This window comes from Phodopus roborovskii, unplaced genomic scaffold (assembly GCF_943737965.1).
Source record: "Phodopus roborovskii unplaced genomic scaffold, PHOROB, whole genome shotgun sequence".
NCBI classification, from domain to species: Eukaryota; Metazoa; Chordata; class Mammalia; order Rodentia; family Cricetidae; genus Phodopus; species Phodopus roborovskii.
Window position 1 is genome coordinate 3,976,013 of NW_026126517.1, and position 121,896 is coordinate 4,097,908.

Below are 121,896 nucleotides of genomic sequence, written 5' to 3' on the forward strand. Positions count from 1 at the left end.
GTGGAGAACCACAGCACTGGAGATCCCTAATACACCTTCCAAATCCTACAGCCAGTGAAACTATCACATTGTGTGTAGAGCCACTCAAAGGCTCCCAATGGGTCATCATAGATGCCCAGGGAGCACTGAGTAATTAGCTGTGCCTGCTGTACTAGGGGCTATCAGCAGCTGAGAGCATCATCCAGAACCCGTGCTGTAAACAGGACTAGAATATCATGATAATGATTAGGCCACACTGTCCAGGCAATAGAGAGCTATAGAAGATTTGAAGCAGCAAAGAACTTTCTCTGGTCTGAATTTTGTTAATTTCAACATTCTGTTTCCTCCATAACGTCCTTCACAGTTTGTAGCTATTTGCATTGTCTCCCATGCCTTACACTAAATATTAACCTGTATGGAGAAAATAACCATTTCTGTTTTATTCACTACCCTGTGAATATTTGAAACCTAATATAGTTAATAAAAGGTTATTGGATGACAAGTTAATGAATGATGAGGAGAATGGACAAGGGTAATCACCACCTAGTTAACCACTAGTTCCACATAATGAATACCTCATCCTCTCTGTCTGTGTGTCAGATGCTTCTGAAATAAAAGAAAATAATGCCCATTGCATGGAAGGACTGAAGCACTGGCAGACAGCAGCAGCAATGAGACCTTTTGTGCACAATATTTAATAAAGCATGAAACAGGGCAGCACCAAGAAAGTAATTAGAGGAATAAGACCTTCCAATGTGCACCCGTGCCACAAGTAATTGAAAAACTGTTTGCAGTATTATACTGAGAGCATAAATGCCAAGGTTTGGCTTCAACTCTGTCTGTAAGCATGAAAAACAAAGAGAATAAGCCATTTCTATTCAGGTATGCCTCTCTTCAATTAAAATTAATAAGGTTTTTTTTTTAATGAATTGGGCAAACAACAAAGTATTAGCAGAACCTACTATGAGTACTGGAATGCTTCCAATTATCCAGATTTTTTGGTTTTAAGACCAGAAAGCCATTAAATATCAAGAATGATGTATGAAGTCCCATAGTTAGTGTAAGTACATTAACCATGTGAATACCATTTTGATCCCGGGGATCTTGAATGTCTAAAGGAAGTATACACTTTGCAACAGCATCTCTCGTTACACAGGTCCACTTTTCATGACCTAATTCTGTCCCTGCTCCCAGAGCACAGGATTCTAATATCACCATCAGTCATAGGGATAGGCAGGGTCTAAGGAGGACACAGAGGAGATGAGGAAGATTTTTAAACCCCAAAAAAGCTAAACACTCAGAGTGACTTACATATTTTATTTTTCTGGAAACAGTAATTAAGACAGAAGTGTTAATTAACATTGCTCATGCAACATCAATCAGGTCACTGCTATTGAACTGGGGCTAGTCACTTTATCTTAGACTTAAGCCACAAGACAACATATCAGTCAAACACAAGTGACAAATTTACCTGGCTCAATTCCTTGGACTTCTCAAAAGAGCATTAAGGCAATAAATTACCCTTTTTACTGAAGGTTGTAATTTATTGTCTCTACTATGTTTCAGAAAGAATTTTTTTTAAAAAAATAGCTACCCATAACTAATGCTACCTGTCTACTTAGACCAGAGGGCTTTCTCAGTATCCTTGAGTCTACCATTTCAGTGATATTTTTTACTTAGTGACACAAAAAGAACAGTTCATTATTTTTGACAGACATTTTCTCCAATAGCCTTAGGTTCAAGATTTCTACTTCCACAAGAGAGATAATAATAGAAATTGGATGTACATTCCCAAAGAAATAAGTGATAAGAGCATTCAAAATATGTGAAACAAAAATTTTCAACTCAGTAGCTATTAGTAGTCACTAGCAACAGAGGCCAGCATCCCTAAGATTGAGGTTAATGAGGTGAGCCCTTTACTTATCCTAGCTTATCACCTTCAGAGACTTTACAGGCTACAGCATGAAGGGTGATCCTAGACAGAGCCTGATAAACTCTTTGAAGCAAGGAAATACAGCAGAGAGTCTGGGAAATAAGGAGAGAAATCAAGGTCAGAAGACAGAATACCTTAAGGGTGAGAGCTGCACCGCACAGAGAGATTTGGATGCTTTGTCTCAGATATGTGACAGAGCACAATTAGATATCCATTGAGAGAAAATAAGAGGGCATCTTCTGGGCTTGCACAGAGAGCAGCATCCACAGAGCTGTGGCTGGTGCCTATCTCTACTAGCCAGATGCCAGATTGCAAATAGAGAGCACTCAGGAGTATTGCTCTAAAGCTACTTCAAAAATCAGAAAGGCAAGACCCAAAGGATCGACTGTTCCAAAGTAGTTTAACTGCATCCCAGAACAATTTTAAAGCTACTTGTGGGAATTAAAAAAAAAATAATCAGGATCCAACAATATAGAATTCACAGTGTCTGGCACCCAATCAAAGATTAGTAGATAAAGAAGCAGGGAAACATATTTCATAATTAAAAGAACAATCAGTCTAACAAACTGGGCACAGATGGCATAAAAAACAGGAGACAGGAAAGTTTTTATTACAACTAGGTGGCAATTTGTCCACAAGGTAGTAGCGACATGGAAGATACTTTTTAAAGACTCAAGTGTAGGCCTGAGGAAATGGATCAATGAGTGAGAATGCTTGTTCCACAAACACGAGAATCTGAGTAGTTCAAATCCCCAGCATCCATATAAAAAGCCAGACATGGTTTTCTGCACCTATAACCTCAGGATTGGGAGTGTCAAGACAGGTGGATCCAGTGAGATTTCTGGCTAGTCAGTCGAGCAGAACCAAGGATCTCTGAGTTCAGTGATAGACACTGTACTAAACGAACAAGGTGAAGTATGACAGAGGATACCTGATGCCCTGACCTCTACATATGCTCACGTGAGCATATGCACCACACACTTGTGTGTATATACTCCATACACATACACAGATACTCCCCCCTACACATACACACATACTCACACACACGCGCACGCACACACACACACACACACCAGTCAAATGTAGCTTTATGGAATGAAAACGGAAGTGTATGATATAAAAAAATATACTCTAAGAAACAACAAGGGGAGAAAACATGTTTGAAGAATTAATGTCTGACTGGAGAAGTTCAAAAACAGAACAACTCAAAGGCAAGAAAAATAAAGCAAACTGTACTATTACAATCAAACCATACATTACAATCAGGTTATTTAAAACCAATAACAAAGACAAATCTGGAAGCATCTAGGAAACAGTGGGGCTTTGCAAATAGAGAGGCTAAAATGGGAATTATAGATTTCCCCTTAGGAAGGGTGAAAATAGAAAGACTATTATCAAAACTATGGAAGTGCTGAGAAAAGAAAAACAAAAGCCTAGGTTCTATGCCCATAAAAACATGTCCAAAAACTGGTAAAATAAGACATTTTCATACAGACATAGCTGGTAGATTATCATTGGCAAACACACAGCAGGAAAGGGAGATGCTACAGGAGGTTCTTCTGACAGAATGGGAAATGTAAGCACAAGGAAACAAGGAACTGGAAAAATGAACAGGAAGGGAAATATTTCCCTTCTTTTCTTTTATTTCAATTTCAAATTTCCTTCCTAGTCTGTTGCCCATGACCTCCAATTCCTCAGTAAACCATTTTGTAAAAGTAGAGAGCAACCATATTGCCTGTTGCCCATCTTTCCTTCTAACTTAGCATCTCCACATTTATTCCCATATTTAGAAACCATGTTGCTTTTCCACACCTCCCATGACTGTTTTGAAGCGTGCTCAAATGTTCAGGAGGAGTGCTAGATGGCAATAAGCCCATATGATAAACTTGCTCTATTGCAAGACTTGTAGTGCTGATGGTAATTTTCATATCATTGTTCTTCAAGTTGATGTCATACACTGACATACTAAATTTTCCGAGAAGTCATTACTTCTAAGTTATTTGTTCTGGCACTTCACCAACTCTTTGGAACTTTATTTGAAAATCATTTACTTCATTTGGTATCCTTACTTTGTGAGAAAACTTAGTCCAAAGAACTAATTTACCCAAGAACAGGACCTGAAAGGTCATGTATCTGAGAAGACACCAATGTTGAAGCTTCTGGAATAGGATATCAGGTGTTCTTTACTCGCATTCCTCTCAGAAATCTTGGAATTCTGGAATTCCCCATCTCTTTGAGATCTTCAGCTTTCTGTTACCATAATAGATATTTGAGAATGTTTATATTGACCCTCAGCTTCAGAGCCTAGAGTTCTCATTGACCCTGTTGATTAGGACCTTTGGTCCTCCACAGAAGGAACAGATAACAGCAAAATAGTTTGTTTATGGAGGCAGGGAAGTTTGCTGGGGTGGCATATAAGGTCCCAATAGGATCTTGCCCCACCCACATACATACTCTCAGCTTGAGGTGAGTCTGGGGCCAGCTCAGATCCAACCCCTCCCCATCCTTTCCTTGGAACTTCAAGGGTCAGCTCTGCATTTTGACCCCCCCCCCCAAGCCCTCTGCTTGAGTGGACTCTCTCTGCCACACTGGACCATCCAGAGCCTGCCCTCACCTCAATCTTGGACCACCTACACACTCATTTGACACCTCCAAGAGATCTCCAAACATCCAGAGTTACTAACATTGAAGTCCTGACCTACCTACACCCACCAGGATAGGAGAGAAGAGAGAGAGACCCTACCTGTACCCACTGGAAGAAGAGAAGGGAAGACAGCAGTACAAAAACACATTCAACAATAGAAAGATCAATATGACACTGGCACCACCAGAATCTAGGGACTACACACTAACAAATCCTAAACACACCAAAGCAGATGAAGCAGAAGAGAATGACCTTAAAAACAACTTCATGGAAAATGTAAGAGACCCTCAAAGAGGATATAAGGAAATCCCTTAAAGAAATGGAAGAAAAAACAAACAAAAAATTGGAAGAAATAGAGAAAAAGACAAACCAAAAAAAAAAAAAGCAAGAAATCAACAAATCTCTTTTAAAAAAGCAAGGAAATGTATGGATTTTAGATATAGAGCAAAAGAACACCAGCCTATAGTTCACACTGCCAGAGAAACTAGGATACAAGGAGGAATCTAAGAGATTCATGCAAGGCCCTTCACAGAAGGGGAAAGGAACAAGATCTCCTGAGCATATTGGGAGTGGGGGGGGGGGACAGTGGGTAGGAAGGGATCTAGGAGAAAGAGAAGGGGAAGAGAGGAAAGCACATGGGACTAGGAAGATTGAGTCAGGGGAGGAATAGATGAGAAAGAGAGAGAGAGAGAGAGAGAGAGAGAGAGAGAGAGAGAGAGAGAGAGAGAGCAAAAGAGGGAACCATTATAGGTTTGAAGAGAAAACTGACTCTAGAGCAGTGTTCAGAGACCTACACGACTGACCCCAACTAACAATTTGAGCAACAGTGGAAAGGATACCATAAATGACCTTCCCTGAAAATGAGACTGATGACTTACTTATCCACCATCATAGAGTCCTCATCTAGTAGCTGATGGAAACAGAAGCAGACACCCACAACTTAACATTGAGCTGAACTAGAATCCAGATGCAGAGAGGGAGGACAAGACCAGGCTACAGAAAACCACAGAGACAGCTGACCTGAACAAGGAGGAGCTAATGAGCTCCCAGACTGATAGCTGGGAATCCAGCATTGGATCTACTCAGACTCCCTGAATGTGGGTCTCAGTTAGAAGGCCTGGGCAGTCTAAGGGACCTCTGACAGTGGAACCAGGTCTGTGGGAGCACATTCCCTATGGAGGAATACTCCCTTAACCTAGAGGCAGGAAAGAAGGACATATGACTTGACAGATTTAGATGACCCCTACTGGAAGGTTTCCTCCTACATGTGGACTGGGAGGAGGATGGAAGGGGAAGATGGTCGGGGGGGGGGGGGCATGGGAGGGTGGAAGAAAGGGAAAGAAAAATGGGGGAAGGAAGGGAGGGAAGGAGGGAGAGGGAACTGGGATCAATATGTAAAATAAAAATTAAAAAAACAAAACAAAACAAAAATACCAGAAAATGGAAAGATCTCCCATGCTCATGGATAGGTAGGATAAACATAGTAAAAATAGCAATCTTGCCAAAAGTAATCTACATATTCGATGCAATCCACATCAAACTTCCAGCACAATCTTCACAGACCTTGAAAGGACAATACTCAACTATATGGAAAAGCAAAAAACCCAGGATAGCCAAAACATACCTGTACAATGAAGGAACTTCCAGCAATATCACCATCCCTGACTTCAAGCTCTACTATAGAACTATAGTCCTGAAAACAGTTTGGTACTGGCACAAAAATAGACAGGTAGACCACTGGAATTGAATTGAAAACCCTGATATTAACCCATATACCTATGAACATCTGATTTTTGACAGTAAAGCTAAAACTAAACAATGGAAAAAAGAAAGCAACTTAAACAAATGGTGCTGGCATAACTGGATGCTGGCATGTAGATGACTGCAGATAAATCCATATCTATCACCATGCACAAAACTTACGTCCAAGTGGATCAAAAACCTCAACATAAATCCAACCACACTGAATCTCTTAGAAGACAGTGTGAGGTACCCTTGAATGAATTGTTATAGGAGACTGCTTCCTGAATATAGCACCAGTAGCACAGACAATTAATAAATAGGACCTCCTGAAACTGAGAAGCTTCTGTAAGGCAAAGGTCTCAGTCAACAAGACAAAACATCAGCCCACAGACTGGGAAAAGATCTTCATCAACCACAAATATGATAGAGAGCTGATCTCCAAAATATACAAAGAACTCAAGCAGCTAGTCACCAAAACACCAAATAATCCTATTAAAAAAAATGGTATACAGAACTGAATAAAGAATTCTCAATAGAGGAAAATCAAAAAGGCTGAAAGATACTTAAGAAAGTGTTCAACATCCTTAGTCGTCAGGGAAATGCAAATCAAAACAACTCTGAGAACCATCTTACTCCTGTCAGAATGGCTAAAATCAAAAACACCAATGACAATTTATGCTGGTGATGATGTGGAGAAATGAGAACACTCCTTCATTGTTTGTGGAAGTACAAAATTGTACAGCCACTTTGGAAATCAGTATGGCGGTTCCTCAGGAAAATAGGAATCAGTTTACCACAAGATCCAGCAATTCAACTCTTAGGCATATACTCAAAAGTTGCACAATCATGCACCAAACACATCTGTTCAACTATGTTCACAGCAGCGTTATTTGTAATAGCCAGAACCTGGAAGCAACCTAGATGCCCCTCAACTGAAGAATGGATAAAGAAAATGTGGTACGTCTACAAAATGGAGTACTACTCAGCAGAAAAAAAAAATGGGTAGAACTAGAAGAAACCATCCTAAGTGAGGTAACCTAGTCACAAAAAGACAAACATGGTATGTACTCACTCATATATGGATTTTGGACATAGGGAAAAATGATTGCCAGCTTACAATTCACATTGCCATAGAAGCTAGGAAACAAGGAGAACCCTAAGAAAGACATGCATGGTCCCTTACAAAAGTAGAAAGGGAGAATATTTCCTGAGCAAATTAGGAGCAGTGGGTGGAGAGGGAGTTAGGAGAAAGAGAAGGGGAGTAGGGGCGGGGAGAGGAAAACATGAGGGAGAAGGAAGATTGAGTCGGGGAGGGGAAGAATAGAAGAGAACAAGAGAGGGAGCCATTATAGGTCTAAAGAAAAATCTGGCACTAGAGAAATGTCCTGAGATCCACTAGGATGACCCCAACTAACAATCTAAGCAATAGTGAAGAGGCAAACTTAAATATCCTTTCCTGATAATAAGATTGATGTCTACCTTATATGCCATCCTAGATCCCTCATCTAGTAGCTGATAGAAGCAGAAACAGACATCCACAGCTAAACACTGAACAGAACTCCTGGAATCCAGTTGCAGAGAGGGAGGAGTGATAAGCAAAGAGGTCATGACCAGGGTGGAGAAACCCACAGAATCAGCTGACCAGAACAAGGGGGAGCTCATGGACACCAGACTGGTAACTGGGAAACCAGCATAAGACCTACCCAGCCCCCCTGAACTTGGGCCTCAGTTAGGAAGCCTGGGAAGTCTATCAGACCTCTGACAATGGATCCGGGATGTATCCCTAGTGCAGGAATGGAGTTTGGGAGCGCATTTCCCATGGAGGGATAATCCTGTAGCCTAGAGACATAGGGGAGTCCCTACCCCAGATGACTTGACAGACTTTGATGATCCCTCATGGAAGTCCTCACCTTCCCTGGAGTCTGAGGGGTGAGGGGGGTCTGTGGGGGAATGGGAGGATGGGAAGGAGACAGAACTGGGATAGATATGTAAAATAAGAAAAAATAGTAAATAAAAAAAGGAAAAAGAAAGGTCCCCTTCAAGGACACTTGGCCCTAGCTCTTAGTGGTTCTACCATCCTTCTGTAAGTGCCATGCTGTGATCCAAACACCTTAATGTTTGATCATTGGAGATACTCTAAATCCAAACTACAAGCACCCTCCCAATCAACCAGATAGCCTAGGACTTTGCTTTTTGATCTGATGTCATCAGGTTTGCTTGGTGGGATACTCCAGCATAATACTCCATAGCTCTGTGCATCAGTGCAATTCTGGGCATGTGCACAGGAATCAAAGCTTCTGGTGTGGGGGCTTTGCAGGGATAATAGGCTCATGCTGAAAACAGCATCCCCATAGATGAAGGTGTGGCTTCTCAGAGGTAGCAAGTCTTCTTGGAGCTAGCAGCCATCTTTCTGTCATCACTCAGTCATTTTCCATCACAGCTCAAAAGACAGCCTGGCTCAGATGGGAGTGACATACGCTGTGCTGTGTGGAGCCTCCAGCCCACTCCACCTGCCAGACCCACTTAGAGAAAAGGCTGAGTGAAAGGGGCAGGTGTGGAACTCAGACTATTTTGACAGAAGAGTCATCTACTTACTCTCTTGCTTGCTACACCCTAAATTTCCATATGTTTGAATGAATTATTTCTATTTAAATGCAAAGCAAAGGAAAATTATTCTTGGTGGGTTGGCAAAGCAAGGAAATGATAAAAAGAAAATCTCTGGGGATTTTTGACATTAAAATTATTTAAAATGAGGCCTTCCCAGCTCCAATGTATTCATTTGTGCTGGGGATTGTGATTAAGCAAAGAGAAAGTAGCAAGATATTATTTGCTTTAAATGTCTCCTATTTAAGCTTAATAGTCTGATAATTTATTTTTTAGAGCCCCAAGGCATGTATTGAACAAAACAACCTACAGGGGTGTTTAGCATGAAGCCCCCTAGGAAGAGGGAACCCCAATCAGAAGATCAGACAAACAGAAAATAAAATGTTCCACTCAATGAATGTGAATTTAGGTTTTGCCCAAAAGCAGCTCTGTGGTGAATTGTTGGCCAGAGGAGGAATGAGATAGACCTGACAGTGGTAGGACAGAGAGAATGGCTGAAGAAGGAATCCTAGGACGAGGCAACACAATGGTAGTCATATGGCACAGCCCTTCTCTTGCTGGAACTCCAACAGAAGTCTGCACCTTGCTACACCTCCAATTGGCTCACAATCAGGCTAGAAAATAGCCAAGGCCTGATGCAGTCCCTACTCTGGGCCACTCCAAACCTAGTGCTTCAGGCTTCCCTGGTTTTGATGAAGCTCCTATGTCCCCTACATAACTGTGGCCATCTTTACTGATATGGAGTGTGACATTTATTCTATGATTTCCAAATCTCTGACTTGCAGCAGATTCTTAATATGGTTATAATGAATAGGACCACAGAAATAAAATCCTATAGATTATGACATGGAGGATATTCGGCAGCTAGCTCAAAAGTAAATGACTTTGTTTGCAGTCATGCAGCCAATATATGATGCTATGTGGCCCCTAACCTCTAAGTAACACAGACCTTATTTGAGCCTAGTAGATGTAGTCAAACAATAGAAAGAAAGAACAGAAAAAAGAAAAGGGGGAGGGGCCCAGTCAGCATTTGACAATGGACATATCCAAGTGCTAAAGGAGCACACAGCAGGGTACTCGCATAACTGAGAGGAAGAATTGATTAAGTGCTACTTTTTCATAACTGACCAATGAGTGAGAGATGGCCAAGACATTCCAGCAATGGCCAAATCCAAAGCAGGGAGACATGGGAGGAAGAGAATACTTCTTTTTCCGGATAAGTTGGGTCAAGTCTTCAGTAGTTCAGAAAAGAAGCCCAGCGCTGGTCTTGGAGTTTGGGTCACATAAACTTCCCACCCTCATTCTGAGGAATTTAATCAATCCAAGAGACCCAGCCCTTATACTATGAGCAGTGAGACTTTTGGCGCTACACTGTCCAAGATGGTAGCCGCTAGCAACACCTGTATAATAGCAGCTATTTAACCTTTGTTAGAAATTAAATACACTTTGAAATGTAATTTGAAAGGTTCTATAATCATGTGTGATCAGGAGCTGCCTGATTGGACAGCTCAGAAGTAAGATGCTCCACTGGTCTGGAAAGCTACCGCACTGTGCTGATGTAGGGTCCCTTTGTCTTTCTAGGGAGATCCGAACTTTGGTCTGGAAGTACCCAGCATTTCTTCTCTAAGCAGTTTCCTACTCAGCCCTGGTTTTCAGCCCCTGCAGGTTTCCCATCTTGGAACTTCATTGTGGATCCCACTATTGTGAATGTTTCAGATCTGCTTTCTTGATCACCTCTGGATTTGTGTAGATGGTTTGGGGTGTTCATGCATTGTTCTACACCTTCCTCCTGGTCCATGTTGCTGTTCAGTCTGTTCTACTGTCAGCCAGGCTCCAGTGGTGGTTCTTCACCTGAAACGTGTCTTTTCTCCAGCATGAGATAGATTCTTCTCCAGAAAACGTAGGGCAGGCTCTGACCCTTGTGAGATGATTGCAAGGATGCTGGGTAGTCACTAAGTTCTCAAGGAATTACAAAGGCACATCCAAAGGAAGTGTCACAAGTTTCATACCCCTAAAAGTGCCCCCTCATGGTCAATGGCCAATGTTCTTTTCCTGTGAGATGATCTTGGATATTCTGCTGGCTTTTCTAGGTAGCTTTATTCCTAAAGGCATCACTGCTACCCGTGGTGTAGGCATACAGTGTATTTCTGAAGGCTTTGCCCATTCATCCTTCCATCTTCTATACTCCTCACCCGCATGGTGCTCTTAGGGCTGACATTAGCCTCATAATTGCTTTCTGTTCCTGTAACAAATACCTGAGATAATCAAGTAAAAGGAACAGATTTGGGGCTTTCCAGCCATGACTCCAGTGCTTTTGAGCCTGTGATGAGGCAGTATATTAATAAAACTGCTCATCCAAGGGGAGACAAACAACGAGAATAGGGGAAGGTTCCACTACACCCCATCGGAGGACACCCCTATTACCTAAAGACCCCCAGTTGGCCTTATTTCCTAAATGTTTCTCTCCTTCTAAGCTGGTCTAAGCCACTAAAATACATAGGCTCTTGGGCACATTCCAGATCTAAGTTATACCATCTACTGTTTGGTTCTTTGGGGAAGCCTTGGTTCACTAGGCCTGACTTTACCTGGAAGTTACCACTGAGGGAACCATGACACCAGACACCAGAATGTGGGCTGTTCTTGTTCCCAGGATGCAGCTGTCAGTCTTCATGAGCTTCATGATGCCTTTCTTATTGCTTCAGAACACATCTGCTCAGAGCCCCTGGCACTGCTCCTTGGAAGAGTATTTTGCTAGCCTTCTACAGCCAGCCTCTTTAAGGACACTTTCCACACAGATCTCAATAATAATGGGATTTTGGAATGCCTATGCCTCACTGTGTGAAGTGACCTCACATTCTTTCCTATGACAACTCTGCAGAACAGAGAGTATTGATTAGTCATGTCTTTTCTGAGAAGAAAAAAAAGACTCCCAGTCAATTGACTTCAGAGAGCAAATGCTCAAATTAGACAAGAAGCCACCTGGATCCTCCCTGACATCCTCCTTGGCCAGTCTCCACTGTTAATACTCAGAGGGGGCTAATATCTTACACCTTCAAGGGAATTGGCTTTCTTTTTCAGAACTCTAGAAATGAGACTGAATATTTTCTTTCTAATGGTAGATTTATAGACACCTTGACAGAAAAGTCATATTACTTTACAAGCAAATTCCTAATCACTCAGTGTGGACAACACAAAGCTCTAGTCTCTCAATCTGCTTTGGGCCAATAACAGGTATCTAAGTGGGAACAGAGAGGTAATATTTTATAGTATCCTCAATGGTAGTGATGTCTTACCAGTTCTTTCTTGTGTTCAGTTCTTTCATGTGTTAGTTTTTGTCAACTTTATACTTGTATAAAGTATAAAGTCGTCTGGGGGAAAGGGCATATAAATTGAGAAACAACCTGCATCAGATTTTTCTTGGGGACAATTTCTTGATTAATGATTGATGTGGAGAGGTGCAGCTCACTGTAGTTGGTGCCAACCTAGGCAGGTTATCCTTGATTGAATAAGAAAGCAAAGTGAGCAACCACAGAGAGCAGTCCAGTAAGCAGCATCCTCCCTGGCTTCTTCTTCATTTTCTGCTTCTAGGTTCCTGCACTGCTGGAGTTTCTGCCCTGACTTTACTTCAAAATGGACTATAAGATGAAATAAATTTTGTCCTCTAATTGCCTTTGGTCAATGTTTTTATCACAGCAATAGAGAAACAAACTAAGACAATTCCAAGACTAGGAAAGATAGTTGGCAATGGGGATTGGAGACATTCAACAACAGAGTTAGCCATTCATGAGAAGGGGATTGGGAAGAAAGAAAAAGAAAATGCCCACAGAATATTAATGCTAAAGTCTTCTAGCTTAGGAAACCAGAGCCACTTGATTCCTTTGGTCTTCACAGGGAAGCTTTAATGATAAGAACAGCATTGTGGATCTGGAATGAATGAAAAACAAAAACAAAAAAACAAACAAACAAAAACACCACTGTTGTTTTCACAGCTGCAAAGTAAGCATCTTCTCTTGTAACTGGAAATAAATTCAGTGTGAACTAAGGATGCAAGGGAGCATCAAGAAGATACTGAACACTGATGTGCTTTGCCATTAGCAAGCATACCCAGAGACACCCAGATCTCCTGTGCCTTGCACCGGTTGGGCTGACAATGTTGTATCATTTCAGGCTCCTTGTCTCCAGTCCCTGTGAGTTAGATGTAAAGGAAGGAACTAGCACCTATGTCATCCAAACAAGAAACTTGTACACAATAATTTAAGCTTCCTAACAGCCACTGCTGCATCATCATTCTTTGCTTTTCTTTACAGTTTCTCCAGAAGAAAATGAGCTTTGTGGACTAGAACTGACTTCTGCCAACTCGCACACCAAGGAATAGAGCATGGACTCTCAGCAGTCAATTGTCAAACCAACATTTCTTTGTAAGCTGAGGTGAATAACTTCACTCAGAGCCTAGTTTCTTCTACTAGAGAAGGTGGTGCTGGTTTCTCTATCTGAAAATATGTTCTTGCCATAATATCTGGATTAATTATACTACATGGCCACTGATGCTCTTATAAATAATACATCTGTACTTTTCATTTAGCTTTTCACTTTTCACTGAACTGAGGGGCCTCCAGGATACCAAGGGAAATATTAATTATGTTCTAAGTTTGCTGGAAAAACTACAGATTGACTCTCTGTTCCTGACACACCTATATTGTATAGTTCTTTTCATCTGGATTAGCATCAGAGAATCACCTCCCTCAATATTCAATGGATAATTATAAAATATGGGTGTGGCATAATTACATGCATTTTTGACTTACAATGGTTTAATTTGGGACTTTTCAACTTTGCAACAGTGCAAAATGATTTGCTTTGGGTAGAAACTTCATTGTAAATGTTGTTTTTTTTTTTTAATGAAATTTGAGACTGAGTAGAGCCTCATGCATGTTAGCAAGAGCACTATCAAATCAGAATTTTGAATTTTAATCTTCTCCCCAACTAGTGTTAAATAGTAGAATTTCCTCCCTCATGTTATTGGACAGCTACAGCAAGCCACAGATCCCAGTCAGTCACATATCACAACAGACACAAATGACACCTGTCACTCTACTGTGTTGCTGTGACTTTCAGTAGATTAGGTGAATTCAATGCATTTTTAAAGTTAAGATATTTTCAAAGCAATAATAGATTTATCGGTATACAACCCCATTATAAGTCAGGAAGCATCTTCCAGACAAAAGTATCCCACATACTCACTTGTGCAATTTTTAAGACTATAATCTTTAACCTTGAAGACCCATCATGTCCCTCCCCAACCCATCTTCTTGGAGATGATCTAACTATTTTCAACTGTTTTTCTTCACCATTTACTATGTAGGGGTGTGGATCAGTAGAGTTTAACGTGCTTGGGTATAATCCTCAGTACCACACATATAAATTAACTTTGGATGTTACTTGTTACTGAAATTCCTGTAAGTGAATTCATGGCATATATATTCTGCAAATTACACTTTTGCCTTTTAACTAAATTTGATAAGACTAAATTTTGTAAGGCTTCCTGAAGATGCATATACTTGTGTGTGGCCCTGCTGTGTGCTTCTACCTGGTGTCCTTGTCCACTCTAATCTTTGCTCCTCCAGAGCATGGAAGGAAATGTCTAGCTTTTTGTTTCTGGGCACCACGATGCAGAAAATGTCTTGCAGGGGTACTCTGGCCTAGAAATTTTTCTGGAAATAGATGAGAGAGGGAGGAAATAATACTGAGCCATAGAATAGAAAATTCTCAAATGTACTGTGTAGTCAATTATTTTGAAGTGGTTCTTTTTCTAGCAGAAGCTATAACTCATGTACACTATTCCACTTGCTTCCTAGCACTAAACTTTTCACCACTTTTACAAGTTAAAATTATAACAATAGAGAAAACTTATTTTTCCTTTCCCAGAAGGAATCAGTGACAAATGGCATCCTGACTAGAGGTGAAACTTTGTCTACTTCCCCTTCTTAGTGCTTGGATTTTGTTTGGTTTGAGCCTGTGAAGATATTGTGCATATTGTGAGTTCATGTGTGTAACAATCCTGTTGCAAATGGAAGACACTTTTTTCTTGGAATCATTCACCACCTCTTATAATATTTCTACACCCTCTTTCTCATAGATCCCTGAACCTTGAGAGGAAAGATTTGATAAAGACATTCCATTCAGGACCAAGAGCTCCAAATTCTCTCACTGTCTGCCCATTGTCCTGTGTGGGGCTCTGTGTTAATTACCATCTATGACAAATAAGAAGCTTATCTGATAAGGGCTGAGTGTTCTGCACTGGGGTATAGCAACATGTCATTAGGAGTCATTTTATTGCTGATTTTCCTTTTAAAGGAAAACATAAAGTTTAACAAAATAATAGCAGCAAGTTTCCCCCTATGCCCATGATCTGTCTAGTCTCAGGTTCTTGACCACTTTAACAGTGTCAAGCATGGGTTCCATAAAACGTGGTTGTTTACTCTCTTAGTTACTATTCTATAATTAAAATTAGAACACCTTAACCAAGTCCACTTATGAAATAAAATCATTTAATCAGGGGCTTGCTTACAGTTTCAGAGAGTGTGTCCATGTCCACGATGATGGGAACATGGCACCAGGCAGCCATGGCACTGGAGGAGTAGCTGCGAGCTTACATCCTGACCAGAGTGCAGCAGGCAGCAAGGAGAGAGACACTGGAGCTGATATCAGCTTTTGATATCTCAACTCCTATCCTTAGTGACAGCTCCTCCTCCAATAAGGTGACACCTACTCCAGAAAGGCCACACCTTCTAATCCTTCCCAAACAGTCCCATGCACTAGTGACTAAGCATTCAAATATATGAGCCTGTGGGGACCATTCTTACTCAAACCACAATAATTACTCCCATAATATTTGTGCCACTATTGCAAGCAGATCACTACTATAAGTCACAGTGTTTGTAGCTGGGTAAAACTGATGATTACTTTCCCCCTCCAGTGTCATCAAAGTATTTTCCAACACCAGTAGGGGGGAAGGTGTCAGTTGGGCAACAGCCAAATTTCTCCAGGTTTGGTGATGTAAGTAAATTGTGTATTTTGCAATAATACCCTACCATCAAGTTACAGAGAGCAACTGATAGCTTTGACAATAACCTGTGATGTTCTGGGTGGGGGTTGTCTACAGAACTCCATAGGCTAATGACTCAGCAAGATGTAAAATATTCCTGGCACTGGAGACCTTACTTGTCATCATAAGATGTCTAATTGGGGCACTGTTTCTCCATTATATGGTGACACTATTTAAATAGTTTCATATGTGTATATATATTATGAACCTTCTACAATGGCAGTTTCCATACAGCTTTTCAACCGGAGCCCCCAACTCAGTAGTAGCTGGTCAATGCAAAACAAACTCTATGGTGTTTTTATTTTGCTTTGTTGGTTGGTTGTTTGGTTTTTGTTTTTCTTGTTCTTCTTTTGTTTTTGGAAGAGATTGAAAAAGAACTATAAATTAGGTGGGTAGGGAGGTGGTAAGGAGGAGCTGGGATGAGATGGAAAAAGGGAGAGAATATGGTAAAATATTTGAAAAAAATTAAAATGAACAGCAAATGGCAACAATATAGTTTTATTTTGTATATTAAGCTATTGTCTATGTCTAGCAATTTAATCCACCGGGAATTTTATTTTGTGTATGAGGCATGAGGACTTAAGTCTATATATTTGCATAGCTTCCTTTGCTATGCACCATTTGTTTCCAAGCTGTTTCCTGTTGTTAACTCATTGTTTCCACTCCTGTGTAGGTATACCAGTTCCACAGCTGATACAATGAACCTTGGTGTCTGGTTAAAAAAAAAAAAAAAAAAAGAAAGAAAGAAAAGAAAAGAAAGTGTTCTTGTTTTATTTTCATTCGACTTACCTCAATCTTTTTTCACCTATAAACATTTTGCCATTTGTCAAGTCCCATGTAAGACTTTTATTTGGATTTGATCAAATATACAGACAAATTTGAAAAAAAAAAAAAGTCTGATATTGTTTTAAAGTTTAAGTTTATTCCTGGCTTCTCGTTTGCATCTTTACTCTTTTTGTTTTGTTTTGTTTGTTTTTCCCAGACATTGTTTCTCTGTGTAACTTTCGAGACTGTCCTGGAACTCACTTTGTAGACCAGGCTGACCTTACCCTCACAGAGATCCACCTGCCTCTGCCTCCCAAGTGCTGGGATTAAAGGTGTGTGCCACTATTTCCCAGAAGCATCTTTACTCTAAAGATCATAGATTCATAGTTTTCCTTCACTGCACTGATCCTATTCTGGTTTTTCTTTTTTTTTTATGTATTTATTTTACATACAATGCAGGGCCCACAAAGAATAGAAGAGGGCTTTGGATGACCTGGAACTGGAGTTACAGACAGTTGTAAGCCACCATGTGGGTGCTGGGACTCAAACCTTGGTCTTCTGAGAAACTAAGCAGTTCTCCTAACCTCTGAGTCACTTTTCCAGACCTGTACCTGCTATTAATACTGTGGTCATCTGAAAGATTAAGTTCATGGGCTGATGGGATGACTCAGTTGGTAAAGTTACTTGACAACCAAAATGGTCCAAGTTTGATCACTGGGTCCCACTTTGTAGGAGGAAGCAAACTCCGCAAAGCTGTCGTCTAACTTCCACATATACAGCATGGCATATGAACACACACTACAACACATACATGCACACTAACTAAAAAGTTTTGAAAACTACGTTTCCTTATTTCCTGGTCTCTAGAATAGGATGAAAGCATCACTTCTGTTAGGGTTTTTATAAGCAACTTTGGGGGGGGGCATTATTTCACCTTAGAGTTCTAATCACAGTCCATCACTGAGGGATGTCAGAACAGGAACTCAAACAAGCAAGAGCCTGGAGGCAACATGAAGAGGCCATTGATGACTGCTGCTTACTGGTTGGCTTCTGATGGCATGCTCAGCCTGCCTTCTGATAGCACCCAGGAACCAGAAACACTTGCCCAGGTGTGCCACTGTCTGCAGTGAGCTGGGTCCTCCCACATCAATCATCAATCAAGAACCACAGGCTATCCTGCAGGAGGATCTGTTGCAGGCATTTTCTCAATTGAGAGTCCCTAATTCCAAATAACTTTAGCTTGTGCTAAGTTGACATAAAACTAGCCAGTCATTGATCTGAAGGCTTGGCAGAAAACGTATAATAAGACTGGATTCCTTCCTTGAGGGAAGACTTTTTTTTTTTTTTTTTTTTTTTTTAAGAAAAACTCAATTCCTTTGCTGCAACTAACTTCCTTGTAATTTCTATTTCCTCTTGGGTCAGTTCTAAAAACTTGTGTTTTTCAAAGGATGCAGTCATTTCACCTGTATTCAACTTTATTGGGCAGATTGCTTCTGATTTTCTGTCATCTGCTGGCTCTCCGTAAATTCCATAATTTGCCATTCCTGGCTTTTTAAGTTCCTGCCTTTCTCAGGATCATAGTTTCAAAGAACTTTGAAACTTTGACTTTGCTGATCTCATCTATTTGTTTTTCTATTTCATCAATCTGTACTCATTTTTTTTTTCAGATTTGACTAGGAGGGACTATTTTGAAATTATTTATCTATATTCCTAACATAGACATTTGAATTCATCAGTTTTGGGCTTTGTGCATGCATTTTAGAATAAAAGAAAGATAACTATTTTTGTACCCACTTTATATCACCCAACTTTTCCTACCATCCTTTTTTTTTTTTTTTTTTTTTTGTTCTTTCAAATTTTAATCATAGATTCTTACTTACTTTACTTAAAATTGTGTTTCTTCATTTTGTATTAACTTGAAGTTAGGGACTTTCAGTCCTCAATTTTGCTATTGAGAATTGCTGTTTGGTCCTGTGTGTGACCAATTCCTTCATTCAACATTCAACAAGTATTGAGCATCTGTGTGGCACCTGTGTGGCCAAGGATGGTTCTAGGTACTTGAGTTGAACTAGATGCTTGAGTTGAACTTGGGAACTAAATAGGCCCAAAATTTGTGTTTTCCTGGGTACATGTTTCATTATTAATTCTTAGAAAGTAACATAATAGAATGCACATTCTTTATTTGTTCAGTGTTTCTTCTATGCACAGCTAGCTACTCAGTCAAGATTGCTTATTATTCACATCATATATTTATTTACTCATCTTTCCATCATCATATCATATCAACTTCTAAAGAGTTATGTTAAAAGTCACTGCTGTGGTTGTGGATTTGTCTACCTTTTCTGTTTCTAATTACCACCCACAAGGCAAAATATCTGACAAGAAACTATGCTCAAACTGAGATATGCTTTATCTCACAGTTTGTATGGGATGGATCTGTGATTCCAATTGAGTTGTTGTTATAAAACTGTGTGAACTGTTGTATAGTCACTATCTTTTTACCTAACAGTCTCAAGTAATAACACGCTAATCTCTTCTAATCCTTTGAGAAATGCCCCTTCTCTGACTCTAGCCATTACCAGGTTTCCTGCTCTTGAGTCAGAAGCACACCGTACCCTCAGCTAGCCACTGCAGTTCCTGAGGCTTACAGATCATCAAGGTTCATGGACCTAGGGCAGATATACTTACTTTGGCTACCTTGCTTTCCAGGGTGCAAAAACAGGATATACTACTGGATTATTTCTGTCTAATGATGTGTCAAAGACATTTCTATCCTGTGATACTAGCTCATCTATGGATGTTCAGTGCTCACTATTCTCCATAGCTAGGCTACACAAATTCCAATTCTTTTAATTTGAACAAAATTTTGTAGCACTTAGAATTTACCATATTTTATATATAAAGTACTCTTTATTTAAAAATACCATTAAGCTTCATGACATGCCTGGATCATTACTAAGAGGTATGTGAACTCACAATGGAATCAGACACATGTTCCTTTTGTGAGGATGCAATGTAGACTAGAGAAAGTCATGTGGGTAAGTGTACATAGCTTATGGAGAGGGATGTGTATTTGGCAAAATGACAGGCAGTCATGAAAGGCTTCACAGGAAGTGACACTTGAGCTGCATCTTGAAGTAGACACTGATAAAGGAAAGCATATTCTAAAAAGAAAATATGCAAAGAAAAGGAAGTTAACGTTTCATACATATTGAATGTCAAATTAGCTTTTTAAAGGTATTTTTTCCATTTGGATTTCTATCTGACACAGTAGTCAGGGCTTACAAATGATTGAAATTTAAACTGTCCCTCTTTGTTCAGGCCTTGTGATGTGCAAAAAAGCTGTAATTGTACATGGATTCTGTTTTCTTTTGTTATAATGGATAAAGCTGGAGAAAGGGGTGGTCCCAAGTGGGGGTCTCAAGGTAAGGGACCAAGGTAAGGTTCCATAGCAGGTGACCGAGGCGGATGGAATAACATATCATGCTTAAGTGAGAAGTTTATTTAGAATGAAGGGGAAGAGAAAAGAGATGTAGAGACACCAGGAAAAGAAGAGAAGAGGGGAGAGAAGGGGAGGGGAGGGAAGGGGAGAGGAGGGGAGGAGAGGGAAAAAAAGAGCATAGAGAGAGGTGAGAAGAGCAAGCACAAAAGAGATCTAAGTGGGTGGGGGTCTGTCTTTTAAATGAGCCCGTTAGACCTGCCTGTATAATAGTACTCATGGAACCCTGGGCTGACCAGGGTATTGCCTGATTCTGCCAGGTGACAGGGCCAGGCCAGGATAACGCCTAAATCCTTATAGATTATTTCTTTAATAAAAGAGCACAGTTGGGTTTCATGAAGAGTAGAAATACTAGAAGAATTAATAATTACTTTGTGCATTCATGCATGTGATCATATTTGTATGAATGTGTTTACAAATCCATGCAGAGGTCAGGGGTCAATGTCAGATGCCTTCCTAAATTTGTTCTTCATCTTATTTTTGGAGATAAAGTATTTAATTGGGAACTTTTGGTTTGTCTGGACTGACTAGCCAGCCCAGGTTTCTTCCTGCCTCTACCATCCCATACTGTCCAGTTTTTTGTTTTGCTTTGCTTTGCTTTGTTTTATTTTCACCTGGTTGCTGTGAATCCAATTCTGGTCCTCACATTTGTTCACCAAGTAATTTACTGACTGAGCCAAATGCCCAAATTCCATCAATTGCTATTAATGAAAGAATGTACTTGAGAGATATCTTTCCTATTTTGACTGGCCACAGAAAGGACAGAAACCCAGAAATGAGGCAGGAAATGTAGGTTATAAGACACACAAGGCATGGTGCTCTATGGTGAATATTTTTGGTTGTCGACTTGACTATATGTGGAATTAACTAAATCCCCAAAAGAGAGAGCACACTTGTGAGGGATTTCTGCTTAATTTGCAACAGAATGATCTTCTTCTAATCCAGATCTTCAAAATAAGAAAACATACTTTTAATCTAGATCCTTAATCCAGATCTAATTTGGGTTATGCCTTGTGCTGGAAGCCCATATAAGAACATCAAAGAAAGAATGTTTTATTCTTTGTCTGCTTGCTCTCACCACGCTAGCAAGCCTATTCCTTCACTGGCATGAGAGCTTCTTACTTCTTCAAGATTTCAGTGTATCCTGAAGACCAGCTGAGATACCCAGACGCATAGACTGAGCACTACTGGATTCTTGGATTTTCCATTTATATAGACCATCATTGGATTGGTTGGATCACAGTCCATAAATAATTCTATTAAATCCGATTTGCATATATGGAGAGATTAATTCCTTAATTTTGTTACTGTAAAGAATCCTGTCTAACACATAACCCATGATTATAATCCCAGTATCCTGAAGAGAAAGGTAGATGTTATGTGTTCAAGTTCAGTTTGATCTACATAGCAAGTTCCAAGGCAGCAAGGGAATAGGAAGGTTATCTCAAAAAACAAAAACAAAAAGAAACACACACACACACCAAAACAAAAGGTTAACACGAACTCATTAGGGTCATCTAGGGGGATTTAAAATAATTCTGAATCTTAGTCTGTACCTTTCTGGGATACAGTAGTATTTCAAAATTTGAGAATTTGTTATGGGAATATCTGCCAAGAGAAGTCCAAATCAGTAATATGAAGGGGTAGAGCCTAATCCAAACTGCATCTGGGAAGATGGCTTTCCTGTAGCACAGGGAGGCCATCAGTCAGCAGATACCAGGAGGGGAAGAGTGAAGACCATCAGGGGCCAGGCCACACAGCATTAAAGTCTTACTAGAGAGTGACCCCATGCATGATACCCCATCTTCCCAAAATGCTCATTTCTTCTTAAAACTAACTTGACAATTAAAGCTTTAGAAACAATCAACATAGCAACTAAATGAGGTTAACTTTGCTAAACTTTCTCCCCAAGTATTCAATTTGCACACAAAAGAAGACCATACTTAAGTACCTAAAACATTGATAAAATGTCATTATGGTGTATTTCAAACAGTATGCCTTCTCTAACAGAGTACCAGGTACCATTACCATTTATTTGAGAGTCACTTAACAACATTGTATGTAATTAGTTTGTGGTTAGAGATAATTGAGCACTAAAAAAAAAAAAATGCTTTGAAAGTCAAACCTGTATCTCTGCCTAAAGTTCTTTATAACAGACAGAGGGGAAAAGAGGAAAAAGAAAGAAAGAAGGGAGGGAGGGAGAGGAGGGACAGAGGGAGGAAGGGAGAATGTTCTCAGCTGCCATATTTGGGATTTATGGGAGGAAATATGAAAGTTAAGTTTCCAGGACTTTCTAGTACCTCTTCCACCTTGGATGGTGAAAGCACAGTGGTCCTGATGTAGCACTGTGAATACCTTACAAACACAATGAAGCTTAAAGGCAGCTCCACGTCTTTTGCCTGAGAATTTTTTTACAGATATACATGAGGATCATCTAGTTGGCCCCACCTTACAAACACAATGAAGCTTAAAGGCAGCTCCACGTCTTTTGCCTGAGAATTTTTTTACAGATATACATGAGGATCATCTAGTTGGCCCCAGGAATATGGAGATATGGAGTGCAGGAGGAGCAGGTAGCCGATGACCTGGTACCAATTCACCATGGCCTTCTACCAGAGGGAGAAGATTAAAGATTTCTGAGACAAATAAATGAATAAATAAATAAATAGTAACAAAGTGGAGAAACCAAAAACCCTGATGTACCACTGAATGTATCTATATTTTCCTAGACAAAGAAACATCACAAAACCTAGTTCCACTTCAAGAGATCTATGCTCATTTTCTGTCTCTAAAGTAAAAAGAAAGTCTCATTTATAGCTTCAAAATACTTAAATGCTTAACTCATATCAGTGCTCTGCCACAAATGTATCTTATTTGTTCTAATTAAACCAAAGACCCTAAGTGTCAGACGGACAAAAAAAGTTAGCTCTGGATATAAGGGATTGGTCTTGGTGTCAGTGAATAAGAATGGATTCCCTCTATCAGTCAGCTGTCCAGCTGGTCTATTCTCATCCATTAGTGCAGACATTCTCAAGCATAGGGCCCTGAACAAAATCAGCATAACCTAACTGGTGAAAAATGTAAATAACATGTCAAGCAAATTATGTAGAATAAGCAGTAAGAAACCTGCTACTTTGTAAGCTAATTAAAAATAACATTTAAAATGTTAGAGCAGTTGGACCTTGTCAGGGTGGATAAGGCTGCTCCCAGAAGCCATAAGGTGGATTACATTGCCTTCTAACTGTTTTTGTATTATTCTCACTGTGATTAGTGTTAACTGTCAATTTGATGCAACCTAGAAACACTGGGGAGATGAGCTTCTTCTGGGCATGCCTGTGGGGTTATCTTGATTTTATGTTAAGTGATGTGAGAAGACCAATTTTAATTGTGGGCTGAGCATTCCTTTGGCAGGGAATCATCATGGGCAAAATAAAGTGGAAATAGGAAACTAAGCATGACTTGGTTCCTTTCTGTTTCTCAACAGTAGATGCAATGTGACCAGCTAGTTCAGGCTCCCACTGCCATAATTTTCCTGCCTTGATAGACTATAACATGGATCTATGAGCCAGAATAAATGTCTCTTAAATTGCCTTTGTGATCATAGCAGCAGAAACAACCAGTGTTACTTTAAGCTTTAGTCAGAAAAGCATAGATTTGTATAGGTGATGGTTCCTCTGGAGACTCATGACTAGGCACAGTGCTGAGAATAACTGAATAGTAGAAAATGTGCTTTATACAGGACACCATGTGCATCCCCTCAAAGGCTTGGGGACCATCATAGAGGGTCCAGAAAAAATGCAAGGACTGGAGTAAGGGATGGGAATGTTATGGAATCTTTCTCTGTGTTCCTGAACTCTCATCAGCTCTGAAAAACTAACCAACAACATTGTCATGGAGAGGAGAGGGATTCTCAAGGTCCATCTTCCCAAGAGATTATGAATACAGTTAATGGTTCCTGGCAGGAAGGAGGCAATTTTCTTCAGTGATGTAGCTATGAGTTAAGTTATACATGCTCCTGAATGCAACTACAATGGAACTCAGAGTCACAAGGACAAACACACAACAAAGAAGGGACATGGGGAGGGAGCAGGGGTAGAGAGTAATGCAGGGTAAATATGATCAAAATACAAAAATTCTAGTAGCAGGGGTGAGCTACCTTTTCACAGGTTGTTGGCCAGAAAGATTTCTGGTGTACCTAAAACAATACAGTTCCATGTTGGCTGTATACAACAGCTAGATGGTAAGACCCTATTACTGAACACAGTGCATACACTGATTGAAGGACATGAAGAAATCGAGTTACAATTGAGCTAACAGCTTCCTCCTGCAGGCAAGATTTTATGGTGCTGGAAGCTGTGCAAGCACAGAACCACCAGTGCTCCTGTGTATGCCCATGGTCTGTGTGAAATACAGGGCTAACTATGATCAAGATAGGGCCAGTGGTCAAAAGGCTGTTGAGGATAACTTCTTTCCAGTAAGACTTAAGGCCTGCTTCACATGACTTGTGCTGCAAACCTAGTAAAAAGCCATGGCTGGGAAGGACGTATGGCTGGGAAGGACGTAAGGCTCTTGTGGGGAATCTCTTACTAAAAGGACACAATGTAGCTTTCAGTTTCCTTCTGAATATTATTATGCCCATAGACCAATATTGAGGTCAGTAGTCTTCTTTTGCATTGGGTTGCAGTTACTGCATAAGCTCAGAACTGAGCTCAGAGCAGAGAATAAATGATTACTGAGTGCTAAGCCATGAATGGGGCATCTATATCCCTTGTCCAAGGTTCAGGAACACATGAAACAGTAAGGGGCACAAAGAATGTAAGAGTTAGAGGGAAGGTGCAATGGGAAATACTGTCTTCAGGACCTAGCAAGGCTGCTGCACTCAACGCTTGGCAGCTGTGATCACTGATAAAACCCACCAAGACTGGGGCCATCATTTGTCATGGAGTGGGGAGGGAGGACTCCGGGGCCCATCTCTCCCTCATTACTTATAGGTGATGAACAATTGTGAGGGGAAGGGGTTCCTGAGACCCCACTCATCCCTGAAGATCTCTAGGCAGTTAACAGGCTGGCAGAGGGGGTTTCTTCAGTCTTTGGCCTCTGGTAAACTGCTCCTGCAATCAAGCCCTCACCCATGCTCCTGTGAAGCTGTCAACAACTCTGTATAAATACACTGGGTCACACACATAGAAGGGGACATGTTGGAAATAGGAAGGGGGGGTCAGTGAGAGTGGGGGAGAGGGATAAAGGAGCACAATGGAGGGGAGAAAATATCAGCTGAAAATATCATAATGAAGCCCATCATAATAAACTACTGTATGCTGATTCAAATGTAAACATTGGGGTCCCCATCTTAGATCAGCCAAGTGAGAAACTTCTGAGACAGGAAGGGCCATTTCCAGATTCCCAGACACTTCTGATGGCCACTACTAGTTGAGAATTATCCTATCAGAACATCATTCTCCACAAGATGTCAGAATCAAAGTGCAGTTGTGTTAGGAAGTCAGTTCCATATGGGTGAACATAACTTGACTGCCTTCCCGCCAAGCAGGGTAAACAATACTGCACAAGTATACGGACCATAATTTGAGGAATTTTTTATACCAAATTGTCTGTGGTGTAATGAATGTATGGGAAAAGCTGTCAGCATCTCTGTAATTATACCAACACATATGTCCCTGGCTGGAAAGGACAATGGAACATATGTGGTTTTGACCATATATATAAAATTGTGATGATTCTTGCACGTTCCATCAGCAGTGGGCCCTGTGGTGACTGTGTTCCTTCTTTCAGTGAGGACTGCAAGATGATGCAGACCAGGTCATGGTCATCTGACTACAAATGAAAATGTGCACAGTCGCAGTCAGGGTGCAAGGAAAAACAGCGGCAAAGAAAACACTGTACATTTTTCATGTATTTTTTATTTAACATATATAGTACATGTAAACAAGGGGCATAAAATTCATAAAAAATACAATACTCCTATGCAGTTTTCACTTTATTTCAGACACATCCTTTTATTTTCTCCTTAATGCTACTGGCCTACTTTAACAGTACACATTTTCTGCCAGGCATTTTAGAGGCTTATCTTTTTATGGAAGTATTACCCAGCTCTTTTTAGATGCCACAATAATAACTATTTCAATCTCCTCCTGTCTTTCCTTACTTTCCTCACACTAAAGCAAAAATATTTGTAAATGCTAAAAATATGCAAAATACGAAGCTTTAATGCTGCATTGTCAGCTACACAGACTCTGTTACTGCTCCATGTCGCCATAAAAGTGTTCATGCTGCAGAGCACCGGCTGCTACTAGATGTGCTGGAGGCTAAATACGCAGTGGACCCCGCAAGGCCTCTGTTCCAAGCTGACTTGCCTAAAATACAAGCAGAGCTTGCTGGTGGGGTTACATTAAGAAATACTGTTACAAAAGGTTTCTGCAAAAAACTAATTTAGACTACTTTTAATGTTTCCCAGCATGTGAACTGGCTCTAATAGTATTTTAATGTTTTGTTTCTCTGTACAGAATTTCCAATCATTACACATGAACTTATTCTGAAGGGAGTTGTTAGAGGGTAAGGATAGAAAAGAAATTTAAAAGTGGGATTTTAAAAAATCCTAACTCTGTATACACACACCAGCCATATAGGGCTACAGAATGGACACAGACGAGCAGGGCGAGCATGCCACGCTCACACCCATGTCCACTCTCTCTCTCCACCTCAGGAGACCTCTTTTCGTTTCCTTGCAATACTGCACCATCACACAAACACTCCTAACCCACCGATTTCCAGCTGCTTCCCTATTTTCTGAGTTGGTAAAAGCTTATGAAACAAAGCTAAGCGTCTGACTGTGTGAGGAAGCACAGTCAGTAGGCAACCCTGGGAATGGCCGTCCCTGGGCAGCTCCAGGGAGGGGGACCCTGGGAGCTGAGGCTGGCTCTGGGGCCACTGAGGCCACACTCCTCAGTCTCGCATGCTGTCTTTGCAGGCGACCAATAGGAGCAAGCTAGCGCTTCCCCCAGACAAGCTTGTCCTTGGGCTCTGGTAAGAAGGCAGAAAGAGAACAGCTCTTCTGTGGCTGCCAGGAGTGGGCACCGGAAACCATCCCTGAGGACTCAGGTCTCAAGGACAATCCACACTGAGGTTAATCAGCCTGTGGTTAATAAAGAGAAGACTGTAATTAAATGTGTAGTCAGCCATGGTCATAATTTGCTTAGAATTTAAAACCTGAAAACCATTTCTTACAACACTGAAGATCCATGGTTTTGAAGAATCTCATTTCACACAAATTAACTTCTAAGAAACAAAATTTGTGTAAGACATTCAAGTCATGTTTGGAAATTTTTCAAAAAACATAAAAAAGGAAGAAAAATGGGGAAGACTGAACATACTCATTCTTCATATAGACCTTTTTTTTTTTAGGCAAAATTATAATAAAGGCTTAAGGCTTTGTCTTATTAAAGACAGGCAACTTTGAAAGCAAAATAGAAAAACTCTATTCATTTATCATTATTCATTTACATTTTGACCGAAAAATTAGTTATGTTTTATTTTATCTTAATAGTAAAAGAAAAATTACCATATACTACAGTCTATCATAAGCTAAATATATATATATATATGTGTGTGTGTGTGTGTGTGTGTGTGTAACACACACACACACACACACCTGTTAGGGGTTGTCCAAAATAGCTTTTCTTAAAACTGTAATTAATCATGAAAAACTTTAAATGGATTAAAGATATTAAAATATAATATTTGATTAATACTAAAAATGAGAAAAATACATTTACTAATTTTTTAACCAAGAATAAGCACTGTATCGACCTAAAGACGAAATAGCATTTATGTGAAAAAAATAATCTGTGGGGACAGAAAGAATGCCATATGGCCGGGACCTAAAGGAGTTGTTCCTCCCACCATTACCTAGGAGTTGGTACCAGCAGGGAGGAAGCACTGATTCACAAGAGCAACACAGAACAAAAAGAGCACCAGAAGAGAGATGAGAAGTGACCCACAGGCCAGCTACTCCTGGACTAAGTGCTGAGATGGGCTGGTAAAACCAGGGTACAGAATCACTGACGTGTCCAAAGGTAAGACCAGGAGGTAAATAAGAAGTGAGGTTGGATAACAGGCTCTGCACTGAAAAACAGGCCCTCAACACTTCAGAAGGAACTATAATTTCATATAATCTTTGTCATGATCTATGATGTATTTCTACACAGATGGCTTTGTTCACTGTAACACAAATATTTTAACAAAGTACAAGAATATACTCATTTGCATAGCAAATTTTAACAGGTGCACTGAAACAGTAACTAATTGATGTGGTGTAAGTCATTTTTACAATGAGAATGATAAATTGACCAAATAAAATGTTTTCAAATTGAAAACAGTTACTTTAAAAGACTTTTAAAGGTTTTGCAATCTGATTTAAAATGATACACGACTTAGTTGCAAAGCAGTAAAGCCATTACTGATATGGTCTCTGTAGCCAATGCATGCCGCAATCATTCTTTGATAACTTCTAGGACTTTGTAAACGCTGTTCTGGAACACTGTAGTGAAGTGAGGCTTGGAATCCTTAACCAAGATGTTACACAAAGGTGTCTTCCCAGCATTGGCTGGATCCTCCACATCCCAGATTTCAGGCATGCTGCACCCAGGCCTGGAAGAGTAAATGCACATGTTAAAATCCATGAATGTTCTCCATCTGCACATAGCACAGCATACTGCCTACTTACCTTGTCTCAGTTCAGCTCTCCTACTTACACTAATTTTTTTTTTAATCTCATAGTTACCTTTATTTTTGTAAGCTGCTATAGTTCCTATTTATGACAAGGAAAACACAGCAACAGGCCTACTGAATACATATGCTAGGGACAAGCTTAGACTGCTTAGAAACCTGGTAAGCTCTGCTTCTGCTACTTGTCAAGAATGTTTTGTTATAGCTATTTTCCCTCAGTTGGTTCCCACTGTGTAAAGGGGAAGATGCCATGTGCTGGTTTGCAGGTGGTTCTCACTTGTGTAAAGGGGAAAGATGCCACTCAGAATGTGCAGATTGAGTGCAGTTAAATATCTACAATACCAGGCACAGTACACATTAGTTTTAAAGATTATGAAATTTGCTTAGTTCACACTCTAAAATGAGTCAATTCAAAAGAAGGTCTTATTGTGATTTATGGGAGGGGCACAGCAAGGAAACATCCAGTACACCCACTCCATGGTACAGTTAAGGCTTTGCTTGTAGGGGAAAGAGGGGGAAAATATCCAGAGTCCACAGCAGAGAGAAAAAAAAAAAAAAAAAAAAAAAAAAAAACAGATGAACCTGGTCAAGAGATAGGAAATATCCAGAGGCATCTGGAAGAGTCCAGGTCAGAGGGAAAGAGAACCAGACTGGACACGGCCAGGGCTGTCTGCAGAAGAGCAAGACAGCGGAGAAGAATGACAGGACAGTGGCAGAGCTAGGACAGAGCACATAAAGAGCAGGGGCTGAGGTGGGAGGGCCAGGGTGTGGACTTTGAAACGTATCACGGGTGAGAAGTGCACTTGTCAGAAGATAGTGAGGGAGCCTGTTGGCCCAGCTTTGATATGGAACCACATGTGCATGTCAACAAGGACACATGCCACTTCTGATAGATGTGAGGGAAATGACTCCTTTTGGCAGATGGAAACCAGTTTCATAAGTTCCCGAACCACCAGAAATCTTCCCATAGTCCAGTTTGAGCTCATTTCTGGATATATGGACTTACCTACAGTGGTAAGCTTACATCTTAGTTAATGAGTAATTAAATCTCAAATACAATTTTTTCCCCTCAAAATCAGGTCTCATTGTATGGCCTAAGATAGCCTTAAACACATAACCCTCCTGCTTCAGAGTCCCAAGATTTAGGACTACAGAGTTATTAGGATTACATGTGCATTACTATGTCCACTCAATAATTTATAAATAACAATATAAGTAGTTGGGTATAGTGATGCACACCTTTAATCCCAGTATTTTGAAGGCAGAGGCAGAAAGATCTCTGAGTTCAAGGCTAGCCTGGTTTATATACTGAGCTCTAGGACAGAAAGTGCTACGCAATCAGACCCTGTCTCAAAAACAAAAATAAAGCCAAACCTGGGATAAATAAGATTATCAAGTTATATTTGCCTACAAAAGTCATCCAAATAATTTCAACATTTTAAACCAAGATGAGATTTATGGACACAGCTGCTGTGTTCTCATGCAGCTCTTCTGTTCTTATTTGCTTTAGAAAATCTTAGGAAAAAGAAAATCTGGTGGTGGTGGCGCAGGACTATAATCCCACTATAACCTGAGGCTCAAGCAGAAACACCTCAAGTTCAAGGCTAGCCTGAGCAAGTTACTGATATCATTATCTCAAAACAAGACAATGGAAAAAGTGCTGCATGAATAGCATGCATGAGGCCCTACATTCAATCCCCAGTATAAACAAAAAGAAAATGAAGAAAAAGAGAAAAATTTAAATTACAGAAAGCTGGCCATGGCTGTTTTGTCATAGTTACTTTTCTTCTCTTTTCTTTTTTTTGAGAATCAAGTATTTCTAGCAATTCCAAGTTCCATTTATCATTTACTCTTATCCTTTGTGACTACCCAGCCCAAAAGTCACCACTTGACAGGTACATACATTATCCCTGGATATCCTTCTCAGAGTATTGTTACAAACATCAGCATCTAACTACCATGCTGGAGCACTGACCCATGTTTCCACTCACACACAATAGACAGGGCAGTCGTGGGTTGTTTCCAGAAAATCGGGGGTATTACGGGATTCACAACAACACCATTTGGCTAGTTTCTACATCTTAGTACACACAGCCATGTGCAGCTCTTCATGATTCTTCAGGTCTCACCTATGCATTACTGAATGACTCTCATGGGTGTACACATTGCCACTTCCCACTTTGCTGCCACAAACCAACACCATACTTGCCTATCTCCCTTTTGTAATTTAAATGTTTATTATGTGCAAGACATAATTTTTCACTTTACCTCCCTCAGATTAACTACCAGAGAGCCTACCAGTGACAGCTCTCACACAGAGGTCTCAGTATACCTTTAAGAACAGCCTCATTAACATCAGATGCTACAGAGCACAACACCAAGAACAGTGGTTCTCAACCCATGGATCACACCCCTATGGGGGTTACTGAATGACAGTTTTACGGAGTCACCTAAGACCATTGGAAAACACAGACATTTACATTACAATTCATAATAGTAGCAAAGTTACATTTATAAAGTAGCAACAAAAATAATTTTATGGTTGGGGGTCACTAAAACATGAGGAACTGTATAAAGGGTCACAGCAGTAGGAAGTTTGAGAAACATTGACCTAGAATAATAAGGCTGGGCTTTTGGTTTCCACCCTAACGTTCTCACACACATCAGGCTGAACTGTTATCATAATTGGGGTGGTAAAGAACATGACAACTAAGAATTCAAAACCTACTCTGGGTTTCCCAGAGCTCAACAAGCTAAAGAAAAAGGGCAAAGAGCTGCCTTATGAGCCCATCTGCGTCTGTAATACCTACTACTGACATTTTGCAAGTCTCCCTCAGTGGCCAGTCCCATCTTTTAAAAGCATCTCTGATGATGGACACAATGGTGTATGTCCATAATCCTGTATCCCCAGAAGGCTGAATTAGAAGCATAAGTTAAGGACAGTTCAGGTCCATGCTGGGCAACAGAGCAACATCCATTATCAAAGGAAAAAAGTGTTTAAAAAAAAAAAAAAAGCATCAATGAGAACCTGCATGATTTTCTTCTCAATGCAAGTAATTTTCCTTGTTGGTAGTTCATCTAGAATCACAAAAACCCAACTGGAATAAGTACTTTAACTTTATTTAAATTCTATTGCTAGAATTAAGGAAAGTTTTCTTTCAAATGTAAAAATATATAAAAACTCATCTACAATTACCTACTTAAAAATGGGTACATTTTTAGTTTCAAGCAATATATACATGCCTAGAAATAAAAGTATATTTCTATGAGTAAAAAGGTATAATTCAAATAATTACATACAAGGATTTGACTTATACTTTTTGAAATGTATATATATATATATATATATATATATGTGATATATATATGTATATCATATTTTGTACTACTAATAGAACTCTTGCTATGAACCTGAACTAACTTTTCACTCTTACGATTATAAAGTAGTAATTGTACAAAGCACTCACTTGGATCTTCTTATACACCATGACTCTTCTAGAATGTAGTAATTCACCTTTAATTTCATCAGCTCCCTCTTTACTTCTTCAGCTGCTTTTCGGCTGTACATTGAGTATACAATTTTTGTTCTGGCTCTTCAAAAAAAAAAAATAAATAAACGGGCAAAAAATGTTTCGAGATTAAAAAGGATACAATCAACATTATCTGGAAGTAAGCACACTCCAGAGGAGGAAGGAGGTGCAAACACCTTGAAGAAGTTTGCAAGGGGCCAGAGTGAGATTACAATAGGCAGACATTGTCCAGCAGTTCTGGAAGAAAGGGCTTGGCTCTAATGCAAGCCCACATTTCCAAGCTTAGTTTCTCTTTGTACACTTGCTTTTGCTTCTAATTGTCCAGCAGCATGACTGCAGACAGGGCTGCAAGCAAATGCACCAGCACTGCTGGAAAGAGGCAATGGCTCAGCCCACAGGCTCCCCACTTAACTTCTAGATTCAAGAACACCTCATCCTCTATGAAACTGCTTTGGAAAATAGATCATTCAAATTGTTTTCTAATGAAAAAAGTATTTTATTTAGAAAATGTACACCAATCATTATGCAAAACAATATACTAATAGTATTTATCTGATTATTTGGGAATGAATAGCTTTATCTCCTCTAGAGAGTGCATTGATATTAAATCTTCACCTCTTCTGAGAGAATATAAGGAATTATTTATGGCAAAAACAAGTCTTATACCATCAAAAAACAAATAAATAAATAAAAATCCAAGCTCAGTACAACAAACAATTTCATAAAAGCAGAGCAGAAATCCTACTAAATGACTCTTTCAACTGACTCGTCAGATTTCAAGAAACAAGCCTGTTAGGAGGAGGGTTTACTGAAGAGCTTAAACAGAGTGTAGGACAACTGTGGATAATGGCATGAGGAAGCCTCGATATCTTGGACAACTGGTAGGATATCTTTTCTTTCTGCTGCATAAGAAATGGCACAAAGATTAGAGCTTTACTGCACCACTGAGCCTCAATAGTTTTGTTTCCAGCCCATTTATCTTACTGGCACATCTCCTTCCTTCCCCGTGGGTGACTCTGAAATAACCCCTCTAGCCCAACCTTCTGTGAACACTTGGCTTTTGTGGGCTCCTCACTCACTGTCTGTCTGCATGGTCACCTGTCCTTTCCCCATGCTACTGTGCACTAACCTCAGACCTGCATCTTCATAATGTGGGTGGTTCACCACGGGTCGGAGAGCAGAGAGTTTCACACTTGCCATGGTGGGCATGGCGCCAGCAAACACTGCATCTGGAAAGAATGGCAGGGTCTCAGGAACATGCTGAGCAAGCATCTGCAGTGTTTTCCTTCAGGACATCCCAGTTATTTTACGGGTAACAAGGCTGACTGAGGACCAGGGAGGTTCACAGGTCAAAGATTCAATGGCAGCAGCAGAAAGAAGCCAGGAGGCTGATAGGGCAGATCTGCAGCCAGGCTTGGGGAACAAGTCACAGGCACTGAGCTGAGGGTGCTTATCACTTTCCCTTTCCTTCTCTAGTATCTTGGAGAGCAGTATCCAACTGACTACAAAAGTTTCACAGCATCAAGCAGCTCTAAAATGTTAAGAGTCAACCACTTCCTACTGGGACAGTAAGTTTCCATGGGGACATGTGGATTAAAGGGCATGTCACCAGTAAGAAGGAATGGGAAGACTAATATTAAAATTATATTAAGGAAGGAAATATAACAAAATTAACTTAAATGTAGCATCTACAACTTTGGAAAACTTTTACAATTTAAAATTTATGAAAATAGCAAAACAAATGACTAAGGTTTATGCAACATCCCCTAAGAGCATGCCATGTTGTCAGTAGTGACAGCTCCTTTAAACCCGGTAGGATTTTGTGGTAACAAAATTATGGAGAGAAAAGAATTCTAACTAGATAAAAAGTAACGGGGCATTCTCGTTGTTTTCACCTGGTTTTGTGCTGTATCTGATCCATTCTATGAGTTCTTCTTGTGGTAAGTTGCTGAATTCTCCTACAATGTTCCACTGGGTTTGTAGGTTTGCTGAACCTTGAATTGACATTGCAGCTAACACAGCAAAAACAACAGCACCAGGATGCACTTTGCCTAAGAGCCAGCCAAACAGCTGAAATCAAAGTGAAAACACAGTCACTGTTAGTGCAAAGCAGTGGGCTCCAGTAAGAAAAGCATCCTGAGGAAGGGCTCAACCTGCGGGAGGTGTCTAAGGTTAGGAGACAACTTCTGTGGAGTCAGTTCTCTCCTTTGTCCTTTTGTGACTTCCAGGGACTGAGCTCAGGTCACTGCTGGCATCAATACTTTTACCCACTGAGTCATCTTGCTGGACCAGAAAATAGTCCTTCAACAATGATCTTCAGCATCAAAACTATTCTAACCAAGAGGGACACAGTCTCAGAAGCAGTGCAGGAAGAGCCAGGTCACTGGCGGCATTTACAAGGCCCAGCTAAAAGAAAAATGAGAGATCACTGGTACTGCACTAGGCCTGTGAGCCTAGGTTTGATCTCCAGTACCATAGCAGGAGCAAGTTTAACCCAACACAGAGTCCTAAGTTTAGAGCATGGTGCAGAGTCTGCTCCCTGCCCATCAGTGGGATGGGAGTCAAGACTGCCACCAGCTTTCTTTCCTGTCCCAACCCTGTCTAAAGGGATGAAAATGAGGGAGCTGAGGCCTCTCTAACCAGGCTGCACATGCTGACAGGAGACTGGAGCCCACAGAAGCAGTTCACAATTCTTGACAGCACTGCCCCCCTGTTCTCTTCCTCGGGCATCCGCTGCCTGACTGGGAGCTGGACTTAAGCTTCTGGGGAACAGATAAGCATTTTGATTTTTCTCAAGCTAGTGCTTAGTAAACATCTAGAGAAACAGAGAGGAGCTTCAGTGGTCTGGAATTACAGAACCCTGTCAGCCAGCACTAATTTAGGACCACTGGGTACCTAAGGCTGGGCTAGAACTCACCAGCACCACCAAGTTACCTGTCTGGAGCAAATCAAGGATGCCATAACACACATGTGTGGTGTCAGGAAAAGCTTCAGTCTCATGATCAGAACCCCGAGGGCTGTGTATGCTAACAGCTGCAGAGCATGGTAAACCAACTGAAAGGAGGAAGGATATTAAGAATATTCTGTTAATATGGACACACAAAAATGAATTCTTGAATGATTCTATGCAATATTTCTATTAATTCTTTGAGAATTTCAAATTGGGCATTTTGAACACAATCATTCCCCACATCTTCCCTAGCTTCTCTCAGATTCACATCCCAAACCCCTTACACCCTTTTACCTTTGTGTCCTCTTTTAAAAGAACAAACAATAACTACCACCTCCACCCCAGAGTCCAATTTGTGCTACCCATACATACACGCACCCTCCCCTTCCCTCTCTCATCCTTTCTTCTCCTTCTCCCTCTCTCCTTCCTCCCTTTCCCACCGTCTTATGAGTTTCAGACCATCCACTGGAGCACTGTGAACCTATCAGGGGGCCACAATTTTAAAGGAAACTGATCAACTGTCAACAGCTCCTCAGCTGGGATGAAGGCTCACAAGCCTCACGCCATCAATGCTACACAATAGACTGGCTTCTGTAGGTGACCACACTGCCGTGAGCTCATGGTGCGGCAGTCCTGCTGTGTCCAGAAGTTGTTCCAGTCCTCCCTGGCCCCTGATTCTTAAACTCCCCACCACTCCCACCCCTAATTCCTACATTCCCCCATTGGCTCTTACAGTCTTACAGCACCCCACTCCCTATCTTCTGAGCTGGGCCCTGACTTGGTGGGGGGAAGGTCCATACAGATATCACATGTGTGGCTACTCTGATACTTATTCTCTGCACTCTGATGAGAACTAAGACCTGCCTCAATCCATGGGCATAGAGAAACTATTAAAATGTACTTTCAGGCTGCACCATTTTAATAGTCTCAATTTAGAGAGCCACTGAGTCAAGCATTTGTGCAATTGTACTCCCAGTCAGACCTGCAGTTAATAGAGCCTGATTTCTGCATCTACCTTGTTTCTGCCACCACACCAAGGCACAGAAAGTGGTCAGGGGAAGGAAGGCCACTGTCTCTCAACCACAGTTCTCAGCCAGTGTGGAAGCTGACTGAGCTCAGGAAGGTGGGAATAGAAGCTCACCACACCTCTGAAGCTTCAGCACCAGGTGGTAGTGGTGGTGGTGGGGGGATTAATGTGGCATTCCATGTGCAAGGACACCTCACATACCTGCCTCATGGGGCTCCAGAACCTGCTATTCCTGTAAAGACTCTCTTACAGAGACCAAAAGTGTTTATTGTCTCAGCAAAAGAGTCACCCAACCAGCTTATAACATTCCCACAAAAAATACTCACCAAAGGATTTTGAAGATAAATGCCAATAAAACTAGATACCAGGACTACAAAACAAAGTCCAAAGGTATATCAAAACACTAAATAAGGTCTTGGTAGTATTGGATATTTACCTCTCCATGATCAAGTTGGTGTTTTCTAAAATGGAAAAAAACAAAACAAACAAAAACAACTGACTCATTACTGAGGCACTAATTTGTGCCATTATCTACAAAAATAGACCTTTTAACAACTTCTACAATAACCCCCCCGACACATTTAAGTCAATCAAAATAACTAAAAGTTTCATTCCAATGCTAGTGTTCAACCATTTAAGACAGTTCATTTAGAAAATGGCAATGTGTGTCTGACTAGATACACATTCACTATACCAACAAGCATTTGGAGTACACAACAGCTCACTCGAGGCATGAACTGAAGAACTCTGAGGCCTTCATAGCCCATTACCTGTTTCGTCCTCTAGTGGACTGAGCTCTATGTACTTCTACTGTAACAGAGCTGGCAGGGCCACAGAAGCCACACTTACACTCTTCTCAGTACCAGGTGTTTAACATCAAAACAGGCATGGCATCTGCCCCTGGCTTTGCTTGAATGCTCTCCTTGTTGTTGTTTTGTTTTTCCTGGATACGTGCTTAGAGACTGCCAGGTCCTGCCCTCATCTTTCCCTGCCCACCACCAATCCCCATAGTAGCAAGAAGAGCAGTTACAGAAACGGCCATCTAGAAGCCAGCCATCTACTCTTTAGTTTCAAAGTCTAAAATGGGATACAGTCCCTCTGCCATGGTGACTCCCAGTCCATCATCTGCTGTGTAGCTGCTACAATGGCCCCACTGCTCTCCCTGCACAGCTCCCTCCTCCCTTGTTCTCTGCTGACTGCAGTGACCTGGTTGCAGGCTAACTGACCCCAAAGCCACCAGAGAAGCTTGTATCCTACACCAGTGCTCACTCCAATGTCAGTCTATGCCACTGCCCTTCTCAGAGGAGATAGGATTCACACTTGTATTTTGCATATCACCTCACTTGTCCTTCGCCATTAAAATGGGACCTGCAAGAGTCCAGAGTATGGATCTATCCATCTGTCTATTCAAGTTAATTGACAACTGAACACAAAAGGTATAGGGACAGGAGCAACAAAACATAAAAAAATCCATATTCTCTCAATTTATATATAAGTCAAGGCTAGGGGGAAAAGGCAAATATGGCCTTGTCCCACAGTGGCCAGAACTACAGAGAACAGGAAATGGTGTACTCAAGAGGGGCACATGCTCCTCAGTCATATCACCATAGAGTGGGGTCTAAGATGGGGGAGACTGAGAGACCCTGTGGGCAAAAAGCAGACAGGATGGAAAGGTCCAGTGTAGAGAGGCTCCGCTGCACCAGCCATGAAGACAGTGGGCTTGGAGAGAAGAGTAAGCAAGGACTGAGGAAGGAATGGTTGATGGGAGGTGAGGGGTCCAGAGGCAGTAATCCAGGAAGGCAATGGTGGTAGGGAGGTAAGGATGGGCAGGGACAGCCAAAGTCTGGATATAATTCTAAATAGGATGATGACAAGATATGCATACTGTTAAGATATGGACCTAAGAACCAAAGCTTACGGCTTCTGAGCTAAGCTGCCAGGGGAATGCAGGTATCTAATAGGAAAGATAGACCTGGCAGCTTTCTGACAGACAGAACCTTAAGAAACACAGAGCTGTTCCCAGGGATAGAACATAGATGAACATCTCTATCTGTGATCATCCTCCACAGAATATAATCTGACTTGGGAATCTATTATCAAAACATGTGTATGCATTCATTTTAGCAGATGCACAGGCCAAGTATGAAGGAGGCAGAATACCCCTTCTTCATTCATTTCAAGCAAAACTTATTTCCTGAGCACCCACAGTGTTAACAGGCTACAATCCTTTGTCATCCTCACAGACAAGGAAGCTAAGCCCAGCACTCAGGATGACGCCAAAGCTGATGCAGTTTCTACACAAGGCCACAGTTACTCTCCTTTATCTCTAGGGTCACAGAGAAAGCACTTAACAGTGATCACATCCAAATTAAAATGAACCTCTTTCTCTTCCCCTCTCTATTTTATATTGGTGTGACTTTCGTTCTTATACAAAAGGAAATGTCACCATGCCATTCCCTTTTCCACAAGAGAACTTCAACCCTACTGAAATGAAAAACCCATGGAGCTAAGCTTTTCTGAAACCCCTTTGTAGTAAAGCTATTCTTGATGAGGCAGTTCTATTTTTCTATGAAAAGTTCCACTTTCTTTTTCAAGAGTTACATACTATGTTTCTAACTTAGAAGCTTCTCTAAACTCTTCCAAAAAAAAAAAAATTACCTCGGATGAAAACAAATTATGAAATTATACATCAGAATCATTTCCCCTTTCCTGCCTGCCTATCTGCACAGGTATAAGCAAGGCACAGTTACAGCCAACTGTTTCTAAAGTGACATAAAAGATTTTTCCATGTGTTAACGGAGCTTCGAGGTTCAAGAAATAGTGTAAAGGTAAGATGTTCAAGTAGTAAAAGAAAATGCACATACATATATAACTTAAAAGCAATCTTATGTATATTGTTTGTTTTTTTAAACCAATAATATATTATTGAAATGTTCCCATAAAGATGGTAAAACATTTCACTTTATAACTGGACCATAATTTCATTCTATACCAATAGATATTTTGATCACATTAACAACATATTACATACAACACCACGTTAAGCACACCCTGACCATTGTGTCCATTCATGTGAACCCTTCCATAGCATGTACCTGTACTAGGGGAACTGCTGGCTTGAAGGGCAGGCCCACTGTATGGCTTCCTGCCATAGCCAACTATACTCCATTTCTGCCAGCTGTGCAAACACAGGATATTACCAATTCTTACTAATCTGGTGAGTACAAAGACTTTCATTTTATTCAGAATGTCTTCATCACCAAGAATGTAGGCCTTTCTGAGCCTCTCTTGAGTCATGTGTAAATATCCACCATTTCAACTACTACCCTTTCCTACTGCCTATGGAAAGTCAGACTGCAAGGGATTGCATGACACAAATTATGGGCAAAGGGTTCAACTCCTTCAAACCCCAGAGACAGGGGCAACTTAACACTGCTAAAGTACACAAGAAAGCCCTAGGAGCAAAGTGTGATGGAGAGGGAAAGGGGCAGGCTCACTTCTCTCTTGGTGTCCTTTTCTGTGTCTGAATGCTTTTCCTATTGATTTTTCTAGGTTCTTTGTATGTCACTCGCTGTCATCCATCCTGAGTCACTTATCACAAATATTGACTGTAACTATCATTTTCCTTTCATAATGCTTCTGGCATCTTTTATCAGACTGAAGTACTTGTGGTTGATGTTTTCAACTTTCCCAGCATGTAAGTGTTGCAGCCTGCTGAACAGGCCTTCCATTTCTTCAATTACAAGTACCCTCTCGTTGTCATTTTCTAGGTACACTTGGTTACCTGTTTTAAAATTGCTTCTTAGGGAAGTTAGGTAAAAAATGAGAAATGGATCTTGTTTCATAATTCCCTGTGTATTTCTCAAATATGGCAATCTACTGGACCCCAAACAGAATAATTAATTTTCTTGATTTTCTCGCTGAACTGGCAAAGCTGTGTCCCTCCAGGAAGGAGGATGTGAGGGGCCAAAGTGAGACTTCTCTGGATGAGAGTCGATAAATGAATACACACAGTAAAGCATTCTCTACAGGAAGGGGAATGATGACAATAGAAAGCTCCCCTTATGAAGTGTACAAGATGTAAGCATACAAATATATACCAAAGTAAATATTCAATAAATGGAAGAAAATGAAGTGCATATTTACCTTATATGTGTCTGTTGTTTAGCTATGACATGCCACATATCACTAATAATCTGAAAAGGATGTTTAAAGACTTTAGAAAAGTTTTTATAAAGAAAATAAATATTAAAACTTTCAATATAAATATGAGAAGTAGGGAGATAAGGGAGACTACTCAAAAACAGTAATTTTAACATTATTTTGTACTAGCACAGTCCTTGACTGTGTCTATTTTCAGCAATCCCATTAGGAAAATTACAATACCCCATTTAGGACATGAGCAATAGGCTCAGAAGGATGAAGGTCTTCCGGAGGGGAACAAACGTTAAGCATCTCTGCTGGTCCTGACTGTCCTGTGATCTCAACAACTTCCCCTAATCATACACATAGAACTGCAAAATGGCTAGAAACAACAACCTTTGGGAATTTTATCTCCAGTATGAAGATCCTGGCAGCATCTTGTACACACCTTAGTTTAACTCTTGGAATAACCACTGGGCTGCTGCCTGAGACTCTACTACTCCCCTGATTGGTCTTAGCATTTCTGGTCAAAGGTCCTATATCTGGGAATTGATCACTGACCATATCTAGAAGGCATCAAAAGGAATGTAGTCATATCTTCCAAATGGTAAGCTTTTAAATATTTGAAAAATTATCCAGCTTCTATTTAAATATTTTGCTCTTTAAACAGTGTAGCTTTATCCATCTGACCTACTATATTCCACCATATCTTGCCATCAAAGCTGCAATACTTTGTTTTATTGAGCAGCCTTATCTCACTGTGTAGCTCTAGCTGGCCTAGAACTCGGTATTCAGACCAGACCAGAACAGCCTAGAATCCACAGACATCCACCTGCCTCAGCCTTCCAGGCACAGAGATTAAAGGCATGTGCTATCATGCCTTGCCACTGTAGTCTTTGAATAGGTCCTTGGCGGTCAATATCTGGTCATTTTTGATGATTATTATGTATGAGTAACAATGCAAAAGTGGAAGGCAGGTGTAGAACCTGGCAAACAATGAAACTGAGTAAATCAACAGAAGCTGAAACATGCAGAGGGCAAAGTTGAGTACCAGTGGGTGTCTGGTATAGGAGGAGGGTGCTAAGACTGAGTCTAGTGTGACAATGGGCACAAAGGGAGCTACTAACAACCTCTGATCTTCAAGGCAGTATCTGTCTGCCCAGGGGTCACTGCCTGGGTAACACATCAAAGTATGCCATGGGGAAATAGTCTGGGGGAGTACGAAGCACATCACAATACAATTGAACAGTAATCACAGTACAGAATATCCCACAGATTAACGCACTGTGTTAACGCAAATCACTAGAGATCAATAAATTGTTAGGCTTTGTCATCTCTTCTTCGATTGCAGGCTAATCCCATCTCTTAAGTCTCATGTACTTACAGCCTTCTCAAGCTACTTAAGAAACAGTTTCACACCCGCTTTTCTTCATAGGAGACTGATGTTTCTTGGGCCTAGTTTACAGCAGAGCTTAGAATTTCATTACCAAGGCAACTTGGAGTTATCCAGTTCATCAATACATTGCAGTGTCCCAATTCTTTTTGATTAATAATACACCCTATTCAGGAGTAACTGAAAGCTATTCCTATATCATACAAAACCAGTTAAATATTAAATATTCTGGAAATATTACTTAACATTAAAATCCAGTCAGCAATAGACTTGGCTAAATCAACTTGTATCTCGGTCAATGATGGCCTTTAGACATGACTTGCAAAATGTAGAATTGGAACCTAAGCCATTCTTTCTTAGGTCTATTTTAGGCTAAAAGAGAACATAATATCTTTAAGATTTCTAAGCATTCATCAAAGGCCATCAGTAGAAAAATACGGACTGTTTCAACAAATCAGTATAAAGCTATCATATTATACTATAGCCAAATAACTACCATACAAAAACACAAACATGTTTAACTGAGAAAAGCATGCCGTGGCAAGCGCACCTTTCTAACAATCGCAGCAAACACGATGAGAACAACAGGAAGCAGCAGCGTCTTTGTGTATCTCAGTGGAGTCTAAAATTGAAGGGTATTTGTTAGAAGGAAATGTGTTAGCCAAACAAAACTTCTTTTTAAATGATGAAATGGGTGAATTTCTAAAAGTGCAAGTACAGAAATACAAACATTCCTCAACCAAGAGTCCAAACTATCCACTGACTCCCATCACTGAAATTAAGGCACGTTTCCATAGAAACACATTTCACCAGTGCTGAGTTGAAAACATTAAAAATACAGTTCCCAAAACTCATGTGAAACGCAACTAGAGATTCTTCTCTTCACACAATACACGATTTGTCTAACTGAAGCTCTCACTGTTCATTCCAAGCAAGCAGTGCCTATTTACAAGGAACGGGCTGCATTGTACATTTTACGTATAGTCTTACCTACTGGGTTTCTTTTTCTTACACACAAATACACACTGAATAATGACCAATGTTATGAAGGTAACAAAGCTAATTGTTACACTTCATCAACAGATAAAATTATAGAAATGTATTTTGTAACACAGTCCTGTGTGCCTCTCAGTTTTCTCCCTACTCAAGCCACTGTTGGGATGTTGAGCTTTCACTTTTGTGGGTCAATTATAGGTAAGATCTCCTTTACTTACTCTCCATTACATATTTTAAGCATCTTTCCAGGTCAGTTTGGAATTGTGTTAGGGAATAGCATTCAAGGTTTGTCTCTTTCCTTACTATACTTATGTGCAATAAAAGGCATGCATTCCCTGAAGTGAAGGACACTCAACTGCCTCAGCAACACTGTCCCTGAATTCATACATACATGGTGGCAGGAATGGCATACAAGAGCCTGGCTTTCTGTTTAAGCTGAATGAAGTCATGGCATGCCTGAATAAACAATTTATTTCACTAGACCTGGCAATGACCACTCTTGGGTTACAGAAGCGTGCATGATGTTCTCAGTAGTCTTACATCTCAGTTCTCTGCTTATATTTACCTCCTATTCTCTTTAGCACTTTCTTGAAGGAGTCTCGATTCCCTAAAAACTGTTATTTTAAGACCCTATAAAATACTTTTCCTTTGACTTTTTTCATTATAATTTTTATAGTTTTTAAAATCAGTTATTATGTATTATGTATTATGTAGCACAAACAGGACAAAAGAAGACTAACATGCATTTGGAATCATCAAGGCACACTTGCCTAAGAACAGGTAAGTCTACACTAATGGCTGCTGGCCTGGCACTCAGGACATAGAATTATCAGAGTGGGATTATAGGAACAATGAATGTGTCAATAAAGTAATGCCCAGTTTAGTATATTCCTACACATATAGTGAGAGAGGAAGTGTACCAGGTGCAAGCAGCAATAAAGGAATTCAACATGCATGGTGTTTCCAAGGCTAATATAAGCAAGCATGTTGAGACAAAATACCTCAGGTAGTATTGGAAATATTTCACTAAAGAGATCAAAGTACTTTAGTATGTGAAATCTCATTCTGTCTTCACAGTATCTGTCTGCAGTATACTACTAGGAACTAGTAGACTATATATAACACAAAGAATGAGATGTGTTTGTTCAAGACCATGAATTCACATTGCAGCATTCTGTCCCACAAATCCACTATCCACTCCCCAGTTTTCCTGTAAACATTAAACATCTGAATCAATTTTCAAAAAAGAAATGTTAGTACGAGAACTTTGTGCTCAATGACATTTAAATGCAATGAGAGCATTCAAATATCCACACAGTAAGTGGAAGCATGCAAGCCTGAGTGCCTGACTGAACTATGCGGTGCTGCCTCTGAAAAGAGGCAATTGGAAACACCTGTGTTCACTCAGGCAAGCATTGTGGATATTCTGAATGCATATTTCCAAATTACCAACACGGCAGAGGTCATGAATAAATATGCAAATGGGAGAAGCTTGCATTAAACTGCTAGACTTCTAAGCTGAGATAACAGTGCATGCAGGCCCAGGAGCAGCAGTGCATCCTATGGAAAAGGAAAGGCCGAAGGCAAGGGGCAGAATTGGGAGTCAGAGCTTACCTCCTTTTCCATAAAGTCAAACTCTGCTGCACAAGTATACAGTAAAGTATCAAAATCCTTGTAACTGAAGAATTTTGATGTTAGTAAGTTGCCAATGTGAGCCTAGAAAGAAAGTCAGGAATCATTATACTAAGCCAAACATTATAATTATGCATTTTAATCTTAACAGTATCTAAAAATAGTTTTCACCGTGGAAAACGTCCATTGTTCCAAATCTGGCTTTTACGTTAAAAAAAGTCCTGTTCTTCTGTTACTACAACCTCACAGCTGTGCCCCTGTTCTGCCAGCAAGTGACAGCTTCCAAACTTTCCTGCCAACATCTCTACCACGCACTTATCAATGCCCAAGGCTTTTGACCTTTGAAGTTTTCTGCTCATGGTGCTAAACCTGGTAGAACAGCTGCTTAGTCCTCACCTTGCTCTCTAACAAAAGGTATGAGCCAGGAACTCTTAAGATTTCTGACAACCACATAGGAAGCTGGGTCTGGAGTACAGAGGGAAACCAGAGTCCAAATCTGGGAAGGGACTTAACAGACAGTTTAAAGGTAGCAGACATGGGAGGAATTTGCATAGAAGGTACTTTCTGACTGACAGCCAACAAGGGCTGTGTGTGCCTGCTTCACAGTTGTTGTTGCTTTTGTTTTTCAAGACAGGGTTTCTCTGTGTAGCTCTGGAGCCTGTCCTGGAACTCGCTCTGTAGACCAGGCTGACCTCAAACTCACAGAGATCTGCCTGCCCCTGCCTCTAGAGTGCTGGGATTAAAGGTGTGCCCCACAAACACCTGGCTTATCTGCTTCACTTTTAAATGGAAAAGGGAAGGCTTGAAGACAGTAGACATTCACCAAAATTTCACATTAACTATTATCTAAAACAGCAAAGCCCAAGAAAAGGCAATTTTGCCCAAGGCCACCACCCCACCCCACAGGAGCTGGAGAGAGTGAAGCAGAAAGGAGGGTGGGAATACGATGAGAAATAAGCTGTCAGAGAAGAAAGGTGATAAATTTATGAACCAGAGGGGAGGTTGTGTGGCCCCTGAAACAGCAAAAGGAAACAATTCCCAAATAAAATGAAGAAAAACTTCCTAGCAAAAGGCAATTGCCATCTATACAGAAAGAGCTTAAAGTACCTACTAATTAAAGTACCTACTAATTAAAGGAGTGATGCTCAAACTGATTGAAGGGAACAAATATAATATTATGTTGTCTACAGAAGATAAACTCGACACAAAAGCATGAAAGAAAACAACCTAAGTTTGAAACAAAAACCTAGGGAAGCAATGAAGGCATCTCACAGAACTTAGTTTGTAAATTCAAGAGCCAATGAGATTCAGGTAAAGGCACTTGCCATGCAAACTGATGAACTAAGTGTGGGCCCAGACCATAGTGAAAAGAGAGAACTCTGCCCCTGGCCCCCATCCACAAAACACACACATATAAAATGCAAAATTCAAGATAAAAAACATATAGAGATTCAGGAAAACTTGTGAAAAGACAATACTATGAGCTGGTAAATGAAGGGCAAAGCAAAATGACAAATGCTTGTATGCAGACTACCACAGAGATTCAAATGTATGTCTATGAAAGCTGTAGGAGAAATAGGCAAGCTGACAGTATTCACTAGAAACGTTAAGCATTATCCCAGGAGCAAGAGAAGATAAAAATTTAACTAAATCGGCATAATATAATTAATTAGAACATAAATAAAGGTCATAAACTTTACAGGAAGAGCATACACATTTCCTTAAGCAGAGTAAAAAAAAATAATAAGTGTTTATATTATATAGCATGTCATAATAGTATGTTGAAATTTCATATAAATTTTTTTAAATCAAAAATGCAGTAAAACTAGAAAATATCTATGAATGGCTTCAGGAGTCCTATTTTGACTGGAAACAAAATAGGCCTAAATTTAATAACCTTTAGATCATGTAGATGTAAAGCAAATTTATGAAGTATGCAAAAAGCACTACTTACAGGAATAATTAAGACAAATTTACCAGAAAATAAGAGTGGTAAAAGCAAAAGTGCCACACATTTTCCTACAGGCTCCATCTTGCAAATGGACTCTACAAAAATTCATCTCAAAAGAAGGGAGGTTAAAAATGGCATGGGAGAGCACAAAGTGAGGGGAAAAGTGTGGTTAGAGTTCAAGTTAAGTAGGAGAAACTTAGCAGACCTACTGCACATCAGGTGACTGTCACTAGTGACCCTTATATACTCCAATGCAAAATGCAGAGAATAGATGCTAAGAGCTCTAGCCCTGAAACAGCAATAGCAAAACAATAACAACGAAGTTATCTGAGGAAAGGCTGCTTTTTAGAATTCCACAATGTACCAAAGTGTCCTCATATGATACTGTACATAGTATATAGTACAATATGACCTGTCAAGTCAGAGAAGTTGAGAACTTAATTGTTTAATAAGAGATCATGCCCCATATGTGTACATATGTAAAACTTGCACATGTAATTCTGAAAGCATGCTCCACTTGGTAGCACACAGAGAGCAGGCACAGCGGCCCAAGGACACCTGTCAAAGCTCCAGCCAGATGGCTAAGTTCCTAAGGAAGTTGAGTGTACACTGAAAACCTCCTCACACAGAAAATCCTGAGCACTGCAGGCTCTCTAATTGTTCTCTGCTACATTTAAAGGGAAATGCCAGCTGTATTCAAAAGCTCTCTGAAAGTAGGAGATGGGACAAATCTTCAAAAATGTTGGAAGCCACCACTATCCTGAAGACAAAATCATTACAAGTAAAAGAAAACTGTGGCTAATTATCTTTCCTGATTAAAAGCAAATATCCTTAAAATACTAGCCATCACTCAGCACTATTTAGAAAGAATAATACAATAAGCAAGTGAGATTTGCTTCAGAACAACACTGGGTCAATGTTGGAATGTCAGTGAAGGTGGAAACTCCTAGATATGGGAGAGTCAGAAATTCCCTCCCCCAAGACAACTATAAAACTGGACAAAAGTTTCACAAACAACCAGGTCACAATCTTCTATTCTAATCACCACCAATCTTCTATTCTAATCACCACCAAGCTGTCTTTGCTGATAAAACCTGGTCAAAGAAATGGGAATTTATAATACTCTTGGCCTAGGCAGTTGCATCAACCATCAACACCACCATGGATTCTGTAGCTTGTTGGGTCAATGGTGTGCAAGGTCTCTATAAGGGTGGTGGGCCCAATTTTAAAAATTATCATCAACAACAACAGGAAATAAAAGATGAAAGTCTTCCTGACTACAGCATCAATTGCAGTAACATGAACAAAAGATGGGCAGACTAGCTGTAAATGCTACAATGAGAACCTAGAGATGAGATGACCATCTAATAAATGGGATATTTTCACACCTCTGGAGGACTGGGAACTATAAACCTGTACAAGAGAGATCCAAGAGAGCCCAAGTGTTCTACAAACCCACAGCTGATGGAGCATAAAGTAGTATGGACCTTCAGGGAGCTATCAAAGAGGCATGGAACTTTATCAATGTTTATAGAAGATTATTGATTAGCTTCTTAGAAATAATAAAGGCCATAAGTTTTAAAGAAACTAGTCAATAAAAAAAAATAAAAAAAAAAAAACAAGTCTAAACACTGAAATAGAAAGAAAACCAAAAGAAACCCACTGCTTAGAGACTACCAGGTTAAGAGTAAACAAACCTTCTCAAGCACAAAATAGGATAATAAAAATGGTGGAAAATGTTGATGTTGATAACTACAAAAGGCAATATAAGCCCCTATGTTCTTTTTCTCTTCATTTAAGACACAAGAGTGCATAAAGCAATAATCAGAACTTGTGCTGTTTGCACAACACACAGATGGCCAATGTTTGACAATAATGTCACAAAGGGAGAGCACAGAGACTCCAAGGCAGAGGCACTATAGATTTAACCTGAATTAAGCCAGCAGGAGCCTAAGTAGACCGCTTAAATGAAGTTATGTATCATAATTTCTAGAACCACCATTAAAAACTAAGAAGAATTCTTCAAAACTCAGTGCATTGTAGCACTATCTAACAAACTAACAAGCTAAGGACCCGTCAATGACTCCATGGAGGAAGAAGATGGTGCTCATGTGTGTGAGCATATAATTACAGGAACAACAATAACCATGACAACACTGACCAGTGCTTAAGGAGCACCGACCCCATGCTGCTCTCACTAAATTCCTTAAACTATAAGATCTCACAGGTAAAACATGGCCATTCCAACCTGCAGAACTATACAACTCCAGTAAAAAGACATTCCTGTGAAGTACAAATGGGTTTTTCTATTGTTTGTTTTTGTCTTGTTTTAAAAGCTCCAGAATGCATCACTGGTGAAAGGAGACCTACATAAAACTTGCAAAGTGGAAATACTTGAACACCAGGCTAGCTCCTCAGACTAGAGAGAACTGGCAGGTGCAGGGACAGGCACTGACTCCTCCAAAAAGGAGGATGAGGAGTCCTTTCCAGGGCTGGGTGCCTGGCACTTGCTTCTTTAGCAATAGCACATTAAGAATGAGGGAAGCACAACTGTTGCTCACTATTAACAGCGACATTCACCATGCTTACATCTCTTGTGTGGAAATCTGCATTGACAGCATACTTTTGGTCACTTCCTTTCACTGGGACAGTAGGTTACAACAGAAATGTCACCAGTGCCTTCAGTCTGAATCACTATCTTAATTCGTTTGTTTCGCAACAGAAAGGAAACAGAGTCCACATAGCTGAGACTGGAGCTCTTGTATCCCCCCCCCCCTTCCTACTTTCTGCATCCAGCTCCATCACCATTCCCCTCTCATCTGGTCCATTTCTGATTTTCCTCCTGTGTGCTCCTGTAGCATGCTAAACTTACTACTCTTACTTGCCATAGCTTCACTATCTTTCGCATTATTGTAATTGCTGGGAGGATCCTAACTTAGAATGTGCTAATCACAACATCAAAACACAGCAAAGTGAGGCCAGGGGATGGTTTGAGGAGGTACAGGCCAAAGCCTGCCTATAATACCAGCAACATAAAGGGTGAGACTGGAGGATCACTGGGGCTTGCTGGCCCCCAGTCTAGTTACACATTCGTGGAGACATTGCCGCAAGATAGTAAGTTAGAGATGATAGAACAGAATACTTCATATCCAATTCTGCTCACTCACAGGCACCCACATAAATACCATGACAAGCACCATGAACACACACACACACACACACACACAAAGAGGAAGAGAGAGAGAGAGAAAGAGGGAGAGAGAGAGCACACATACACATAAAGCAACTATTCACAAGAAGGATCTCTAAGAAGCAGGGCAATGGTGACACACACCTTTAATCCCAGCACTTGGGAGACAGAGGCAGGCCACTCTGGTCTACAAAGCTACACAGAGAAACCTTGTCTTAAAAAATAAATCAACAAAAAGAATCCTTAAAGTAACAAATCAGAAACATGATCATTTTATTCTATGTTCTAGCCAAACAAAACAAAATCTCTTAAGTCTAACATGGCTCTGTGAACAATGGCATCCACACAAAAATCCCAAGAACACACCACAGAGATGATGGGAAGGGCAGATCTCTATTCATGACACTGAAGATACTATCTCACTGATTTTAAAAAGAGATAGTAAAGAAGTTAGAAAATGGCTATACTGTAGGCTTTTGTGTCCAGAGGTCTTGTTTTAGCATCTATTACATCTTTGTGACATAGAAATATACTAAAAGGGGGGGGACATGTTAATTTTGGAGATTAAAATTATATACATAATCATATTTTTTGTGATTTTCTTTCTTACATTAAACAGAGAAAAACGATGTTTACTTTACCTTGGGATCTATCTTAAGTGATAATACTCTAACAATTCCACTAATTTATTCCCTGTCTATTGGGTCCTTTTCAAGTCTTTAAATTTTAAGCAACAATGCACTTACATCATCTGCAATGCCAAAGATTCTGGAAGTCAAATACTTGAGTGTAACAGTTCCACATAACCAACAACACCCTTGGATAACCTACAGAAGAAAAATAAAAGTAACTTTGCTTCAATCTTCTGAAGCCTGGCAAAATGAACAGAACAAATGCTTTATTCCCATGTTAGCAAGCTGCTCTGAAACCAAAGGTTATATAACTAAAAATAAAGCTGAGAACATATGATCTTTCTAGCAAAGTATATTTATGTCTTATCAGCGATGTAAACAGGAACGGCAGCTTGACTCCTATGGTGAGGTTTGTTACACATGGCTGCTCCTCAGAAGCAATGTGGGGTAATGAATAAATCTTGAATGGACTACTTAACCCACAAGGCACTTCACTTAATAATGAAAAGGATGATTTGCACATTCAAACAGAGCCCTCATATGTTTATTACAAAGCTATTGGGCCCCTGCATTGTATGTATAATCCCTTCAAAAGTACAGCATAAAACCAATGATATAGTTTAGAGAAGCAAAAAACACACAGGTTTATTCTTACCCATAAACTCAGTTCAGATACATTCATTTTTAGGAGCTGTGGTTTCACTGCCAGCAATCCCTGAATAGGACACAAATGAATACTCAGACATTCAAGTAACTAATATTCAGAATAACTGAGACTTTGAAGAATGTAAAATTCAGCACATGACTGACTCATTAATTAAATCTGTTCTTTGACATTTTCATGCATATATACACTACATCCTAATTACTCCACCACACCATCTCTCTTAGTCGCATCCTTTCTCCCTGCAAATTTGTTTCTTACATTCATGTCCTTTGCTTCATTTTGTGGATTTTTCACAATTATCACTCCATGTGCATATATGTAGTTAGTGACTTCAAGGCATATCTTCAAAAAATTAACACTAACAAACTTATTGCCAGTGAGTTTGTAAAACTGAAAACAACTGTATAAAAAAGATCTACTTCTCTATTTTATATAGCTGGTTTACCTATGAATTAAGAGGTATGCAACAGTTTCAGAAATTTAAATAGCTTACAAAAGCATTAAGATTCCCTTTAAGCTTAAAATCCCTGATTCATGACCTATACATGAGATTTTATTGTCCTAACAAAGTATTTCTGTGTTAAATTGAGTCCAGGTACATGAATTCTAAACTATATTACCTCCAGTGAGAAAAACAGACTTCAAACTTGACAAAACCATCTTAGAGGATTTGTCAATCTTAATCCCAAGGTACAGCCATAGCAGCTCCTAGTTTAGGGTTTCAAACAGCACACAAGCCCATGGCTATGGCTAAATATACTTCAGCTGCAGAGTAATAAATAATACACCAGCTACAGGGAGTGCCTCAGGCTAGGAAAATGGGTATTTTTAAAGTAGTTATCTGTGAGGCAGGAATTTAAGACTTTCCAGATTTATTAACGGGTTCTGGAGATCAAGTGAATTAAATGATGACTACACAAGAGGCGGAAAGAGGTGGAAAGCACTCCAATGGAAGTGCAATGTGGGTGTCTCAGCTGGACTGCATGTGCTACAGGAAAAGAACTTGGGTCTGCAAAACCCTGTAATACTAAAGCCCATGAATCAAAGTAATTTCCTAGAAGTGCACACAAGTCCAAATTTAAGACAACTTTTAGATTTAGACTGAAACTGAAAAGATGAAAAGAGAATTTAGGAAGCACAAAATCCCCCTGCAATGAACCCAAGAACAAAGCAGATATAAGGAAAGCTAAGGGCACGGGGGACTGACGTCACTGATTCTTACTTTCTCTGCTTCCAAAGTGAGAACTTCACTGCTCTATCAAGTAAAGATAAAGTTGACAAACACTTTATGACCCCACAGAAGCTATTCATGCATCTCAAGCCAGTGATAAAGAAATTAAAACTATTTGTTTCAAAAACAGCCAGACAGATTAACTAAACATAGTGAATTATTAATAAAAAACCAAAACCATGATGCTCAGAGGATGTGCTGAAGGGGAGTCGGGGATATCTGTGATCATACTTCATTGTATCAACCATAAAATTCTCAAAAATAAAGTTAAAAAAAGAAAAAAATAAAGCCAAAGGAATACTTACCCAAATAATTACCAAAGACGAAGCATAGTAAGATGTTAGTAACATCGAGTTCCCAAACATCAACACAAAACAAAGTACAAGAGAAATCTGTAAAAGTCCAAAAGACGTGCAATTAATACACATAGACCCAAAGGAAAAACAGGGACTTTCACTTTCAAATTGTACACTTCCATGATAGATGAATTTAAAGCACTCAAAAAAGGGCTACCAGGCAAAACCCAGCTCACTCTACATTCCAAGCCCCACACTCTAGGACAGTCTTCATCAGCCATTTCCTGTGCACCTTCCCAGACACCAGCATTTGAAATTCTAGTTTATATTTTATTCATAAGAAACAAGTGGGTACCCACCCATAAGCTATCCTTTCTTGCTTTGACTCTTGAACATACTTCAGGAAGCTTCCCATACCAACCCAAATCTATCTAATTCACTCTAAGAACTAAAAGCATATCCCAGTCTACACAGGAGTCACAGTCTATTTAAACCATCCTGAGTACTGCCCAACACTTAAGTGCCTTCTGGTCTACCCTGTTTTTCTCTTCCCTGGTCCAAATGACAGGGCCTTCTGTATGCATCTTACACACTGGTCAATACACTTCTACATATAAACCACCTCAAGAAAAACTGAGGGGTCAAGATACAGCCATTTCAAAGACAAAGTGCTGGACAAATAGATGTACCAGTTTACTTCCCACAAACTGATAAGCATTTCTGTTGACACACACTCTGACTCATGCTGCACATTACTTCTTAAAAACTTTGCTGTATACCTGGGGAAATGCTCTATCACTGTTTCCCCTTCATTACAGTAATGGTACATGAGACGGTGCCTTCCATATGCGGTGTGAGTATGAACTGATTATTTCTACTACATAGTTTAGTGGATTTCCTTTAGACTCTTCTTAAGTGTCAAAGAACAAAGCTATTTATGAAACAAAAACACTCAAAGATTTCCACAGTTCACTTTTTATCTCTGTTCTATTTTTGTAGTAAGCTTACTGCTTAAATTTTTATGTTAGCCATATTTATCATTCATCTCCTTTAGGTCCTCAGAACTTATCTTTATAATTTAAAAAGCTTTTAAAAATGAAAAGCCCATGCTTTATTCTGCAAGTTTCACTTTTCTTTGATATATTTCCATTTGCATGTGGATTTCATTTCAAAATACATATTTATAACTAAAAAACCAATTGATATAATACACTACAACTTGAGAATGAAAGGTACAATTGTTCCAATTGATACAGAAAAGTATTTGGCAAATTCCATTTACAATATAATGAACAAACTGGGGACAGGCTGAATCTACCTTTACACAATAGAGGTTATATATGAAGCCACAGTAGACTCTGTTCTCAACAATGAGAGACTGAAATTTCTCTCTCTGGGAGCAGTAACATGGGGCAGTACCAACTTGAGTCACTTGGACAGGAAAGAACACATCAAAATCAGAGTGGAGGTGAAAGACTAAAATGTCTGTTCACAGATACTATTTCATATAAAGAAAAGCCTAAATATAGGATAACAATTCTTAAAAGTTTGGGAAAATCACCAGATATAACATAAAAACCCATCCTGTGTCCACATACTAACAAGAAACAATCTGAGAGATATAGAAAATAAACCCTTTTGCGAATAACATCAAAAAGAATAAAAATACTCTAATTTGGTGGTTAGCTTAATTGTGGAGGCATAACACTTAGAGAAAACTATAAAATGACATTGAAGGAAATAAAGACACGAATAATGGAAAGGCAGCTCATGTTCATCATTTGACTGCTTCTAACCTGCTATGAACACTCAGACAGCTACAGATTCAGTATAGTAACTAGGAAATCTCAACATCTTTTGAAGAATGAAAAATTCATGTAGAATCTAAGGGGCACAAGGTAGATAAAGCAACAGTGAAAAGAACAGGGTATAGACTCAAACTTGGGTTTCAAAACTTGATATGAAAGCAAAGTACTAAGAATGCTGTAGGGCAGGCATAAAGTCAAAGGACAGAACACTGAATGACCTTGAACTCTGAACAGACACAACCCCTTCAAAGAATGGACCAATGACTTTTGAAAAGATTTCCAACATCAGACAATGGAAATGAGACAACCTTTTCAAGCAACAGTGGTTAGGAAACTAGATATCTCCATGCATATGGACTACTATCTAGTACTATTCTCAATAATTAGCTCAAAACAGAATGAAATCTGAACATAAGAACTAAAATGGTAAAGCCCTCAGAGTTTCCATAATCTAATTACACAATATTTTCTTGTAATTTGATTCACAATATTTTCTTGGGTAGGACACTATGAGCATAGAAAATAGCAACTGAGATATCTAAAACTTAATGCTCATCAACTGATAAAGGAAAGTAGGGTCAAAAGCCAACTTATCATAATATATGCATAACTCCTAAAACTCAACACAAAAACTTTTTTCAAACATGGGTGAATAACCTGAAATGACATATCTTCAAAGATACAGAAATTACTTAGAACCAAATGACAAAATACCTACTATAACCATCAAAGGAATGCAAATTAAGAGACTCCACAAGGGGAGTTCCACATAGAGAGCTTAGATGTTGTCAATGGGACTTAGCAACAAGGAAAACAGTAACCAACCAACCCCCCCCCCCCCCCCGTATAGTGCAGAGAGGTGAGATCACACAGCACACTGCCTCATAGTAGAGGAGACAGACTGGTGTAACTCCACTCACTAGAGCACAAACTCCTAGGGAAGCAACCTGGGACAAGGAGACCCGTACTGTGATGGACTGATGACAGCTGCAGTGAGCACAGTGGGAAGGGGGAGCTTACAATTTAGTCATTTTTTTCCCTCTCTGAGCAAAAACCATAGAGGGAAATCCTTCTGTGCTTTCAGGAGGAGAAAATAGTACTGCTCTGAAGTATGCCAGAGTATCCCATTCTTAGGAAGAAATTAAACCATCTTATTACATTCTCTTCTGAAATATAAAAGCCAAGGCAATTCTTTTTAAACCTTTCTACGACACAAGTTTCAGGCTAACTCAGACAATGGCATTACAATAAAACTACTGTCAGTATCTCTCATGAACATAGATGCAAAAATCCCCAATTCAACAAAATATCAGCAAGTCAAATTGAACATTAGGTAAGAAGAACCATACACTACAGCCAAGAGGATGTACCCCAAGCAGTAGCATTCAGCATTTGAAAACTATTACTCTATTAACATCCACAGCCTGAAAAATAAAACAGGTAAAGAAAATAAAAATGACCTGACCACATTCAACATGAATTCACGATTTAAAGGAAAAATATTTCCAGCAACCTGGTATTAACAAAGTAAATCCCTAAAGTTGACAAAGAAGATTCACCAAAGTCCACATATATACATCAGTGTTAATGTAGGGTAATGAAGCTTTCCTGCTAAGACAGGGAGTACGGCTGTCCGTTTCCTCCCACTACTGCCTCTCAAAAAGCCCACAGCCTAGTGAGGAAGGATGTGAAGGCTAGAAGGAAGAAATCAGCTATCTTTGCATGGGACATGGCAATCTATAAAGGATATCTCAACCAACACCACCAGAGTTAATAAGAAACTGCAGCAAGATGAGATGTGGGTTACTATCCAAAGGCAACTGCTTTCCATTACAGCAGCAAGAATTTGGATTAATAACACTGAAAAGATGAGCTATATATAAATTCAACCAATAGGCACAGGAACTCTAGACATACGTTTACATATACAAATGCATACAAATAAACTTAAGTAAATAAATACATATATACATATACATGCATACATGCATGCATACATAAAAACACACGCATACATACACACACATACACACACACACACACACACACACACACACACACACACACACGTGTGCGTGTGTTGGAGAGATGTTTCCATGGTTAAGAGCTGTTCTTGCTAAGGATTCAGGTTCAGTTCCCAGAACCCATATGGCAGCTCACAACCTACTGTATCTCTAGTTCTAAATGATCCAATGCCCTCTTCTGACTTCTCCAGGCACACATATGATATACAGACATACACACAGTCAAAACATACAAATCTATATAGAGAAAACTATGTGTACCTGATTAAAGTACTCAAATAGGTAAACGAATAATTTTTAAAATTAAAAATTCCAGCTCCAAGAAAGGCAATGCCAAGATCACAACAAGCCAGACTAAGAGAAAAGTATCTGTAATAGGTACATCTGAGCTGGGGCTGCAGCTTGATGACAGAGCATTTGACTAGCATGTATGACGTTCATGGTTCAATTCCCAGTACCCAGCTTTAGAAGGAAGAGAAAGGCACCATCTACTAAAGAACTGTCATCCAATGTAATACAAAAAAATTAATAAAGAATTGTCAAAACTCAGTAATAAGAAAATGAACAACCAATTAGAAAGAAATGGCAGCAGGCCTTAAGAAACAGAACACCTAAATGGAAACACAGATAAATAATATGGAAGTACAGTCAAGCATACAGCAATGGCAAACTGATCAGAGTGTCTGACACAGGGGTCAGGAGGGTAGAGGGAAGCAGGGTTCCTTTCCTTTCTCCCATACCCCTTTCTTCCCCCTTCTTCTCTCTTATGCAAAATGGTGCAGCCACTGTGAAAACAGTTTGACAATATTCTAACACCAGATAAACTGTTGACCTATGATTTAATAATCACTTTCCTTGATATTGTTCCAAATGAATTTAAAATCTACATTAAAGCCTAGAGGCAAATGCTTCAGCAGCTTATTCATAGCTATACAAACTTGGAATTACCCAAAATGTCCCACAAATAACTAAATGGATAAACTATGATATAGCTCTAAAAAGTCAAAATGTTATTCAGTTATGAAAAAATGAGCTATCTTGGCACACAAAGAGTAAACTTATCTGCCTTCAGTAAGTGAAATAAGTGGCTCTGCAAACAGCTATGTGCTATCTAACTCCAAATGCATGACATTCTGCACAAGGCAAAAATATACAGAGATAGCAGTTACTAGGACTGTGAAACTGTTCCGCAGGATGTATCATCGTTCATCAGATTCTATACATTCTACAGTGCCAAGACTGAGATCACAGACTGGGTGCTTAGGACATGCCAATGCAGCTATCAGCTGTGACAACAGTACCTTGCTGCTTCAGGATAACAGCAGTTGGGGGTGTCACATAGAGGGTACTTTCTGCTCACTGTGCTGTAAACCTAACTGTGCTCCACAAAATACCACCTTTTAATTAAAACAAAGACAAGGAAAAATTTAAATGAGACATCCTATTCCCATTGGATTGGTTACAATAACTTTTTAGAGACAGAAAATAAATGTTATTGCAGAGAATATATAACAAATAGTACCATCACTGTAGAAAACAGTATTAAGCTACTCAAAAACTAAAAGCAGGTTTGCCACTTAATCAATTCTACTCTGAAAACCAGAAAACGAAGAGATGCTCATGTTCATCGAAGCATTTTGCTGTAAGTTAAGTACAGAAGAAACCTGAGTGTTCAAGACAGACAATACAATGTGCTACCTCTCCCTGCCCCACACATATAAATGATGGGATGTTGGTAATCCACAGAAAGGCAGGAAACCACAACACATGATACAACACAGAACAAACAAGACCATTATGTTAAATTAAAGAAACCGGCCAGGAAGACACCATTTCATATACTTATGACATACAGGATAGTCATTATCAGGGACAGAATGAACAAAAGGGGTTTCCATACACTGAAGAGATGGGAGACAATGCAGCTATATGCAGCATGTGCAAAGCTTCAGATCTGCACAATGAAGATGCTTCTTTAACTGGATATGATGCTTGCAAACAAGTGTGAACATTACTGCCAGTTAATCACATCTAACTGTTCAGAGGGTACATTCTGTTACATGATTCCTATCATGTGAGATGTAGAAAAAATTCTCTGGATAATTAACTCTATATACTTTTCTTAATATAACTTTAAGAATCTAGAAATAGGTAAGGGGATAACAGAGGGAGACAGAGAATAATGAGTAAATTAATAAAAGCACTGTTTTACATCCAAGAGATAATCAACAAAATCTTGATATCTCAATACTTAATGACTTTCAGCTATCAAAGCTCTCGGCCATAGTTGCCTGTGTGCTACATTCCAATGGGATGGAATGCTTGCCTTTTATTCAGAATTGTACTTCAAAGTAAAAAACTCTATTAATCAGTTTGGGAAAAAAATAAGTATATTTTAAAAAATAAAAGTAAAAAAAAACTTTAAACTTTAAAATTCATAGAGAAATAGAAATATAGCAATAGTTAGAAATGATATGTAGCTCCCCACCCCCTACATGAAGAGCGCTTGTTTTAATGTGATTTCACCATAATACAGACTGGAGATGGAATAGCACATAGGATCACCTGGCAAAGGAAGAAAAGCTTTTCATGAAACTTATTGTTTGTTACTCATTTCTTTTGGAATGTAGTCAAAGCATGATGAGAACATGCTAAAACAGAAGCTGCACAGAATAGCAGGGTGAACCTGGAGTAATTCACGAAACAAACAATATGAAAACAATTATACTGCTCAGAATCAAAGAGATCCCATCACTTTCTAATATAAGAGAAACTTGCAAAAAGATTTGAGCAGGCAAGTCTCAGAAATGAAAACAGGAGGTAACTAAACACACCAAAGGGGCACGGATTCATGGAAAATAAAAACAAAATATATAATAACCAGACATTATATTTAAATAAAATGGAGTGTCATGAGCCATTACATATTGCTATTTTAAATACTCTCACCATCTAAAAATGACTTTAGCAGTTATAAAGTTGAACATGTGCATAATTTAGCATGGAGTAAATAGAGTTCTAGGTAAAGACTCCTGAGAAATGCCTATACACATGTCCCAGGAGATATGAGTAAGACTGCTCATCGTTACTTGTTAAAGAGAAGACAGAAGTGGAAACACAACTTCAATGTCCTTTAACAAGGAAACAGAAAAATAAACTGTTTTGTTCAGACAATGGAAAATACACAGCAGTGGACATTTCTGAATTTCAGTAACATGCAAATACAAGAAACCTGAATTACTTTTCAGTCTCAGAAAAGAGCCATTTACATCAGCCAGGAAAACTGGGTTTATAGTTCATAAGGACGTTGACTATTGCAAAATATCCATATAAGCAAAGCAGAAACCATTCAATGACAGCTCAGAGGGGACAGTGACCACATCCTGGAGAGGTGAGAATACACTTTGTCAGAATGGTAGCTAGCCTCATGCTCCTTGATATTGTACCTTTATTCATAAGCTTCCTATAACCAAAAGTATCAACATCTAAGTGTCAACTGTAAAACTGTAAGAAAAGGAAAGGCAATTATGGTCCAGTGAAACAACAGTAAGGTCACCAAAGAAAGAAAACACTAGGGAGGAGTGACACAGAAAAGACAAATGCTTTCCAAGCACAAACATGCAACCAGCATCAGCCAGCCAGCCTTGAGGCGTCTCTGCCCTCCACTTTCTGTCCTGCTCCTCCTTCACAACATGCATCTCCTTCCCCTAGCTTTGTGCTAATACACCCCACTCTGTTAGGCTTTCATTCTTTGGCTTTTAATTGCTTTCTAACATGCACTGTTATAGAATATAGTTGTGTTACCTTTGTTTATGCTGTGGAACCTTTTTTTTTTTAATTCATTGTTTTGTATGTCAATCCCAGTTCCTTCTCCCTCCCTCCCTTTTACCCTCTCTACCTCCCCTCACATGCATTCTGACCACCCTCCCTTCCCATCCCCCCACCCCAATTCCACATGTAGGGCAATGCCATCCAGGTGGGATCATGTAGACCTGTCAAGTCATTTGAAGTAGGGACTAGAACTTCTCTCCTGTCTCTTGGTTAAGGAAGTTATACCTCCATGGGGGATGTGTTCGCAAGGTCCTTTTGTGCACCAGGGATACATCCTGGCTCCACTGTCTGAGGTCCCTTAGACTGCTCAGTCCTTCTGGCTGAGACTCATATTCAGGGGGGCCTGAGGCAGTCCCATGCTGGCTTCCCAGCTATCAGTCTGGGGGCCTGTTAGCTCCTCCTTGTTCAGATCAGCTGTCTCTATGTGTTTCTGCAACCTGGTCTTGTCCTCTCCGTCTGCATCTGGATTCTAGTTCGATTCAGTGTTTAGGTATGGGTGTATGCATCTGTTTCCAACAGGTACTAGATGAGGGCTCGATGGATAAGTTAGTTGTTGATCTCACTATCCAGGAAGGGCATTCATGGTAGCCTTCAGCTGTGGAACTTTTGTTTAATGATGCAAACATGTGTTGCATTCTTCTAGGTTGCATTTACTTAATCTGTGAAGCTATTAATTTGCCTGTCTAAAACACCTTATTGGTGTAATAAAGAGCAATAGCAAGGCAGGAGAAAAGATAGGCAGGGCTGGCAGGCAGAGAGAATAAATAGGAGGAGAAACCTGGGGAGATGAAGGAGGAGAGGAGAATACCAGGGGTCAACCACCCAGCTATGCAGCAAGTCACAGAGAAAGAAACAATGAAAGATATACAGAAATAGAGAAAGATAGAAGCCTAGAGGCAAAAGGTAGATGGGATAATTTAAGAAAAACTGACTAGGAACAAGCCAGTGAAGGTTGGGCATTCCTAAGTAATAATGAGCCTTCATGTATGTATTGGGGAGCTGGGTGGTGGCACCCAACAAAAGACTAAAAACAACAATGCAGCATTATATTTCCAACTTTCGCTCTCAACTAGGTCAGCAGTATGAATGCTGAGGGCTCTGCAGTTCTGGCCCTGGGTGTGTCTCGCATGGCCAGTGATGGGCATTCCACTTCACTTTAAGAGGTGGCTCCCAAGGTAGACAGTGCATCGCTTCATGCTCCCTGTGCACAGATACATAAGCTGGGCACAGGCTCAATAAGACAGTGATTCCAAATTAAAGCTTTCTTGGTAGTATGTTTAAAACAAGGTTAACTGTATCAGTGTTTGAAGGACAGTTATGTTCATTAAAGAATCAGGTTACAACTAGTTTCAGAAATGAACAAATTATGTATCACACTAAGTAGAAAACAAAGAGCATTACCATGTGTATATAAATGATCTTCCGTAATTTACATATATCAATGTATCCCACAACATGCACTGCAAATAATGATGAAATCTGAAATCAAAAAAGAAATGACATTAAAAATAAACATCATATATATACATATATAAAACAAGTAGCCACAAGAATAAAGACAAGATTACTTTATTATTTCAAATTATCTTCATACAGAGATTGTTTTAGCTTTCCTTCCAGTTGGCAATTTATTATTGAATATGGTTATTAATTGGTCTTTCATTTATAGAACTCTCCTAATATGAAACTATGTGAAGTAGCTACACTGTAGATTGTCCAAAACAGCACTCATTTTAATACCAGGCTGACTCTACTGTCAACACATATAATTAAAATGTCCTCTAGCCAATCAAACACTTGAAAATATAATTATAACATGACCACTAAGACATAATTGCAGAAATCACAGTAAACTAAAAAATTAAGTGATGTATATTTATATAAAACACATTAAGTCCTCCCGTTTGTCATCTCCATTAGCATTATGACTAATACAGATAAATGCTTACATGCCAGGTTCAAATTTGTCAAGCTTCATATTTTAAAAGAATAATACATATTCCAGTTGAAGAAAATTCTTTCATGAAGAATTCTGAAATTTTCAGATTTGTCACAAATTTTAAAATTACTAGATTTAGATGGATTCACTGACTAAATGACACTCCAGTAGAGAGGTGTCATGTCTCCACCCTCTTTAAGGGAAAGCCATTTAAATTCAACTCTTCACACATGAACAAGGGAAAAACTGCCCAACAGGTAAATACTTATGTATAACCCATGTTCCAAACTACTAAGCTTCTTTGTTGGGTTTTTTAGTTCCCACATCCTCCTCAGCAAATGTTCCCACTAATAAGAAAACCATGGTCTCTTTTCCTCAGCTATCCATGTGGACTGCTTCAGGGTGACTCATACCACTCAATATGAGGACTGTGGGCAGGTGTGTGTTGCTCTGCAGTAGCTCCAGGAGAAGCAGGATACACCTGCTCCTATCCTTATACCCCCCCCAACTTCCCACTCAATGAAGGCTATCCCACCTGGAAGCAGTTAAAAGGGCCTCTCATGCCTGGGCCAGAACCACACAGAGATCACTTACAGGGTTCCAATGACAGCTCAGCCCATAAAATGAATTTAAATAGAATCAAACTAAAGAAGAGACAGAAGTCTCAAAGATCAGACCAAAGAAGATGTACATAAACTCAACCTACTTTTTTGTTTTTTAAATAATAAAAAGAGCAATTAACAAGGCCCAGTGGAAGGAGTAACGGTGAAGCCAGCAACCAGGAGGCCGAAGCTAGAGAAATATCACTTTGAGGCCACCAAGATTCTGCCTAAAAAAATAAACGAATCAAAATAGCTAGCCTCACTGATGACCGGCTGAGTACTTATACCCACTACTATCTGATGCTAAACAACATAGGGAGTGGACACTTTCATCCCCTGTGTTTCAGAAAAGATGTATCTGGAACAACAAAGTTAAGGGTTTTGTTTTCCTTTTCTTTTTTCTGTCTTTCTGGGTATTTATTTATGTATTTATTTATTTATTTATTTATTTTTTATGTTTTGCCTAAGAAAGTAGCAAATAAATAGTTAAAACTCAAATCCAGATCTGCCTTTATTTGCGAGGCAAGGCATTTGAGTATTTAAAAGCATCCCTCAAACAGTGTTATATAAGTATGGCAAGCATAATTTCATAAATAGCAAGTACAAAAAAACCCAAGCCTACAAAACCCTCCCCTCTCAGAGGGCTCCCTTGTTTTATGAACCCAGAAGAGAGAAGCGGGAATACACAGAAAGATGATAAATTGCAGACTGCTAAGGGAGCCACACAGAGCAGGAACTTACTGCCTGCCCATTTTCTTATCCCACACATACTGATTCTGCATGGAAGGGTTTAAGGCAGCCAGCAAAAACCCCCTTATCTGAACATCTACTGTCAACTGATGACTAGTGACAGTGAGTTTTCTTCGAGGATTGGGGCCCTGAGAAGCTTTTCTTGAGCTGATGATCACACACTCATGAACATACAGACAGGACTAGATGCATTCAGTTGGTGGGATCGTTATGGGGGAGAGCAGGGGATGGAGGGCATGAGAGTTGGGACAGGTCAGTGTGCAAGCACATAACCTGTGAGGGAAAAGTGGTAGTGGGAAGAAAAGGAGAGGGATTCAGGGGAAGGAGATGAGAGGGATGGATCTGATCCGAATAAATGATATGTATGCATGAATATTAGCGCAATATTAAGTGTGTTTCATAGAGGAAACACATTTTACTCAGGAGAAGGATTTTGGGGCTGACCACCAGTTTTCTTTTTAGTGCTCTAACAATGATGTAATAACAAAGATAAGCATTTTTATGCATGAGTTCTATTAGTAAGTAATAATATTCATTAATAAACTAATCTCATGAATATCCCTACTCTGAATTTTCTTTAAAAGAATGAAGAGCTCTCTTCTCTACCAAGATATAGCAGGCAAAGGAGATGCAGGTCTGACATTCCTGGTAAGCCAAGACCAAGTGGAAATACTTGTATTAATAGAAAATGTGTTAATAATTAAGTCAGAGCTAGCCAATAAGAAACACTAGTAATCGGCCAACAGTTTCACAATTAATACAATGTCTCTGTGTGTTATTTGGGGGACTGACTTGGTTTGTGGGACCAGGCTGGTGAAAAAGTACTTGTAACAAAATGTCGCCTAAAACATGGGTAATGCTTCCACTTAAAACATGACAAAAGTTTTAAAAGGGATTTTAAAAAAACAACAGAACAAAGACAAGCAAGGCTTCTTGGTAGTAGCATTTTCTGGGATGGGCTCTGTTTTGCTGGAGACAAGCAGGGACTCAGGTGGCTCCTTTAGTTCCCTGACTCAGCATAAGCAGCAAAAAACTGCATGGCTCTTTTATGAGGCTCTGCTAACAATGCAATGGTGTGTACGAGCAGCTGGCACTGGCAGTGACCACATCTCCAAATCAGCAGCATGCTGCTTGATGGCAGCATAGACCAAGGCAGTGAGTACAGCTCACAGTGCTGGTGGTAAAGGTACCCCTGGCATATTGGAAAACAATGTTGTTGTTTAGCAGATAAAAGACTCGTGGCCAGAAAAAGAAAAAGATTTACAGTAAAGACAGATTAAGATAAAGAACAACCTCTAAAGGTTTACAGTGTGTTTAAAAATATATGTAGGCTTGGGAGAGAAAAAGAAACAGGATAAAGTGGTTTTAATAGAAAGAAAGTACCTATGTTTGGTGGCACACACCTTTAATCCCAGCATTCGGGAGGCAGAGGCAAGCAAATCTCTGTGATTTCAAAGCGAACCTGGTGTACAGATTGAATTTCAGGACAGACAAAAGTTCACCGAAAAACCCAGTCTCAAAAAATGAAAAAAATAAAAGTAAAATAAAGTAATAAAAAAAAGCCACCTAAGGATGGGAAATACAGAGAATCCGGATACGGATACTACATGCTATTATGTTGTCTTTGATTAGCTCTATTGCTAAGGAAGGAACAACTGCTAAAATACATTCAATTATAAATGCTGCTAAATTAATCCAACTTATATACTTTGGAAATGCTTTGACTACAAAATTTAAGTCCAAGGACAGGTTACTGGGAAAAACGATTTCTACTTTTGTTTCCATAGGAAATGAAAAGCTGTGGATTCCTTCCAGACTGACATGGTTTGATCAAGAAAGACCCCCTGAAACAGTGTTCCATGTGATTCAATATTCAAAACAGCTGGGACAAGACAGCCTTACAAACCATAGCCAGGATTTCTGCATCTTCTTAGGATTCCCATGGTATTACAGAGTCCCCAACCAGCAGGAAGCAATTTGAAAAGAACAATGCCCAAATTTTGTTTTCATTTAAATAGGGTTGCTTATAAATGGTTAATAATCACAACCCACCTCTTTCTAAAAGTAAAAAAGGGATTATGGTATAAAAATGAATATTCTGTTTTTGAATGGATTTTCATTTATTGACACAAATTTAAGGTCAATTTTGTGATATGTTTATTTCTCCTCTTGTTTAGGTATTGTGTTTATATAGCTCATATAAAAATGTAATATATAATTCATTACACTATACACTATAGATAGTTGCCTATAAGTCAAAACTTATGGTTATTAGAATTTCTAGATATACAGAGAAGCATTTGAGATGGATAAATATTTTTTTGACAGTAAGACATAACTGCTCCTGACAACACCACTTGCATCACAAAGGAAGATGGACATCGAAGAAATTCATTATGGAGTTTGCTTCCAATATGGCAAGACTAGCCATTTGGGCAAGACACTGCTCTTGTCTAGACTGTTTAACTATATGCTTTATAAAGTAGACATGCAGGACCCACAGAAAAATGACTGCTAAAACAAGATGAACGTTGCTACAGGGTTCCTGCTTCATGGAAGTTTCTGCCAGACAGTCTGCAGGACACAGAAAAAAGTGACTGACAAACTGCCAATACAGGTGGGCAATTTAAAGTTTCCTAATTTGCTGAGGAGCCTATAGGCTGAAGATGGAACATTAGAGAAGAACTTTGGGTGACTGACCAGGTAGCAAGGTATCTCTGTCATTTCTAGAGTTTATATTATCCTTCTGTGGTCTTTGATGGACTTGAAGACAGATAGTTATGGCTATAGTTTTCCTTAGGATTAACAATAAGTTTCATATAAGACTTTAAACTCACAAAGATAGGATAGAATATTTTCTTTAGTTCCTGATGTTAATGGACTTAATATTGTTAGCTATAGTTCTCATTTTATCATATGTAATTTTACTGTTAAATTTAAAACCCTTCTCTTTATTTTAGACAGAAAACAGGAGATTATGGGAGATACCATTCTGTACATATGTTTCTCTTACTGATTAATGAATAAAGCCCTGTTGACCAATAGGAAAGCAAGATAGGCGGGACTAGGAGACAAGGAATCTGGGAGATATAGAGAGGAGTCAAGATGTGGGATATAAGAGAAGAGGTCCAGGAGGACCCTTTCTCCGGTAAGATGAGACCAAGTGAAAACACTTAGATTGACAGAAATGGGTTGATATTTAAGACGGAGCTAGCCAATAAGAAGCTCTAGCCATTGGCCAACAGCTTTATAACTAATAGTCTTTGTGTGTTATTTTGGGTTTGACACAGCTTTGAGACCAGGCTGTGAGGAAAGTGATCGTAACAGGAACCAACACAGGAAAGGTCCCAATGAAAGAAGATGATAAAATCAGATTGTCTTGACTGAGACACTCCCAGAAGTTGGGTTTAATCAACATGCAGGAATCATATAGCTAAGAGGAAATCCAGTGTTATCATTTAAATAATCTAGTCTCTGGAAGACACATTTTGTCCATCACTTTACTACCCATAGCATCAAAGACATACTTGTTCTTATTGGATGAACATATTTTACTCATATCTGTGGAGTAGTGAAAAAGCATTTTTCAACCATTTATTGATCCACCTCTTCTGTACAATTAGCTGGCTCATCAGAATGGCAAATGAAATCTGAACATGTGTTGTTCCTAATGCATGGCAGCAAGATGTCTTTGGGCAAGATGATGCTTGGAGTGAGCCATCAATCACTGAATCACAGATAGAAGGATAACAGAAAAGAACAGAATCAAGATGCTGACAAGAGAACTATGTACTGGGTATTTTAATACTATTACTTCCTACAAAGCAGAAGAGTAAAATGTGAAAGTAGGGGCTGTATGCACCCAACTCATATCCTGTCTGTCCAATGGAAATATGATGGCCTGCAATATATGTATATATGTGACATCATACAGTAGCTACATTAGAAGTTAAAATAATGGGGTTAATTATACCAACATTTCATTTAGCCTTAAAAAAAATGAAGAAGAAAAATCTTAGAACTTAAGACTTGTGAAACAGGAAGAATCAATCCGTCTACTCCAGGGAAGAAGACAGATGGGCAGTCAGCCCTAAGAAAACATATACATCAGTATAGTCCATGAACACCTCAGGTTGTATGTATACATGTTTATATATGTCTAATATCAATTATAAAGTAAAAGAGCATGAACCTGAAAGGTAGGCATGGGAGGAGTTGAATGAGAGAGAGGGGAATGGTGTTAATACAGTACTCACATATGAAAGCCTCAAAAAATAAATAAATATATCATGGTTACAATTTCATACAGATGAGCTCACATAATCAGAAGCACCAAGCTTAAAATACTTCAGTTTCAAAAGGTGCCCACCTTACCTGCGTAAGAAGCACAAATTGGGCAAATTGCCAAGGAAGCATGAAGAATACATTGGAAATGCACAGTGCAATCAAGCTCCCTCTGTAAAGTTTTGTAGCCCTGGAAAAGATAATATCAGGAGGTTTAACTACAAAGCAGTCCAGTATAGCTCCAAACTGCTGCCAATTAGCATCTCAAACATGATCTGGAGTGCACATAAACTGCATGCAAGATAATCCAATGGGTTAGAAATTATACCTTCTGGTTCTCAATTATAATAATTTTCTATAAAAAGTAAATACCTATTATTACTGCAAAACCACAAAGCCCTGCCAAGTAAAGGGAGAGGAGGGAGAGGAGGGAAGGTAAATACAGTCATTACTGCTTTTTCACATTGTATTTTAGTGAATTTATAATAAGACTTCTTAAAATGTTAAGTCAATAGATTCGTTAGTTGGAGAAGTAAGGAAGTGTCTAGGAGAAATGACAAAAGTGGCATATTCTAGGAGACAAGATGCTGTGGGAGAGCGACAACAAAGTAGCAGAAATCCGTCTTCTGCAGATGCACCTAGGAAAACGGAAGTGGAGGCAAAGGAAGGGAGCTGTTCTGGAGCCAGCATTAGGGATGTCATGCTAGGACCAGCTAGTACTTGAGGAAGACTTTCAGGAACAGCCTTTACTCCATGGATGAGTTAATTTCAAGCCCCAAGTCTGCCGTTGCCTTCACAGAACATGCACACTAGCATACAGAGTGAGAAGTAGCCTTCCTCCACTACTTCTTTCCCCAGGAACTAACCCATGTATGCTTAAACTCCAGAGAACCTTACAAAATCATGTAACTAGATGAAAGCCAGCACTTTCAATCCAGTAGGAAAGCCAGATTGTAACTGGCAGCACCTGCAGACAAGGCTCTGTCTGTGAAGTTTCGGCTTCACCCATACATGGTATGCGTTGGACTACAGCAAACACTTCCTTCTAATACCATGGGTCACAGTCAAGGTATGGGAAGCCCCTCTGTAAAAAAAAGCATGTTTCTACTGCTTTTGAATGGGAGTCACCATTTTCATTTTATAGGTAACTAGAGAAATTATGGATTTAGGGATAGAATGTAATACTAATCTGGCAGCTAGGTAGAGAATGAACTCAAGAGAAAATAAGAACCAAAAGGAATTCCAGCTGGTAGTGATCAATACACTACTAACTCTGAACTTCAGAAATAATATCAGAAATAAAAACATAAACTTCACTAAGAAAAATAGAGAAAAAAACAGATACTGTGGTGCTGGGGTGATGTCTATAAACCTGGATGTTTAAAAACACTTAAAATTCTGAACTGTACAAACCAGTTTGCTAAAATAAAACCTACTGCTAACATCATTTCTAAAGTGTCCCTACCCCCTACCCTTAAAGTAGCAGGAAATAAAAGGTGGTGGAGAATGCAGCCACAGAGGAACCTTGATGAAAACTCAGAGAGTAACACACAGAAAAAAAACCAAAACATAGCAATAGGAGCAGCCCTGGGCAGAATGTGTCTGAACTCTTGAGCAAACTCAGACCACTGAGCAGAGTTCTTAGACCAAGACAGCTTCAAACTTTTACAGGTTTGAGTTCTGTTCTACACTGACCCTACTACACTGACCCTACTGTATGTCTGCACTCTGGATCAAGACAATGCATGTCTAAACTCGGCATGTGTCCACTGAAAGAGAAGCTGCTCTTATTCTCTCTTGGGGTACTTAAACCTGTCTGGTCTCTTAGGTGTAACTCAATTCTGGACTTCTAATGGGATTTCTTCTAGCACACCCTTGGCTTGCATAGGCTGTTTCTTCCTACCACTACCAGGTAATATCCAGACTCCAAACAAGTGTCAGGAAAAACCCCATGTGTCAGGGTTCCCAATGATGATGCTATGAATTCTTCTTGCTCCAAAGGATGGAATGCGATCAATAAGGCTCAGTATGGCCAGCCTCTCCCTTGACAGCTGACACAGTAAAAGAGAAAGACTGGGGAATGTGGGGAGGTAGAAGTCAAAGTAGATTTACTCAACTGGAGCAATCGCCATGAAGTGACCCCCCCCCAAAAAAAAAAAAAAAAAAAAAAACCAGAAGACCAGAAGGCAGGGGACCAGCGGGCAGGCTAAGGAAAGGTCTTTGGTACTAAGAAATACTTGTAAATTATCTTTATTAATTCAGTATAACAAGATCACTCTAGTTTACTGTGTCAGTTTTTTTGTTTTATTTTAGGGTTTGTTGTTTTTGTTTTTTCAAGAAATGGTTTCTCTGTGTAGGTTTACAGCCTGTCCTGGATCTTGATCTGTAGACTGGGCTGGCCTCGAACTCACAGAGGACCACACCTGCCTCTGCCTCCCTAGTGCTGGGATTAAAGGTGTAGCCAACATTGCCCAGCTTACTATGTCAATTTTTATTAAGGAAACAAGATATTCTTTTAAAATAAAACTTACAAGCCTCTATTTTAAGTTATCTAAGGGAAAATAAAACCCCAACAAAAGAATTAGTAAAAGTTGCGATACCAGGTCGATGCGTGGAGTGGACGGAGCAAGCTCCTATTCCAACTCCTCTTAGGCATATACCCAAAGGATTCACATCAATGCAACAAAGACATCTGTTCAACTATGTTCATAGCAGCACTATTTGTAATAGCAAGAACCTGGAAGCAACCTAGATGCCCTTCAATTGAAGAATGGTTAATGAAGATGTGGCACATCTACACAATGGAATACTACTCTGCAGAAAAAAATAATGGTATCTTGAAATTCGCAGGCAAGTGGATGGCACTTGAAGAAACCATCCTGAATGAGGTAACCCAGTCACAAAAAGAGGAACACAGTATGTACTCACTCATATATGGATTTTAGACCTAGATCAAATGATCACCAGCCTATAATTCACATCACCAGAGGAACTAGGATACAAGTTGTATTCTAAGAGATTCATATAAAGTCCCTCACAGAACTGGGAAGGGACAAGTCCCCCAGACCTCAGGTATAGTGGGGGAGGACAGCTAATGGAGAGAGAAGTAGGAGAAAATGAGAGGGAGGAGAGGAAGGCATGTGCGACCAGGAGGATTGAGCCTGGTTAGGAATGGAAAATAGGAAAGAGAGAGAGAGACAGAGACAGAGAGAGAGAACATAAAAGAGGGAGCCAATATTGGTTTGAAGATAAAGTTGAACACAAAGAAAGGTCGAGGGAACTACAAGACTTCTCCCAACTAACAATCTCAGCTTCCGTGGAAAGGCTATCATAAATGCCCTTCCCCGGAGAGTGAGATCAACAACTAACTTCTCCATGGAGTCCTCAACTAATGCCTGTTGAAAACAGGAGCAAACACCCATACATAAACACTGAGTCAAACTAGAACCCAGAAGCAGATGGAGAGGACAAGACCATGCGGTAGAAGTACATAGAGACAGCTTACCTGAACAAGGAGGAGCTAAGGGCCACTAGACTGATAGCTGGGAAGCCAACAGGGGTCTGACTCGGACCCCCCTGAATATGGGTCTCAGCCAGAAGGTCTGAGCAGTCTAAGAGACCTCAGACAGTGGAGCCAGGATGTATCCCTGGTGCACAAAAGGACTTTGCAAACATATCCCCCATGGAGGGATAACTGCCTTATTCTAGAGATAGGAGAGAAGCCCTAGTCCCTACTTCACAGGACCTGTCAGATCTACATGACCCCAATTGGATGGCATTCCCCTACATATTGTATTGTGGCGGGGGGTTGGGAGGGGAGGGTGTTTAGAGTGCATGGGAGAGGGTAGAGAGGGCAAAAGGGAGGGAAAGAGGGAGGGAGGGCTTAGGGGGAGGGAGGGAGGGAGGGAGAGGGAACTGGGATCGACATGTAAAATAAAAAAAAAAAAAAAAAACGCTTTGACTCCAAAATATAAGTTGAAGAACAAGTTACTGGGGAAAAGTATTTCTATTTTTGTTTCCACAGAAAATGAAAAGATGTGGATTCCTTCCAGACTAATGTGGTTTGATCACACCAGACCGCCTGAAACAGAGTACAAGCTGATCCTACATTCCAAACAGCTGGACAAAACAGCCCTACAGACTACAGCTAGGATATCTGAATCTTCTTCGAATCCCCCAAGACAGCGCCCCTTACCAGCAGGAAGTAGTTTGGAAAGAACGATGCCCAAATTCCCAAATATTGTGTATAAATGTTTGTTTTCATTTAATTGGACTTTGTTATATAAAATTAAATAAAAAATACTCTATATGCATAAAAAAAAAAAGTTACCTGAGAATATGAGTCACAAGCAACATCTGAAGTACAAGGAATGGATATGAGAAGCTCTCACGGAGAGGAGGCGTCCACATCACTCGGGTACACTAAAAAAACAAACAGGCCAGAGAATGTTCTTACTGTAGTACTGAATGAATAAAAGGTGAAGGGTGCTATGCACAAACACAAACTATGTCCCATATGATCTTTCAAACAAGCTGCTTGGTTTTCTATAAAAGAAACACTGTACCTTGGGCATTGTGGACTAGTGGTTAACACAGGACTGTGAGTAACTTTTGATAAAAGTTTTATTTCCTTTGGAGCTATACCTGAGAGTAGAATGGCTACGAGTTGGGTAAATATTGGTTACCACAATCCAAGATGTATTTCAAAACAGCTAGAGGAGTAAAACTGTTCTTAGCAGAGATATGCTCACTTCTCGAGGAGATGCAAGTGCTCGCAGTTCAAACTGTGATCTCTAAACACCATTTTCCCTAATAGGATATAAGATTCTGGGAAAACAGTTGGTTTTGTATCTTGGGACAAGGTTATCCTGAGACATTGCTTGTACCAGAAAGTGTTCAAAGACTGGAGGAACATAGCAAAAGAAGTGAAATGCCTCCCAAGTCCTTTCCAGAGGAGCTTCTCTACGTGTAGAACAGCAGTCAATGTGGACACATGGCTGTCATAAAGTGATAACTGATTGCTGGCCCTAAAAAGGACATTTGTCCCACCCCTGCTAGGGCTCAGAGAACATCTAAGAAGACAGTGTAGAGAGAGCCATAAGACAAGGACAAAGGCTATGAAAAGTTGTCTTCTGTGGATGTCATAGTAAATGCAACTATGGTTGCCTACCCGGCACGAATAAAACTAGTCAATAGCCAATCATGAATCTAGGAACGGCTCATGAAGCCCTTCTCTCTGCTGTCCTAGTGGCTACTAACAGTCTTGGAGAATGGTCAGTCATATCTTTAGCTGTGTACCCCTGGTGAGCCCACCAGGTTCAAATGGAAAGTTCCAGATGTATTGTGATACTGAAGTTCCTGACTAAATTCACTGAGTGGCTCACAGAACAAAACACAAAGGCATTGGATGAAGAAAGAAAAATGTTATAGCTATGAGATGGTCCTGCAGAACATGCTCACAAGAACTGCAACATTCTTAAAAGAACTCAGACCTGTATGGGCAATGACTTAATAGACATGTCAGCAAAGAGGAAAGCAACATGGGAAGTGCACAGGCTATTCCTGCACTCACTGAAACTAAACTGAACTAAACTGACTGAAACTAAAAAAACTAAACCCCACACTCTGACCCGTCTGGAAATCTAGCAACAGGCTCTTACCTTCTAGCTGGCGAGCAAGCAAGAGCAGTGGCAAGAGTCTGTAACCCTTTGGGCACCCGTGGGGCCTGCCTCCCTGGTCAAACTAGTGGGAAGGTGACCTGTGCCTTCCTCTGAGATGTGCATTTACTAGCACACATCTGTCTTCTGGAAGCAGCACTGTTCACACATGTGGGCACCTCTGTGTAGCAAGCTTTCTTTTGGGCCACCAATCAGTTCGCAGATGATGACGGAAGACTTATTAGTTATGAATTGTCTTATGCTTGTCCCACTAGCTCTTATAACTTAAACTGACCTGTTTCTCTTCATTTGTGTTTGCCTTGGAGCTTTTTAACCTTTCATTCTATATGTCCTACTCCATGTCTGGTGGCTACCTGGCTGGCTCCGGGTGTCTCCCTTTTTCTTCTCCTAAGGCTAGATTCCTTCTTTTCCTTATTCTCTCTGACCACCAACCCTGCCTATCCTTCTACTGCCTAGCTATTGGCCAATCAGCTTTTTATTAGATCAATCAATCAGGTGCCTTAGGCAGGCAAAGCAACACGTCTTTACATTAAACATTAAACAAATGCAGCATAAATGAATGTAACACATCTTCACAAGTTAAAGTAATATTCCACACTACCTCTGCTCAAGCTCCTTTCAAATAGTAATTATGATGTTAATAGCTTACAGAGTACTAGGTTTTCATAAGGCTTCTTCATATATCCTTAGATTCAGTCAACCCATCCCATAACCCTCCTTTCCCCTTGTTCCCCTGCCACAAATATCTGCCCATTCCTTCAAGTTATGTGTGTTCTGCCATCTTATATTTTTTCCTTGATGTACAAGAACAGATTTCCATACAGCTTTTTCATACACTCTTCATTTTGGTTGACCTTCCTCTATCCTCATTACTCCATTACATGTTTCAGTTTTTCTGCCCCTAGTATTTCCACTTTCTATTTAAAGGAAAGACAGAAATCAAGCTTGAACTGACCATGAAACTCTTTCCTGGGTAGCTAAACATCCAAGCAGTGCTGGAAGGTACTATGTAGGGTGCTGGGGAAAAAATACAACAATGGCTTTACCTAGTGCTAAACCCTGTATGCTACAATACCAATACCAACATGTCAGAAAAGATCAAGAGGGCCCTACTGTTGAAACAGTGGCATGATTATCATGGGATTAACCAACCATTAGGTACTGTAAACAAAACCAAACCTGATGGCTACAGAAGTCACAGGCCTAAAACAGGACTAGAAATAATAATGCTGTTTTTCTAAGTGCTCATACTATCAAACTGCCTTATATTTATGTTCATATCCACAGATCTGCACTAGTCTCGAGTGTGGCAGAAGAAGCTTCTTACTGTGGTGGGTAATGGTTAGGTCAGACTCAGAACTGTTCAAAGTGCTGAGGGTAAGAGACTATGAGCACTCAGTTCTTCATGGGACATCTAAATCAACCTGTCCCTTCCCCCATGGCCCATGGATCACCATGTAAGAGGAACATAAAGGATGTAAGAGCTGGAGGATGGGGAGGAGTGTTACCAGTCTTCTGGACATGACTTAACTACTGCACATGTGAAGTCATAGCAGCTATGGCTCCCTGCACAATACAGTTAAAGACTGCAGCATGGATGTCGGGAGGGAGGGGGCTCCCAAGGCCCCACAACTAGTTGAGGAACTACTGCCAGTTGATGGTTGCTGGGGGAAGGAGAGTCGCTTTTCTGGATGGTGCTAAGTTGCAAATGGTTGTCTCACACCCATGAACCTGTGGGCAGCTCTGACTGGATTCACTAGACTAGAAAAAAATAATAGTAATTAAAAAGAGAGCATGAAGTAGGTAGGAGGGAAAGGAGCTGGGGGTCCTAGGGGAGCTGGTGGTCAGGTAGACACGACCAAGATAGTGCATATACATGTATGGCAATTTCAAAGAAGAACAAACACGATTTCAAAAGCTATTTCTATAAATTCTCAAAAGTACTAAACCCATCAGTGACAAAGACGGGTTATTTTCCTTGGAAGAAGCTAGGAGTGTAGACTGGACGGGGTCAGGAAAATAACTGCTGAGGGCTAAAGACATCTGTAGCTTGCTAGAGTAGGTATTATCAACCTGTGGGTCAGGACCCCTTGGGGTCACATACCAGATATTTACATTATGATTCATAGAAGATGCAAAATTACAATTATGATGTAACAACAAAAGTAACATGAGGGTCACAGCATTAGGAAGGTTGAGGAGCACTGGTCTAGAGAGTGGCCACATAATTAGGTACATATGTAAAATCTGTTCAGCTTGACAGGTACCACATGGGACATTAATATATGTAAATTATATACCATTTAAAGTCAAGGTTACTATTGAATCTGTAATGATTTGAACATCAAGAATTATGATGATAGGTTACAGAACATTACTTATAAAAAGAATTCATATATACAGCAATAGTTAAAAAAGAAAAGATTTGTCATTATAGAACACCAATTATTAATCATAGATAAAATATAAGAATTAAGAAAATGCCATTTTCAATAGCCAATAGAGTAAATGACTCATGTAGTGATCATCAATGGATGTGAGCATTTGGTTAAAAGCTTTAAGGATACAAAACATTCTATTATCTCAAAGTATCCAGACATATACCAGTCACTGCTGTAAAAGAGGGAACATTTTTCCAACAGATAAACTGACTTCCACCACTTGAACCACAGGACTGGTGAAGAAATCCAATAACGTGGCAAACTGGTCTTATAAACCTCTCAATGCATTGCAATAAAAATGATGTATTTGCTACAGCCTTTGAAAACTGCCTAATCAAAACCCACTGATGAGGAAACAAACAAATGTGGATCATGGAGCCTTTATAAAACAGTAGGCGTGAATTCTTTAAAGAATGCCATTCAGCTGAGAGACAGAAGAATTGTACTGGGAGAAGAATACCAGATAAAATGGCAACCAAACACCATGTGTGATCCTTAAACTGCAGCCAGGAACTGCCTGGGGTAACTCTGCAAAGTTGACTGTGGATTATACTATATCATTATTGAATTTTAAGTATGAGTCGTGATAATGTAAATTTTAGGCAACATAAGTCCACCATGATAATGTAGCAACTTTTAGGCAACATATACAAGGCATTTAACAAAGATGCCATCAGCCCTGCATCTCATATCCAAAAGGAACAGAAAATACCTGTTCATAACAGTAAGAGAAAACAAATGGTAAATGAAGAGCTAGTGAGATGGCTCATCAGGTATATGCACTTGCCCCAATTCTGAGTTCAATGCCCAGAACCCACTCAGAGAAGTTCTGAGAAAGCCAGCTCCTTCCTGTAAGTTGTTTGGATTTTCATATTTGGTATATGTGGTATAAACATGAACAAACACAAACACACACACACACACACACAGATGAAAACTTTAAATTTAAAGAAAAAATTGGCTCTTGCTTATAAAAGAAATCCAAACAGTTATTCTCAGAGAAATAAAAAATAAACTGGGGCTTCCTATGGCTGGGGGGTAGGAAGGAGATAAATGTGTGGAAAAGGAAAATTCAGCTCAAAGGCACAAAGCCTCCCTTAGGAAAGTGTTGGGGGTCTGCTGGACCGCCGTAATCATGGTGAATAATGCACTAAGTATTCAAAGTGGCTCCAAGCATACTTTTAATATCCTTAATCACAAGAGTTGATAATTATTTTGACTAAATCTATAATGTATATATAGATTTTATAATTATTGTTTTCAATTAAATACACTGAAATAAATAAATCTCCTTATTTAGTAATTATGAACTACTAAATCTTTAGTAGTTCCATTTAATATGTAATGGGGTATCATAACTTCCTACTATGAAAGAATATTATGAAGATCATGAAGAATAGCAGAATTATTTCAGTATCCTGAGGGGTTTTTTGTTTGTTTTTTGTTGGTGGTGGTGGTGATTTTATTTTTTCTTTTGATTTTTCAAGACAAGGTTTCTATGTATCGTTTTAGAGCCTGTCCTGAAACTAGCACTGTAGACTAGACTGCCCTCAAACTCACAGAGATCTGCCTGCCTATGCCTCCTGAGTGCTGAGATTAAAAGCTTGTACCACCAACACCCAACAGAATTGTTTTCCACATCTTATATAAGCAAAATAACCATGCCAATAAGTAATTAGCACCATAAGGATTCATATTTTAATCACAGTTCAGTCATCAACATCTAAGAGACTCAATATCCTACTCCAGAGAACTTGCTCACCCATGCTCTTTGCTACCCTAGGAAAATAACCAGGAAATGGAAGCAACTTAAATGTAATGTCCTTCAACTGATGAATGATTGATGAATTTATGATACATACACACAATGTATGTATTCAGTTGCAAAGAAAATGAAATCATGAAGTTTGCAGGCAAATGGACAGAATTAGAAATGCTGCCCTGAGGTCACCCAGACCAGAGACTAGCTCTAAACTTTAGAAATTCAAGCATGCAAAGAAGCAAGGAACAGGGCAGAGAGCAGGAGAGATAACACTAAGGGTGTTTGAAAAAGCCACAGGGAGAGAAGTCCTAGTCCCTACTTCAAATGACCTGACAGATTTACATGACCCCACCTGGATGGCATTGCCCTACATGTGGAATTGGGGTGGGGGGATGGGAGGGGAGGGTGGTTAGGGTACTTGTGAGGGGGGAGAGAGGTTAAGAGGGAGGGAGGGAGAGAGGGGTAAGGAAATGGGATCGACATGTAAAATAGAAATATTTTAATTAGAATAAAATAAAATTTAAGAAAAGCCATAGGGAAACACTGTATGAGCTAACTTACTGTGTGTTCAATGAAATTACATCACATGGGGTGATGGTGCTGCTACCCCCAATATCTAATAAAAACCTCAGTTCCAAGCACAGGAAACATCCTCTCAGGTTGTTGGTCAGAGGAATATAAGAGCCTCCAAGACCAATATGGGTTATGCATTACCATTGATTTTGGTTGCCTTACAGAACTTGCTGAAGACATCATACATGGACATATAAAAAAGGCTAAATGGAAATATAGTTTTACAGGGTTAATTAAATATGGCCTACAAGACAATTTTCATCTACCTTCACTTGCTTTTCTAAAGTGAAATTATGAAAATTTCAAAAGGCTGCATACATGTGAATATATTCATAAATGACAGTATGTTTTATATAAAACACCAATCATGCATAGAAAGTTTTAAAAGTCTCTATGGAAAAGGCTAAACAATCTTATTTCACACAAAAACAGGGAATTTCTAACAGACAAAACCTAAAGCAGAATTGTGGAAATGGCTCAGCAGTTAGGAGCAATTGCTCCTCTTACAGGGGACAACATAGTTCCCAGGACCCATGGTAAACTTCTCACAACTGCCTCCAGATAACTCTAGCTCCAGGGGATCCAATGTCTTCTCTGCAAGCACCTATACATACCCGCACACAGACACAGATACATACATACACACGTGCATACACACACACACACACACACACACACACACACACACACACAGATATACATGCAGATACAGATACGCTCACACACAGATACACAGGATAGAGAACATATAGTACTTAATTGTTTTTGCTTGGATCTCTCTGAGGCTGGGAATTGAACCCAGGGCCTTGAAGATGCCAGGCAAACACCTGCTCATTAGCTATTCTTCCAGCCCTGTACAGGGGAATCCTATATACTTTCTCCATTCTTTTTTTTTCACCAACTCCTTTTATGTATAAAGGTTTCTACAAAATAAGTTAATTTTTTTGTTCTTTTTTCCCTTTTATTCATTTTTATTTAAACTAAAATCAATCTTATTTTACATACCAACTCCAGTTCCCTCTCCCTCCCTCCCATTGCTCCCACCAACCTCCCTTCCCTCCCCCCACCCACTCCTCAGGGAAGGTGAGGCCTTCCATGGGGGATCATCAAAGTCTGTCACATCATTTGGGGCAAGACCTAGGTTCCCCTTGTCTCTAGGCTATTCATACATTAGGGATAAATACTGGTTCCACTGCCAGAGGCCCGCAACTGACATCCACATTCAGGGGGGATCTGGTTTGGTCCTATGCTGGTTTCCCAGCTATCAGACTGGGGTCCATGAACTCCCCCTTGTTCAGGTCAGCTGTTTCTCTGTTTCTCCAGTCTGATCTTTACCCCTTTGCCCATCACTCCTTCCTCTCTACAAGTGGATTCCAGAAGTTTGGCTCAGTGTTTAGCTGTGGGTGTCTGCTTCTGCTTCCATCAGCTACTGGTTGAAGGCTCTAGGATGGCATGTAAAGTAGTCATTAATCTCATTATTGGGGAAGGGCATTTGAGGTAGCCTCTCCACTATTGCTTAGATTCTACACTGTGGAAGTTCACACTCCTATATCCTCAAGTGTTTCTTCCTTTTATTTATCGTTTTCCTTTCCTTATTGCTAATGTTTGGGTTCCTACTCCAGGATCTTTCTGTGGTATTTATACAGTTTCAACCTGTGATAACCACCCTGCCAGATGAATGCCAACATGGGCAGCTGTAACATTTCATTTTCCCACTGTACCTGTTCAGCGTGGATACCATTCTCCCTGTAAACCTGAACTACTCTGCCCCTCTTTGGACTTACACTGCATCATCTTTTGTTTTAAGGAATGTTTTTATTAACTCTTTGGGAATTTCACACAAAATGTGTTTAACATCTCCACCTCCTTCCCCATTTCCTCCCATAATAACACTTTCGATCCTCCCCACCCTGCCCATCAAGTCCAGTTTGTGCTGTACAGGCTGTTTTGGGAGTGGGACCTGCCCAACGAATGTGGTCTGCCCACCAGGGCAACACAACATCAAACACTGACTCTCTCTCTTCCAGAAGCTATGGGATATTAGCAGCTCCTTGGGGAGGAGAGGATTTCTTGCCAGTCTTCTCCCTTCTGTGCTGGGATTTTGTCTGACTCAAGCTTAACAGATCTGCACATGTGTCACAATCACTGTGAGTTCACATGTGCAACTGCCCTGTAGCAGCTGGAAACTGTTTTCATGATGCCCCCCCTCACTGGCTCTTACAGTTTTACTACCTGCTCTTCCTGGGAGATCCCTGGGCCCTGTGGGGATGCAATATACTATGTGTGTCCCCTGTAGGGCGGAGCAGTCCCAGTCATTCTTCTCAGTAGTGTACTGCAGCATCAGTACAGAACAGATTTCTGGTCTTGTGTTGGCTTTCACTGTAGCATCCCACAGTGACATGATAAGCAAGAAACAAGCTGATCTACATGCCTTATCCTGGAATGCAGACCCTCAGTACCGCCACTCTTGATGCTGAGAAAAACCCATCTTCCATTTTCACATTTCAGATTTCTAATTGATTTTTAAAACTTGTATTAATCCATGTGTTACAAATAATTTTAAGTAAGCTGGGAACAAACTCAGTACACTGAGGATACTAAGCAAGCACTCTACTCTTGAGCAATATCCCCTACCCTATGCACTTTACAGTTCTTCTGACAAGGCAAGAATTTCTTAGTGATATCATCTGTGGTGGGGAGGGGAATTTACAATATGCCAAATACTATCTTAGTATCTTAGATCCACTATGAGACAATTAATTAATGAAAATGCAACCTAAAAGTCACTAATAAGCCATAACTATGTTTCAGGATGTGAATACTTTGCTGCTGTATCTTCTAAGACAGTAACGTGCTGGGACAGCAAGATGGCTCAGCAGGCAGAGGCTCCTGCTGCCAGCCCTCCCCAGAGCACACAAGGGGAAAGAGGGCATAGACGCCGGACAGCTGTCCAGTGACCTTCATGAATGCTCACTGGATAAACAAACACAATTTTTAAAAGAAAGGTACTGCTTAATAGCCAATGGCAATTTCACCCAGCAAGGTTCTACAAAAGTGGCTAGACGCATGAATAGGTATGAGCAGAGTAGATGATTTCTGTTTTACAAAAGTTAGATGCTTTAGAAACACACATATTTATCTATTTGTTTGTTTGTTTGGCAAGATCTCACTGGATAGCCCTGGCTGCCCTAAAATTCTCTATGTAGATCAGGCTGGCCACAAACTCTAGAGATCTACCTTCTTGCCTCTTGAGTGCTGAGATGAAAGGTGTGTACATAGCTAGAGACAGTTTTAAAAGATTAGAAGAAAATAGGGACTAAAACTGTCAAAATATGAAAGCCAAAGTGACATACAAAATTATAGTAAATTTTTAATTACTTGAATTCTTCCACTGTTTTACCAAAACTGTAGTATATGCTCTTAATTTTAATGTCATATAAAAATGTTCTGCTCTAAGCTAGCTAAATAAAATGTAACAATTATTGATCACTTCCATAAAACTAAAATTTGAATTTTAATTGTTTCATATACCATTAAAATGATATCTAACTGTGCATGTTTAAAATAAACTAAACAGCTGAAAAATGATAAGAGGAAAAAAAAAAATCCATTAACCTAAAAAAAAAAAAAAAAAATCAAGTAACCTGAATTCTACTTTTAAAATTGAAAACAGTAAGAAACAATGTTCCTGCTACTTGAGCATCAAGATTGTAAGAAAAACATAAGGAGAGGAACTTAAGAACCCAGGGACAATGAGGGGCACAAGGGCCCTCTGTGCTCATAAATAGTGCCTTTCTCACTGCATCGGATCTACATATTCAATCACTCCATGCCACAGCACCCTACTCTTAACATACAGTGCTCCTTTCTTGCCTGATTAAGCAGTGACTTTCCATTTCAGGCATCATTCTCATAGAATCAGCTTCAAAACATCCCACAATCCAGGCTATTACAAGGTGCATTAGCCACACTCGGGATAAGCCATATCCTAATCTTTCCTTGGCCCACACTCACATTATTCCAAATGCACTGTTACTGCTGCCCTCACAGGTCAAATGCTCTAACCAAAAGCCATTCTACTTTGCATTTCTGTGATTCTAAAAAGTGAGCACATATCAGGTGAAATCCATTAGCAACTGGCTAATATTCATCTTTGACAGCCGTGTGTGTATTGCGGTAAATAAGGATCAGGATAAACAAATAGGCCGAATAGATGTTTATTCAGGGAGAAATAACTTACAACCTAGACAGATGAACACCAGGAAATTCAACCCGATCCTCTCCTGTCCGAGTCACGCCAGAAAGAGAGTGCGCCTTCCTGGCCCCCTCCGACCTCCTTCCTCAGGTCACCTCCGCCCATCGCTCCACCCCCCAATGGGCGTGGTCAGTGCTGCAGAAGGACTATCTCACTACAATTCCCCTTTTAGTCTAAAGAAAAGATTTAGGCTTAATACAAAACTATATACAAAACAGTGAATAACAAGTGTGTTCTAAGAAAAGGAAAATCGAGAACAAAATGACCTACATATCTAGTCCTAGGGTGAGGGCATAATGGAGTTTACAATAGAGTTGTCCTAAGCTGGAAAACGTAAGTCTAGTACCTAATATATCTAACTAGGAAGAGAGAATAATAGTTGTGATAGTTTAATCTTCAACCTCATCAAGACCTGAGAAGGAAATTAACAATACTAGAGTAGACAGGAAATGCGGATGGACAACTTCCAAAAGGTGCAGCAAGGACAGAAACAGCAAGCCACCTGAACAGTCACCCTAGGTCTCACAGCGACGTTGGTACACCCAGATTTGGCTAAGGCCAAGAGAACTTGACAGACCACAACAACAGCAGGGAAATAGAATGGCTGTTTTACCCTGACTTGGCAAGGTCAAGCAGTCTTCTATATTTGTCTCCTGCAAGCACATAGGACTGCATGTCCAAATCAGTGGTCAAGGTGGGGGCAATTCTATGCCCAACAGGCCATTAGCTGAGGCGAGATTGAACTCCAGCAGGAGCAACAACAGTGTCCAACATATTTTCGGGAAAGTGCACGGTGCTGTCAGGAGCAACAGTGTCTCATGTCAATGGAGTACTAATATTAAAACATTTAAATGCCATGTTCTGCATGTCTATGAAGTGATCGAAGATTAAGCATCTATATCTGACTAATCTCATAGGTACAGGAAATGTGAGTGAAGATAATCTGTAATACTCGGGAACTTAGCTAAAAAGACTGATTAAAACTTTCCTGACGTAAATCCCGCTTCTGACACCAGATATTGCGGTAAATAAGGATCAGGATAAACAAATAGGCCGAATAGATGTTTATTCAGGGAGAAATAACTTACAACCTAGACAGATGAACACCAGGAAATTCAACCCGATCCTCTCCTGTCCGAGTCACGCCAGAAAGAGAGCGCGCCTTCCTGGCCCCCTCCGACCTCCTTCCTCAGGTCACCTCCGCCCATCGCTCCACCCCCCAATGGGCGTGGTCAGTGCTACAGAAGGACTATCTCACTACATGTGTGTTTCATTACTCACTCAAAACCGGCATGTGTTCAAAGACTGCAGACACTTGGGGCATGAAGATAAAAGATGGAGACATCTCACACGTCTTTTTCCTCCCACATACAAACATTTCCATGATAAGTCTGGATGGATATATTACTATAAAACTCATTTACAAGTATAATTAACTTAGAGGAATGTATTGAAAATCTTAATTTAATAGAATTTTATCTGAAAACTATTATTAATAAATAAAACTCCTAATCTGAGCTACCAAGCACAAGGCATTTTATGTTTTAAACCCTGTGTTAGGCACTTTACACAAATGAGCTCGTCTGATTTATGCAATAATATATGAGATGAGTAATGCCAAAATCCCATTTACAAAGCAAAGGAATGAACACACAGATTAACTGACTTGTTCAGGTAGCACAGATGCTAAATGAAAGAGCTGGGATTTGAACCCAGGCAGTGTGGATTCAGAGACTAAATGTGCCTATCTTTGGACTGCCTTGAATACTTGTAAATGTATAGGTTTAAGCAAAGAGTCTGAATAGGACACTTACAAGAACATTACTCCTTGAACATAGCCACTAGCTTTAAAACCAGACTCACTATTTGCTTAAATCAGTGAGACTTCTCTTACTAGAGACCACCAGCATTGAAATTTTGGGACAAAATAACAGGATCAAATGCTTAAGGAACACTATTACAGACTAACCAATAGGACACTTATTTAAAGACACTTATATTTAGGAGTGATTCTGCAAGTACCTTCTGATGACCTACCTCTCCGTGATTAAAGAAGAAGCACAACACTGTGACCAGGCCTCCCAATTGGCTGCCACTGCAAAGAGAAGATGTAATGCGATGTCAGAAATGTAGCTCGGCCCTGAAATAAACCTCACAATAAGGTACCATGATAACCTCCTACCGCAGACTGCTTAGACCACAAAGGACCTCTCCCATGCTTATTTATAAGACAGTTGATTTCTTCCAAATTATCACTAGTCAAAATACTTTTTTAAACTCACTTACCAGCTGAATGAGGTAACAAACACCTGTGATTCCAGCACTTGAGGCACAAGCAGGAGGATGGAGTTCAAGGCCAGACTTAGCTACTAAATTTGAGGCCACAGTATAAGATCTGTCTCAGAAAAACAAAAACAACCTTATTTCCCACCTACAAAATCTGCACTCAGAAAAAAAAAGAAAGAAAGAAAGAAAGAAAAAAAGGAAGGAAGGAAGGAAGGAAGGAAGGAAGGAAGGAAGAAAATTCTGAAATAAATCACTTAAGAAAGTTAAATGACAGCTCTGAAGCCACCCTCTCCTGGACTCACACTCTCCTTCCAACCCAACCATCACTATAAGCGAACAATTCCCAGTGTGAGGGTATCATTCACATCTCTTCAGGCATTTGTTCTTTTTCTAATTTATTATGAAGATTATCCTTAATTGATACTTGTTACCAAAGGCATCTTTTTTTAAATTAGTGTGAAATATTTCAGTCCCAATGTACCGCAACATCTTCATCTATTTTTTAGGGGACATGCACATACTGGCTGTTCTCTTACCCTAGGACAGACTGTGGTGGGAACCATGCTGGTAAGCACTACATCACTTTCTCCCCTGTCAGTGCTCAGACTCCCAAAGTTCGCCTTTCGGACAGGTGAACCTCTCCTACACTGTTACTTTGATTTTTACTTCCCTCCCTATTTGTATGGAAGATCACTGTACTGTTTCTGTGTGAGATGCACATTTCTCTTCCATGAACTGCCTGTAAATGTCCTGTGTATTCATGCTTCTCCACTTAAAAGACTGTGGTGACCAAATGTTTGGTTGTCATATGTATCACAAATTAACATAATTTATAAAGTATTCAGGTAGAACTTTTAAAATATTATGTATAAAAGTATGCCAGTAATTCTATTTCTTCTCTGTTGAGTGCCTGGGCTGGGGAGGTTTTTTCTATTTCAAAATTTTATAGATAGCCACCTAAAATTTCTTCTAGTACCAAATATTTCCATTTAGATCTTTCATCTGGAGAGCTCTAATCTACTGTCTCTGAAATCACACATACTAAAATACTAAGCAAGTAAATCTCCCTGTCTCAGAGAAATGCTACCCAGCCTTTCTCATACAATAACTTCCTGCAATCCTAGACTCTTTTCTAGTCTGCTTAACTTATTTACTTCTGTAATTCTTTTCTGTCACATGGCACCATTTTTATCCTGTAAGATTCTAGTTATTTCAATACATCTCAGGAAAGCTCCTCATCTCCAGCTACACAGAGAGACTGTTTCAGGGAACTTACTCAGAACATAATACTTTCTAATAGTAGTACCCTTTTCAAAATAATGTTGTCATCAAAATGGCACTGAATTTACATATAACTTGTGAAATATGCATATATACAATAATCCATAATATATATCTGTTATATACATGTTTACATAATAGTCCATCAAAGGTTGTACATAAATTCAGTGCTGTAACAAGTCAGCATGTAATTTCAGTAACTCAAGTGTATGTAAATGCACTTATATATGTGAAAACATATATGTTTATGTATGTGTTTAGCTTCTGCATGCTCAATCATTAAATATGCCACCCCCCATTTATTCAATTCTAATTATATTACTTCAAAGAAAATTTTATAAGCCAACAATATAGCAGTCAGGTACTAAAGTTAATCCTTCTATAAATACAGAGAATGTGGTGAGATTGAACCATGGTAGTTGTTTTAACACTTTCAGAATGTTACAGGTCACATAAGTCAAGGAAAACATGCCAGAGATTTGAAGTAGATAGACAAAATGTTCACATCTATAAAAATATACAGCATTCCAACTATACAAAGAATGTGTTATTTCTTACATCCCTGGGGCACCGAGCTCTGGAGACAGCTCATTCCTTGATTCTAGTCAAAAAAGTTAGACAAAGAAAACATTTTTAAGAGCTTAATATAAAATTCCTTTTTTAAGACTTCCCTTGAGCAAACGAGAACCCAAACTGAACTTTTCTAACTTTAGTTTTTCTTATTGAAAGAGCAGAGTTAGATGGAACAGATAAGAGGTGCAAAGCTTGAGCAAACCTCAGGCTGGATCTGCCTTAGCTGTCCATCCTCACACAGCCACCACCAGCCTGCGAGACTCCAAGACTGAACAATCTCCAAAGGACACAACCCTCTCACCAAACTACACAGCACAGGGCCCAGTCTGGCACCACCTGTCTTCTGCGCCTAGCTATCCAGGGAGACAGGTTTTCTGACCCACTTTCATAACCTACAAAGCTGGGACGTAGATAGAGTACGGCTGGCTTGCTACAAAAGATAGTTTGAGTTGGAAACACTAATTGTGTGACTTGCAAATAATCAAAATTAATGTCCCTAACATGATGCTACCATTCTGATCCTCGAGGCTGCCACAAAGGTTTTACTTTGATAAACAAAAAAGTTGAGGTTATTAGAATATTTACAATTGTTTAAATTTTTCTTCATTATAATTGATATTTCAGTATTCCTTTGTAATAAAAATCTTTTCTGCAGTGTGGTATCACCAACTGTCAGAAAGCATGACAGCCATTACAGTGTAAACTCATAAAACATGCCAAGCTCCTTAACTTTTGCCACATACACTCAGAATTCACTCATCTTTCTGTGTATGTGGTCTATGTGCATATATGTGTCTACATATATGTGCACAGTGTGTGTTACATGTGTGCAAGTGTGGCAATGAGGGATCAACGTTGGGTGTTTTCTTCTGACTTTTCATCTTCTTTCCTTTGAGACAGGGTCTCTCAGTGACCCTGGAACTTGTCAAACTGGCTGGTGAGCAAGCTCCAAGCATCCTCTGCTCCTGCCTCCCCAGCACTGAGGGTCAAAGGTGAGTGCTTCTGTATTACACACCTGGCTTCTTACATGGTCACCAGCAAGCTGAACTTGGGTCAGCACTTTGTAAACAAGTACTTTACCGACTGATATCTACCTAGCATCTTTATTTACCCTGTGAGCCTCAATCATCTAGACAGAAAATTAAAGAGGAGCATTAAAGCTTAAAATGTAAAATGTCCATTAAAAATACTTCCTACTTTTGAAATTTATAATTCTATAATCTTTCTTACTTCATGATTATAAAAATTACAATCAATTATAAAATATTAATAGGTCTTGTTAATCAGATGATGGGACATAAAATACAACATTTGAAGAGAAGAAAAGCACATTCAGAGTTTTTAAAGCTATAGTAAGTAACACTTGGAATGAGTTTTCTTATGTAAACACTTAATAAACAGAAAAAAGAAAATGTGGGAGCTGAATGGAGAATTTTTAGTTCCATGTTTGGAGACTAAGGCTCTGACACCTTGCTGGACTTGTGAAAAAAATCATCAGATAGGCCTGGCTCAGAGTTGAGAACCTTCTCCCTAAATAAATTTTGGGACTCAATGGTGCAATAAAGAAAGAAGAAAGTCGAGAAGCCAGAGGGCTCAGTGGGTAAGGGCTCTTACCACTCCAGCCTAGTAATCCAAGTTCACAACCCTGAACGTACACAAAGGTGGAAGCAGAGAAATAACTCAATGTTTTTCCTCCATCCATACACAAAGGCGCATGCCATACATACATGTCATGCACACACATGAACATAATAATAGTGATTTCAACAGAAGAAATAAAAACAAGGGAAGGAGATGACAACTAAGTAGGGTTAAAAAGAAATGGTCTCTGCTTGGCCCTGTGCACATTTTCAGCTTACATAACAACTAGTTAATGCCTTTAATTGAACTGTCTGCCAGCTTTTAAACAAACTTCCATCTCATTGTGGTAGGAACCACATACTTAGTTCCAGACCAAGCCCTGCCCATGGCAGAGACTCACAGATGGCACCTGAGGATAAACAAACACATAAAAGGCACACAATCAAAAGGCTGCTGGCATCCACTGGCTTTGGAAACTTGCTGTGGAACATGCCATTGTTGTCCTGAGGCACTTGTCCAGTCACAGAAGGCAATTCACTGTCACAGCCTGTGGCATGTGGTCAGTGGAGTCTCTGCATCCACACAGCAATCCAGCCAGGGGACTCCCACCTGCTCTGCCTGAACAGCCTCTTCCCAGGGGCTTCCTCCTGGTACTGCTAGAACCACCATGTCTTTGTGTGTTTGCTTCCCTGAAGACTCTCCATAGCTCAGCAAGCTACACACTCCACTGATAGCATGCTCCCACACTAGGCCTCCTTCTCTCATGCCTGTATCCTTTCTCTAAACATAATGAACTGCCTCAGGCCACCACCATCCACACAGCACACTATGAAGAACTCCAAAAGGCCATCACTGTCCTCAGAACACTTCACTGTCATTCTGTTTCTCTCACTTTCAAACCCAAACATGAGCACATATTCAATTGTCCTGCAGGATGTGGTCCCTAATGCACCCCCAGACCCCTTCCAGCTACCATGGTTTTGTCAGATTCTCAAGTGAAATGACTGACCACATGGACTTCGGTGTACAGAACAGTGTGGTGAGGCACAAGGCAGGCAGAGTAGCTGGGTAACCAGTGAACTGAGGCTTTGGTATTTGGAGTAATGGTGATACACAGAGGAAAATGGAAGGACCTGGGATGCTGATGAAAGTACTAGGATTCCGAGTCCCCCTGGATTACAGAGCCAAGAGCTGAGGACAATCATAGGTACCTCCCAGGAGTCAGGCATGGTTCTCAGTGTGGAAAAATGTCATTTGCTAAGACAGTGAAAACATACAAGGGAAAGGATTTAGGAAAAAAAAAATGTTAGCATTTTCTAATAAAATTCATCATTTTATGCATACCAAAGAGAAATGCTTGTCTTTAAAAATTCATATACAACTGTTAAATCAAATTGGTTGGATTAAAGATGTGACAGCCGGCCAAGTTACTAGATTATTCAGAAAAGTATGTAACTGGCCAAGTTTCAGGTGGTCCAATATACAACCTATTTAAGACACATTTTACTAAATCTTGCCTAGATAAGAAATAAATGCATGCTTTAAGATAAGAATTAGAAATTATCGCATAAAACTGTGGAGGCAAGATGGGTATAATTATATTCTCATGAGGATTTTAATTTTTCCTTAAAATAGGTAGAAAACAGAGGAGAAATAAGAAATAGATGATAAGAAAAATATTTTACTCTACCAAAGAGCCTCCAGAGAACAGAGTTTTGATCAGCACTTGGGATTGGATCGTGGGGAGATTGTAATGAATATTTATTTCAGAGTTAAAGAAGGGCATGAGCAAAATCAAATGGGAGGACAATATATAGATGAGTCATCTGGGCTTTGGGGGCCTTCTGTAACACATACAGAAATGAAATCACATTTTAAAAGTTCTTTGCTACCAAGAGAGCTACTCTGACCTTCAGGGACCAAGGAAGATGACAGGAGGGCAGAAGATGAAAACACGGCTCTGACTGGCAGGATTCATATTTCAAAAAAAAAGGCATGTTCTGCTGACTAATTCCACCTACAACAGCAAAGAAGCAATGGAAAGTTGAGTAAGCACAAGAAAGACTGGATAATCCTTAAGAGGAAGAAAGCATCAGGAACAGATCAGAGTATCTATAGGGACCCTGGTCAGTAGACATGAAATGGACAGAAATGCATGAAAAAAAAGACTGGCAGTTCTCACTAGCTAGCTCAGCGCAAGGCATGAAGGCAAAAAACGAATAGGAGAGTTCCTGGGCGGGTGTGCATCCATTCAGCCCTCATGTGTAACTGCACCCTGTGGTGGGTCACACAATGTAGGTATCATTTCCATAGACCACGCTAAAAGAATATTCAGGAGGAAATGGTTAAAAATGCAAAGTTCTTCCTTCCCCCTTTCTCGCCATATGCAGAGGCTGCAGGGGCAAAAAAGGGAAGAGCTCCTGACAAAAGGAGCCTGGGTCACCTAGATAGAGGGCTTCTTAGCCTCCAGTGGCTGCTAGCCTCAAAGGCCTACTCCCTTAAAAAAACATCATCTCAGGTTCTAAAAACTCTCTTGTTGTAAAACATAACTGATGCACCAAGGATCTCCATACTCTGGGTCACTCTCGGTGTGAAAATAGAAAACTATACATAAGAAAAAACACATACCTACATAAGGAGAGAGAGAGAGAGAGAGAGAGAGAGAGGAAATTTCTAACCCAGATTGTTTTAAAAAGTTGAAATTTAACTATGGAAGAGAAAGCATAACAGATAAAATGAGGGAGGAAAAACAAAACAACCCAAAAAAATTAATTTAAAAAATTCTAATGTTCAAAAAATTGGACTTAGAGAAAAATGTAAAAAAACGATGGATAAGAAAGTCACCATAGAAATACCAAACTGAAAAGAGCAGTGGTCCAAGATGCAGAGCCCAGAGTTCCCACAGACAGAATGAACTGTCATCTGTTGCATTAAGAGTTTCTGGGCAATAAATATAAAAAGATGGATGCAAGGAGAACATATAGTGGGGAAACAGAAGGAAAAGACTGCAGGCATTCCTGCTATGAGACAACTTCCTGCAAGATAAAACTGCCATCTTGGAAGGATGCTTCATCCTGCAGGGAAGCTCATTAAGCCCAGAAGGTAAACAACTGAAAGACTTCAGGAAGTCCCTGAAACTGATCAGAATGACCAGGTGCCTGCCTCCCCAAAATATATAAATGTAAGGACTGCGGAGAAACAAGCTGAGCTCCCTAAAAAAAGGCAGATCAGATAAGCTGCCTGGAAGAAACACAGACTAGCTGACATGCCTGGAAAGGTCACTCTCCAACATGATGAGCTGCCTGCAGTGTGTACCAAGTTCTCAACTTTGTGAGCTATCACCTATGCCGGGCTGGGCTGTGGCAATGCAGCTGTCTGAGTCATTTCTGCCTTTCATTTCCTAAACCGAATCATGGCACTGCACTCCATCTTTTGTTGTACTAGTCAGAACATTTCTGATATACAAACTCCGAAAAGAAAACAAATCTTTGCCAGAATAGTATCATTTGTACACATCTTCCATCGGTGACTTTTAATGGATTTTATAAGTAAGTGTATTTTTCCAGACTGCAAGAGCAAAATATCCATCAGTGCATCCCTGCAGAGGAGATATTAATTCCAAAACAAACCAACTAATCGACTCCCAGTGCACAATGACCAGAGTTAACTCCAAACCACAGGACTGCAAAGCCATGCAATATTGCCAAGAACTGTTTGCCTACTTGATTCTGTTCTGGAATCAAACAACAAATACTTCTGATATTTACCAATCAAAGAATTTCATGCCTTGACGTGCACAAATTTTTCCCAAAAAGAAACTGTGGAGGAAGCCCCACCCTTAGATCTGGTCTGCTGGTACTCCCAATTTACAGCATGGAAATACGAAGATCCGTACTGAACAATATAACTTTATTATTCAGTTATATGAATGTTATATATGAATACAGCCTGAAGATTAATTAACTAGAGGGGGTATTTAGCAGAAATACTAAAATACTGAGAATTCCAGGATTACATTGTGAATAGGCCATGTTTGGAAACACATCTAATTTGTCTCCTTAAGTCAAATTTTGGGAGCCAGTCCCAATCACTGTTTTCTATTTCTCTTCTACTTCCACTTTTGATGAAAACTTCTAAAATTACATATCTGCATTGTTGTTTTATTTTGAAAACAAATATACATTTGAAAAAGTGTCATACACTTAGTCTGCCCTGCAAATTTCTAGTCTGTTAGACAAAAATCTAAGTTTTGCTTCTCTCTACTTAATACGATTTGCACTGACAAAATTCTAAGACCAAATTTTATGTCATCGTCTTTATTCTTAATTCATTTTAAAATTCTGCACCTTTATCCCAATCAAAACATTAGAAAAGTAATTAAACAAACCTTGCAATAAGAAAATATTTGTTAAGTATAAACATGAGACCGTTCAAAGTGTTTCATGGCAGTAAAACTAACACTCCAGCACTTAGAACTACAGTCAGCTGCAGACACAGCTTGATGGGTTTAATTGGTAAAGCACATGGAGTAGGAGGAACTAGTTCTGTTGTCAGACCCCACACTAAAGTGGCTTACAATTGTAATTGCTTGGGAGGCAAAGATAGGTTGATACCTAGATCAGCCAGCCTCACCTCACTGGCACGTTCTAGACTAGTGAGACGTTGTCTCAAATCCCCAAGGTCATCCTCTGGTCCTCTAAGCTAAGGCTACAAGCTTTGTGGGGATGGCAAGTGCTGAAAGACCTCTGAGTTGAGAATTGTATGACAATGAAATCTATGACACTGCCAGCTTGGTAGCTCCTAGATAACTTAGGGATGGGGACTGGACACTGGAAGTGAAGGCAGAGTTGAATGTTTAGTTTTCATTATCAGCTTCCAAAGTTCAGGAATGGGAAAGTGGTCAAAGGTCAAGTTGACAGCAGTGACTACACAACAATGCTTCAATAAAATGACAAAAAGACTAAGTTTAGAAAGCTTCCAAATGGCCAAGCAGAGGAAGAAGGTTTATGAAAAAAGCGGCCCAATCAGAGAGCTAGGAGGCCCTGTGCTTCCCACTTGCCTCACCCATACGCCTCTCCATCTGCAACCATCCTTACAGAAGACCAGCAGCACAGGCACACACTTCCTGAGTTCAACCAGAAGCCCAACAAACCGATCGAGGCAAGAATGGGGACACTGAACTTCCACCCACAGCATCTACCTGCAGCACAAGTGAACAGGGGACTTGTCAAAGAAGCCTCTGGTAGGTGGTGTTAAGTAGACATTGTGAGCAGAGAAACTAGGTTGGTTTTCCCATCTGTCTTCAGAGATACCTTTGGGCAAGCTAACAAAATTATTGGGGGCTAGTAAAAAATGATAGGGAACAGGGGTGATTCACATAGATACTTTCTATTCTATATTCTAAGGCACATGACTTCAAATTGCAGAAAGCAATTTACATACACATCGATACACACACACACACACACACACACACACACACACACACACACACACACAGCTTGTTGGTTTCAAATTGCTTCTAACCAGGTGGTAGCTTAAGGCTTAGTGGTCTTGGGGTCATGCAAACCCCACTGTATAGAAAGAGACCATAAGAGGGGAAAGTGGAGAATACGTAAAGAGAAGCAGAAATAGCATGTCCCCCCAGAGACACAGCAAGCCACCTGACCAAAAGGCAAGGCTAGCTCCGAAATGAAGGATGGCCCCTGTCACCATGCTCTAAAGTCTGCCATCAGGACATGAGATGGAATGTAGTTTCTAGGATGTTTCTCTTCTGTCTTCTCAGATTTGTGCAACTTAAAGGTTAATTCCCAGCTTGGCTTATTGCATCTGTAGTGACATGCAGCACAAGCTCTACTTTGTGGTTACACAAAGACAGCTGGAAAATGAATGTAACAGGGGCTGTGGTGGAGCATCAAGCTTGGGTAACATAGAAGACATGAAAGGCAGTAAGGCAGGCAGAGCTGAGACAAGCTGTAGGCCATACCCTGGGAAAAGAGAAGAACCATTATAGGGACAGATTCATACGCTGTGAATCTAAATTACTCCCTCACCACCACCTTAAACCCTAGACATCTATAGGACTGCAACTACAGACAGAGAAAGCATGATGGCATGGTGTTTGGGGAATCATACAGCCTTGCTGGAGGAAGTAGAGGTGGGCTTTGAGAACGTATACGCTCACCTCTTATCCAGTTTGCTGTCTCAGCTTTCTGCTGCTTCTGCCATGCCTGCCACTTGCTACCATGCCTCCATGCCAGGATGTACTCTTTCTTCCATAGCTTGCCTTCAGTCATGGTGTTTTGTACCAGCAACAGAAAAATAACTAGTACATGTGGGTTCTGATGAAAAACTCAGGTCTCTGTGCTTGAAAAGCAAGCACTTTACCAAGTGAGCTACTTTCCCAGTCCCTAAAATATTCTTTTCAGTGGAAAAACTGGAGTGGCAACCTACAACACTGATTTCAAAGCCCCTTACAGACAATGCTCTATAGTATGTGCTAGGCTGCGGGTTCACCATGTGCCTCTGGGGAAGATGGCAGTTAGGAATCCTCTAAGATCATAGCTCAGTTTGAATCAACACACTGCTTGTTAAACTCCAAATTTACTCCATCACTTGAAGTAAGTTTGAAACCAGCCTTACACTAAGACCTTCATCACCCCAACTACCCATGGCTGTAACTTTAGTTGTCCCCTAACCCCTGGAGAACATGTAACCTCAGGTAAAACTGTTACCTTGCTGACTGCTTCTATATCTTATGTGCCCCATTCCTACCTAATCAACCCTGGGATGCACTTTCCTGTTATTTCCACCTATTAAATCCTCTTATTCTTCAGGGATGGAATAAAATGTCCTTTCAATCAAAACAAACTTCTTCTACCTCGAGATTTTAGACGTCCTTTCTTCCTCCCTCTATCTTACATTAATAGGCATTATCGCATTATGCCACCATCCTCATCTCCCACCCTACCTTTTCCCATTTTATCACAGCCCAGTCTTAAGAAAGAGGCTACCTAGCATGTATCTTAGGTGTTGCCTGAACAAGTGAACAGGCAGTGCCTATATATGGAGAAAAGTATTTATCATGAAAGGCTCAGGCTAAAGATTAAGGAAGTTGTACAAGGTTAAGCACCACTAGCACCAGAACCTTATACCCCTCTTTGCAGATATTGTGCTTTTAGCCTTTGGATGCAAAAGTTACAACAAGCGTGGTAAGAAATCAGAGTGAATGATTATTTTTACAAATGGTGAGAAAGTCTTAAAAAAAAAAAAAAGCAGTTTGCATTTATCTTACTCAAGTCTAGTCTCCTAAATATGGTGTCTGTGTTTTAAATCTATATGCAAATACTGCAAATACATTTTAAACTGGTCTAGTTGCATCTTCATTTGATAAGCACTTATCAAGTAACTGCTATACACCAGAACACTGAGCTAAAAACATAGGTCTTCAAACAGTTATAACTGCAAACGCAAAGAAGACAGTAAAGGACCCCAAGTCCTTTCCGTTTGCCTAAGTGGAAAATCTTATTTGTATGCACATAGTTCTGCACTACAGACAGTCAGCAAGCAGTAGGAAGAACATCTAAGTTACTTTCAAGGCCAGATAAACTCAGGTGGCTGAGGAGATGACTCAGTCATAAAGTGCTTGCCTTGGAAACATGAGGAACTGAGTACAATTTACCAGAACCCATGAAAAAAGATGCTAAACCTAACATGTAATCTTAACTTTCTGGAGGAGGAGACAGCTGGATTACTGTAGCTTGCCTAGCCCACTTGATGAGTTCCAGGACAGTAAGAGACCTAGTCTCAAAAGTTTGGAGATGCCTAAGAAACGACATCCAACATTTTCCTCTGACCTCCACACACATGTATGTGCACCCCTACAATTTGCACATACACACACAAATGAAATACAATAGTTCAGACAGAGACACATATTGCAACATATTACCAAACTAAAAAAGGGAAATGCAAACACAGAACTTTTAAACACTATCATTATTTAAATTGCAGGAACACTGACTGTGAAGATAGGCAGATAGTGAACAGTTGTGCAGAGTACACTTCTGCTTTAACACCAGCAAAGCACAGGTCATTTTTATCATTTAATAGTAAATGATGTTTTTAATATTTTATATTACATAGGATCACATATTATATAAGATCACATATATTACATAAGATCGCATGCCTATGAATCTTAGCATTTACCACATATGCCCACCACACTCTATCTAAGCCTCTAAAAGTATCTGAATTGTGACTGCCATACAAACAGTAAAATCAGATAAATAAGAAATCCTATTATAACCACAAATAGACATTTTAAGAACACTATTAAAATTGAGCAATAAGTTATCAATAATTATTAACTAAAAACGTATTATATTTTATAACATATAAAATATTCTTACCTTAAATATGTGCCGTAGATGAAGAATAATGCCATCATTAGTCCATTTAACATAAAAATTACAGCAACATAAAAGCAAGCAGGATCTCCCAATCCTTTAAAAATAAACAAAACATATGTTCTAACCACAAATTATGTTATGAGTCTAGCAATTTACATTAAACTGTGCTGACTGTGAAACGGTTGCCAGATAAATGGTTTCCTTGGTTCCCACATGAAAACAGGACATGAATGCAGAATAGTGAGTGATGGGAATAGTATTACAGATATGCTGGTATGAAAATGGGTTTGAACCCTGTTGATACACCTTGTAAGGGATACAGGGATCTGGGTTGGGCTGCAGTAGAGCATGGCAGAGGCAACACCACTGCTTTTGGGAAGAGGGCATCAGCAGCCACAGTGATTCAGCTGGAATGAAGCTACCTTGGGAAGAGCTCAGCTACTTTGTGGCTCAGAGTCCATGGAAAGGTGGCAGGTAAACATCCCAGGTGCTACCTGATCCACCCCACCCCAAGGGCCAAAATGTGACAAAAATAGCTTCCTATTCAGTCCACTTATTCCAGCTACATGATTACCTGTTACCATGGAAGCACACCAGCCTGCCCAAATTTGTGACTTGAAGAATCCAAGAGCTGCAATAAAATGGTTGTTGCCTGTACCACTCCGATTAAGTCTATAATGTTCCAACAGACAATGGACAACATGACAAAGGTGCTCACCCTCGCAGCTTTCAATTGGACTGAGTCCTTCTCCTCGGGTAACTGTCCAACATATCTTGGTTTGAATACCAATCAAATCCATTACTTTGGTATAAATGCGGTACCAGCTGGCTAAGATCACCTTTTGAAAGAAAATAAAATGTCATGAGAAATAGGTTTTATTACTAGAACGTGTTTTAGAGATTTCCATAATAGTCAAATTCTCTTTCCATGCTTCAGCTATTTGGCTCCCTCTCTATGTAGTTACTGGAGGCTCGGCCTCTCCCACACAGACTTTACTACACAAGGCTGACTGGTGATGCACAGGGAAGAAAAACTATGAAATTTGCAAGATTTGTATTTTTAAAAAATAGAAAATTCTACCAAGGAATATAATAGACCTAACCAAATATGTCTGATTTTTCAAGTGTAAATTCACTTCTCAAATTAATTCATAAAGACAAAACAACCTTAGGTAAATCTCAATACTGAAAATTATTCTGAAAAAGTAAAAGAAAGCATAAAAAAGGGAAATGCCCTAAGGAATATAAAGGTCTGTCACTGAAAATAACTAAGATAGCATGACCTTGGAGGAGGCAGACCCAGATGGATCCATGCAGTAGTGGAGGCGGTGGACATGAGCTCATCTGCCTTCTAGGCAGAGGCACTCCTCAAGCCCCAGCAGCTGCCCAGATGGTTGGTAGCTGACAGCTGTCAACTCTAAGGAACTGCTCTGGGCTGAAGGAATTAATGTACCCAAGATCACACAAGGGAAAACTGCATCCCATAATAGGCTCATCAACAGAAGGGATACCTGGTCCAGCGGTCTTTACCAAAGGAAGCCTAACTGCACCAAGTGCACAGCTATCCTCACCCAGAGAGCCCTGGAACATCATTGGGGCTTTTGATTACCTGCCATCACAGCTCAACCCCTTTTTTATACCTCCCCTTCTGTTCCATCAATCTGGCTCAGGTGTGACCCAAGGGCACTCCCTGATGTACCTGCTCCAAGAGAAACTACAGCTCACATGCACTTTCAGAACCTCAAATAAGCAACAGTGAGCATCAAATCCAAATACAGGTGATAGCCTAGCCATCTATATGTACATAATTTTGCATACAGAAAGCTACTTGACATCAATGGGAAAAGGATGGGCCTCTCATCAGTGTTGTTGTTACACAGAAGACCAGTGTGTATAAACCCATCAACACAAATCACAAATAAGTTAAAAATATAAAGATAAAAATATAACTATAAAGCATATTATTTTTTGAGATAGGGTTTTTCTGCAGCTTTGAAGCCTATCCTGGATCTCACTCTGTATACCAGGCTGGCTTCGAAGTTACAGATCCGTCTGCCTCTGCCTCCTGAGTGCTGGGATTAAAGGCATATGCCACCACCACCTTGCTAAAAATAAATATTTTATATGCATTTTCAAAAGTCATAAGTTAAAAGATTCATTGTCATAAAATGTTGCATAGAAAAAAATGTATCCATAGCTCAAAAGAAAAATATTTTATTGTTATGTCATAATTTTATTATATAAAAAAATGAGTCTTTAAGAAACCCAATAGAAACACAGACAAGGGGCATGACCAGGAATTCTTTCTTAGAATAGAAATAGTTACATAGCACTGAAATGCATACATACATATGGATGAATAAAATACATCAAGTAGTTATAATTTTCTTGTCTATCAAAATCAGCAGGATGCAAATTAGCATTGCCAAGCTGCTGTTGGTGGGAGTTCAATCTGTATGACCTATATGGAAGACCTTTGGGCAGTACGTCCCCCAAACCATTACAATACATATTCTGCTGAACTGAAGGGCTATAACTGCAAATTTTTGGTTAAAAAAAAAAAAAGACTAAATGTTTTTCTGGTGGCTTCTGTCAATTTGACACAAACGCAGACTATCTTAGAAGAAGGACCCTTACTTGAGAAAATGTCTCCAAAAGCCGGCCCATCAGCAGGTCTGTGGGGCATTTTCCTGATTAATGACTGGCATGGGTGAGCCCAGACATGTGCATGGTGCCACTCCTTGGCAGGTCATGGGGAGCAAGCCAGAAAGCAACATTCTCTCATGGTCTCCTCTTCAGTTCCTGCCTTGAATTCCTACTTTGCCTTTTCTCAATGGATTATGGCCATTAGATAAGCCACATAAACCCTTTCTTCCCCAAGTTCCCTTTAGCTGCAGTTTTATCACAGCAGTAGACCCTAACAAAGGCAGGTGTGTATAATTAAGATTTAGATTCCAGAACATTTGCTGCAGCTTTGCTTAGAATATTTAGAAGTTTGAAAAGTTATGTCCATAAAAAGTGGGCCAAAGGAGACCTAAAATAGTACTTCATGCATACAGCCATTAAAAATGACACAATGGAAGGGATGTGGCAGAGAGGGTGGCTATATATATCCCCAAAAGACAAATGCACAACTGCACACAAATTTTAATCCCATTTTTGTAAAGTCTACTTCCTTAGTCAAGGGACATATCCAAGAGCAGTATTTCCTGAGAAAACACTGAACTGTTCATATTGATTACTCAATAATCCATCAATTCATTGATCCAGTAGTGAAGTCCTCAGTAGAAAAAAAAAAAAAAAAAAAGGCTGCAGAACCACTAAGGACAACTGCTGAAGAGACTAGACAGACAACATAGCCCAGCCATCAGAATGCTTTCTGTACTACATGTTAACAAGGTTTAAAAAAAAAAAAAGGAAAAAAAAAAAGATGCAAGACCTCTAGTTTTAAGTGACAAAGTAAATGTCTTCTTAGCCCAGGGCCCAGAAAATGCTTAAGAAATCTGTGGAATGAAGGCAAAGGGAAGGGATGTTGTCTGGCAAATGACACATGCCAAAACCTCACTAAAGTGGACACTTCCCTCACTTTCTAACAATGCAGTCACAGTCATAGCTCCCAAAATTCCCCTCCAGTAAACACTTTCCCCACAGTGTATATTTTCTACTAAAAAGAGAAATAAAATTTAGCATATTGAGTCACAGCTTAAGAGTTAGAATCATACTTAATTTTTAAAAAGCACTTTTTAATGAAAACTCACAACTGAGAAGAGTAACAACTTACCTCAGGGTAAAGATTGAACCTTTTTAATGTGTTAATAACAAGGGGGTATTCAGTTAGCTTGTCATTCATTATCATCCAGACTCCATTCAAAAATGATGGTGCTTCCACAATAGTCTTGAAGTAAGAATAATACAGCCCCTGAAAGAAAGATACGATCCAGTGATAGTAAAAAGTACATAGTTATTCATCTTCTTAGATTACAAATATTTAAAATACACTGGCTTTGAAAAACTGAGCACTCAAGCAGGTAATAGCTACAATTAATTTCACAGGTTTCTGGTCACTTATAAATTCTTAGGTTGTAAAATGTACATTTTAGAAGAATTTCATCTTAATTAAAACAATTACATGGAAAATAGTTTCAAAAACTTTCAGAATTTAAATATGTATATACATGTGAGTTAGCATATGCTGAATATGAAAAGTCTACTGACTACACAAAATGGCAATAATCTTACTTCCTCCAGATTTACATTAAAAAATCCAAGTGTTTTTTAAAAAGACTGCACATTATACATATTCCTATTAAACAATAATTTTACAGATCATTTCCCCCTATCAGCAGATGAGCTGGCACTGGGGACAGAGGGTAGGGGGTTGTATTTTGAGGGAATTAGGAAAGAGACAATAAGGGGCAGGGTTGAAAATGTAGCCCACTTGGGTGGGTGTGTGTGTGTGTGTGTGTGTGTGTGTGTGTGTGTGTGTGTTCTGATTCCTTGATAGATAATGGCTGAAAAATGAAACCAACATGGATTTATAGATTAAGACTCAGCAGTAAGGCAAGTGCAGACAGTTAGGGACACCCACTTCTGTTAAGTGCCAATCAGCTCATTCAAAACACCAATTTATATTTGATGGTGCTAAGAAACTGCTAACAACAATAAGTCCTTTGAGGAACTTTGAATGTGCTAGCACAAGAGCTAAGTGTAATTTCCTTTAACCAGAAATGGATGAAGAGGTATGGATGACTGTGTGTTGTCTGTCCTTGAAGCTACACAGTGAGTAGGGAGAACTGTCCACTCCTTCTACTTGGGAATGTCTTGTTGAAACTTTTAGTGCTACAAAGCTCCCAAATGCTACAAAGAAACATTATACACACACAAAACTAACCATTTCAGTGCGGAAAGCCATCTCCCTTTCCAGTGTTGAGAGATGAGAAAAATGCCGATCATTTTCAAAGAGGTGTGTGATGTGGCTCCTGGAGACAATAAAACGACAAAGCCAACAGTGTGAAACTGTGAGTTACTCCAAAGTCAAAGAGGGAAGTCCTACAGGGTAGACAGTTTGCAGTAAAACTGAAAAAACGACTGTATTTACATTTGTTTTCTAGCAGGTTTTAACAATTCTAGTGAAATTCCTCTCCCTAAGAAAATACATTCCAATTAGATTTTAACATTAAAAAAATCATAACACTATTTTAAGTGATGTACTATAAAAAAAAATATACATCACACTGAATGTGCCATTGGGTACCATTCAGAAACAGCCCAGTTCACAAAATTCATACATCGATCCATCCAGAAGATTAAAAACATCAATCTAATACTCAGAATGCACACAATATTAATGATAAGCAAATTAGAGTATCAAATATAGCATCTTTAATAATGGATATTTTATATAAAAGTTTTATTATTCTGATCCTGGTTTATCAATTAAACTAATATTTCAGAGTACTGTGGTATAAATAGATACATTCATCCTTATGATACAGAATTATTCTTTTAAATACATGGGACATAGCTTTGGTAAGTTATAAATATCTACATAATACATATCATTGAAGAAAAAACAATCTTACCAGTGCAACAGGGCGGCAAAGGAAGCTGAAAGAAGAAAGAAAGTTACGTTACTATTTTAGCATAAATTCTTTCACCTCACAGATAAGCACTTCAAATGAGACCCCGCACAATCAGGGCAGGACCACTGTGGACCACACAAAGCTCCCAACATAAACTTTCAAAGCCTGAGCTGTGGAAGGGCTGTCCCAGGCTTCGAGTCAGGAGAGATCACTAACCCTTCACAAGAAGCACTGCAGCTAAGCCTACACAACACCAACAACTGGCTCAAGCTGTAGCTACAGTTTTCATTCATTCATTCACTCATTCACTCACTCACTCACTCACTCAGCAAAATATGTGAGGCCCTACTATTGCCATAGTGTACAGGAACCATTAGATGGAAAAACCATTACAAAAGACCCCCACAGGAACAGAATCAACAAAGAACCATAGGACTGATGGTGCCAGGGTTACGAGTGAAATACACAAAGTATAAACCACCTTTTATGAACTACCTTAGTGCCTTTCACAGTAAGGCACACTCTAGTTTTATGTGTGTATGTGTGCTCCGGGACTGGGATGGGGGGTCTAAACAAAAGATAATTTCTTTCTACTTAAACAAGTAGCTTCTTTCTGTGTTCTCAGGAACTGAGTTTCTTTATTAAAATTAAAAAAAAAAAACTAAAAATATCTTCAAATAAAAAAGTAAATGAAAGAAGGCTAAGAAAAGACAATTGCAGAGGATCCCACTCCCTGTTGATGGATTTGAAAGTCCCCCCAGTTTGGCAGGGAGCATCCATACTGCCCACACTAAATTCAATCAGACAATGGCATTAGCACCGGAAGATTGAATCCCCACCAGATTCTGTGCCACACTGTATCTTCATTCTTGGGGATTGCAGAAGAAACACTACAAACTGAACCAAGTCTCTCCTTGCTGCTAGACTCCAGTTAAATGGGATAGAGCCTAACTCCCAACTTGCAGATGGGAGTTCAGAACAAATTTCCTGAATTGACTCCAGTACTGTGAGCCTGAGTACACAATGTAAATGAGTTAGAAATGACCCATGTATAATTGTGATGGGAGGGTATGAACTAAACCCAAATCCTGTCCTTGTAGTAAATAAGCTAAATTGACCTTTTGTTGGACATACACCTATACTACACAATCATTTCCCCATTTATCCCTGAAAGTTAGACAGCTCAGTGGAGGCAGCTAAGCCCAAGCCTCGGGATTTTCTGCCCCATCAGTGAGCACAGCACCCAGGATCCTGCTGCCCTGAGTTCATCTCAGATTGCTGGGCCAGCCACAGGTGTGGGAAGCAAGCAACTGGACATTTCACCCTACTGGAGCTCTTGGTAACCAAGTATCTATCTCCTGCCCAATCCACATTTCACCTGTCTGATGCTGACTCACATCCCAACCACAGCACAGAGGACTGTTGGGAAGGAATCTGGCATCATGTGCCAGGTATGAGATATTTATTTTTAAGCTGATGCTCAGTGGTATTCCACAGACCCTCCCTCAAATATGACAGTTTTTTGCACTGCTTTTGGTTATATTACTGATGGGCAGACCTAAAGGCATACAGAGTCACACACAGCACCTGGACAGATCAAGCTGGTACTGACCTGGAAGCTTTACTACTGGCTAGCTTTCACAGTGCTGGAAGGTGCTCTGCATGCTACATCATCAACATCTTACCCAGCTGGGAACCCTGTAAGCACACTACAATAATTACTGCCCTGGCAAGACATGCCACTAATGAAAGAGTGACACAAGTGTTATGGGAGCAATCAATCACTTTCTGGTTGGACTTAAAGCCTGATCCACAAGACAAATAACTGGGCCAAGAACCTATGGTTAGCCAGGTCATAAGCCTTAGGGGAAAACATGCTACTATTATTCTGCTAAATGAACAGAGTAATAAATGCCTCTTAAGTTATCTTTATAGCCATAGATTAGTACATCTCCCAGCCCTCATCAGGGAAACTCCCTTTTACAGCAGATAAAGATTAATGCCTAGAGCCACAACTAGTCAACATGCTGGCAATTAGAGACTATAGAATGGACAGCTCTAAATGGGATATCTCCAATATATTCCCTTCCTCCAAAGCTCAGGGATCACTGATGAAGACATGTGGGACAGCCAGAGGCAGCAAGTGTCTGCAGCAGTGTACTATCTGCCAGGCATGGCAAGGCCATTGCTCACAGGATTCAAAGGCTTTAACTGCATGCACAAGATAGTAACAAGATCCAGCCAGCCAAAATCCCAGCACGGCTGAGGGAAGAGTTCATTAAGTCCTACTCCTAACTGTGGAGCTATTAGCAAAGGTCTCCTGTTGTGTGAGAGGGACTATTTTCTTCAGGGCTATGGCCACTGGGAAGCTACCCATCCTCCATAGACTATCCTGCACCAATGCACACCCACACTGGCAGCACTAAAAGGGGAAAGTATGTTTTAAACAGAGCACAGGAAGTTAAGAGGAAAAGTTGGATAGGGGATAGAAAAGAATGGAAAGAGGGATATATCAAAACATACTATACGGATGTATGGAATTCTCAAAAAGAAAAGTCAAAAACATTATCTGTTTATCAAGTGAATTACAAAAATGTGTAAGAAATAAGGGGCATGTATAATTTAAATGAAAAAAAAAAAAAAGAGCCCAGGAGAAGGCTGTTTCTTTAGGTCCTAATGGTCTCTCAGAGACAAGGTAGGTGTCAAGCAGGTAGGGAAGGGAATCAACAGTTCTGCCCCAAGTCAGGTCCACACTGGTCAGAAGCCCAAAAGAAGCAGCTAAGTCTTCTTTCTTAAGTGCTCAGTCCCACTGGGGGCTAATATACCCCAGGCTACACAAAGATTACCTGTCTCAAAAGCCAAAAGCAGGAAGCACCAACCTACAACAACCCTGTCTTTATCTTCACTCTACAGATTAAATCCTCAGAGGCACCTGGATCTCCTTCCTTCCACACAAAAGAGTTCCCTCCTTCCCATTTGTGACCATTTGATGAGTGTATCTTGTATCAATAAACACACGAAGAAATGTATTTTAAGTCCAAATTATATGTAACTTCAACATAGCCTTCCTGAGCTGAAGTTAATCTTTATGAAAGCATGCTCACATACTCTGGTCTCACTAATCCTCAAATGACAAACTGGAATTACAAGGTTAAAGGCACTTCCTACATCCATCTAGACAAGGTTTCTTAATCAACCTTAACAAGTTATTTATTCACCATTTCTAGTACCAGCCACTTCTTACTGTTTAGGATCCACGCTCTAGCCTTTGCGTCTCTGTAGAGGCTGAAGTCATCTATAAATAGCCTCCCTGTTCTACACCAACAAGTGTCCTGGAGAATGAAGCCAGTTTCTGAATGTACAGATCTAAGCACCTCACACATACCTTGAAATCCATGACTTCTACACATGACTCCTATGATGGGGCCCATACTTGCAGAAAGCTTTATTTGGGGCCACCAACCAGCTCCCAAATCATGTCATGTAGACTTGTTATTAGTTATGAATGCTCAATCTTAGCTTAGACTCATTTCTTGCTAGCTCTTACAACTTAGTCTAGCCTGTTTCTCTTCATCTATGTTTGACCTTGAAGCTTTTTATCTTTCTTCTGAATGTCCTACTCTGTGGCTGGCTGGCTCCAAGCATCTCCCTCTTTCTTCCTCATTCTCTCCTCTTCTCCTCCAACTTATTCTCTCTGCCCACCAGCCCCACCTATCCCTCTACTGCCTAGCTAGCTATTGACTACTCAGCTTTTTATTAGACCAGTCAGGTGCCTTAAGGCAGGCAAGGTAAACCAGCAACACATGTTTACATAATGAAACAAATGAAGCATAAACAAATGTAAGACATTTGTTAAATATTCCACAATACATACTCTTGACTATTCCTGGTCAATCCCCACCACACATCCTTCACTTCTTTTTTTTTTTTTCCTTCACTTTTTGATTGTACTGAGCAGCCATCTCCTAAAAGGCTAGGGGCTTAAATGGCAAGGACTGTGGGGGATTTTTGTTTGTTTGTTTGTTTTCTATCCTTCGAAGTCAAACCTCTCCCTCTGCTAGAAAACAAAACCCAGATTCTGGGTCCTAATCTAATGAAAACACACTCCCTAAGACCCAATTTAAGGAAAGTGGGACTTTTAAGTTACGAATGCTTCAGAGCCAAAGGATGTCTAAAAACACTGTAGATGAGGAACACACATCCAAGAAGCCAAGAATGTCACTCCTCAAGGGTAAAATCTTCAAGGGATAAGATTTAGGTTTCTAGAAGGAGTGAACATATTAGGCACTCAAACAGACCTAATGAAGACTAAGAATGATAGGGATCTAAGAAGGTGCATCCATAACTTCTTGAAACATGGTTTACTAAAGGAAGACCCTGTAAAGCGGGATCAAGTATGAGCATGAAAAATGAGAACACCAGTTCTCCTAGGACATTAGGAGAAAGTCCCATCACAGCTAGAAGGGAGAAACAGCCAGAGGCATCTGGAAGAGCCCACAGTGAACGACACCAGTAGACAAGTTTAGGGGTGGAGTCTGTGGGAACCAAGAGACCAAGTGAGGAATCAGAAACCAAAAGGATGACTAGCCAAAATGCCAGGTTATATAGGAATCAAAGAAGCTAGATAAAGCTCAAGAGCTCGAAAGGTTTGGGGACAGGTATGCCAGCCAGGATGACTCTGTAACAGACAGTTGTGATGGGGAGAGCCTGAGGGCCAGCATCACTTTCATGTGTTAATAGATGCCATCTGTCCTGAGTTTGAGACCTAACAGAGTAGACTTACAGTAGACAGCCAGATGACAAATACAGTCAAGCTAAATGTAGACTTGGATCCAACACCACAAAAGAATCCTCATCACCAGTACTATTTGGAATTGGACAAATAAAGGCAGCACACTAACATTTACTAATATCTCACTTTTTACATGTGCACAAACATCAGGAGTGTAGAACAATCAGAGCTTCCCAACTGGTGGGCCAAGAGTAAAAGAGCTGGGGTCCTTTGGGACAACCACCTCCAGATGAGCATCTTGGCTTCAAAGGGACTGTACATGCGCTCCCACTGTACAGAATGGTACTCTCGATTTCTGTGTGCATCACGATGTAAGAAGGGTTGGGAAGGAATGAGCTCATTAACACAGAAAAGAAGCATGTGTGAGAAAGCAACAACACTGCAGCAGAGACTCACAATGCTCCAAACCCCGGTATTGCTTTTGAATCCTCAGTGGAACTAAATAAAACTAGACATTTTTATTAAAAATAAAATAACCATATAAACTAAATAATATAAATAAATAAAATAGCTAAATAACTGAATAAAATTAATTTGTTTTATTAACAAGTCCTACTTACATTATTAGCTCAAGAGTCATGTCAGAAATTCTAGGAATTTAAACATATTCAGTTCCTTTTCTCATCATTGTGATTAAATGTATCCAGGAGCAACCTGAGGAAGGAAGCATTTATGTTTGTTCATGATCTGAGGTGATGCCCTTCACTGTGGGAAGGTGGGACAGTAACAGCAAGCACCTCAGGCAGCTAATTACATGACCGGAATCTGGAGGTAAAGATAGTCCACTGGAACCTGGCTACCACAGGGACTATGAAGCTCAAGGCCCGCCCCCCAATGAGCCATTTCCTCTAGCTAGACCCACAGCCTGGGGGAAATGCAATCTCTCCAAACAGAGCCACCAAAAGGTAAAGAAGTGTTTCAGCTATAAGCTAATGGGAGACACTTCACATTCAAACAATACCAAGTGACTGACAGTGGGATCAAGGCTGACTGTCACAGGATGACTAGGGCAAAGGTCTTGTGCTCTTTATGAGATATACTGTGAGTACTGGGGACCCTTAGTACTCTGCATATCCTGGAGGCCAGCAGTGATTTACTACCTGGCAGCTAGGTGCACATGCTCAATCTCAGGCCATAGCCACACATCCCAGCCAAAGGAGGTAGAGTGGGAGCACAGCCACGGGAGAGGGACACCACCACATCACAACATTCTTGAGCCCAGCTCTTAGAATGCTAGATTCAACAGGTGCAGGGACTCAAAGCCATACATCATTACCAAACAGTCCACACTTTGAGAAGTGGCACAGTTATGATAGCAAACCCAGTGATGAGAACAGGGTGGCAATTCGTTAAGATAAGATGCGGAGGCCTGGAGAGTGGTGACAAAACAGGACTGGGAACTGAAAACACAAATTCAAAGGGTAATTCTGAGTGAGGAACTTAAAAATTGGGCCATAAATAAGATTTAAGAAAGAAGAAGAGTTAAAATTCAAATTCCCTTCTTCTAAGAAAGCCTTTCCTAAGAAGAAACACTTTGGGGCTTTCTAAGACATCACTAATTTAGCCTCGAGTCCCATTTGCAAAGAGTATACAATAAGGTGAGGGGGTGTTTGCTTATCTCAATTCCCAGGCTTAATGTATGACCCACAGCCGTTACCTCTAGCATGGGACTTCATACTCTCTGAAGTGACTGCAACAGTGATTTTCTGCCTATTTTCTATTTTCATTTTTATCTTCCTGCTCCACAACTTCAAAGCCTTGATAGGTTTGGTCCCTTTCATTTGGTCCCTCTTTGGAACTGGGGGGAATATTTATTCTTAATAGGGAAAGAAGACACAAGCTCAATTTACTAACAGAGATATTAGTCTCAAATTGGGGAGCAAAAACTGCTCTTAAAACTCATAGCCTGATTTAAAGAAACCACTTCTAGTAAGATACAGGCTGATGATTGACTGTGGTTAATTCTCATCTTCTAATACATTTAGCATTAAGCAAAAATTGACAAAAGCTAAGAAAAGACTTAGATACTCTTAATTATAATGATATTACCTAATGTCTGCTCATCGGTACTAGGCAAAAGTGACCCAAAAAAACTAGTGACTTTTATTTCCCTAAGGGACCCAAGGTCTCTTATAGCAAGGATACAGCAAACCCTACAAGAGACCTGAGGCTTCCCTGACTCCAAGTTCAGACATGAAAACATTGAACACATCAACCAAGAGTGAAGTGTCATACAAAGAAATGTCTGAGAAATCACGACAGTATTAAAGACAAAATAATGTGTTCTACAGTGAATATATGAAAACAACAGAGCATACAAAGTCTATGCCACCACCCCACAGACAGCAGGACTGGGGTTCTTAACAGAAACATACAAGTCAGCTTGCACACATTGCAAATATGAATTTATGTACAAATACTAGAGTAGGCAGTGCCTAATTACACAAGACATATTTTAAAGGCAGTGAATTCTATCTTCCTTTAAAAGTCATTGGTGGCACATGCCTTTAATCCCAACCGTTGGGAGGCAGAGGCAGGTGGATCTCTGTGAGTTCAAGGCCAGCCTGATCTACAGAGTGAGTATCAGAACAGCCTCCAAAACAATACAGAGAAACCCTGCCTCAAAACCCAAAAATAAATAAATAAATTAATTAATTAAAAAAAAGTCATAGCTGTATACAATGTGAACAAAAATATTCCTAAATCAAACAGTACCCACATTGGTATTTCCACAAAGTAACTTCCTTCTCCTTGACAAAACACAATGCATTTTACTGTTTTAAGAACAAATAAATAAAGTATGCAATCAAATAATCTGCTTCTGAGCACATAGGAGGAAATTATAAAATCTGGTAAATCCAGTAGGGAAAGTGTAGATAGAACCCAGGTCTCTTCAGTACGGAAGAGATAAAAAAAAGACAGAGGTGTGTGGGCATGCATGGGCATGCATGTGAGCATGTATGCGCGCGCGCGCACACACACACACCCCTCTAAATACATAAATACAACCTTCTTAGTCCACATAAAGTTGCTTGTATGTATATGATGTTAGGGATAAGTGTTCATATACACAAGACACAAGATATAAGACATGGAGGATCCAAGATGCTTCTGATCTGAAAGCTTCCTTCCTGAGGACTAACTTTCATGATATCAAAGGCACAATGCAAGCTTCCAAGAGAGGAAAGCAACTAATAGTCCTATCTATGATGCCTCTGAACTAAGACAATGACTAGCACAGCACAATATCGATCAATAGTGGCACAAATATCTTGGTGGTAAACAACAGCTAATTGGATTTAAGTCCCACTCAAGAGGAAATCATCTGGCACTACAAACCTAGCCAACTTCCCAGGGCTAGCAAAGTCATGGATCTTGAAGGGGAACCTACAACCATCATTTACTATATCAGCATAATCCTGAACTATATTCTAAATAACTATTTTTACATGATGGGAGATGTCCTTCTGTATATATGTTTCCCTTATTGAGTGATGATTAAAACACTGTCTGGACAATAAGGCAGGAAGAAAGGCGGGGCCAGGATGAGAATTCTGAGAAAGGCAGACAGAGAAAGCCCATCAAAAACAGTCGCCATGTAGGTGCCAAAGGAGTAACAGGTCTGGGTATTCTCCAGCAAGCCAAGATCACATGGAAACACACAGATTAGTAGTTAGGGGTTAATAATTAAGATAGAGCTAGCCAATAAGAAGCCCTAGCACCAGCCAACAGTTTAATAATTATTACAGCATAGCGTCTGTGTGCATATTTGGGGTATCGAGGCAGCAGGAGCTGGTGGGAAAGAAAACCGGCAGCAACTCTTTTATACTCAGAGGTAAATGTAGTCCTCACCCATCATCAAAGAAATGTTTCCTTGCAACAGATGGAAACCATTTCAGAAAATCACAACTAATCAAATGCAGATATCAAGTGGCCATGTAGCCAGTGCCCAGCTCCAACTGATACATATACATACATCTACAATACAATTACTTCACCTAAGGATCAGGGATCACAGGGGAGGAGGGGGCAGAAAGATTATGAGTGTTTAGTCATTTTTAACAAGCTTACTTCCCGATAAACCATTCTAATGTTAAGATAATGAAACCCCTTCCAATTGCAAACTGCCCTTGGGTAATACAAGATCTAGCTTATCATTTAACTTAAATGGTTCAGAAATTATGATAATTATTCACTATCTTATCACTGCCAAACAACCAACTATCATTTTTTTAATTCGTAACTTATTCATTTTTCAAAAATTAATTGTGAAGTCAAAATGAGGACCAGGGCGAGGTGGGGGGCTCACGTGGAAGGGTGCAGAACCAGAATGAGTCTCAGAATGAACACAAACAAAAACTTCTGTTCTCTCTAGAGAAGTAACTGGGCTCAGGACATGTGAGGTCCTCCTCCCACTGATGTGCCTCTGTCTGCTGTCTAAGACTTCAGATCTGAAGCCCAAAATTTGACCAGCATGACTGATTAGCTTCAAGCCCAAACCTCATCCCAGGAATTCAAGAATGATGTCCCCATTGGTAAAATTCTCAACAGTAACATTTAAGTTCTATATACCTAGGGCATTTCCATAGACATCAAAGATAGTGAGGAACGAAAACACAAGGTCTTCTAAAAACAACATTTAACTAATAAAATAGCAGAAGGACAATGAGGATTGTTAACAAGGCCATAGCCATGATTACTATGAGTGAGAATGAGGGTGGGACAGTTACAAAATTAGGCAGATTTGAATTATTATAAAACCCTGGCTGGGACATTCCATCTCCTACCATGAACTCTCCAGCCCAGAGCTGGGCTGCACTTGCCTTAGCTGCTTTTCCTTATATAACTCAGTCATTTTTGTTACCAACGCCTCTTGCCCTCATGGCCACTGCTCCTGGTTGCCCTCTCTCCCTGCCCCCTCTTCTCACATGGCCCAGTCCAGTCTACAGGTCATGTCCACTCTGGATTCACCCAGATGTCTCTTCCTCTGCCTGTGTTCTCCCATATATCTATAATAAAATCCTAAACTCCTTCAGAGCAGTCAGGTTCTCCTTTTATGTCTTTTTTCATTCAATCATGATAATGCTGAGAAAATAAAAAGTATTTTTAAAGCATGTTCCACAGCTGTTGTAGACTGATGCATTCTCAAAATTACTTCTACTTTTAAAATATACTCTTACTAAATAACTCTTGATTGGATTATAAAAGATCACCCACAGTGGAGCGATTTCTTCATGGGATGAAAGCTGTGGATCTAGAAATGGATGAGATTTTTACTAGTTTTGATTACTAATAAGCAATGGAAGGAAGGACTAAAAAAAAAAAAAAAACTAACCAATTCTAACCTAGAAATGTCCTAATGGTAAATTACAACTAACGGCAAAAGATAAGCCACAAGCAGAAGTCTAGAACAAATACATAAATAATAAGCTTTGTAGTCTATGAAACACAAATGTCATTAAACTCACATGAGACAGAAATACACCTTTATATTCATTAAGAGATATAAATATAATCTAGCATGATAGGACTTTAAATGGCCAGACTTTAGCAAGAGCTCTGTGTGTGTGTGTGTGTGTGTGTAATTAAAATTTCATCTACCAATGTCCTACTCTGGGCAAAAAAACAAATCACAAAGAACACAGCCTTAAACTTACAAAAGAGGTTCAGTGCATGTAACTTTGGTACTCATGAGCACTTTCTTTGAGAAACTGTCATACTTAGAGCACCTTTTAAATAATAAAGCATATTTAGGTGATATAAATATTTTTAAGAATTAACAACCAGAAATCTATTTTAGAAAGGGGAAAAAATGGCTTCAAAACCCCAAATTTCTGTCTATTTCTCCAGCTTTGATGGGATTCCGGTAATTAACACAGCATGCTCTCACAGCTGCTTGCCTGCTTGAGCACAGGAGGTGCCCATGCTCCTGGGATTCATAGTCAGCTTCTCTCCTGATGCAGACCACCCACTAACCTGCTTGCTTTCCAGTCTTCTCCCTGCTATCTCTATGTAAGCTCCCCTTTTCCTTACTTCTGAAGAAAGACGCAAGAAAGAAGATGTGCTGCTCACAAACTGCTGAGATTCTCAGGACTGGCAGGGAGTCCTCATTTGCCCTCTTGCTACACGTTCACGGGATCAAACACTACATAGCAATTAAGAGCATGAACTCAGAAGACATGGGACTTCAGTTCAAATCCTGACCTTAAAAATTCCAGGGGTGACCTTGCATAAGTTAAATAACTAAGCACCTATGTAGCTCACATCCCCCTTCTAGTAAATACGGTAATCACAATGCTAACGGCCAGGCCCAACTCTTGGGTTAAATGAGTTCATCTGCAGTATTGGATACAAAGCAGGGCAGGGTTACATACATACATACACACACCCCCACACACACACACACCAAGACCAGTTCACACCAAGTTCTACCAAAATCCATCTGAATTCTACCCCCTCCTCACCATCTCCACAGCCATGCTTCTATTCATCATGCCAACAGCCCCGTTGGCTCCAGAAGAGCACTACCTCAGGGGTAGGGCCTGCTCTATCTTCCAAACACAGATTTCCCAAAATTAAAATGTAAACATGCCACTGTCTTGCTCAGCATTGCCTTGCACTTTCCTAGAGCCTTTCTTGGCTTTACTAGAGTGGATACTCCCTGATTTGGGGATTTCCTTTGTTCATTTTGCTTCATTTTCCCAAACACAGAAGCCCTTTCCTTTCTTCCAATTCATTTACTACAAAATGTAACTAACTATATACTTATTCTTCTTCCTTTCAGAATGCAAATTCCATAGGCAGTACAGTTTTCTTGTCCATCTTTTTCCCAGGATGCACCTGGCACAGCAGGCATTCAAACTGAGCAATATAAAGGCACCAGGAATCAGACATACTATTTTATATGTATTATCGCACTTACTTTTTGTTGTTGTTTTTGTTTTTCAAAACAGAGTTTCTCTGTGTAGCCTTGGCTGTCCTGAACCTTGCTTTGTAGACCAGGTTGGCCTTGCACTTACTGAGATCTGCCTCTGCCTTCTGAGTACTAGGATTAAAGGCATGCACCACCAATGCCTGCCCTTACCTACTCTTTTACTCTAAACAAAGTCATTCACCATCCCGATTTTAAAGGTAATGAAATATGGGAAACACTGGGGAACACAAACAGCTTTGGAGTGTAGAAACAGGCTTCCAATGCAGGCCAACACTGAAATACCAGGTTGCTTCCACATCACACCTGCTGGCCCATTCCAGTTCCCAGTATCCGGACCAACTCTGCCTTCACGGACTTCCTCCCTGTCCCTGGTGGTCACAAGCTCTCATAAACCATACTCTTGATGATAGCAGTCCCAATGTGGTGCTTGCCTCCCCAATTACACTTGCTGGTATTTGGGAAGCATTCTGGTTGCTACCACTGGGGAAATGCTACTAGATTCTAGGAGGTAGAAGCCTGGGACTCCCTGCAAGGCACACAACAGTCTCTCAAAACACAGGATAGTCCCACTGAAAACATCATGAAGCTCAAATAGGTTACAATTGCCACAGAAGAGTGACATAACTTTTTGTCTTAGTCACTGTTCTATTGCTGTGAAGAGACAGCATGACCATTTCAGAAATATGATTATAAAGGAAAGCATCTTATTGGGGCTGGCTTACAGTTTCCCAAAGTTAGCCCATTATCAGCATGACCAGAAGCATGTCACCACATAGGTTGACATGATGCTGGAGAAGGAGCTGAGAGTTCTACGGGATCCACAGGCAGCAGGAAGAAAAAGACCAGGCTAGAGTTTTTGAAACCCCAAAGCTCACCCCCAGTGCCATACTTCCTCCAAGAAGGCCACATCTAAGAGCTCCCAAGGAGCACCCCTCCCCAAAGACACACACACATTTGTATTTAAAAATATGTGCCTATGGGGGGGCCATTCTTTCTCACCACAATACCTTTTTAATATCTTTAATATTTCTCACTTTCACCCCTGAAACATGAGCCCTGGCCAACTACCAGAACTTTCTTCCTTCTTTTGATAATGGGCAGGACACAGGTGGATGTAAGAAGGATGCAGCTGTATCAAGCAGGTGGCAACTGTTGCTCCAGTTTTGAGGAAACAATAAGGATTAAGAACTATAGCAACTGAACAATTCATGTGCCCATGTCAAGAAAGTGGATAGAGCAGAGTAGCAGGCTCAGTGGGTAAAAGTGCCTACCATGAAGCCTGACAACCTAGTTCTAGCCTACAGAGTAGGAAAGAAATGATTCCTGAAATTCTTCCTCTGACACACATGCAATGTGGCACATGAGTGGGCATGTGCGTACTTGCACACACACACACACACACACACACACACACACACAGTAAATAGAAAAAAAAATTAAATAAGAGGAGGGGTTTAAATTTACAGTTTCAGCAATGATGGAATTCCATTTCTGAGTGATGCCAATCTGTTTCTAGAAAGCTCAGTGGTTGGTACAGGACTTTTCTTGCATTCATGAAGTCCTGGAGTCAATCCCCAGCACCAAACCAAAAACAAATAAGCATTTAAAATTCACTTCCTCCAATATGCTTCCCTCCTGCCATATCCCCAGCCCTAGATACACAAGGAAGCAGTGTAATCTGTGGTTCACATGATGTTTTTAAGTTTTCAGATATTACCAGTGTATGGCTTGAGCTAAGAACTGTTGTTATAATTCAGATCTCTCATCTTCCACAGGTTCAAACCAAATGTCAAAAAGCTAAATATGTGAGTAGTGGCGCACACCTTTAATCCCACCACTTGGGAGGCACAGGCAAGTGGATCTCTGTGAGTTCGACACCAGCCTGGTCTACAAGAGAGAGTTCCAGGACAGCCTCCAAAGCCACAGAGAAATCCTGTCTCAAAAAACAAACAAACAAAAACTAAATATATGGCTCAGAAACCTGACCAGTTTGCAGCAGGCTTGGGAAGAAAGGCAGGAAAGAATAAGGAAGTCCTTGTTTCATTTCTCTTTCTGTTATAAAATACCCTGACAAGTAGTACCATAGGGGAGGGAGCAGCCAATGTGGCTTCAAACGCCAGTCTATAGCCCATTACTGCCAAGAAGTCAACTCAAGAACGCAAAGTGTTGCGCTCACTGTCAAGAGCAGAGAGAGAATGAACACAAGGATTCATCTTCACTTGCTTGTTCTCACCAGCTTTCTCCACCATTAGACTATTCAGGATACCTGCCTGCCTAGGGGATGAAATGGTACAGCCCACAACTGGCTGGGTCTTCTTATATCTTATATCTTCTTATATCAGTCAACTGATCTAAATAATTCCTAAGACTCTCTTCCCTGGTAATTCTAGTGTCAAATTGTCAAATTGACAATAAAAATTAGCCAGCACAGAGGGAAAGGGGGGTTAAAAAAAACTTACAGAAAGGCAGTATTGACAGGGGGGTTAAAAAAAAAACTTACTGAAAGGCAGTATTGACTGATCTTTGCTAGTAGTTGGTGTCCACTCTCCACTTTTCTCTACCTTGAATCCAGTCCCAGGAGGTTGGCTCTGTAGGTCATTTCAATAGATATGGGAATGAACAGCACTACAAGCAGGAGCCTGGAGTGTGAAGACTAGGTAGCTCCTATTGGGCTACTTTGCACCTCAGCATAGCTGAGCACACCTCCTGAGAAAGCCTTAGTTTTCCAAGGCTCACATTTCCCCCATGAGTACATACATTCCTACTGGTCAGTGTACCTCACTGATGTAATAGCTTTTTTGGTTTCTCAAAACTGTTCATAACTCTGAAAATAGCTCAATTATTAATGCTTCCTGCCTGAACACGGAAATCTATGCAGACACATGTATGTACTAGGATGTAGTGAGATAGTTCTGTGGCACTGACCACGCCCATTGGGGGTGGAGCCATGGGCGGAGTGACCTGTGGTAGGAGGTCGGAGGGGGCCAGGAAAGGCGCTCTCTCTTTCTGGCGTGACTCGGACAGGAGAGGATCGGGTTGAATTTCCTGGTGTTCATCTGTCTAGGTTGTAAGTTATTTCTCCCAGAATAAACATCTATTCGGCCTATTTGTTTATCCTGATCCTTATTTACCGCGATACTAGGATGCACTCTCTGAGGTGGAAGCAGGTTAGAGGCAATGTATATTATTAAATGTACATTATGAGGAAAGTTTGAAAAACATTTTCAGGTTCTCCCTCCACCGATGCCTCCGTAGTTAGGAGCAACTGGATTGAGACTTCTAACAATATACATTTGGAGACCTCTTTGTCACCATTGGATAAATAGTAAGTTCCATATATAAGAAAAGCATACCTTCTTACTAAAGCTCATCACTGCCCAACATGGGAAGAGCAACCTTGGTAAGTGATTTATCAGTGCCCAGCACACATGAAGAAGAACTCAAACCAATTCTAACATGTGCCACTATCATGGAGTTTCAAGTTAGCATATTTATTCTTAAACAGGAATAAAGCTACTTTGTCATAGTCTAATCAGTAGTTGATAGAGCTGAGCAACTACAATTAATTCGGGCAACTAGCAACTACGCAATGCCTCTCTCAACATGGAAGACCAAGGAGACATTTGAAAGTTCCACACTGAAATACAACTTTCATCACTCTGTGGAGGTTTTGAAAGACATGGAAACTACTGGAACCCTTCTGCAGGACAAGTGTAGTTCTGATACTCTGGGAACATGGTGCTAGAAAGGAGTCACTATTGATACAAGTCTTGAGGGTACAGGGCCAGAGCTGAACCAAGCACAGCATACCAGGTCTCACTACTCAAAAGAACCTTCTCTCCAAGTGCTTTGTGGCCTCACAACAGAGGGTCAAGCAAGAGGACAAAGACTGTGGTGTACCTCCAAACTCCACAAGCCTGGTGACCTCTGTCCAGGGAAAGCCTAAGACGATGGTCCGACATGTTCACTATACTTCTGCTTACAGTATCAAAAAGAGCAAATCAAAAGAAATGTATATGAAACAAAACTATATTTCTGCAAGGGCATTACTAAATCCAAATACAAGCATTCCAGTGTAAGAAAACCCAAAGGAAATTCACTGTAAAAAATGAAAAAAAAAAGCAATATCATTTAAAATCTATTACTGTCTCTCCCTGAAATAAGAGCAATACATCCATGACTTTACTACAACTGCTGTCTATACTAGCCATTCAGGAAAGCTAGAGATCTATTCTGTCATGGGATCTAAAATCAAGATTATGCATTTGTTTTTACAATAGGAACTGATACTGTTAAATGCTTCATTCAGGCACAAACATGCATCACCCACGTAATTTTTTTTTTCTCCTCAGGACATCCCTGAGTAAGTAGGGCACAGGATAATCCCATGTAAAAGAGAAGCCCCTCGAGGGGTGAGGTTTAAACCAAACTCCAGCACAGTGCACTAGCTCTGAATGCCTTTAACCTCATCCACTGTACCATGCTGCCTCCCCAAGGTGAATTTAACCTGTACACTAACCAGGTTCTCAGGCTAGCTACTGATGGGAACATGAAGAAAATAATGAATTTGCCTAATCTTGGCCCAACTATAAAAAGAGAAAATATCCTTGTAACAATGCCAGTCTTCTTGAACCCACAAACACATAATCATGACTGGCTTTTGGTAACTAAGCAGCTGAAGTGGAGACTATCCCCCACAAAAAGGCTGATTTTGCTGACTAGTGCATCTAACCACAAATTCCAGGCTCAAAGCACCCCAAACACATAAAGGTCATTACGGAACAGTGAAAACATAGTATCAAAATATCACCAGTAACTAAATAATAGCCAAAAAAATCCACTGTGGCAAAAAAAAAAAAAAAATATTACAGGATCTTAATGAGGGACTTGGTAACATCACAGGCCTGCTAATCCAAACTTCTATAAACTTGCCTTATCGGACAAAGTCAATAAGACAATGAATCCGAAGGCGGTCCACACGTGAATGCTTCAACTTTATTTCTTTTAGGCACACATTTACAACCCATCCATCTGGTGCATGGAAGAAGGAAGAGAAGTGCCAGCAGGAAAGGTAAAAGCTTGGGCATCCAAAACACAACACAACCTGGAAAGAACCAAGAAGTGCCACCCTCAGTGTTTGCGGCCAAAAAGAAAAAAAGCACGCTAAAATTTAATTATAAGTTTGGCAACTTTCAACTTTCTAAGACAGGAACCTGAGTATTTCGAGCTCCAAGAATCGCTCCCATCCCTAAGCAAGCCATCCTCTGAGATAACGGTCAAGCCAGCTGCAAAGAGTGGACTGTCGTTGCAGGCATAAGCCAGGTCTGCTCCGCGCGGACCGGACCGCTCGTCGTCAGCCGAGCAGCTGATGATCTCCGGGACAAATATTTAAACGCCCGGGCTGACGGCGGGGCGGAGGGTGAGCGGAATTGGGCCCCCGGAAGAAGCGGGGAGGAACAGGAGGAAGCAGGGGCGTCCCGGGAAAAGTCGGAGAGGGCTGCTAACTGGCTCACCTAGCAGCAGCGTGCTCCAGGTCCGGCCGCGCCCGCGCCGCAGGCCCAGCGCCCAGCGCAGCCCGGCCGCCAGGCGGCCCGCGAGGCCGTCCGGGGCGGGAGCAGCAGTCTCGGCGCGGGGCCCCTTCCTGCTCGCCGCGCCTCTGCGCCCCGGCGACGGCGGCGCGCGCTCCGGTCCCGGCTCCCCGGTGCCCACCTCGGATGCCCCGCTCAGAGGCGGTGGTGATGCGCGGGCCAGCCGGGGCGGCCTGGAAGCCGCGTCCCGGTGCTTGTTCCGCGCCTGCAGGACCATCTTGGCATAGTCGCTCCCGCTAACTGCGCGCGCCCGGACGGCAGCCGGGATCTGCGGACTGGCGGTCGCTCACTCTGGCCGGCGAGGGCGGGCCGGGAGGCGGGGACAGCGCGGGCCGGGGAGCCGCTGCCTGCTGCTGGGCGGCCGGGAGGCGGCGCCGGACTCGCGCGCCTCCGCCGTTGCCGCTCTCGGGTTGCCACGGCGACAACGGAACGCCGCGGGGCGGGGGCGGGGACAACCTGAGAGCGGCGCGGCCCCGCCCCTCCAGCGCGCGCGCCCAGGCGCGTTCCGGGCGGCAAGCGCGCACGCGCGGGCTGCGAGTGGGGCGGGGCCGGCGGCCGGGGAAGCGGTGGGGACGACCTCCCGGAAGCGGCCGTGAGCCCTCGGGGGACAGGCGGTCGCGCTCTGAGGCCGCGTGGCTCTATGTTTCGCGGTGAGCGAACCCGGTGGCCACGGAAGGGCTCAGAGCGTCTTCTCCGGAGTTCTGTGCATTAGGCTTGTGCGGGAAACTAACGGGGTAAAGTGTGGCCTCCCAGCAAGATCTCTGGTTCAAGGATAAGAAAATGGGGCCGGAGGCAAGATTCAAATTCGATGAGTTGGTGTGGGAGTGTAAACTGATACCCTAGATCAGAATCCAAACTAAAGCCATAAGTGAAAAGGAACTGGTGTAGCCTATCTTCTTTACTAGAAAGTATGATAACTGCTAAAATGAGAGGCTTGAAAACGAATTTTCTCATAGCAAAAGTAGGAGTAAATGAAGAATCCCAGGGAAAGTTTAAAGGGAAAAAAAAGAACGAAAAAGACCGAATATATTCCAAGTTAACCTTCCTTACCTTCAACCCAGTGCTATTTGCAGGAAGATGTGGAAAATTGCAGTGGAGAGACTCATTTCTTGGCTCCTTTCCAAGTGAGCTTGTTCCAAGAAGTCTGGATTTTAGAAATTAGGGCACATGGTTCCGCTTTTCTCCGCTGTAATTACGGGGGTTTCAGGTAGCTGTGGCTTCTCTTGTTTACGACTTTATTAATATCAGAATTCATTAACTCAGGCAAAAAGAATGGATTTTGTTAAAGGACTTAGCGCAATATTACAATTTGTAGGTTTCCTGATTTTGAATATTAAATTATGTATTCAAACAAGGAACAACTGTTTAAGACACTTCTGTAAATAAAATGATTGACAGTGACATACAAAAGGCAAGATATCCAGTTGACCTAAGTTATATCTAGAGTTGACATTGAGTTTATAACTTTACTCAGTGTCTGTCAAGGACAATAATAATAACGTTATCGCTAGTGTATTTATTAATTTGAAAGCTGATGGAGCTACACTATTGGATTGTTTGTCTCTCAGATGTGGAGGGTTTAAGGACTGCTTCTCAATCAGTTTCACCAAAGAAGTGTCACTCCAGGGCAGGCCTCATACCCTGGAGTAGTTGGCCAACTGAAAACAAACGCTATGGTTGTTTTTAGGGGGTTTAGTTTCAAATTGTTTTGCTTTTTTTTGTCATATTGGTGTTTTGCTTGTTCTAGTCTCCATTTTTTGTGCTTCCGTGTTTTGTATTAAGAGTGGGGCAAAGAAATTGGATGAATAAGTGGGAGGGGGAATATGATCAAAATAGAGAAAAAAATTAAACAAAACATGTACAAAAAGAAAACAGTTTCTGTGTGCTTCCATGCTTGCTTCCTAAGAATACTGGTGGGGGAAGGGAAAAAACCCTTCCCTTTAGCTGCAACCATTCTATCAGATGATTTTCTTGTTGAATAAATGAATGAATGAGTACAGGAAATAGCATAATGGAACAATTGTTTATAACAAGATACCCTAGCTCTTGCACCTTCTCTACATGGTTTGAGTTTCTGGAAGAAACCTACTCTTTTTCCCACTCATTCTCAACTGCCACAAGAACCCAAGCTCAGAACTTGACTGAAAAGTTGCTCCACTGAAAGAGGACCATTTAAGGCTGGAGCAGATCTTAGTTCCTCTTCTCTAATGAGAAACCCTTGAGAAACCTCAAACAAGGACATTGTGCAAGCAATTGGGGAATT

At 40.3% G+C, this 121,896-nt stretch overlaps 1 protein-coding gene across 1 annotated transcript; it reads right to left on the reverse strand.

Annotated features, from left to right (window-relative positions):
• Positions 1-26,171: 26,171 nt before the first annotated feature.
• Positions 26,172-119,946, reverse strand: Dpy19l1 (dpy-19 like C-mannosyltransferase 1). The gene is made up of 23 exons (XM_051196896.1): positions 119,559-119,946; positions 102,320-102,344; positions 101,629-101,716; positions 100,519-100,656; positions 97,456-97,576; positions 96,738-96,831; positions 84,640-84,697; positions 72,224-72,315; positions 67,984-68,083; positions 61,720-61,797; positions 52,665-52,751; positions 51,117-51,176; positions 50,576-50,656; positions 44,671-44,772; positions 42,611-42,682; positions 40,671-40,720; positions 36,961-36,985; positions 35,482-35,601; positions 34,443-34,617; positions 33,677-33,776; positions 32,485-32,610; positions 28,750-28,939; positions 26,172-27,425 (listed from the first exon to the last, which is right to left on the reverse strand). Exons 1-22 carry the CDS (start codon positions 119,848-119,850, stop codon positions 28,783-28,785), a joined length of 2,241 nt encoding a protein of 746 aa, XP_051052853.1. The 5' UTR covers positions 119,851-119,946; the 3' UTR covers positions 26,172-27,425; positions 28,750-28,782.
• Between the last annotated feature and the right edge of the window lie 1,950 nt (positions 119,947-121,896).

Excerpts from the sequence above, each read along its gene's own strand:
- Dpy19l1 (XM_051196896.1), bottom strand. The coding sequence starts at position 119,850 with ATGGTCCTGCAGGCGCGGAACAAGCACCGGGACGCGGCTTCCAGGCCG. Across the intron at positions 51,177-52,664 it reads CGTCTTTGGTAATTATTTGG|GGATTGCTGGCAGTGAAACC; the intron begins GTAAGTATTCCT and ends TGTCCTATTCAG. Across the intron at positions 32,611-33,676 it reads TATGAAGATGCAGGTCTGAG|AGCCAGAACAAAAATTGTAT; the intron begins GTTAGTGCACAG and ends TTTTTTTTGAAG.